We start from the raw sequence: 144,179 nt of genomic DNA, 5'->3' as shown, positions 1-144,179 counted from the left end.
CCACAGTAGGACACTACCTCCTATCCCGTGACTCTCCAGTTTCCTCTGGAGTCTTTCATGAGGTACTTTGTCAAACGCCTTCTGAAAATCCAGATACACAATATCAACCAGCTCCCCTTTATCCACATGTTTGTTCACCCCTTCAAAGAAATGTAATAGATTGGTGAGGCAAGATTTCCCTTCACTAAATCCATGTTGACTTTGTCTCATTAATCCATGCTTTTGAATATGCTCTGTAATTTTGTTCTTAATAATAGTCTCTACCATTTTGCCCGGCACCGACGTCAGACTCACCGGTCTATAATTTCCCGTATCTCCTCTGGAACCTTTTTAAAAAATCGGTGTTGCATTGGCCACCCTCCAATCTTCCGGTACCACGCTCGATTTTAAGGATAAATTACATATTACTAACAATAGCTCATTTTTCAGTTCTATCAGTACTCTGGGATGAATACCATCCGGTCCAGGAGATTTGCTACTCTTCAGTTTGTAGAACTGCCCCATTACATCCTCCAGGTTTACAAAGAATTCATTAAGTTTCTCAGACTCGTCAGCTTCGAATACCATTTCCGGCACCGGTATCCCACCCAAATCTTCCTCAGTGAAGACCGAAGCAAAGAATTCATTTAATCTCTCTGCTACGGCTTTGTGTTTCCTGATCGTCCCTTTTACTCCTTGGTCATCTAGCGGTCCAACCGATTCTTTTGCCGGCTTCCTGCTTTTAATATACCTAAAAAGTTTTTTACTATGTGTTCTTGCCTCCACACAATCTTTTTTTTAAGTCCCTAAGTGTCACAATGGTGACTGTTTCCTTGTCTGTGCTCACCTCGCCCTCTGGTGGCCAGAACCGGGGGCTGCTATGGACTGTCACACGTTCCAGTCTTCAGCACAGTCTGGTCCGGATCTTCCAGGCTTCCAGACTTGCTTTTCTTGTTTGTGCTGAACAGCACCCGTAGCTGCCTTGTGATTCCTGCAGCTGAACTTCAGCTGCTGATGGGCGTTATTAACCACCTGGAAACTTCTGTGTTTGCCTTTGCATCTCCTAAGGTCCATGGTATGTTGGTGTGCTTTGTGCACTTCTGCCTAGTCCTGTTTATAGTCTGAGTTCCTTGTCTGGTTCTAGTTAGTTTGTGTGTAGTTTAGTTCCTAGTCTTGTTTCTAGTCTGTATTCCTTGTCTAGTTCTTGGTTGTCTGTGTTTCTTTCTTAGTGGCTGCTTGGCAGCTTTCAGTCCTGACTCTTTCCTGTCTGTGTTTCTTTCTTAGTGGCTGCTTGGCAGCTTTCAGTCCTTGTTCTTGAGCCTGTCTGCTTTCTACCTAGTGTGGTATTGTTTGTCTGAGAGTCCTAGTCTAATCCTGCCTAGCTTCCCTTGTGTATTCTAGACCCTGTGTGTATCCTGTTGGTATCCAGTCCCTGCCCTGCCCTGTCTTGTAAGTCCTGCCGGCCGCCTGCACCCAGGGGCTCAACTCCTGGGGAACGGCGGGCAAGCGCAGGTGAAGTCTAGCTGTTCCTGCTCTGCCTAATTCAGCTTGTTTGCCTCAGCTGCAACTCCAGTCCGGGGTTCCAGTCCTGTTCTGCCCTTGTCTGTGGTTTGGGGGTGGTTTTGCCAGCCACTGCCGCTCCATGACAGTGGTCCAAGGGCTCACAAACCCAGTGTTTCTGCCTTGAGAACCTAACACTTAAGTTTCTTTTTCACCGTTCTCATTTTATCATAAGTCTCCTTTTTTAAAGTTAAATTCTAACTTATTTGATTTCCTATGTTTACTTCAAAGCTAATATCAAATCCAATCGTATTATGATCACTGTTATCAGGCGGCCCCAGCACCATTACCTCCGCACCAGATCATGCGCTCCACTAAGTACTAGGTCTAGAATTTTTCCTTCTCTCGTCTGCTCCTGTACCAGCTGCTCCATAAAGCTGTCCTTGATTTCATCAAGGAATTTTACCTCCCTAGCGTGCTCTGATGTTACATTTACCCAGTCAATATCGTGGTAATTGAAATCACCCATTATTATTGTGTTGCCCAGTTTGTTCGTGTCCCTAATTTCCTTTAATTTCCCAGTTTGTTTGCATCCCTAATTTTTCATGGTCTGTGTGTTTTTTGACAACTTTGAATAGTTTTGTGTCATCTGCAGATTTAATCACCTCACTTGTTCTGATTTCCAGATCATTTATAAATATGTTAGTACTGGCCCCAGTACAGATCCCTATGGCACTCCATCAGATCATCTCTTTGTGCTCTTGTCGAGATTGAAAAGAGGTGAGGCAGCTTCTAAGGCTTCCATTGCTCGCTGGATTAGGGAAGCCATTGGAGCGGCGTATTTGCTACAAGGGCGGCCCTGAAGGCACATTCTACTCGGGCACAGGCGGCTTCTTGGGTGGAGGCGTTGGCCTTATCTCTGGAAGAGATTTGTTACTTGGGCGTCCCATCATACTTTTGCGAAGCATTACAGGCTAGACGTGTCTGCTCGGGAGGATGCGAGTTTTGGGGCGGGAGTGTTGGCGCAGGGAGCGTCACCTTTCCACCCGACTTAAGGAATGCTTTGGTACATCCCATTAGTTCCTGGATTCATCTGCTGCAAGTGACAAGGAAGGTAAAATTATGTCTTACCTGATAATTTTCTTTCCTTTAATGCAGCAGATGAATCCAGGATCCCTCCCTAGTTCAGCCGACGTTTTTTTCATTTTCCACACAGTGTGGCTATTTTTTCCTTCCGGGTTCTGTTGTGCAGAGTTCAGACAGATATGGGAACATGGAAAGGATTCCGATTTCTGGATCCAGTTGCAGTTATTTTGAACTTCTTATTTGGTTCTGTTTTTTATAGTGAGGATGGTTTCTGATTGTTATTATTTTCATATTTTTGGCCTTGGCAAATGCTTACGAATTACATACTAACTGAGGAAGGAGCTGGCCATCTGGCATCACTGCCTTTAGTTTGTTTATCTCTACCTCCAACTGCTGGTAGGTGGACTTAACCTACTAGTACCATATTTCAGTTATCTATCATTGTTTGCTGATTGCACATTTTTTGTTCATTGTTCCAGTGTGACAATAAACCTGTTCAGTTTGTTGACTCTGCTGTTTGGACTAATAAAGAATCCTGGAAGTTTGTGTGTTGGGTCTGTGAGTGCTTTCCGGGAACTGTGGGACCACCGGCAGTGTGACTCCAGTAACTTAGAAATCACTGGGGATAATAGGAGAGCAGTAGACTCGCTGAGAGGCGGTTGTGACCCAGTTGGTGGGAGGAGGATGCTAGTGTAGAGCACAAGTGGCAGGCATAGGCGGACCTTAGCTGTGCTGGGGATAGACCCTCTAAGTGGCCGCGAGGTAATCCCAGGCGGGTGACTAGGCATTTCTTGACATAAATCTTAGTTGCCAATTTCAGGACCATTTTTCAAGCTTTTCTAGATTTCTCCTCATGCTATCTACACCCTTGGGGGTGTCTACCCTATTACAGAGTTTGGTATCATCCGCAGATACAAATCTTACCAGACAGTCCTTTCACAATATCACTCACAAAGATGTTAAAAAGAGCCGGTCCAGTGAGAGAATCCAAGATGGCCGCTTGAGGGAGGTCACGCAAAAGAGCATCTCTGCACTTCCCTTTCTTTGCTATGGGGATGAAGTGCAAGGGCAAGCCATGAGACTTTCTCTCTGAGTCTCAGCAGACAGCACCATACTGGCAAATTTTCATCGCTGAGATCTTTGCTGTGACTATAAGGCTGGTCTCTTCTGCAGTGCTGTCTGAAGCAACAGCCATGGGAGATGCCGATACCACCTTGAGCCTGAAACAGTGGTAGGCACCTCCCCCCCCCCCCCCCCCCCCCCCCAGTGTTGGAGCACTCGACTGCAGCAGAATTGTTGCGGCAGTTAGTGTCGCAAGACAGTGCTCCCTCCGGAAAGGAGAACCAGCGGTGTGAAACTGCTCCTGGGATGTCTTCACAGGAGGGCATTGATTTGCACCTGCGTGATCAGAGCTCTTTGATTGTAGTACATAAGTGTTGCCATACTGGGACAGACCGAAGATCCATCAAGCCCAGCATCCTGTTTCAACAGTATCCAATCCAGGTTACAAGTACCTGGCAAGATCCCAAAACAGTACAATACATTTTATGTTGCTTGTCCTAGAAATAAACAATGGATTTTCCCCAAGTCCATTTTAATAATGGCTTATGGACCTTTCTTTTAGGAAGTTTGTCTGTTCGGCATCTCCTGTTTGTCCTAATTAGCAGGGACTGTCTCTTCATGTTCAAGTGTACAGCGCTGCGTATGTCTAGTAGCGCTATAGAAATGATAAGTAGTAGTAGTAGTAGTAAGTTATTGAAACCATTGTTAAACCTCACTAAGCTAACAGTTTTTACCACATTCTCTGGCAACGATTTCCAGAGTTTAATTACATGTTGAGTGAAGAAATATTTTCTCCGATTCATTTTAAATGTACTACTTTGTTCTCTAGTCCTAGTATTTTTGGAAAGAGTAAACAAGCGATTCACATCTACCCGTTCCACTTCATTCCAAGCTGAAGAGCCCTAGCCACTATAGCCTTTCCTCACAGGGAACTCATCTCATCCCCTTTATCATTTTTGTCGCCCTTCTCTGTACCTTTTCTAATTCCATTATATCTTTTTTGAGATGTGGTGACCAAAATTGTACATAGTACTCGAGGTGTGCTCGCACCATAGAGCGATACAAAGGCACTACATCCTTATTTTTGTTTTCCATTCCTTTCCTAATAATATCTAACATTTCTATTTGCTTTCTTAGGCGCTACACACACTGAGCAGAGGGTTTCAATGTAACATCAGCAATGACACATAGATCCCTTTCCTAGCCTAATGTGGAACCTTGCATCACGTAGCTATAGTTTGGGTTCCTGTTTCCCACATGCATCACTTTGGACTTGCTTACATTAAACATCATGTGCCACATGGATGCCCAGTTTTCCAGTCTCGCAAGGTCCTCTTGTAATTTTTCACAATCCTCTTGTGATTTAACAACTTTGAATAGCTTTGTGTCGTCAGGAAATGTAATTACCTCGCTAGTTACTCCCATCTCTAGATCATTTTAAATATGTTAAAAAGCAGCGGTCCCAAACCAGACCCCTGTGGAACTCCACTATCTACCCTTCTCCATTAAGAATACTGACTATTTAACCCTACTCTCTGTTTTCTATCTTTTAACCAGTTTTTAATGCACAATAGAACACTACCTCCTATCTCATGACTTTCCAGTTTCCTCTGGAGTCTTTCATGAGGTATTTTGTCAAATGCCTTTTGAAAATCCAGATACACAATATCAACCAGCCCACTTTTATCCATATGTTTGTTCGCCCCTTCAAAGAAATAAAATAGAATAGCGAGGCAAGATTTCCCTTCACTAAATCCATATTGCTGTCTCATTAATCTATTCTTATGTATATGCACTGTAATTTTGTTCTTTATAATAGCCTCTATCATTTTGCCCTGCACTGACGTCGGCTCACCAGTCTATAATTTCCTGGATCACCTCTGGAACCTTTTTTAAAAATCTTCATTACATTGGCCACCCTACAATCTTCCTGTACCATGCTTGATTTTAAAGATAAATTACATATTACTAACAATAGCTCTGCAAGTTCATTTTTCAATTCTATCATTATGGGATAATGTGGGATACAAATGCAATAAATAAATATACCATCTGGTCTAGGCAATTTGCTACTCTTCAATTTGGCCATTACATCTTCCATGTTTACAGAGATTTGATTCATTTTCTCTGACTCATCAGCATTGAATACCATTTCTAGCACTGGTATAAGTACATAAGTATTGCCATACTGGGAAAGACCAAAGGTCTATCGAGCCCAGCATCCTGTTTCCAACAGTGGCCAATCCAGGTCACAAATACCCGGCAAGATCCCAAAAATTTACAAAACATTTTATACTGCTTATCCCAGAATTAGTGGATTTTCCCCAAGTCCATTTAATAACGTTCTATGGACTTTTCCTTTAGGAAGCCGGCCAAACCTTTTTTAAACTCCGCTAAGCTAACCGCCTTTACCACATTCTCTGACAACGAATTCCAGAGTTTAATTACACATTGAGTGAAGAAATATTTTCTCCGATTCGTTTTAAATTTATTACATTGTAGCTTCATTGCATGCCCCCTAGTCCTAGTATTTCTACCCGTTCAACTTCACTCATTATTTTATAGGCCTCTATCATATCTCCCCTCAGCTGCCTTTTCTCCAAGCTGAAGAGCCCTAGCCGCTTTAGCCTTTCATCATAGGGAAGTTGTGCCATCCCCTTTATCATTTTCGTCGCCCTTCTCTGCACCTTTTCTAATTCCACTATATCTTTTTTGAGATGTGGCGACCAGAATTGAACACAATATTCGAGGTGCGGTCGCACAATGGAGCGATACAAAGGCACTATAACATCCTCATTTTTGTTTTCCATTCCTTTCCAAATAATACCTAACATTCTATTTGCTTTGTTAGCCGCCGCAGCACACTGAGCAGAAGGTTTCAGCGTATCATCAACGACGACACCTAGATCCCTTTCTTGGTCCGTGACTCCTAACGTGGAACCTTACATGACGTAGCTATAATTCAGGTTCCTCTTTTCCACATGCATCACTTTGCACTTACTCACATTAAACGTCATCTGCCATTTAGACGCCCAGTCTTGTAGGGTCCTTTTGTAATTTTTCACAATCCTCCCACGATTTAACGACTTTGAATAACTTTGTGTCATCAGCAAATTTAATTACCTCGCTAGTTACTCCCATCTCTAGGTCATTTATAAATATGTTAAAAAGCAGCGGTCCCAGCACAGAGCCCTGGGGAACCTCACTAACTACCCTTCTCCATTGAGAATACTGACCATTTAACCCTACTCTCTGTTTTCTATCTTTTAACCAGTTTTTAATCCACAATTGAACACTACCTCCTATCCCATGACTGGAGTCTTTCATGAGGTACTTTGTTACATAGTAACATAGTAGATGACGGCAGAAAAAGACCTGCACGGTCCATCCAGTCTGCCCAACAAGATAAATTCATATGTGCTACTTTTTATTTGTACCTGTCCTCTTCAGGGCACAGACCATATAAGTCTGGCCAGCACTATCCCCGCCTCCCAACCACCAGCCCCGCCTCCCACCACCAGCTCTGGCACAGACTGTATAAGTCTGCCCAGCACTATCCCCGTCTCCCAACTACCAGTCCCACCTCCCACCACCAGCTCTGGCACAAACCGTATAAGTCTGCCCAGCACTATCCCTGCCTCTCAACCACTAGCCCCGCTTCCCACCACCGGCTCTGCCACCTAAACTCGGCTAAGCTCCCAAGGATACATTCCTTCTGAACAGGATTCCTTTATGTTTATCCCATGCATGTTTGAATTCTGTTACCGTTTTCATCTCCACCACCTCCCGCGGGAGGGCATTCCAAGTATTCACCACTCTCTCCGTGAAAAAGTACTTCCTGACATTTTTCCCGAGTCTGCCCCCCTTCAATCTCATTTCATGTCCTCTCATTCTACCGCCTTCGCATCTCCGGAAAAGATTCGTTTGCGGATTAATACCTTTGAAATATTTGAACATCTGTATCATATCGCCCCTGTTTCTCCTTTCCTCCAGAGTATACATGTTCAGGTCCGCAAGTCTCCCCTCATACATCTTGTAACGCAAATCTCATACCATTCTCGTAGCTTTCCTTTGCACCGCTTCAATTCTTTTTACATCCTTCGCAAGATACGGCTTCCAAAACTGAACACAATACTCCAGGTGGGGCCTCATCAATGACTTGTACAGGGGCATCAACACCTCCTTTCTTCTGCTGGTCACACCTCTCTCTATACAGCCTAGCAACCTTCTCGCTACGGCCACCGCCTTGTCACACTGTTTTGTCGCCTTCAGATCCTCAGATACTATCATCTCAAGATCCCTCTCCCCATCCGTACCTATCAGACTCTCACCGCTTAACACATACGTCTCCAGTGGATTTCTCTTCCCTAAGTGCATCACTTTGCATTTTTTCGCATTGAATTTTAATTGCCAAACCTTAGACCATTCTTCAAGCTTCCGCAGATCCTTTTTCATGTTTTCCACTCCCTCCTGGGTGTCCACTCTATTACAAATCTTAGTATCGTCCGCAAATAGGCAAACTTTACCTTCTAACTCTTCGGCAATGTCACTCACAAATATATTGAACAGAATCGGCCCCAACACCGATCCTTGAGGCACTCCACTACTCACCTTTCCCTCCTCTGAGCGAATTACATTAACCACCACCTTCTGGCATCTGTCCGTCAACCAGTTCCTAATCCAGTTTACCACTTCGGGTCCTATCTTCAGCCCATCCAGTTTATTTAAGAGCCTCCTGTGGGGAACCGTGTCAAAAGCTTTGCTGAAATCTAAATAGATTACGTCTATAGCTCGTCCCTGATTTAATTCTCCTGTCACCCAATCAAAGAATTCAGTGAGATTCGTTTGGCATGATTTCCCTTTGGTAAAACCATGTTGTCTTGGATCTTGCAACTTATTGGCTTCCAGGAAATTCACTATCCTTTCCTTCAGCATCGCTTCCATTACCTTTCCAATAACTGAAGTGAGGCTTACCGGCCTATAGTTTCCAGCTACTTCCCTATCACCACTTTTGTGAAGAGGGACCACATCTGCCGTTCTCCAGTCCCTCGGAACCTCTCCCGTCTGCAAGGATTTATTAAACAAATCTTTAAGAGGACCCGCCTGAACGTCCCTGAGCTCCCTCAATATCCTGGGGTGGATCCCGTCCGGTCCCATGGCTTTGTCCACCTTTAGCTTTTCAAGTTGTTCATACACACTCTCTTCCGTTTACGGTGCTCTTCATTCTCATTTGTACCTTTTCCAGTCCATCACGGTCCTTCTCCAGGATTTTCTTCTGTGAAAACAGAACAAAAGTATCTATTTAGGAAATTTGCTTTTTCTTCATCATTATCTACATAGCGGTTCGCAGTATCTTTCAGTCTCACAATTCCCTTTTTAGTCATTCTCCTTTCACTAATGTACCTGAAGAAATTTTTGTCACCCTTTCTTACATTTCTAGCCATAATATATTGATAAGATTACTAGACAAGTTCAGGATTGGTGGAAACATACTTAACTGGATCAAGGGCTTCCTAACCACAAGAACATATTAAGTAAAATCAAATTCAAACATATCATCACCGTGGAAAGCAGACTGTGGAGCTGCAAGGATCACCGCTATCACCGATCCTATTCAACTTAATGATGACCCCACTTGCCAAGTCCTTGTCCAACCATGGCCTTAACCCTTTCATATACACAGACGATGTCACAATATACATTCTTTACAAAATGAAACTGACAGAAATCACCAACGAAATCAAGCTCGGCCTGAGCATCATGGATTCATGGGCAAATGCATTTCAACTAAAACTCAATAAAGAAAAAACTCATTGTCTCATCCTCTCATCCCAACACAGCGCAGACATCCCCATAAGTATCAACACCCCAGATCACACCCTTCCTATCTCAGACAGCTTGAAAATCCTCGGCGTTACAATGGACCGTTACTTAACACTAGAGAGCCAAGTGGCATCCGCAACAAAGAAAATGTTCCACTCAATGTGGAAACTCAAATGCGTGAAGCAATTCTTCCCGAGGGAAGCATTTCACAACCTGATACAATCAATGGTACTAAGTAACTTTTTTCTGGGTTATTTCCAGCCCTCAAAACACCCCCAGACTAGCTGAAGGTAGCTTGAACACAGGAAATCCTCAAGGTTGCTTTTATTATTATTATTATTATTATTATTATTATTTATTGCATTTGTATCCCACATTTTCCCACCTCTTTGCAGGCTCAATGTGGCTTACAATACATACTGATCAGTGGAAATATTACTATATTCACCTCGTTTATCTGAACTCCTTACTTACCAGAGCTGTGTACTAGCCCTTAAGTAGCCAAGAACACATACTAAATATAATTAAGAGTATAAGAAGGTATCTTTTATTTCTTAAGGATCACGTATAATTACAATTAGCCATTAGTCTGCAGATACAATTTACAGAACACTATTTGTCATGAGAAATACCATTCAATTGGTTATAGGAATATAATACCCCAGCTGCAAACAGGTGCTATCTGGGTCTTAGTTTTGTGTGATATATTTTACCACTCAAAGGTATACATGGGAAAGCAATTGGGTAATTTGCCAATTCCATTGTGCTACATTGGTTTCCCCTGGAGATAGAGAGAGCAGTGGCCGCCCCTCTCTCCCTTGAAGCAGGAAGTACACTAACTTTTATATGCTCATTCAGGATACAGGTAATATGACAGCAGGCACATTTGATTGGATCTATGCTAATGTCATGGTTAACACTGATTGGCTATGCTAATGAATAGCTTCAAATCTTAGCTTTAACCACAAACTTTTGCAAGACCTCTGCACCTGCTCCACTAACCGCAAACATTTCCTATGAAGCCATCTGTGTCCTGTTTTTGAGGTTTTTGCAACCTAGCTCCTCCCTCATTTTGCTGCATGGTTTTTTCCAATAGCTCAGGAGCTTGCTGAAACTTCAGAGTTCAGATAAGGGCTAAAGGCCTGTACTTTTCTTGTCATTTTTAGATCCTGAACCAAAGTCTCAGGCCTGGGCTGCCAAATACTAATATACATAAGCCACTTAGATTACTACACTGGAATTTATGCAGGATGTAAAGAACAAACCTTAAAGAAACTTTAGACCGCTCAAAACATGGCAACTAGGCTTACATTTGGTAAAACGTGATTTGAAAGCGCAAAACCCTCCGCGAAAAACTACACTGGCTCCCAATCAAAGAACGCATCGCCTTCAAAATCTGCACCCTGGTTCACAAAATCATCTACGGAGAAGCCCCGAGCTACATGACAGACTTGATCGACTTACCAATTAGAAATACATCCGAATCAACACGAACTTATCTAAATCTGCACTACCCAAGCTGCAAAGGACTTAAATACAAAACAACTTGTTAAACGCCTTCTGAAAATCCAGTGAAGACCGAAGCAATTTATTTCATCTCTCCGCTACGGCCTTGTCTTCCTTGAGTGCCCCTATTATCCCTCGGTCATCTAGCGGACCATCTGATTGTTTTGCCGGCTTCTTCTAATATATTTAAAAAAGTTGTTATTACATATGTTTGCCTCCAACACAATCTTCTTTTCAAAATCTTTCTTTGCCTTCCTTATCAGCGCTTTGCATTTGACTTGCCATTCCTTATACAGTTTCCTATTATTGTCAGTCGAATCCTTCTTCCATTTTCTGAAGGATTTTCTTTTAGCTCTAATAGCTTCCTTCATCTCACTTTTTAACCTTGCCAGCTGTAGTTTGGCCTTCCTTCTTCCTTTTTTAATATATGGAATATAATTGGCCTGGGCTTCCAGAATGGTATTTTTGAATAGCAGCCATGCCTGATGCAAAATTTTTGACCTTTGCAGCTGTGTTCTGTCCTCCGACAGCCTCGCACTAGTTTATAACGTGATCCTAAAATGTGTGTAATGCCTTTACTGTTATTCTCAGTCCCAAGGACTATCATTGCTGCAGTTTCCCCACTGGAAAAATACATGAGCAATGCACTGTGGGTAATGTAGTTCACAGGCAGTGCAACCACACTTGTTTGGCTGTGTAAGAACTGCTATCACTGGTTGTGAGGCTGCTCAGACCTTCTCTCTCTCTGCCAAGCTTGGCTCTTTTGTCTTCTTGTTCAGTCTTACTATCTGTCCTCAGAGGTCAGCCAGGTATGACCTTTCCCTCCTATCTCTAGGACTACCCCTTGCTATCCGATAGCAGGCTCTGTCCCCATTGGTCTCTATCTGCTCCTCCCTGTGTGAAGCCCCACCACTTCTTTGTCCTTTCAGCCACGTGGGGCTTCTTCCTCCATTATAGCCAGGGACATGGAGCCAACACCATCTCGCTCCAGACAGCTCTGTCCTGCTGAAAATCCCTGTAACGAACCTGGATTTTTTACCCTGTAAATATCTTCTTCCAAATGAGATATCGCACATTGCAGTCACCCAGCTTTGGACTATTTCTACCTGTTCAACTACTTTCCTCTCCCCCTGCAATACAACTACCTCTCTTCAGATCTCCACCTCCCACAGCCTCCAGATTAAGAAGTCTCTGTATCCTGAACATCTATCTGTGAGTAAATTATCTGTGATTTATTCAATAAAAGAGACTTTATAAAATAATAGAGACTTCAGGTGTTTGCTGCGCCAGGGTTATGCTCCATGATATTGGGGCTTCTAATTACCAAGCTCCAAGAGTCATGACAAGCTGCTCTAATTTTTTTTTGACCATTCTGCTTTTTAAACATTAAATTCTATAATGTATTGGATTTCCTGTGTGTATGTAATCCGGAACCAATATCAAATCTGATCATATTATGATCACTGTTATCAAGCGGCCCCAGCATCATTAACTCCTGCACCAGATCATGTGCTCCACTAAAGACTAGGTCTAGAGTTTTTTTCCCCTTTTGTTGGTTCCTGAACCAGCTGCTCCATAAAGCAGTCGATTTCATCAAGGAATATTACCTCCCTAGCACTCAGTGATGGTTACCCTGTCAATATCAGGATAATTGAAATCACCCACTATTATTGTGTTTCCCGGTTTGTTAGCCTGCTTAATTTCTGATAACATTTCTGCATCTTGGCCAGGTGAACGGTAGTACACTAATTTATTTTATTTATTGCATTTGTATCCCACATTTTTCCACCTCTTTGCAGACTCAATGTGGCTTACAGAGTTGTTGTTGTTACATAAAGAAATAGCATAATCGAGAGTTAACAGTGGATATAAGAAAACAGTATTGATCATAGGCACAGGTGCCATAAGGTAGCGTGGTCGAGATTTAAACAAGCAGATAGAAGCAAAAACATTCCTGATGATAGGCAGTCGTTAATAGTGGGGAGGCATGATAATAGGTAATCGTTGCTAATGGGAGATGTCATAGAATATAACATAATCGAAGTTCAGATAAACATACATAGACGAGCATGTTCTTGATAGTAGTGTTATGGCGTATTACATTGGTAGTAACTGATCTTATTGGTATGTCATAGACTCGGACCTTTGGCCAGCGCCCTGAGACAGTACTTTACCTGCTCCATAGGTTAAGCCAGCCTTGGACAGGATGAAAGGCATCTTAGCTGGAAAATTCTAAGGACAAGACTGTACCCAGATTCATCTCCTTGGGAGAAGTTTGCAGCCCTATTCTTCTCCTCTCTGTGTTTGTATTCATTCTGTTTTACATATGAAGCCTTAAAGACACAACTGGCCTTTCGAGCTTCACCTGGTACCAATTACCCATTATATTCACACAGCTGCATTATTTCCTTAGGAGCGGAGGGGGTCGTTGAGTCTGATTTGTTTGTTAGAGCCTTGTAAGCCTGTTTTCTGTAATAAACCTTCTTACTTTACTTTTTTATTTTTTTCACCCTCATGGTTTCCTGCATGAGCACTGCACTGGTTGGCTAACATTAATTTGTCATATGGGAATTGTATTTGCCGTACTTAGGGGCTGAAGGAGCCCCTTCCATAGGGCTTACAGTATATCCATTTTAATAGTAAAGTGATGTGGTAGCTGTGTTCACTTTTAAAGGTCATAACTAAAAATAAAGCATAGAAAAGAAAATAAGATTAATGAACTTAATACATTTTTGATTAGCTTTCAAAGATAAACCTTCATAGTAGATGGCGGCAGAAAAAGACCTGCACGGTCCATCCAGTCTGCCCAACAAGATAACTCATATGTGCTACTTTTTGTGTATACTCTACTTTGATTTGTTCCTGTGCTCACAACCAGTATTGCACATTTACCTTGACTTAAAGTCTTTCCCACAGCTACAATATACTCTGCAAACATCAGTGAACTGGGATTGCAGAAATTTGTTGTTGGGGGATCAAGAGTCTCTTATAGAACAAAAGATTTCAAAAACAAAATGATGGTTTATATAACTGTGCTACTCATTAAAAAGGTGATACTGAAGTACTGGATGGTATAAGGCCAGTCCATATCTTCAAATATGGATGCAGAAAGTGGCTCAGCATGAATCTTATTTTGACTGCCCCTTTCGGTCCGACCGTTCACGTGTCTATTAGATTGTAAGCGCTTTGAGCAGGGACTGTCTCTCTTTGTGAAATTGTACAGCGCTGCGTAACCCTGGTAGCGCTTTAGAAAACTAGCAAAACTAGTCAAAACTAGCAGTAAGCTGAGAAAGCTATATTTACTGTTCTGTATAGCAAAGGTTTTTAGACAGTAAGCAACACATAATTTTATGACTGACATACTCTTGAGGGTGCTGATACTGGGTACCTGGCCTTGCTCTGAACACATTGAGTCTATTCTACTGTGGGAGGGGGTGGGAGAGAGTGAGTAGCATGCAGTGCAGAGTAACACAAATGAATAAGTGGGCTGAACGTGTGAATGCATGGTTATGGGGAAAAACAATGTAAACTGGAACAAGGCTTGAACATATTGATGCAAAATGGTACAAACCTGCTTTTCTTAGTGGAAATTAGGCCTACATAGGCAATGAATTGGGCTTTCTTGAGGCCTCTCTCTCTCTAGGTATCTAAAGCCTTATCTTGGCCCTCATATCTGTTTTTCTTATCTGACATATCCACATTTGCAGAATCCCCCTGCCTCATCCAGAAACCTCCACCTTCCCTTATTAGTCAGTAAATGAAGGAAACATTTTTTTTTCTGTCGATGTGCATGTTACCCTGGCCAGGGTAAGTGACATTATTTTGTTCTTTGCAGTGGCGTACCAAGGGGGTGGGGGTGGTCCGCCCCGAGTGTACGCCGCTGGGGGGGGGGGGGTGCCACGCACCTGTCGGCTCTTCGTTTTCATGCTCCCTTTGCCCTGGAACAGGAAGTAACCTGTTCCAGGGCAGAGGGAGCATGAAAACAAAGAGCCGGCAGGCACGCGGCACCCCCCCCCCCCCCAGCGGCATGCACCCGGAGGGGGGTGTTCTTTCGCCGGGGGATTGCGCTGCATCCGGGGGTTCTTTCTCCGGGGGGGGGGGGTGTCGTGCTGTTCCGGGGGGGGAGGCGCTGCACCCGGGAGGCGGGGCGCATCGGCGATCCGCCCCGGGTGTCAGCCCCCCCAGGAACGCCACTGGTTCTTTGCATGGTAACTTAAAGATTGGGTTTAAAAGAGGAATTGTAGGTTATTGATAAACACAGTTAGAATACTAATAATAGTTTAAAAAAGCAGCAAACTTTATTAACTAGTCTCCATACCCTTTTCCCCATAGTTTTAAAACTCAAATTTTATATTCACCTGATATACCCAGTACCTTAAAAAGTTTTAATTAAAACAACTCTATAATACTAAGATGCAGAAAAGCAGGCCAGCAGCAAGACGGGTGCTATCCAGTCTTTTGCACTGAGTGTCACATGTATGATTATCTCCCAGTTGGTGTGAGAAATGAGCAAACGTTGACAAATATCAGAACATATTTGTGAACATTTGCTTATTTCTGATCTAAAGAAGGGTTACCTTCGAAAGCTAATCAAAAAAGATACCACTTAATACATCTTATTTTCTGTGTTTTGTTTTATTTCTATTTATATCCATTTTAATATAAAGCAGGGCTTTTTTTTGGAGGGGGTACTTGGAGGTACTGAGTACTGCCACCTTTCCCATTGTTTGCAAAAATCGACCCAGGGACCCCAGGTTTTAATGAAACAGCTCAGGCTCTACACACCAATTCAGCCTTGTTATAGATTCTATGACTGGTTGCAGGGGGCCTGGCTATTGTAGGATGGGTCCCTCAGTGGCCCTAGCATTTGAGTACCAGCACCTTTTTTGCTAGAAAAAACGCACTGATATAAAGAGAATATACAGTTCTAATAAGCATGGACATTACCATTTTAAACCTGTCCTTCTCGCTCCCTCTCTTTTAGTTAAGTGTCCTCCTTTATGGGTGTTGGTTGCTCTTGCACTGGCAGTTGGGACTTTGGGGGACATTATAGTCACTGCCTACTTTGGAAAGCACAGTGAGTATCTACTGAATATATGGGTTCCAGCCTTTCACTGCTTGTCTGACTGCTGCCTCTACAGGTCATCCGCAGAATGGTATTAAAACACTAGTAAAAAAAAAAGCCCATTTATGAAAGAAATGAAACGGGCGCTAGCAAGGTTGTCCTCTAATGGCAATTATGTTTTTAAGGGAATTGTTAGGAGAGAGTATGTGTGAGAGAGAGTGTGTGTGAGAGTGAATGAGTATGTGTGAGAGAGTGAGTTTGTGTGAGAGAGAGACAGAATGTGTGTGTCTGTGTGAGTGAGAGAGTGTAGTGTGTGTCTCGTGTGCACCAATTATGCTCTCTTCTCTGCATTCATCCATATGCAGCAAACGTCCTCTGTGCCCTGCCCCCTTCATCCATCCATGTGCAGCATCTCTCCCCTGCCCCCTCCATCCATCATGGTGCATCAATTCTCCTCTGTCCCTTGCCCTCCCTCCCTACATGCGAATCAACTCTGCATTCTCCCCTGGCCTCTCCTCCATCCACCCATATCCAGGGCCCCACTCCCTACCTCTCTCTCTGTGTGCCCTCCGAGTTCCAGGACCCCCTCCCTCCCCTGCCCTTCGAGTTCCATGCCCCCCATTCTCATTTGAGTTCCACACCCCGCGCCTCCCTCCCCTGTCCCCTTCGAGTTCCAGGACAACCCCCCCTGCCCTTCGAGTTCCAGGACGACCCCCCTCCCCTCCCCTTTGACTTGCAGGACGCCCCCTCCCTCCCTCCGAGGACCATGCCCTCCCCTCTCCTCCGACTTCCACGCCCCCGTGCCTCCCTCCCTCTCTCTCTGCCCTCCAAGCACGACCTGTCCTCCGGCAGCCCCTCGCCTTCCTAAGTGCTGGCTGTATTTTAAAAATTCTTACCTTGGGGGTGCGGCGTCCACAGTGAAGATGCTAAAGATGCATTTATTCTCTCTTCATCATTGCTAGTACTGTGTTTGTAGTTTTTGTCTTTTGATGGTATTTGCTTATTGTCATTCGTGATGAATGTTCAGCTGGGTTAAAAAAATTTTTTTTAATTGTTACTTCACCTTGAATCTCGTATGAGAGAGTTGGTGGGTTATAAATACCTTATAACATAGCATAATATTCTCCAGGAGGTTGGAATCTCTGCAGTGGTCCTTGGGTACCAGTATGCAGAGTGCCTCAGGGTTCTCCATTCTCACTGATATTATTTAATTTGATTATGAGTACAGTGAGCTCCATTGACGTACCAGTAGGAGCTTGCCTATTCTCATATGCTGATGACATCTTTATCTGGTTTCCTGTTTTTAAAACTACTGTGTTAACTTACCCAGCGGTCTCATCCTGCATTAATAATCTAAAGTCCTAGGCTACTAGACACATGTTAATGCTTAATGCTGATAAAACTAAGATTGGTTCAGTAATACTATATCTACAGTTCCAGATGAGATGATTTCATTTTCATCTCATCCACTTCCACTGGTGAAGGTATCTAGGTTGTCGGGGGTGTTATCTGACTCGATTCTCTCATTTGAACGTCAAATAATTAATTTGTCAAAAAAGAAATTCTTTAAGACAATTTAGGATTATTTGAGACTTCTTTGATATTAAATATTTTTTCTTAATGTTTCAATCTTATATCTTAGCACAGTTGGATTATTGTAACTCATTATATGTTGGTCTTCCTGATAAACAATTTAACAGATTGCAGCTTTTACAGAATGGAGCCACCAAGATGATTTATTGCTGTAGTAAGTTTGATATAAGCTCTTCTGAGCAGGGACCGTCCTTAATTGTTAATTTGTACAGCGCTGCGTAACCCTAGTAGCGCTCTAGAAATGTTAAGTAGTAGTAGTACCATATTGTTGTTAGATCTACACTGGTTCCCCGTAAAGGCTAGGATTATTTTTAAAGTGTCTTGTCTTGTTTTTAAGTCATTACATAGTATGTCATCTGTCATTTTATGTTTAAACGTTTTTATTGAAGTAAACAAGAAACATCTGAAAAACAGTACAAAAACAGTGTTCTTAAAGTTTAACAATCTTTTCCATATCATCATGCTGATCAATCCATAGACTGGTGGGTTGTGTCCATCTACCAGCAGGTGGAGATAGAGAGCAAACTTTTGCCTCCCTATATGTGGTCATGTGCTGCCGGAAACTCCTCAGTATGTTCTCTATCTCAGCAGGTGGTGGTCACACACAGCAGCAGCTCTGGCTAGGCCTCCAAGCCTAATTTTTAGGTTTTGTTGAGTGCCTGGGGTTGAGGGCTCTTTTGAGCTAGTGCAAACCTGGTGGTGCCAGGTCCCTCCTTTTCTCCCCCCTCCCGCTGGCTCCGTTAAAAAAAAAAAAAAATTTTTTTTGAGCGTCCTTAAAGGCGTTTATTTCGACGTTTATTTAAACGTTCATTGCAGCTACTCACTGGGACACCAGGTCGTTACAGCTCGGAGCGGAAAGCAGGTAATTTTTACCTTTTTATAGCGGGCAGGGGATTCCCCGATTTATCTCCACGTGGCTTATGGCGTCGGAGGGCGAGGGCGTAAAGAGTCGCTCCCCGGATCGCTTGAGCGCTTCTAGAGGGGATGCGGGGGTCTTAAAGCCTGATTCGCCCTTGTTGGGTGACAGTTTCGTGACCGATGAATGTCCCGGTCCTTCCTCCGGCGTGGCGGTTTTTCCCGCCATAAACGCCCATCCCCCGCTCCTCGCCTCCGCCATCTTGGCCGGCCACGCGGCTCGGACGGCTTCTTCTTGGGCCGCCCTTGAGGTTGGAGACATTAATGCCATGAACGCCCTTAATTTGGGCGACGGCACCAAGCGGCTAAAGTTAAGCGCCGCTCTTCCCGCGCGGCTCCTTCGCGGAGTGTCGCGCCGGACGCCATTTTGGATGCGCAGCATGTCTCTCCTCCGCTCTTGCGAGCGCCGGTTGAGGGTGCGTCTAGGGCTGTTGCCCAGGCTGCGGAAGTGCACAGTCTGGGGGGTTTCTCCCCCGAGTTTGTTTTGCTGCTGCATCAGGCCTTCCTTATGCAAAACGCTGCCCCTGCTCCCTCGTCTGGTAAAGAGGTTGAGGTTCCCAGAGGTAAACGCCCTCGGGTTGATTCCCAGGCCTTGGAGGACTTTGTCTCCTCCGATGTAGATGAGGGCAGCGTATCTGAGTTCTCCCAATGGTCCTTTGCGGATTCCTTGGAGGAGACGGATCCCCGCTCGGATGGAGCGGATGACCCCTCTGCAGCGCGGCTCTTTAGCTCAGAGGATTTGCCCAACCTGTTAGTGCAGGCCATGGGCATTTTGAAGATTTCCTCTCCGGAGGACGTCTCTCCCTCAGCCCCTGTTGGCTCTGCCATTATGCTGGGGACGAAACGCCCGCCTAGAACCTTCCACGTGCATGATGCCATGCACACCTTAATTTCGGCTCAATGGGATGTCCCGGAAGCGAGCCTTAAAGTGGCTAGGGCTATGTCCCGCCTCTATCCTTTGCCTGCAAGTGAACGTGAGGCCTTTCTGTGGCCTACCGTGGATTCTTTAATCACTGCGGTGACTAAGAAAACGGCGTTGCCAGTGGAAGGTGGCACGGCCCTAAAGGACGCCCAAGACAGAAGATTGGAGGCGGCCTTAAGGTCGTCCTTTGAGGCGGCTGCTTTAAGTTTGCAGGCCTCAGTTTGCGGCTCCTATGTGGCCAGGGCGTGCCTGACTATGGTGCAGCGGGCTTCCCCCTCGGATCATTCCTTGAGGGCTGATTGGCCGGCCCTGGAATCGGGCTTAGCCTATTTGGCAGACTTGCTGTATGATGTCTTGAGAGCCTCAGCTAAAGGCATGGCTCAGACAATCTCTGCGCGGCGGTGGCTTTGGCTGAAGCATTGGTCTGCTGTCCACGCCTCTAAATCCCGCCTGGCTAGATTGCCTTTTAAAGGCAAGCTGCTCTTTGGGGTCGAGCTGGACAAGATCGTGACCGATCTCGGCACGTCTAAGGGCAAGAAGTTACCAGAGGTCAGGGCTCGGGCTAGTACTCGCCCTGGTACCTCCAGAGGACGGTTTCAGGAAGCCCGTCGGTACCGCCCGGGCAGGTCGGGCTCCTCTGCCCCCTCTTTCTTCAAGAGGAACTTCTCCCCCAAGCAGCATTCCTTTCGCAGAGACCGCCGTCCCGGAGGTGCTCCCTCCGGTCCTCCCCCAGGGTCTCGTACCCAATGACGGGGCCTTGGTCCACGCCCCAGTGCAGATTGGAGGACGGCTGTCCTCGTTTATGGGAGAGTGGACCACAATAACTTCAGACACTTCGGTGCTGGAAGTCATCAGAGACGGCTACAAGCTAGAGTTCTGCCGACCCTTAAAAGACGGGTTTGTACTCTCTCCCTGAAAGTCTCCGGTCAAAGCTGTGGCAGTGCAGCAGACCTTGGACAATCTGATCTGCCTGGGGGCGGTCGTTCCGGTGCCAGAAAATCAGCTTGGCAAGGGACGTTACTCCATTTTCTTTGTGATTCCAAAGAAAGGAGGTTCTGTACGGCCTATCCTCGACCTCAAGGGGTCCATTGGGCCTTGAAAGTTCGGCACTTTCGCATGGAGACCCTCCGCTCTGTTATAGCGGCAATGAAGGCAGGAGAGTTCCTGGCATCCTTGGACATCAAGGAAGCGTACTTGCATATTCCCATCTGGCCTCCTCATCAACGCTTTCTGCGTTTTGCAGTACTGGGCCGACACCTCCAGTTCAGAGCCCTCCCGTTCGGGTTGGCTACTGCTCCGCGGACCTTCTCCAAAGTAATGGTGGTCATCGCGGCCTTCCTGAGGAAGGAAGGAGTTCAAGTCCATCCTTATCTGGACGACTGGTTGATCCAAGCCCCCTCTTATGCAGAGTGCGGCAAAGCTGTGAACCGGGTGGTTGCTCTTTTGAGCTCCCTGAGGTGGATCATCAACTGGGAGAAAAGCCAGCTGCGCCCGACTCAGTCCCTGGAGTATCTGGGAGTTCGATTCGACACCCAAGTGGGCAGAGTGTTCCTGCCAGACAATCGGATTGTCAAGCTTCAGGCTCAGGTGGACTAGTTCCTAGTAGCCTCTCCTATTCGGGCTTGGGACTATGTGCAGCTGTTGGGCTCTATGACGGCCATGATGGATGTAGTGCCCTGGGCCAGGGCTCATATGAGACCACTACAACAATCTCTGCTGCTGCGCTGGACTCCGATGTCGGAGGATTATGCTGTGCGCCTTCCCTTGGACCCAGCAGTGCGCAAGGCGCTGAGCTGGTGGACGCAGACAGACAAGTTGTCTGCGGGAATGCCTCTGGTGACCCCGGAGTGGATTGTCGTCACGACAGACGCCTCTTTGATGGGCTGGGGAGCCCACTGCTTGGGAAGGACAGCGCAGGGGCTCTGGTCTCCTGCAGAGGCAAAGTGGTCTATCAACCTCCTGGAACTCAGAGCCATTCGGTTGGTGCTGTTGGAGTTCATCCCGGTACTGGCGTTGAAGCCAGTACGGGTCCTGTCGGACAATGCCACGGCTGTGGCCTATGTCAACCGCCAGGGAGGTACCAAGAGCGCCCCTCTAGCCAAGGAGGCCATGAATCTATGCCAGTGGGCGGAAGTGAACCTGGCACAGCTGTCAGCGGCTCTCTTTGCCGGAGTCATGAATGTCAAGGCGGACTTTCTCAGTCGCCATACCTCGGAGCCCGGAGAGTGGCAGCTATTTGCTCAGGCGTTCTTGGGCATCACGAAGCGCTGGGGCCAGCCGAGCCTAGACCTGATGGCGTCATCGGCCAATTGCCAAGTGCCGCGCTTTTTCAGCAGAGGACGGGACCCTCGCTCCCTGGGAGTAGATGCTCTTCTCCAACAGTGGACGGCACAGGAGCTTCTCTATGTGTTCCCGCCCTGGCCCATGTTGGGCAGGGTGCTAGACCAGGTGGCAAAGCATCCAGGCCGGATAATCCTGGTGGGTCCAGACTGGCCCAGACGTCCCTGGTATGCGGTCTTGATCAGGCTCCCAGTGGACCATCCTCTGCGGCTGCCAGTGGAGCAGGGCCTGTTGCATAAGGGTCCCGTGGTGATGGAGGATCCCTCCCCCTTTGGTCTTACGGCCTGGCTATTGAGCGGCAGCGTCTGAGGAAGAAGGGCTTCTCAGACAAGGTCATCGCCACTATGCTGAGAGCGAGGAAGCGCTCTACTTCTACTGCTTACGCCAGGGTTTGGCGTATCTTTGCAGCATGGTGTGAAGCAGGCTCACTTTCTCCCTTCACTGCTCCAATTTCTTCAGTGTTGGCGTTCCTGCAAGAAGGTCTGGAGAAAGGCCTGTCGCTCAGTTCCCTTAAAGTCCAGGTAGCGGCTCTGGCTTGCTTCAGGGACCGCCTGAAGGGTGCTTCCCTGGCTTCGCAGCCAGATGGAGTGCGCTTTCTCAAGGGAGTTAATCACCTGCGCCCTCCTCTGCACTCAGTGGTGCCTGCGTGGAATCTCAACCTGGTGCTAAGAGCATTGCAGAAGCCGCCTTTTGAACCCTTGTCGAGGGCATCTCTGAAAGACCTGACATTGAAAGCAGTCTTTTTGGTGGCTATCACTTCAGCCAGAAGAGTTTCCGAGCTCCAGGCGCTCTCATGTCGAGAGCCTTTTCTGCAGTTCACTGAGGCAGGAGTGACTATTCGCACAGTGCCTTCCTTCCTGCCCAAGATTGTTTCTCGCTTCCATGTGAATCAGCAGCTCTGTCTCCCTTCCTTTCGTAGGGAGGACTACCCAGAGGAGTACTCCGCTCTTGAATATCTGGATGTGAGATGAGTCATCATCAGATACTTGGAAGTGACCAATGATTTCCGGAAATCGGATCATCTGTTTGTCCTGTTTGCAGGTCCTCGTAAGGGTCTGCAGGCTGCTAAGCCTACAGTGGCAAGATGGGTCAAGGAAGCCATTGCAGCGGCTTATGTGGCCGCGGGGAAGGTGCCGCCTATCCAGCTGAAGGCTCACTCCACGAGAGCTCAGGCGGCCTCGTTGGCAGAGGCCGGATCCGTCTCCTTGGAAGAGATATGCAAGGCGGCAACGGGGGCTTCGGCTCATACATTCTCCAAGCATTACCGTTTGACTGTGGCTGCACGGGCGGAGGCCCGGTTTGGAGCTTCAGTGTTGAGTTCAGGGATTTCAATGTCCCGCCCTGGGTGAGTACTGCTTCGGTACATCCCACCAGTCTATGGATTGATCAGCATGATGATATGGAAGGTAAAATTATGTATCATACCTGATAATTTTCTTTCCATTAATCATAGCTGATCAATCCATAGCCCCTCCCAGATATCTGTACTGTTTTTATTCTGGTTGCATTTCAGATTCAAGTTTAGTCTTCAGTTACTTCAGAAAGACTTCGTGTTCAAGTTTTTTCACTTGGATTCTTCAAGAGTTGAGACGAGTTTGTGTTACAGTGAGCTGCTACATTCCTCTCCCCTCCGTTTTACGGGGCTGGATTGAGACTTAAAATTCTGCCGGCACTCCCTCCCGCTTCGTGCGGTTGTAGGGCAGCTTTGTACCCCTCCCGCTTCGGCGGTGTTAGGGTCAGTCAGCTCCTCCCGCGGTTGCGGTTGCAGGATAAGCCAGATCCCCCCGCATCGGCGGGTGTGGTGTCCCTCCCCCGCTCCGCGGGGATGAGCTGGACGGATTCCCCTCCCCCACTTGTGTGGGGATGAGCTGGGTTAATTCCCCTCCCCCGTTTCGGCGGTGGTGAGCTGGGCAGAGTGTCCCTTCGTGGGTGTAATTCTCTAAGTGCTGAGTCCTGCGGATGGAGCTTTGATATCGACATACTGAGGAGTTTCCGGCAGCACATGACCACATATAGGGAGGCAAAAGTTTGCTCTCTATCTCCACCTGCTGGTAGATGGACACAACCCACCAGTCTATGGATTGATCAGCTATGATTAATGGAAAGAAAATTATCAGGTATGATACATAATTTTACCATAGTTATCCTAGCCCACCCAATCTCTAATAACCCACCTACCCTTCCTCCACTGCATCTCTCTCCCCCCATCTATGCCCCAGGAGACCTGGACTCTTATTACCCCCCCCCCCCCCCCAAAAAATAATGGACGGAGAGGCAACATAAAGCAGCCTTTTACCACAATCCAGAATCCCCCACTCACCCCCTTTCGGTCAAGCTGACAACACATCACAGCACATTCAAAATAAGACTCCTACCTCATGAAGACAGAGAGGCAAGGTAAGGATTCCAAATGTTCAAAAACCGGGATTTACGTTTGAAAGATCCCCGCGCCTCTCAAGATAATGATAGGTGCACCAGATTGCTCCAGTGCCAAAATTCAGGCGGGTACTCTGAGGTCCAGTACTTCAAAATGCATTTTCTCAACAACAAGCACAGCTTATGGAACAACAATTTACTCTCTGCAGCACCTCCAACATTCTAATGAAGCCGGAAGCCAGAAGCCGGAAGTAGTGTGTAGTTGTGTTTGCCCATGAGTGTCTGCCCAGCCCTCGCATCACAACGTGCTGATGTTGAGGGCGGAGCAATGACACTCATCGAATCGCATCGCTCACCCTACGCATGTCACACGCAACAGCTGACCAACCACAGGTGGGAGGGCGGGTGCACAGCAGCGAATCGATGGGACAGGGGAGACAGGAGATTCGCCGGGTGCCTGGAAAGGGGGGCATGGCCCAGGGAGAGAAGAGCATCGGTGGGGGCAAGGGAAAACGGAGAATCGCTGGATGTCTGAAGGGGGGCCACAGGAAAAACTAGAATCACTAGGTGTCTGGGGGGGGGGGCAGGGGAGAGAGGACAATCGGTGGTTGGCTGCAGGGTTGGCAGGGGACAGAGCAGACACACTCGCATTCACTCTCTCACACACAGTCACTCTCACACACACTCTCAAACATACACACTCCGACAAAAACCTTGCTAGCGCCCGTTACATTTGTGTCAGAAACGGGCCTCATTTACGAGTATATGCATAAACTGTACAAGCCAGAAACCGGCCAATAAAGGACCAATATACTCTCCCAGGGCACCATGGCATCAATCAAAATCATAACACTAATAATAGTAACACTCGCAATCAGCGCCCAGTCACTCTCAAATGGAGACAAGAAGACAATCCCTATAATCATACACACCAGACAGAGACCGATAAAAAAAAATACTGAAGACGAGACAAGACACCCTAAACACAGCCCTCAACGAGTGTCTGTTATGAAGGAAGCAGGAGGTCCCATAACACAAAGATCACAACCAAAGACAACTGACTAAGATAACATTTGAACCCCTACGAGAGGAAAGATACCTACCCATCCTCATAGGATACATCAATGCACAAATGGCACTAAACAAGGTAGAAATCATTAAAGACTGGATTGTAGATGAAAAACTAGGACTAATCTTTATTTTGGAAACGTGGCTACGCTCCAAAGAAGACCCAATCCTAAACGAATTATGTTCCCCAGGTTACAAAATAATACATCATACCAGAGATAAGAAAATGGTTGGAGGAATAGCAGTAATATACAAATCCTTTTTCAAAACAGAAACAGTCTCAAAACTGTTTCTAGGTGTGGAGCTATAAAAACTTATAGCTCCACACCTAGAAATAACCACGCTGAAAATAACAGATTATTTGGTGCATTTGTATCCCACATTTTCCCACCAATTTGCAGGCTCAATGTGGCTTACATTATGCCGTAATGGCGATCGCCATTTCTGGATAGAGAATTACAAGTTGTATTGCATTGAGGCGCATAAATGGTAAAGTAGTGTACAAAGTGGTATTGCATTGAAGTTCCTGAATAATAGAGTGAATTATAAAATAAATTAGATAATCAACTATGGAAAATTCATTTCCAGCATGAGAAATAACGTGGTAGTGCATATTGCGTAACTTTCAGTAGTAACAACGAAGGTTATCAGTCTAGTGTAAAGAGTTCGGTTTTGTCTAGTTCATGCAAGTCTGGTTGTCTAGTGTTTAGGATGAATCACTAACGGACGATCTATGCATCATGTTATTCTACAGACCACCACACAACTGGCAGGAGTCCCAACAGGACTTCATGGACTTTATCTCAAACACATGCCTGACTTGTTCCAATACAATACTCATAGGGGACATCAACCTACTCTTGGACGATAGGGAAAATGAAAACACCAAAGAATGCAAAGAAATACTGAAACTATGGAATTTCACTATTCCTACAGTAACCAAAACTCATAAGAAAGGACATGCACTTGACTTATTAGCTTATAGATTTAATGCAAATCAAACCTTAAAAATGGAAGACCTCAGCTGGGAAGAAATACCATGGTCCGATCATCACAGATTGCACCTAATAATAAACTGGAAAGAAACCTCATCACAACCCGAGAAAACAACAACCCAATACGATAGGGAAAATGAAAACACCAAAGAATGCAAAGAAATACTGAAACTATGGAATTTCACTATTCCTACAGTAACCAAAACTCATAAGAAAGGACATGCACTTGACTTGTTAGCTTATAGATTTAATGCAAATCAAACCTTAAAAATGGAAGACCTCAGCTGGGAAGAAATACCATGGTCCGATCATCACAGATTGCACCTAATAATAAACTGGAAAGAAACCTCATCACAACCCGAGAAAACAACAACCCAATACGAAACCAGAGGCAAGAACAATGGTGTAGAGTTCTGGAACAAAATCCTATTCAACACTAAAAACCTATCAACAGAAACCACAGACTTCATCACAACCTGGGAGGAACAATGCAAAATCGTATTAGACGAAATTGCCTCATTAAGAAACAAAAAGAAATGCAGAACAAAATCATCTCCATGGTTCAATGAGGATTTAAAAAAATGGAAAGTCATTACAGAAAACTAGAATGAAGATGGCTCAAACACAAAATTGAAAAAACAAAACTGGAATGGAAAAATAGCAATAAGAACCAATAAAGCAAACAAGGCATGCCAAGTGGAAATAATATACAGAACAATGAGGTACAAACTACAGAAACACAAAAAAAACTTCTACAAAATAGTACATAACCTTTTTGTGGTTAAGTGACATTATTTTATTCTGTGCTTGGTAACTTAAAGATTGGGTTTAAAAGAGGAATTGTAGGATATTGATAAACACAGAATTAAAAAAAAAGCAGACTTTATTAGCTAGTCTCCATACCCTTTTCCCCATAGTTTTAAATCTTGAATTTTCTGCCATAGCATTAACAGATATTCTTTAGAGAGCACTGTAGGGCCTAGTTAAGTCTTAGAAAAAGAAAATAGAGAGAAGCAAGCATTATTAAATAGTTTCCGTAGTGTACAACCCTTTTCCCTATAGTTTTAAACTGACACTTTCTCTAGAGGTAGAAACTTAACAGCCAAGAGTATAAAAAGGATAATATTAAGGCTTAAACTGTCCTAAAAGAAAGTTATTTTCTGCTGGAGAGGTAGCACTGCTACTGACCTGAATTAGGTGTTAATTAAGGTGTGAGGAAGTTGAATATTTGCAAAGATTACTAAGGGCAATCTGATTATTGAGCTAGCTTTAAAGGGTTTGTTTGAAACAGTCTCCTTAGAATCCAAACTATACAGGGAGGAAAGGTCCCACTTAGCTTTCTTTCTGAGAGTTCGGAGAGAAATTGGAATTGGAAGTTCTGAGAGAAAAGAGGAATTGTAGGATATTGATAAATATAGAATAAAAAAAAAGATGCAAAGTTTATTAGCTAGTCTCCATACCCTTTCCACCACAGTTTTAAATCTGAATTTGGTCCTCATTCCTACCCACTCCTAGCTCAACTATTCATTTATAGTCAATTATTCTAATTAGGAAAATAAGAGGGGTGTTTTCATTAGAGTCTTAATTACATTTTACTAGTTTATGAGAAGCAAACACTAAAATTACAAATTACCAGTCTTAAGACTCTTTATATTCATCTGATCCCTAGTACCTTAAGAAGTTTTAATTAAACAATTCTATAATACTAAGATGCAGACAGTAGTCCAGCAGCGAAAGGGGTGCTATCCAGTTTTTTGCATTGAGTGTCGCACGTATGATTATCTCTCAGTTGGTGAGAGGTCATATGTGTGTGCTCGATGAAAAGAGCTCCTAGCTCTCAGAGAACGAGTCCATTCTTTCAAGGCTAGAGTGGCAGACTTGGTGGAGCTGAGTGAGACAGAGAAGTGCATGGAGGGAGCCTGCAGGGACATTGTAGAGAGGTCCCACCTCAATTCTGGCAGCCCCTGTGCAGCCTTGGAGGAGGGAGGTCTTCTAAAAGGAGAGCATCACCCTGGTGCAGCTGGAAGTGATCCTGTAGATGGGACCAGCACACTAGGGGATGCAATATCCTCTCGCACTGAGGATGTGTCTCCAGGAGCAATTGCCCAGGAGGGAAGGGTTATCACGGTTGTTGTAGTTGGTGATTCGATTGTTAGGCATGTAGATAATTGGGTGGCTGGTGGACATGAGGATCGCCTGGTGATTTGCCTGCCTGGTGCGAAGGTGGCGAAATTCATACATCACCTAGATAGGATCTTAGATAGTGCTGGGGAGGAACCAGCTGTCTTGGTACATGTGGGTACCAATGACATAGGAAAATGTGGAAGAGAGGTTCTGGAAGCCAAATTTAGGCTTTTAGGTAGAAAGCTCAAATCCATAACCTCTAGGGTAGCATTTTCCAAAGTGCTACCCATTCCTTCGCAGGGCCCAAGAGACAGGCAGCGCTCTGGAGTCTGAATGCATGGATGAGGCGATGGTACAGGGAGGAGGATTTTAGATTTGTAAGGAACTGGGCAACATTCTGGGGGAGGGGGAACCTATTCTGGAAGGATGGGCTCCACCTTAACCAGGGTGCCCCCAGGCTGGTGGCACTGGCATTTAAAAAGGAGATAGAGCAGCTTTTAAACTAGAACCTGGGGGAAGGCCGATAGTTGTTTAAAAAAGCATGCCTCGGAACAAGGTATCTTTCAAAGATATCACCAAAACAGGGAAGATTACTACTACTACTATTTAGCATTTCTATAGCGCTACAAGGCATACGCAGCGCTGGAAGATAGGGTATCTCAATAGCGAGGTTGCAGTAGAGACCATAGTAGATCATCCTGCTTATAGTCGAAAGAGAAAAACGCCTATATTGCGACCCAAATCGGGAGATAGACGTTTATCTCCCAAAAACGAATAAATCGGTATAAGCGAAAGCCGATTTTGGACGTTTTCAACTGCACTCCGTCGCGGATGCGGACAAAGTTGATGGGGGCGTGTCAGAGGTGTGGCGAAGGTGGAACTGGGGCGTGGTTATCGGCTGAACAGAGATGGGCGCATTTCACTGATAATGAAACAAAAGTATGCGTTTGTAGCTAGAATTTAGGGCACTTTTCCTGGACCCTGTTTTTTCACGAATAAGGCCCCAAAAAGTGCTCTAAATGACCAGATGACCACCGGAAGGAATCGGGGATGACCTCCCCTGACTCCCCCAGTGGTCACTAACCCCCTCCCACCACAAAAAAATGATATTTCACAACTTTTTATTTTCACCCTCAAATGTCATACCCACCTCCCTGGCAGCAGTATGCAGGTCCCTGGAGCAGTTGTTAGGGGGTGCAGTGGACTTCAGGCAGGTGGACCCAGGCCCATCCCCCCCTACCTGTTACAATTGTGCTGCTTAATGCTTAGTCGTCCAAGCCCCCCAAACCCACTGTACCCACATGTAGGTGCCCCCCTTCACCCCTTATGGCTATAGTAATGGTGTAGACTTGTGGGCAGTGGGTTTTGAGGGGGATTTGGGGGGCTCAACACACAAGGGAAGGGTGCTATGCACCTGGGAGCTCTTTTACCTTTTTTTTGTGTTTTTGTAAAAGTGCCCCCTAGGGTGCCCGGTTGGTGTCCTGGCATGTGAGGAGGACCAGTGCACTACGAATCCTGGCCCCTCCCACGAACAAATGCCTTGGATTTATTCGTTTTTGAGCTGGGCGCTTTCATTTTCCATTATCGCTGAAAAACAAAAACGCCCAGCTCACACATTGTCGAATAAAACATGGACGTCTATTTTTTTTGCGAAAATACGGTTCGGTCCGCCCCTTCACGGACCCGTTCTCGGAGATAAACGCCCATGGAGATAGACGTTTTCGTTCGATTATGCCCCTCTATGTGTCCTTAAATAAAAAGCAGACAAAAGATTGCAAATTAACACTGTCAACTACTGAGCAAGATGTAAATAGGAACAACAAACATAGTTTGAAATGTCTATATGCGAATGCCAGAAGCCTAAGAAAGATAAGAGAGTTAGAATATATTGCACTAAATGAAAAATTAGATATATAGGCATCTCTGAGACCTGGTGTAAGGAGGATAACCAGTGGAACACTGTCACACCAGGGTACAAATTATATCGTAGTGATAGGGTGGATCGAATTGGTGGAGGGGTAGCATTGTATGTTAAAGAGGGCCTTGAATCAAATAGATTGAAAATTCTGCAGGAAAGAAGACACATCTTGGAATCCCTATGGATTGAAATTCCATTTGTAAAGGGGAAAAGGATAGTGATAGGAGTGTATTATCGCCCACCTGGCCAGGATGAATAGACAGTTGTAGAAATGCTGTCAGAAATTAGGGAGGCTAAGAAACTGGGCAACGCAATAATAGGTGATTTCAATTAGCCCGATATTGACTGGGTAAATGTAGTATCAGGGCATAATAGGGAGGTAAAATTTCTTAACGAAATCAAGGACTGCTTTAAGGAGCAGCTGGTACAGGAGCCAAAAGAGAAGGATTAGCAGGTAAAGTTTGCCTTTTTATGGACAATACTAAGATTTGTGACAGAGTGGACACCCGGGAGGGAGTGGAAAACATGAAAAAGGATCTGCGGAAGCTAGAAGAATGGTCTAAGGTTTGGCAATTAAAATTCAATGCGAGGAAATGCAAAATGATGCACTTACGGAGTAGAAATCCACAGGAGACGTATGTGTTAGGCGGTGAGAGTCTGATATGTACAGACGGGGAGAGGGATCTTGGGGTGATAGTATCTGAGGATCTGAAGGCGACGAAACAGTGTGACAAGGCGGTGGCCGTAGCTAGAAGTTTGCTAGGCTGTATAGAGAGAGGTGTGACCAGCAGAAGAAAGGAACTGTTGATGCCCCAGTATAAGTTGTTGGTGAGGCCCCACCTGGAGTTTTGTGTTCAGTTTTGGAGGCCGTATCTTGCTAAGGATGTAAAAAAAATTGAAGCGGTGCAAAGAAAAGCAATGAGAATTGTGTGGGATTTGCTTTACAAGACGTATGGGGAGAGACTTGCTGACCTGAACATGTATACCCTGGAGGAAAGGAGAAACAGGGGTGATAGGATACAGACGTTCAAATATTTGAAAGGTATTAATCCGCAAACAAACCTTTTCCGGAGATGGGAAGGCGGTAGAACTAGAGGACATGAAATGAGATTGAAGGGGGGCAGACTCAAGAAAAATGTCAGGAAGTACTTTTTCACAGAGAGAGTGGTGGATGCTTGGAATGCCCTCTCGCGGGAGGTGGTGGAGATGAAAATGGTAACTGAATTCAAAAATGCGTGGGATATCATAAAGGAATCCTGTTCAGAAGGAATGGATCCTCAGAAGCTTAGCGGAGATTGGGTGGCAGAGCCGGTGGGGGGGCGGGGCTGGTGGTTGGGAGGCGGGGCTAGTGCTGGGCAGACTTCTACGGTCTGTGCTGTGAAAATGGCAGAAACTAATCAAGTTCAGGTATACACAAAAAGTAGCATATATGAGTTATCTTGTTGGGCAGACTGGATGGACCGTGCAGGTCTTTCTCTGCCGTCATCTATTATGTTACTACGTTACTATGTAGTCCTTAGTGCAGCGCATGATCAAGTGCTGGAGGTAACGGTGCTGGGGCCGCTTGATAAGAGTGATAATAATATGATCAGATTTGATATCGGCTTTGGAGTACGTACACATAGGAAATCCAATACGTTAGCATTTAACTTTCAAAAAGGAGACTATGATAAAATGGGAAGAATGGTGAAAAACAAACTTAGAGGAGTAGCTGTGAAGGTCAAAAATTTACATGGGGCATGGATGCTTTTCAAAAAATACCATTCTGAAAGCCCAGGCGAAATATTCTTTGTATTAAAAAAAGGAGAAAGGAAGACCAAAGGACAGCTGACATGGTTAAAAAGTGAGGTGAAAGAAGCTATTAGAGCTAAAAGAAAATTCTTCAGAAAATGGAACAAGGAACCGAATGAAAATAATAAGAAACAGCATAAGAAATGTCAAGTCAAATGCAAAGCACTGATAAGGAAGGCAAATAGGGACTTTGAAAAGAAGATTGCATTGGAGGAAAAACACATAGGTATATTAAAAGCAAGAAGCTGGCAAAAGAATTGGTTGGACCGCTAGATGACTGAGGGGTAAAAGGGGCAATCAGGGAAGACAATGACATAATGGAGAGATTAAATGAATTCTTTGCTTCACTTAACTCTGGAGCAGCAAACGAACTCTACCATCAGGCAAATGTTCTTCTCTCTTTGGAAGCTAAAACACATAAAGCCATATTTCCCTAGGGAAGTATTTCGAAGTTTAATTCAGTCTTTCGGCCTTAGCCGCCTTGATTACTGTAATGGGATATATGCAGGGTGCAAACATGCTTCTGAAAAAATTACAAACTGCCCAGAACACAGCTGCTAGGCTTATTTATCGTAAATCGAGGTTTGAAAGCTCAAGACCGCTGCGTAAGAAACTGCATTGGCTCCCTGTCAAGGACCACTGGTGCATAAAATTCTCTATGGTGAGGCCCCAGCGTATATGGACACCCTTGTCAGCTTACCACCTCGTAACTCTCACAGATCAGCTCGCTTATACCTAAATCTGCATTACCCAATCTACAGAGGCCTCAAGTATAAAACCACCTAAGCTTCCACCTTTCCCTACATTAGCGCACAATTGTGGAATGGTCTACCTAAATTTGTGAAAATCACCCCTGATCATCCGACCTTTAAAAAATACCTTAAGACCTTCTTATTCGGGAAAGCTTACACTCCTGACTCGCCCTGCACCGCTGTTTATTGAATTCCATTTCTCTTTCCACATTTCCCCACCTCTGCTATTACTTACTAGCCTCTTTCACTACAATGCCATTGACTGTTTGTTGTAGACTTGATGTATGCTTTCTGTAAATTCCTGTAAGTCACATTGGGCCTGCCCTTGAGTGGAAATATGTGGAATATAAACGCTATAAAATAAATAAATAAATACCAGTGCCAGAAATGGTATTCAAAGCTGTCAAGTTGGAGAATTGAAAAATGAACTTGCAGAACTATTGTTAGTAATATGTAATTTATCATTAAAATCAAGCATGGTACCAGAAGATTGGAGGGTGGCCAATGTAATGCTGATTTTTTAAAAAAGATTCCAGAGGAGATCCGGGAAATTATAGCCTGGTGAGCCTGACGTTGGTAGAGACTATTATAAAGAACAAAATTACAGAGCATATTCAAAAGCATGGATTAATGGGATAAAGCCAACATGGATTTAGTGAAGGGAAATCTTGCCTCACAAATCCATTACATTTCTTTGAAGGGGTGAACAAATGTGGATAAATGTGAGCCAGTCAATATTTTGTATCTGGATTTTCAAAAGGTGTTTGACAAAGTACCTCATGAAAGACTCCAGAGGAAACTGGAGAGTCAGGGGAATACCTCCTAGCTTAGTGTGGTTTAAAAAAGGTTTGGTTGACTTCCTAAAGGAAAAGTTCATAGACCATTATTAAAATGGACTTGGGGAAAATCCACTGCTTATTTCTAGGATAAGCAGCATAAAATGTATTGTACTTTTTTGGGATCTTGCCAGGTACTTGTGACCTGGATTGGCCACTGTTGGAAACAGGATGCTGGGCTTGATGGACCTTTAGTCTCTCTCAGTACGGCAATACTTATGTATACTTACGTAGAGAGTGGTGGATACTTGGAATGCCCTCCTGCGGGAGGTGGTGGAGATCAAAACGGTAACGGAATTCAAACATGTGTGGGATAAACATAAAGGAATCCTGTTCAGAAGGAATGGATCCTCAGAAGCTTAGCCGAGATTGGGTGGCAGAGCCAGTGGTGGGAGGCGGGGCTGGTGGTTGGGAGGTGGGGCTAGTGCTGGGCAGACTTCTACGGTCTGTGCCCTGAAAATGGCAGATACAAATCAAGGTAATTTATACACAAAAAATAGCACATATGAGTTTATCTTGTTGGGCAGACTGGATGGACCGTGCAGGTCTTTTTCTGCCGTCATCTACTATGTTACTATGTAGACACAACTCCCATAAAATCAAAGATTGAAACAATCTTATCTGTGCAAGACCAAGAATAAGATCGCAGACCTAAGGAAGGGGCTGACACGAAACAGCAGAAACCCAGACATATACATAGAGGAAATGGGAGCACAACATGAAGGTATAGAATCTGGACATCACTCACTCTTCCCACATTCGACACAATCAAACCATAAAAAAATTCTCAGTGGCCTGTATACTAGACAACTGCCCTTACTACCTGATGAAAGAATCCCTTGAATATTTCATAGACCAAATCCGGTCTTACACATTATACATGTTTTCCAATGGATTATTCCCTACAAAAAAGAGCAGGATAGTCCTAACTCTGATCCCAAAGAACAAGCAAAAAAGCAAAACCAAAATATTGAACTACAGACCAGTTGATTCCATCCACACCCCTGATGACTGAGATCATGGAAGGCCTAGTATCCAAACAGCTCATGGAATACCTATACCATTTCTCCATACTCCACAAATCTCAATCTGGTTTCCGACCAAACCACAGCACTAAAACAACACTAATAACACCACTAGCTAGCTTTAAAAGAGAGATCAGCACAGGCAGCGTACTGCTACAAGTCGACCTGTCCAGTGCTTTTGACATGGTTGATAACGAAATCCTGGTAGACTTATGGACAAAATCGGTATTGTAGGAGAAGTACTAAAATGGTTCAACGGATTCTTGACTTCCAGATCCTACCAAGTAAAGATGGGCACCACATTATACCTGCTGCAGAATGCAGAGTCCCACAAGGATCACCGATATCCCTTATACTCTTCAACATGATAATGACCCCACTAGCCAGCACACTAGCAAAAAAAGGCTTCAATCCATTCATCTACGACTACTACCACTAATTAACATTTCTAGAGCGCTACTAGGGTTACGCAGTGCTGTACAATTTAAGAAAGAAGGACGGTCCCTGCTCAGGTGAGCTTACAATCTAAAGGACAAAATGTCAAGTTGGTGTAGTCTAGATTTCTGAGTATAGGTGTGGTGGTTAGGTGCCAAAGGCGACATTGAAGAGGTGGGCTTTGAGCAGTGATTTGAAGATGGGCAGGGAGGGGGCTTGGCATATGTGCTCAGGGAGTTTGTTCCACGCTTGAGGTGAGGCGAGGCAGAAAGGGCGGAGCCTGGAGTTGGCGGTGGTGGAGAAGGGTACTGAAAGGAGGGATTTGTCTAGAGAGCGGAGGTAACGGGTAGGAACGTAAGGGGAGATGAGGGTAGAGAGGTAAGGAGGGGCTGCGGATCGAGTGCATTTGTAGGTTAGTAGGAGAAGCTTGAACTGTATGCGGTACTGATCGGAAGCCAGTGAAGTGACTTGAGGAGAGGGGTGATATGAGTATATCGGTCCAGGCGGACGATGTGTTGATCTACTTCCCTTTTGACAATATCACGAAAGAAACTGAAACCAAAATAAACCAAGGAGTAAACATTCTAGAATCCTGGGAATCTGCATTCAAATTAAAATTAAAGAAAAAAAATTGCAATTCCTAATCCTCACAATCCACCTACTGCAAGGACACCTTCTCCAGCATCACCCGATATCTGAGAGTATGAAAGTCCTAGGGATTACTCTTAATAGCAAATAACGAATGTGGTCAATGTTCTGAACAATGTGGAAACTCGGACGCATTAGAGGATATTTCCCAAGAAACACTTTCAGAATGCTAGTGCAAACACTAACCTTAGCACACCTAGACTACTGCAACGGAATCTGTGATGGATGCAAAGAAAAGACCCTGAAAAAAAACACCACTTCTCGGCTGATTTACGACAAATACCGCTTCGACAGAGCCACCATTGGCTCCCAGTAAAAGCACGAATAACATTCAAGCTACGCACACTAGCATACAGAATTTTTTTTGGCCTAGCCCTCTGTTACATGACAGACCTACTAACTCTACCAACACGCAACATCAGCAAGGAATCAAGGAACTACCTAACACTTCACTTCCCCAACTGCAAGGGTCTATGCTACCTATCATTTCACAAGTTGAGCTTCACTTAATGTATGCACACAGAGCTGGAACTTAGTGCCAAAGATCCTAAGAAACAGCTACGTGATGTTCCATAAACAGACCAGATTCAGGGGATCACCAAAATAGACATATCAATCTGAAAATGTACCTTGTTAACTTGGTTTCTCGCCACTAATTATAACTCTATATTCTCCTCTAATTATTTCCCCCCTAACTATCATCCCTGCTAATCATCTTCCCCTCCAACTATTGATCTCACAAATAATCAGTTTGCATCCCTACCTCCTCAACAAACAACTTCATCACATGTAACATTTTACTCTGTAAGACACATTGAAACAATGCAAATTGAAAAATGTGGGATATAAATGTATTATATAATTAAAAATAAATAAAATGAACAGGAGAGTAATGGGCCCCATTGAATTACAATCAACGGGGATCTGCTTAGCTGCGATGTTTAAATGTTTTTAAATACTAATCTCTCTTCAGAGATTTTTATTTTCAAGCAGTTGTTTTTAGTTCCAATATTTTTATTGTGTTTTATAAATGATAACAAATGGCTAAAATAAAGCAATTAGCCAGCTTAACAAGTTAACAGTAACAAGCATCAGCATACATGTTCAAGTTAGGACAAGTCCGGGATTATTTCGATAACAGATCATAATCATAAGTCACAGGAGTAATACATAATTTCAATTCTGACAAAGGTTATTACGTAGTGAGTTTAGTAAAGGAGACCATATTTTGTTGTACTTAACAAGTGAGTTATTTTTTTCATCCGCAGCATATTCATATTTAGCTAAAATACATACAGAATTCCACCATGATAAATAAGTTACTTTGTCAAGATCTTTCCAACAAAAGAAAAGTGTTCTAAGGGCTTGATGTAACATTAAAGCAGTTGTTTTTAAAATAAACTTGCTGGTTCTGATGCCCTAGGACTGGATTCCTGCAGCGGCTCCTCTGAACTTCGTTCGCAAGGATAGGACGGGGACAGGTGAGGGGGACCTGGATTAGGGTTAATGTCTCCCGCGGATAGCAGGAGGAGGAGCAAGAGAGTGCGGTGGAGGGTGGGGGAGGTCGGGCGACGAAGACGGGGTGTACTTAGGAAGAATGGGGATGGGTTAATGGCAGGAAGGAAGTGCTGAAGGTTGAGAGCCAGGAAGGAGGAGGGGGACAAGAGGGATGGTGAGGTGAGGGATGGAGGTGAATAGGGTATTGCGATGGCGGGCAGGGTGGGAGGTCAGCGGGTTCTAATGGTAGACAGTGGGAGTGGGGGAGAAAGAAGATTAGGAAGGGACAGGGCAAGGAAGAGAACATGGACAGGGTCCATAGGTAGTGACTGAGGTGTAACAGGTGACTATGTAGTAGAGAGTTGCACGGGGACAAAAATCTTACCCATCCCCGCCCGTCCCTGCTGGAATCTTACCCGTCCCCACCCATCCCCACTGGAATCTTACCCATCCCCACCCATCCCCGCAAAAATGTAAATCATCCCAACCCGTCCCCACCCGTCCCCGCAAGAATTTAACCCATCCCCACCCATCCCCGTAAGAATTTAACCCATCCCCACCCATCCCGGTAAGAATTTAATAGTACATAAAAGAAAGTTCCAGTCAGCTCCCTCAGTCTCTTTCTGGATTTGAGCCACAGCACTGTAGGCAAGGAAGGAACGGAAGTTTGAACTTGGAACTCTGGTGCGCACATGTAAGATTTGTCTCTGATTCACTGGCAGTGAGTGCTGAGAGGCCGCCACATGCACGCGCCAGTAGGTCAGGTGACATCTGATTCTCGTGCCTGTGTCAGAGCTGAAGTCTGTGCACCAGCCTGGGAGCAAAGAGGATTAATAGTAACATAGTAAGTGACAGCAAATAGACCTGAACGGTCCATCCACTCTGCCCAATAGTCACACTCATGATCAATTCATCATTAAATCAACGAGTGTGATATTATATACTTGATTATGGTCTTTCTTTCGTGTTTCTGGAACAAAGACCACAGAAGTCTATCTGGCCCCATCCTTATGTTCCAACTGCTGGAGTTGCCATCGAAGCCCACTCCAGCCTATTCATGTTCTCATTTGTGGGACACAGACCGTAAAAGTCTGTCCAGCACTGTCCTCATGTTCCAGCCACTGAAGTTGCTGTCTAAGCCCTTTCCAGCCCATCCTACACCAGATTGCCATGTATGAGACACAGACCATACAAGTCTGCCAGGTATCAGCTCTAGTTCATCACAGCCAGAATTGCCATCTAAGTGTCACTTGACATAGCCACACACATGCAGCCATTTAAGGTTAGCTTTTATATAACTTCCATTTTCTAATTAGAGATCCTCTGTGTTCATCCCACGCCTTTTTGAATTCCGTCATCATTTGTGACTCTACCACCTCCTTAATGGAAGACTTTCCACATTTATGCTGTTAAAGCAAGGAAGAAGAGGAGGAGGAGGAGGAGGAGACAGCACTCAAATAAATTGGTATTTGGTAGATGAGAGGCTGGTGCAGGTGCAGCTTACACTTCCACGGGAAGCCCACAGAACTGGTTCCATCCCCGCGGGAACCCCGCAGGAACTGCCTCCGTCCCCGCGGGAACCCCACAGAACTGGTTCCATCCCCGCGGGAACCCCACAGGAACTGCCTCCGTCCCCGCGGGAATCCTGCGGGTTCCGCGGGATTCCCGAGGGGACGGAAGCCGTGCAGCTCTCTACTATGTAGTGACTGAGGTGTTAAGCAGTTAACAGGTGTTAATAGGTGACTATGTAATGACTGAGGTGTTAAGCAGATAGATAGGGCTTGAAGCTAGGTTTTGGGTTGGCGATTAGGTAAGTCAGTGGCTGATAAGCTAGCAGGCAGGTAAGTAAGACAATGGCTGAGAGGGTCGCAAGCAGGCAGGCAGGTTACTCGATGTGTTAACAGGCAGATGGATTGGAGCAAGCCGGAACAAGCTGAAACAAGCTGGAACAAGCAGGAACAGATGGACAGGCTGGTACAAGCAGGAACAGATGAACTGTGTTGGGATGAGCAGACGGACAAGCTGGGATCAGGAAGACTGGAACGAGCTGGAACACGCTGGAGCAGATGAACTGGAGTAAGCAAGGAGAGGCTGGATCAGGTAGGCTGGAACAGACTGGAGCCGATGGACAGCAGGGGGAAAGTTGGATTGGCAGACTGGAACTAGTTGGACATGCTGGATCCGGTGGACTGGGGCAAGCAGGAAGAAGCTGAATCAGGTGGACTGGAACACACTGGAGCCGATAGACTGGAATAGGATCAGGTGGACTGGAACAAGCTGGGCTCAGGAGAACTGGGACGAGCTGGAACACGCTGGCTGGATCAGGCAGGCTGGAACACGCTGGAGCCGATGGACTGGAACAAGCGGGGGAAGCTGGGTCGGCCTGTTTATCCGACATTACGGCATGGATGTCCAACCGCCACCTGAAGCTGAACATGTCCAAGACCGAGCTCCTCGTCTTTCCTCCTAAACCCACTTCTCCTCTTCCTCCACTCTCTATCTCAGTTGATAACACCCTCATCCTCCCCATCCCATCTGCCCGCAACCTCGGAGTCATCTTCGACTCCTCCCTCTCCTTCTCTGCGCATATCCAACAGACTGCCAAGACCTGTCGCTTCTTCCTCTTCAACATCAGCAAAATTCGCCCTTTCCTCTCTGAGCACACCACCAGAACTCTCGTCCACGCTCTCATTACCTCTCGCCTTGATTACTGCAACTTACTCCTCACCGGCCTCCCACTCAGCCATATATCCCCCCTTCAATCCATTCAGAACGCTGCCGCACGTCTTATATTCCGCCAGAACCGATATACTCATATCACCCCTCTCCTCAAATCACTTCATTGGCTTCCGATCAGATATCGCATTCAATTCAAGCTCCTCCTCCTTACCTACAAATGTACTCAGTCTGCGGCTCCTCACTACCTCTCCACCCTCATCTCCCCCTATGTTCCCGCCCGTAACCTCCGCTCACAGGACAAAGCCCTTCTCTCAGTACCCTTCTCCACCACTGCCAACTCCAGGCTCCGCTCATTCTGCCTTGCCTCACCCTATGCCTGGAACAATCTTCCTTTACCCATACGCCATGCCCCCTCCCTACCCATCTTCAAATCTCTGCTTAAAACTCACCTCTTCAATGCTGCCTTTGGCGCCTAACCGCTTGAGAAATATAGAATGCCCCAATCTATCCACCCTATCAGATTAACTGTTCACTCGTCCTCTAGATTGTACACGTGTCTTTAGATTGTTCTCTTGTCTTTTAGATTGTAAGCTCTTTGAGCAGGGACTGTCTTTCTATGTTTAAATTGTACAGCGCTGCGTAACCCTAGTAGCGCTTTAGAAATGTCAGTTAGTAGTAGTAGTAGTAGTCTTTATTGTTTTCCTCTTGGACCAGAGCAGTAGAGAATCTTTTTGCTTGAGAGGACCAAACAAACCAACTCTGTCCCTGTCCCAGTATCACCCTGGCTGCTGAGTGGGGGAAAAAGGTTGGTTACCCTGTAGGCATCCCATTCCTCTGCCTATGTCTTGGACATCCTATATGCAAGTTTTCTGCATGGGGATTTTATTCTGGAGGTGATGGATAATATAACATAGTAACATAGTAGGTGGTGGCAGCTAAAGACCTGTATGGTCCATCCAGTCTGCCCAACAATATAAACTCATTACATATGGTATGAAGCATTACAGCATATGTATACCTGTTCTTGATTTATCCTTGCCATTTTTAGGGCATAGACTGTAGAAGTCTGCCCAGCGTTGGCCTTGTTCTAAAATTTCTGAAGTTATTGTCATTTCATCCGAAAAGCTCCACTTCAGCCCATCCAAATCTTCTCATCCTCCATCAGGGCAAAAACCATAGAAGTCAGCCCAGCACCAGTTTTCCTACCTAATTTCCCCTAAGCTTCTTTGGATCCAATCCTTCTAGTGTATTTTCCATAATGCTGTATTTTTAAATTTATATTCTGCCTTATTTTCGAAAGAGAAAGACGCCTATTTTGACCCAAATCGGGAGATGGGTGTCTTTCTCCCGTGGGCGCCCAAATCGATATAATCGAAAGCCGATTTTGGGCATCTTCAACTGCAATCTGTCGCGGAAATGGCCAAAGTTGACGGGGGCGTGTTGTAGACGTGGTGAAGGTGGAACTGGGGCGTGTTTATCGGCCGAGGAGAGATGGGCGTCCTCGGCCGATAATCGAAAAAAGAAAGGTGTTTTTAGCGTGAATTAGGGTCACTATTTTTGGACCCTTTTTTTTCACGAACAAGTCCCCAAAAAGTGCCCTAAATGACCAGATGACCACCGGAGGGAATCGGAGATGACCACCCCTGACTCCCCCAGTGGTCACTAACCCCCTCCCACCAAAAAAAAAAGAACTTTAAAACTTTTTTTGCCAGCCTGTATGCCAGCCTCAAATGTCATACCCAGCTCCATCAAAGCAGTATGCAGGTCTCTGGAGCAGTTGTTAGTGGGTACAGTAGACATCAGCCAGGTGGACCCAGGCCCATCCCCCCCTACCTGTTACACTTGTGGTGGTAAATGGGAGCCCTCCAAACCGCCCCCAAAACCCATTGTACCCACATTTAGGTGCCCAGCTTCAGCCATAAGTGCTATGGTAATGGTGTAGAGTTGTGGGGAGTGGGTTTTGGGCGGGATTTGGGGGGCTCAGCACCCAAGGGAAGGGAGCTATGGACTTCAGAGGTAGTTAACTTTTTTTAAATTGTTACAAGTGCCCCCTAGGGTGCCCGGTTGGTGTCCTGGCATGTGAGGGGGACCAGTGCACTACGAATCCTGGCCCCTCCCACGACCCAATGCCTTGGATTTGTTCGTTTTTGAGCTGGGCTCCTTCAGTTTCCATTATCGCTGAAAAACGATACCGCCCAGCTCAAATCCGCACAAATCCGATGCATTTGGCTGGCACAAACTGTATTATCGGAAAAAAAATGGACGCCCGTTTTTTTGAAAATACGGTTTGTCCCGCCCCTTCACGTACTCGTTCTCGGAGATGGGCGTTCGCGTTCGATTATGCCATTCCATGTAACCCACATTGAGCATAGGTGTAATTAAATGTATAAACTATATCTTCTTCTGTATTTCCTCATGTGATGATCTGCATGCATTTCAGTAGATAGCGTCATGTTTGCTTGTGTGATAACTTTCATTGCGTTCAGTAAATCCTGTCTCCTGCTGCCTTTCCTATATGATGATCTTCACAGGGAGGGTAGTTCAAAAGGAGTGCCTTTTTTTTAGGTGCCAAGAACATGCCTGTTTGGAACCTATTCTCTGAAAAAACAAAAAGTAGACACCTACTTTCCATTATAGAATACTAGTGTAACAGATCAAATACATGCCCATATTTTAGATGCAACCACTTACAATAGTGTTGTGTTTAGAGCAATGAGGAGCCTACATAGATGATGATATTTTATAATCTTTACATGTAATCATACATAGTAACATAGTAGATGACGGCAGAAAAAGACCTGCACGGTCCATCCAGTCTGCCCAACAAGATAACTCATATTTGCTGCTTTTTGTGTATACCTTGATTTGTACCTGTCCTTTTCAGGGCACAGACCGTATAAGTCTGCCCAGCACTATCCCCGCCTCCCAACCACCGGCTCTGGCACAGACCGTATGCCCAGCACTATCCTCACCTCCCAACCACCAGCCCTGCCTCCCAACCACAGGCTCTGGCACAGACCGTACAAGTCTGTCCAGCACTATCCCCGCCTCCCAACCACCAGTCCCGCTTCCTACCACCGGCTCTGGCACAGACCGTATGAGTCTGCCCAGCACTATCCCCGCCTCCCAACCACCAGCCCCGCCTCCCGATCTTGACTAAGCTCCTGAGGATCCATTCCTTCGGCACAGGATTCCTTTATGCTTATCCCACGCATGTTTGAATTCCGTTACTGTTTTCATTTCCATCACCTCCCGCGGGAGGGCATTCCAAGCATCCACTACTCTCTCCGTGAAAAAATACTTCCTGACATTTTTCTTGAGTCTGCCCCCTTTAATCTCATTTCATGTCCTCTCGTTCTACCATCTTCCCATCTCCGGAAAAGGTTCGTTTGCGGATTAATACCTTTCAATACTAACATATATTACAAGACAGAAATAAATTCCGCCATGCTGTGCTCAAACTGTGCCCCTGTTAATACCCTCCCATGAAGTACGTGCCATCACATTGAAGTATTATTTTACAGAATAGCACTTAGCTGGAAACTATTCACTTATACACGTGTATTCACATACTTGCAGAAGGTGAAGGTATTAGGAATTTGTTTTTGAGCGCATGATGGTAGAAGAATTTATTTCTGTCTTGTAATATATGTTAGTATTGTTTTTAATTATAATGTATGTATATTGTACACCACGTTGAAATGTGGAAAGTGCAGGTTAGAAATATATTTAATAAATGTGTAAACACATTCTTGCTGCTTGAAACTAGGCTGCTCCTTATAGAATTCCTCCATCATGTCTGCAAATAGCGGCTTCATCCTTTTTCCCTTTGTTTGATAACCTCTAAGGAGAGTCTCAAATATGGGCTTCCCTGTGAAATAATTTCCAGTTTGTGTATGAGAACTGGTATTAAGACTGGAGTTTCTTTTTTCCTCCTACTTTAGTACTCCTTAACCTGGAACAGTTCGGCACAAAGGCAAAGGTCCAGAATCTCAGCGATGAACTGCAGAAAACTAACAGCTTCATACAAGAATGGAAGACCGTACTCTCAGGTGAGGGAGCATAGGCGCCCCGTATAAGAGGCTTGGGGAGGCTAAGCCTCCCCAGCCCAATTGTGGCCTTCCCCTGGCTGCTGCTGCCCTCACAAACGCAGCCAGGCAGCTCTCCCTCCTTCCTTCCCACTCTTGGCTCCCCGACTGGCAGCTCCCCCCCCCCCCAAGCGCGTGACATGCGTTTTAACCTTTTACTTTCCATGGTAGCGACGTCAGTGATGAAGAAAGCACTGCGGGCTCCCCTCCGGCTCCAGCTTCTCCCTTCCCTCTTCACACAGTGTCCCACCTTCTTTGATGATGCATTTCCTGTTTCCGCGAGGGCGGGACACTGTGAGAAGAGAGAAGGGAGAAGCTGGAGGCGAGCCTGCAGTGCCTTTTTCCTTCACTGACGTCGCTGCCACGAAGAGTAAAAGGGTTAAACGTGTGGGGTGGGGGAAGAAAGAAACGGAGAGGAGGGCTGTCGGGGAGCTGAGGGAGGGCAGGGAGAATCGCTGGACATGGATGGGAGGGGAGAGAACAGATCACTGGACATGGAGAGAAGGGTAGAGAACAGATCGCTGGACAGGGAGAGAAGAGATCACTGGAGGGGAGGGCAGGGGGAGAGAACAGATCGCTGGAGAGGAGGGCAGGGGAGAGGAGAATTGCTGGCCATGGATGGATGGAGAAGAGGGCAGGGGAGAATGGAGAGTTGTTGGACATGGATGGATGGATGGATGGAGAGAAGTCAGGAAGGAGATGAACATGGATGGAGGGGAGGGAAGAGAGGAGAAATGCTGGACATGGATGAAGTGGAGGGCAGGGAAGAGAGGAGAAATGTTGGACAAGGATGGAGGGAAGGAAAGGCAAAGGAAGGAGATGCACATGGACGGAGTGGAAGGGAGAGAGGAGAAATCCTGGACATGGATGGAGGGGAGGGAAGACAGAGGAAGTAGATGCACATGGAGGGGAGGGGAGTGTGGAGAAATGCTGGATATGGATGGAGGGAAAATTGCTGAATTTAAGGGCTGGATTGGAACACTTTGAGGGCAGATGTTGAAACCGGAGAAAGGATAGGGACAGGGCTACAGATGGTAGACAGGGCGCATAAGGACAAAGAAGTATGGTGGACATGGTGAGAGAAAAAATATCAAATGGAAAGAAGATACTGCATAAAACAGAAGACACTGGGACCAAAGCTAATAGAAAAACTAAATGCTCAGACAGGAAAGGTAGAAAACATTTTTTTATTCAGAATTTATTAATTGGAATATGTCAGCTTTTGGAAATGTGCATCTGTGATATTTTGCATGTATGTTTCAAATTTTCTAGTATTGCTGCATGCTGGGTCTGACTTCTTGAGGTAACTTTCCAGTTCAGTATTTTGCCTTCATATCTGTTGTGTCATGTGTTTTTCATGTGTGATCAAGGTGCAGTATTCTGCTAGTGTGTAGTATTTGCAGCCCTTTTTGTTTTGTTTTGTTTTTTGTTTCACTAGGTTGTGTACTGGTGTTTTAGGGCCCTATAATTACTAGTGTAATTATAGTGCTGCCTTTCCACGCATAAGGTTGTAGCTCGTCCTGTCCTTGGAATTAGTGCTGTTATGGTTTGGTAAGGTTATGAGTGTGTTTTTGCACAGTGTTTTGTAGTGGAGAGATTGTGTGTTGGCTTTATTGAGGTGGCACCAAAACATCAGAAAGGGTGTAGAGCCTAAATCATGACACACTACTTCTTGAAGATGACACACTACCTCTTGAAGGATCTACATATGGTCGTTAATAAAAGGAGCTCATTGTGAACACTATCCACCCTAAAAGGGTGTTTTGTGGCTCTACATGAGAATTATGATATTACTAGTAAAAAAGGCCCGTTTCTGACACAAATGAAACAGGTGCTAGCAAGGTTTTCCTCGGAGTGTGTATGTTTGAGAGAGAGTGTGTGTGAGAGATGGAGTGTGTGTGTCAGAGAGAGAATGAGAGAGAGACAGAGTGTGTGTGAGACTGTGTGTGTGTGACAGAGAGATAGAGTGTGTTAGAGAGTGTATGTGAGAGACAGTGAGTAGGTGAGTGTGTGCCCCCTCCTCATCCCCACCTCCCTCTCCCCTGCCCCCTCCAGCCATCCATGTCCAGCGACCCTCCTCTCCCTCTGCCTCCCCTGCAGCCACCCATGTCCAGCGACCCGCCCCTCCTCTTGCCCCCCCTCCATCCACCCATGTTTAGCAACCCTCCCCTCCCCCCCTATGTGCATCAAACCCCCTCGCCACCCACAGCTGCCACTGGTAATGCTGTCCAGCCACTGCTGCTTCTCCTGTTGAGCAGGAGCGGCCGCAACAAAAAGAAAAAAAGCAATAAATGTTTTTAAACCTGAAACGTGGCACCGTAGACAGCCATCAGGCATTGGCTGTCGGCTCTGCAGCCGCTCCTCCTCTCACCTCTCATGTCGCTGTGCTCCTCCGGGGTCTTACTCCAGGGGCAGTGATGTGGAGGCAGATGAAGCCATTACGTATGGGTTGTGTCCATCAACCAGCAGGGAGAGATAGAGAGCACTCAACTTTTCACAGTGCCTCATGGCCAGCTAGCTCCACTGCCTCTTCAGTATTCTCTATCTCCCCAAGCAGGGTGGCTGCAGCTTCTTCGAGCTCCATCAAAAATCTGCCTGGGGGTGGCTCCTGGCTTGCCAGTTGTTAGCCGGGGTGTTAGAGGCTTTAGCAGCTTCACTTTGAAGGCACATAGGTCAGCCCTTTCCCTGCCTTACCCATGCCCCCGTGGATGTGGACATATTAGCTTGCTTTTCCCTGTCCTTTCCCACTCAGTGGATGCAGGCACATTGGTTCGCCTTTCCCTGCCTTTCCCACTTATCTGAGCCTCCGGAGTGTTTTTATTAACTCTTTTGCCTCTACTTTCCTCACAGAGTTAAAAGAAAAAAAAAGGAAAGAGGTTTTTTTTTCTTGATATTCTTCTGGAGGACCAGAGCTGTGATACTCGGTCTAGTGAGGTAAGAGTGTTTTCTGACTCCTCCGGGGTGGGCCCGCGATTGGGCCGTTTTTGGCGCAAACCGCCATTTTTTAATTTTACTGCCGTTTTCGGCGATGGCTGCGGAGACTGTAAAGTGCTGTTCTAAATGTGGCAAGCGCAAATCAGCAGCAGGGCTCTGTAATTCGTGCTGTACAGACGGTAGAGCCAGCTCGAGCATGGCGAGCGGTGATCTGTTGCGCTCTGAGCTGGCAGCAGACGCCATTTTGGATTTTCCACATGGCACGGCCTCCGTTGCGACGGAGAGCCCTGAATCCGGGGGGGGGGGGGGGGGGGTCCTCTGAGTGAGGCTAATAATAGAGCTGATAGCCCTGGGCAGGATCCGGCCGGTCAGGGAGCGGTTTTCTCCCCTGATTTTGTTTTAATGTTGCACAGGGCGTATATGCTTAAAAGAGCTCTTCCACAGGGATCTTCGGACCCTCTGCCTGCCCCCCCGGTAGATCTCTTTGCATCTCGAGCCAACCACAAAGTCCCTCAGTTCTGTTCCAGGCTTCAGGCCCACGGCAGACTGGCATCGGATGCCTTCCTCCTGGACTGGGGGGAGGGTCTGCTGTATGCTTATCCTCCCATACCTCTGGTGGGGAAGACTTTGTTGAAACTCAAGCAAGACCGAGGCACCATGATCCTGATTGCTCCTTTTTGGCCGCGTCAGATCTGGTTCCCTCTTCTTCTGGAGTTGTCCTCCGAAGAACCGTGGAGATTGGAGTGTTTTCCGACCCTCATCACACAGGACGAAGGGGCGCTTCTGCATCCCAACCTCCGGTCCCTGGCTCTCACGGCCTGGATGTTGAGAGCGTAGACTTTGCCTCTTTGGGTCTGTCAGAGGGTGTCTCCCGCATCTTGCTTGCTTCCAGGAAAGATTCCACTAAGAGGAGTTACTTCTTTCTGTGGAGGAGGTTTGCCGTCTGGTGTGACAGCAAGGCCCTAGATCCTCGCTCTTGTCCTACACAGACCCTGCTTGAATACCTTCTGCACTTGTCTGAGTCTGGTCTCAAGACCAACTCTGTAAGGGTCCACCTTAGTGCAATCAGTGCATACCATTACCGTGTGGAAGGTAAGCCGATCTCAGGACAGCCTTTAGTTGTTCGCTTCATGAGAGGTTTGCTTTTGTCAAAGCCCCCTGTCAAGCCTCCTACAGTGTCATGGGATCTCAATGTCGTTCTCACCCAGCTGATGAAACCTCCTTTTGAGCCACTGAACTCCTGCCATCTGAAGTACTTGACCTGGAAGGTCATTTTCTTGGTGGCAGTTACTTCAGCTCGTAGAGTCAGTGAGCTTCAGGCCCTGATAGCCCAGGCCCCTTACACCAAATTTCATCATAACAGAGTAGTCCTCCGCACTCACCCTAAGTTTCTGCCGAAGGTTGTGTCGGAGTTCCATCTGAACCAGTCAATTGTCTTGCCAACATTCTTTCCCCGTCCTCATTCCTGCCCTGCTGAACGTCAGCTGCACACATTGGACTGCAAGAGAGCATTGGCCTTCTATCTGGAGCGGACACAGCCCAACAGACAGTCCGCCCAATTGTTTGTTTCTTTTGATCCCAATAGGAGGGGAGTGGCTGTGGGGAAACGCACCATATCCAATTGGCTAGCAGATTGCATTTCCTTCACTTACGCCCAGGGTGGGCTGGCTCTTGAGGGTCATGTCACGGCTCATAATGTTAGAGCCATGGCTGCGTCGGTAGCCCACTTGAAGTCAGCCACCATTGAAGAGATTTGCAAAGCTGCGACATGGTCATCTGTCCACACATTCACATCTCATTACTGCCTGCAGCAGGATACCCGACGCGACAGTCGGTTCGGGCAGTCAGTTCTTCAGAACCTGTTTGGGCTTTAGGATCCAACTCCACCCCCCGAGGGCCCTGTTTGTTCTGTTCCAGGCTGCACTCTCAGTTAGTTGGTAAATTTTTTTAGGTCAATCTCAGTTATGTCCTCGCCGTTGCGAGGCCCAATTGACCATGGTTGTTGTTTTGAGTGAGCCTGGGGGCTAGGGATACCCCATCAGTGAGAACAAGCAGCCTACTTGTCCTCGGAGAAAGCGAATGCTACATACCTGTAGAAGGTATTCTCCGAGGACAGCAGGCTGATTGTTCTCACAAACCCGCCCGCCTCCCCTTTGGAGTTGTGTCTTCCCTTGTATTGTCTTGCTACATACTGGACTGGCCGGCTCGAGCCGGTTTCGGGCGGGAAGACGGCCGCGCATGCGCGGTGCGCGCGGGCGCGCGAGGGCTAGCAAAGGACTTTGCTAGTGAAGATTTCCGATTGGAGGGGCTGCCGTGGACGTCACCCATCAGTGAGAACAATCAGCCTGCTGTCCTCGGAGAATACCTTCTACAGGTATGTAGCATTCGCTTTACTTGCACATACCAATTTGGCCCCCGCACCAGAAGTTTCTGCGGTTTGCGGTGTTGGGAAAACATTTCCAGTTTCGGGCCTTGCCTTTTGGCCTCGCCACAGCTCCCCGAACCTTCTCCAAGGTAATGGTGGTAGTAGCTGCCTTTCTCAGGCGAGAGGTATCCGGGTTCACCCATACCTAGACGACTGGCTCATCAGAGCAGACTCAGAAAAAGAGAGTCATCTAGCTACAGCCAGAGTGGTTTCAGTCCTTCAATCTGTGGGCTGGGTCGTCAATATGGCCAAAAGTTACCTGACCCCCTCGCAATCTCTAGAATATTTGGGGGCCAGGTTCGATACAGCCTCGGGCTATGTGTTTCTTCCCGAGCAAAGGCGGTGCAAGCTTCAGAATCAGGTCTGTCTGCTCTTGAGGATGCCCCGCCCACGAGCTTGGGACATTGTCCAGCTGTTGGGATCGATGACGGCCACCTTGGAAGTGGTGCCATGGGTGAGAGCGCACCTGAGACCTCTACAGTATTCTCTACTTCAACGATGGTCTCCAGTATCTCAGGATTATCAGTGCAGACTTTCTTGGCTCCCTGTGGCCCGCCTCAGTATGGAGTGGTGGCTCCCCCATTGGTGCCTAGTGGTGACAGATGCCAGCCTGAAGGGCTGGGGCGCACATTGCCAGTGGAAGCATGCCCAGGGTCTGTGGACGCCCGACGAGTCGGAGTGGTCTATCAACCGCCTGGAGTTGAAAGCGGTGTTTCTGGCTTTTCTGGCCTTTCAAGTGACCCTGGAAGGATTGGCTGTCCGGGTGATGTCAGACAACACAACAGCAGTGGCCTACATAAATCAAGACGATGTATTCCTGCAGATATGTGCCAAATGGGGCAAGCCAGTGATGGATCTTATGGCGACCAGTTCCAATGCCAAAGTCCTGTGCTTCTTCAGCAGACGGAGGGATCCTCGCTCTGCCGGTTTGGATGCCTTGGCCCAGGAGGCCTTGGTATGCGGACCTCCGACAGATGCTGTTGGAAGCTCCCTTTCCGTTACCTCTGGTTCCGCACCTGTTGTCACAGGGTCTGGTGGCCATGGAGGACGCCTGCCGCTTTGGTCTTATGGCATGGCGATTGAGAGGGCGCAATTGAGAGATAAAGGCTACTCAAATAAGGTAATTGCCACTCTCCTGCAGGCCCGTAAGCGCTCCACTTCCGTGGCTTATGCCAGGATTTGGCGCCAGTTTGAAGTCTGGTGTGTTTCAAGAGCGTTTTCTCCATTGCGAGCTCCTGTCTCGCCGATTCTGGACTTTTTGCAGGATGGTGTACGCAAAGGCTTAGCCTATAATTCCCTGCGGGTGCAAGTGGCAGCATTGACCTCCCTGCGTGGCAAGGTTGAAGGCGTGTCCTTAGCTGCTCGTCCAGATGTGGCATGGTTTCTTAGAGGGGTGCTTCGGCTCCGTCCTCCCATGCGGGCACCTTGTCCAGCTTGGAACCTGGGGTTAGTATTGAAGGCCCTTCAGGGGGCTCCCTTTGAACCACTTCGGCGTGCTTCAGAGAAAGATTTGACACTGAAGGCCATCTTTTTAGTGGTCATTACCTCGGCGAGACGGGTGTCAGAGCTCCAGGTGCTGTCCTGTAGACACCCTTTTCTGCAATTCTCAGAGTCAGGGGTCACGGTTCGGACCGTGCCTTCCTTCATGCCTAAGGTGGTTTCAGCGTTTCACCTAAACCAGCCTGTTTTTCTTCCCTCCTTTGTTGAGGAGGAGTTTCCAGATTCATTTGGGCAGTTGCACCTTTTGGATGTGCGCAGGACTCTGTTGCAGTATCTGCGAATTACAAATTCTTTCAGGACCCAGGGCCATGCCTAGGGTGTCCGGCGCCCCCCTGCAGTTGGCCCTGCCCCCCGAAAACGATCGCTACACTATCCGCCCTCTTCTCCCCAGATCCTTTTCCTTTTTTTTTTTAAATTTACCTCTGTCCGGCGGCAGCGTAGCGTTAGTGAGAAGGAGGCGGCGCTCCCCCGCCCCGTCAGTCTTCCCTTCGCTCAGTGTCCCGCCTTCTTCTGACGTCATTTCTGATATCAGAAGAAGGCGGAACTGAGCGAAGGGAAGACTGACGGGGTGGGGGAGCGCCACCTCCTTCTCACTAACGCTACGCTGCCGCCGGACAGAGGTAAATTTAAACAAAAAAGTAAAAGGATCTGGGGAGAAGAGAGCGAGGTAAGCATGGAGCGGCGGGGCGCCCCCCAGAGGATGGCGCCCTCCTGCCATGCTTACCTTGCTTACCGTGTTGGCACGGCCCTGTCAGGACCTCTGATCATCTTTTTGTGCTGTTTGCAGGTCCTCGCATAGGGTCTTCAGCGTCTAAAGCCACTATTGCCCGTTGGCTCAAGGATGCTATCTTTTCAGCATATCTGCTGTCTGGCCGGGCTCCGCCTGAAGCCTTTAAGGCACATTCCACAAGAGCGATTTCCTCTTCCTGGGCAGAAACTGGAGCACTATCTCTTCATGATATTTGCAGTGCTGCAACATGGGCTTCTAAGCTCTCTTTCGCCCGACATTACAGGCTGGATGTGGCTGCCAGGAGGGATGCGCGTTTTGGAGCACAGGTGCTAGCGCGTGGTGTGGCTTGTTCCCACCCTATTTAGGGATTGCTTTGTTACATCCCATACGTAATGGCTTCATCTGCTTGATGACAAGGAAGGGAAAATTAGGTTCTTACCATGATAATTTTCTTTCCTTTAGTCTTAGCAGATGAAGCCATGAGCCCTCCCTGTATGATTGTCTGTATTGCAATGATTCTGATTTTAGGTGCTGTTCTTGTTTCCTGAAGTTATATTCCTTCCTTGGGGAGTCTGAAAACAGTCTTCAGGATTCTTGTTACAGTGATAGGAGGATGAGTTCATTCCCTCCAGTTCATGTTTTGGGAGGATGAGTTTATTCCCTCCAGGAGGATGCAAGTATTCCCTCCGTTTATACAAAGTGGAGGACAAGTTTATTCCCTCCAGGAGGATGAGTTCATTCCCTCCTTTTGTTGAGTTTATGGCCTTGTTAAGGGGCCATCGTTCGCTGTGAGGAAAGTTCATGTTATTCCCATTGTGGTTTGCCATACTGCTTTGGAAGCTTCAAATACTGAAGAGGCAGTGGAGCTAGCTGGCCATGAGGCACTGTGAAAAATTGAGTGCTCTCTATCTCCCCCTGCTGGTTGATAGACACAACCCATACGTAATGGCTTCATCTGCTATGACTAAAGGAAAGAAAATTATCATGGTAAGAACCTAATTTTCCCATTCCCCTCTTGCCGGGCCCCTAAGGGGAGGGGGGGCGGCACATGTGACTTCTAGTAGGTGACCATCCATTCCAGAGGACTCCTAGAATTCTAGAGCCCGATGTGGGGATATGTATACCAGGTAACATGGGTGGCAAGACGCTCACGCTAGTGATCCGGCTATCTTTTTAGAACAAAGGTCTTTTTCAAGACCTCTGCAAAACAGATTTCAACTTCCAATATTGCCTGAATCAGGATCATTGTGATCAGTTTCCATTCCTGCATCTAGACTCCTGATGTAGGCCTTTTGGCCAAAACACAACATTGTGTCGAGTCGATATATTGATTAATAAAATTTGGTTCATCTTCACTCTGGGACTCCTGGTTTTTTACCCACTGCCCTGTATTATTGAGATTATCCGTGGGACTTCGCTGAGTTCTCCACGTTTGTGGATTCTCTACTATAACAGAATTAGAAAAGGTACACAGAAGGGAGACAAAAATGATAAAGGGGATGGGACGATTTCCCTATGAGGAAAGGCTAAAGCAGCTAGGGTCTTCAGCTTGGAGAAGAGATGGCTGAGGGGAGATATAATAGATGTATAAAATACTGAGTGGAGTGGAACAGGTAGATGTGAATTGTGATTCTTATTGACAATAGTTATATTCTGACCATGTTCCCCATTATCCTTTTTGCTACCCCATATCCATTCCTTTCCATCTTCTACGCCTACCTCCCAACGCTCATTACCTTCTGAACCTAATTCCTTCTATGTTTAACTTACTTTCCGTTATCCCCATTAGTTTTGCGTTTACCACAAACTGTATATTCTTCTTACGACTTTGTAATTATTTATATTGTTGCTATGTAAGCCACATTGAGCCTGCCATGTGTGGGAAAGCACGGGGTACAAATGTAATAAATAAATTGCTTATTTATTCTTTCCAAAAATACTAGGACTAGGGGGTACGCAATGAAGCTACTAAGTGATAAATTTAAAATGAATCGGAGAAAATATGTCTTCACTCAACAAGTAATTAAACTCTGGAATTCGTTGCCAGAGAGTGTGGTAAAAGCAGTTAACTTAGCAGGGTTTAAAAAATGGATAATGTCTTAAAAGTTCATAAGCCATTATTAAGATGAACTTGGGAAAATCCACTGCATATTCTAGGATAAGCAGCATAAAATCTGTTTTACTATTCTGGGATCTTTGCAGGTACTTGTGACCTGGATTGGCCACTGTTGGAAATAGGATACTGAGCTTAATGGACCTTTGGTCTGTCCCAATGTGGCAGTGCTTATGTTCTTATGATTTTGCCAAGGTCTGCAGGAATTCTCCTGCCAACTTGACTGATGCAGTAGCTTAGCAGCTGTTACAACATCTGTGTATTGTTTACTGAAACAATGATTTCTTGCTCAAGGTGACCCTCTAGAATGATGTAAATGGGACAATGTTGTGACTCCTCAAATCATCACTTGTTATTCAAGATGGCCACCATACAGGAGCTCCTGTAGTGTGCTCCTGGGTGACTGCAACGATTTGAGCTTGAATTTGGGGTAGGGATTGTGGCCGTGACCACATCCTTGCAAGGTGGTAGGAGGTGGCACAGGAAGGGCCCGCAGATGCGATCACTACCGAAGCCGCATACTTCCCAGTGTCTTTTGTGCTAGAACGAAAAGGAGCGCCAGGGTAGCATGGCGACTGAAGCACACTGCAACTGAATGGCGCTCGAGCCTCAGGGAGTTGGGGAGAGACCCCACAAAATAGCCCACACCACTGTGGGAGGAGAGTTTGGCGGCAACAGCGGGAGATATTGTGGACAACCCCCAACCAAGGGTCATGACCTGTACCAGAACCGCACCTTTCCCGGACCTTGGGCTGAACCGAAAAGGAGCACCGGGGTAGTATGGCGCCTGGAATACACTTCTACTGAACGTTGCTCGAGCCTCTGGCAGTTGAGAGGCAACCCTGCAAGACAACTCATCCGCAGCAGGAAGAGAGACCTATGGCAACATCAAGAGACATCACAGGTGCCCTGCAGCCCAGGGATGGAGCCACCACTGAGGCATCTCGGCCAAAAGCCTACTCAGACCGAACTTGCTGCAGCAGATTGACACGGACAAGAGTGGAGTGTTTGCTCATACTGCAGCAAAGCTGAGCAACTGCTGAGCCCAGTTCAGACATCCTTGCACACCTCCACACCCAGCAAGCACCCGACATGCTATGACCCCGTCCGCTACGAACCATGCATCTGCGCCATCTCCCATCCATAACTCTGTACGGCGGTAGAACTGCCCAGTCGCACAGGGTAAGACTTCCATAGCCGGGAGCATAGCCTCTTAGAAATTGGCGGCAGGAAGAACACCAATGCCGCGAGTAAGTTCTGAGGCGGGAAGGCCTGGAGAGGTGAACGATCCTATGGGAGGGATATCACCGCTGGGGAGTGGAGAGACGGGCGATTCAACACTGGACAAGTCTCTACACCTACCAAATCCTAGACCCTAGGAGGATTTGCTGGTGCATACCAGTCTGCAAACACTTCTATCCCTTGTGCCCTGGCATTGCCGCGTCAAAGGCATGTTGGATAGGATTGGAATGCATGTCAATTTCATATAATTGATTTTCTGGCTCTGGCCAATTTAGAATTGTATTTCTACTAGTCGTGAAATACCTGTATATTATCTGCATTATTTTTTGGAAAGCATAGAATTTATATACCTTGTTGCAAATTTCAGTCTTGTTCAATAGCTCAGGGCAAATTGTTTGCTTCAGTTTCTATATCATGTATTGCCCGTTAGTTTAAATGCAGCTAGCTATCTGCTGCATTATCCAATTTGCACTTCATGTGAGTCTTAATGTACTCTCTATTGTCCTATAGCCCACACATTTGCAAGAGTATTGTTCCATATAACAGAACTGCATAATTCACTTTTAAGGCTGACAGTTTTTTCTTATTATTTTTGATATATTTTATATCTATCTTGTATCTCATACAATTCTCAGGAAAATAAGATCTATTTACAATATCTCCTAGTGCAGAAAGTATCCCAATAAATAAATATGTATTGTTGATCCTAGGGGCATTATAAAGCATAGCTGACACCAAAGCTATATATTCTTGAGATAGTCTACAGACTTCGCTAAATTGAGAGAACTTTCTCTTATAGGTCTGTCAAGTCCATATTTGGAATCCTAACAGTTGTGATAGACTCCTATTTAATCTGAGATACTTGAGAAAGGGGTAAGTTTTGTATGTACTGTACTGAATACAGACTGACTTTGTACTTTTAAGAATTACAATCATGCGGTGGCCTTTAATGATCTGTTTGGCCCTCTTGGGCATCATGATGGTCAACTTGCCTGAAGGCGTCAGCTTTAGTCAAATTCTCATTGTATGGCTAGGGTTCGTAAACAGCCAATTTTCACTAGCAGATATCTGATAAACTGTACCAACACCAGCTCGCAGAGTGCCACTATTGCTTCAGGCCACGGGCGACTTACCAAGCTCAACTCTCAGCAAGACACACTGAATCCCCCTCAGCAGCCTAAAACTTGCACTTTTTTGAACCTGACCAAACAATCCTCTTGCTTAGAATACATTATTCACTTAACTCCCATACCAGTAATTTATGTCAACGCAAGATCCATGGGGAACAAGGCCTTGTTAATAAGGGATCTTCTATAATATTCAGATCTCGGTTTTCTGTTTATCTCTGAGACATGGCTTACAGAAGTCATTAGTCCAATAATATCCCAGTTATACCCTCCTGGTTATGACTTCATTCTCCAAGTCAAGGGAAAAAAGGAGGTGGACTTTCTCTCTCATACATAAGAGCTTGCTTCATGTATCTCTGGTCAGTTCAGGTGTGTTCCCAGAACTGGAATATTTGTTGTGTAAATTCTGTGATGACTCCAAAGGTGCAAGTCTTGCTCTACTCCTCATATACTGTCTGCCAGGAGCCTGGACCAAGGCCAAACCTATCATATTGGAGGTCATTTTGTCTACCCTGTCCCAATTTTCTAGAGTAGTTATCTTGGGAGATTTAAACTTGCATTTAGAGAACGAAGCTGATACCAATGTTCATAACTTTAATCGTTCTTGAAGATGAATGAACTCGCCATGTTTGCGGAGGGTGCAACTCATGAACAAGGCCACACTTTGGACTTCCTTACTTCCTTTCCCACTAACTTGATTGACTCATTTGAGTGGAAGCCTATACCTTGGTCTGGTCACTTCCAACTAGACTTTACTATTGATATCCATCTGTCAAGCCTGTCCAATCATCACCTTCTAAGCTGATGTCCTCTAGAGGGAAAATCAATGAATCCAGCTTCTGGACCAAGCCAAAAGACTTCCTAACTCCTGGAATCCCTACGCAAGAATCGGTAAAATCTGTCTGGGACAATAAAGAGAAATCAGTGTTGGATAAAATTGCTCCAGTTACTACCGAAAAGGTCAAGGCAGTTCGAAAATCTCCTTGGTGCTATGAAGAGCTATTTCAGTTGAAACTGAACTGTCGATGCCTTTAAAAGCAATGGAGAAAAAGCAAAGCTACTGCTGATAAATCCAGGTGGAAATTCACTTTTCGTTACTATAAACTGAAGGTAGCTGATTCCAAACAAAAATACTACAGCTTCTTAGTGAGCCAGGATATCCTCGACAATAATTAAAAAAAAAAAAAAAGAAAAAATCTCATAACTATTCACCCTAGTTAGAAGTCTAACCTCCACCAACACTGTCGATAGTATGCATCAAGCATGTTCCTCCACTCAAGAACTAGCTGACTATTTTGCGAACAAGATCAGTCCAGCAGAGGAAAATGGAAAAGTCTCTGATGGGAGCAGGCTCTGGCTTATGCCCAATTCAGGGAATTAAAGCAGATCAGCTATGGGATGTTTTTCAACCTCTATCAATTGAAGACGTAAAATCATTGTTACTGAAATGCTCATGCTCACGTTGCTTCCTTGATCATTGCCCAGAATTCTTGTTCCAAGCCATTCCAACTGAAGTAGTTCAATGGCTAACAGATTACCTTAATGAGCTAGTAGAATCATTCTCACACCCCGATTGAAGGGCTCAGGGTTAGATATAACCTCAACAGCAAACTATTGCCCAGTGGCTAGTATACCCCTCTTTACGAAAATGCTGGAATCCTATGTTAGCAAACAATTTTCCAAATATCTGGACAAATTTTCTACTTTACACCGGTCCCAATTCGAATTCAGAACTGTACACAGTACCGAAACCCTGCTCCTAGTTCTGACAACATATGTCAAACAATATCTATGTAAGGGGAATCAGGTTCTATTATTTCAGTTCAACATATCAACAGTGTTTGATGCAGTGGATCACGTAATCCTATTTGAATGACTGAATCAGATAGGAATAACAGGATCTGTCTTTAAGTGGTTTAACAAATTCCTTTCAAACCGAAGCTACTCTGTAAAACAAAACAAACACCTTTCCAACTATTGGTTCCCGAAATGTGGTGTCCCTCAAGGATCCCTGCTTTTTCCTATTTTGTTTAACTTCTTTATATCTTCCCTCAGCTCAATACACCTGGGATTAGGTGAGCTACTGTTATCCTATGCTGACGACATCATGCTCCTTCTACTGCTGACATCTTCACATCAAGATCTAATCCAAACTGTAACAACTGGGATGAATGCTATTCAGACCTGGGCTTTGGCAAATAAACTAAAACTGAATGCGCACAAGAATGAAAATCCTATGGTTCTGGAATCAAAGAGTTAAGGTCCCCAACTTCAATAACACTATCCAATGACAGAACCTTTACAGTTGAATCAGAAGCTAGAGTGCTTGGGGTCTTTCTCGACTCCTCCATAAAGTTTTCCTCTCATATTAACCAATTATGGAAAAAAACACTGTTTAAAATGAGACAACTACATATAGTCAGATCATTCTGACGTTAGGAGTTACGGACCAAGAAAGGGATCTGGGTGTCGTCGTCGATAACACACTGAAACCTTCTGCTCAGTGTGCTGCTGCGGCTAAGAAAGCGAATAGAATGTTGGGTATTATTAGGAAAGGTATGGAAAACAGGTGTGAGGATGTTATAATGCCGTTGTATCGCTCCATGGTGCGAGCGCACCTTGAGTATTGTGTTCAATTCTGGTCGCCGCATCTCAAGAAAGATATAGTAGAATTGGAAAAGGTGCAGCGAAGGGCGACTAAAATGATAGCGGGGATGGGACGACTTCCCTATGAAGAAAGACTAAGGAGGCTAGGGCTATACAGCTTGGAGAAGAGACGGCTGAGGGGAGACATGATAGAGGTATATAAAATAATGAGTGGAGTGGAACAGGTGGATGTGAAGCGTCTGTTCACGCTTTCCAAAAATACTAGGACTAGGGGGCATGCGATGAAACTACAGTATAGTAAATTTAAAACAAATCGGAGAAAATTTTTCTTCACCCAACGTGTAATTAAACTCTGGAATTCGTTGCCGGAGAAAGTGGTGAAGGCGGTTAGCTTAGCAGAGTTTAAAAAGGGGTTGGACGGATTCCTAAAGGACAAGTCCATAAACCGCTACTAAACGGACTTGGAAAAATCCAAAATTCCAGGAATAACATGTATAGAATGTTTGTACGTTTGGGAAGCTTGCCAGGTGCCCTTGGCCTGGATTGGCCGCTGTCGTGGACAGGATGCTGGGCTCGATGGACCCTTGGTCTTTTCCCAGTATGGCATTACTTATGTACTTATGTACTTATGTACTTATATTCTTTGATCAAAAAGCTTTTGCGCTACTGGTCCAAATGCTGATCCTACCACATCTGGACTACTATAATGTCTTGTTTTTTGGTATTAAGACCCAATATCAGAAAAAAAAACTGCAGATCATATAGAACACAGCTGTAAGACTAATTTTCAAACTGAAGAGATATACTAGTGTCTTGTCATATCTTGTTAAACTACGTTGACTACCCATAGCTGAAAGAATTTTTTTTTTTTTTTTGTTACATTTGTACCCTGCACTTTCCCACTCATGGCAGGCTCTATGCGGTGGGCAATGGAGGGTTAAGTGACTTGCCCAGAGTCACAAGGAGCTGTCTGTGCTGGGAATTGAACTCAGTTTCTCAGTTCCCCAGGACCAAAGTCCACCACCCTAACCACTAGGCCACTCCTCCACTCCGCTTTAGGTTTAAAGCCGCCTGTCTAGTTTTTCAAATTCTACAAGATGTCACATCTGAATTGTTGATTAATATTTCATCTGTTTGTATAGTTCATTCCAGTAGACTGAAAGAATAATTGATTCCATATCATCAAGCTGATCAAAATCCATAGACTGGTGGGTTGTGTCCATCTACCAGCAGGTGGAGATAGAGAGCAAACTTTTGCCTCCCTATATGTGGTCATGTGCTGCCGGAAACTCCTCAGTATGTTCTCTATCTCAGCAGGTGGTGGTCACACACAGCAGCAGCTCTGGCTAGGCCTCCAAGCCTAATTTTTAGGTTTTGTTGAGTGCCTGGGGTTGAGGGCTCTTTTGAGCAAGTGCAAACCTGGTGGTGCCAGGTCCCTCCTTTTCTCCCCCCTCCCGCTGGCTCCGTTTAAAAAAAAAAAAAAAAAATTTTTAAACGTCTTTAAAGGCGTTTAATTCGACGTTTCTTTAAACGTTCATTGCAGCTACTCACTGGGACACCAGTTCGTTACAGCTCGGAGCGGCAAGCAGGTAATTTTACCTTTTTATAGCGGGCAGGGGGTTCCCCGATTCTTCTCCTCGTGGCAATGGCGTCGGAGGGCGAGGGCGCAAAGGGTCGCTCCCCGGATCGCTGGAGCGCTTCTAGAGGGGATGCGGGGGTTTTACAACCTGATTCGCCCTTGATGGGTGATAGTTTAGTGACCGATGAATGTCCCGGTCGTTCCTCCGGCGTGGCGGTTTTTTTCCCGCCATAAACGCCCATCCCCCGCTCCTCGCCTCCGCCATCTTGGCCGGCCACGCGGCTCGGACGGCTTCTTCGGGGCCGCCCTTGAGGTTGGAGATATTAATGCCATGAACGCCCTTAATTTGGGCGACGGCACAAAAGCGGCTAAAGTTAAGCGCCGTTCTTCCCGCGCGGCTCCTTCACGGAGTTTCGCGCCGGACGCCATTTTGGATGCGCAGCATGTCTCTCCCCCGCTATTGCGAGCGCCGGTTGAGAGTGCGTCTAGGGCTGTTGCCCAGGCTGCGGAAGTGCACAGTCTGGGGGGTTTCTCCCCCGAGTTTGTTTTGCTGCTGCATCAGGCTTTCCTCATGCAAACGCTGCCCCTGCTCCCTCTTCTGATAAAGAGGTTGAGGTTCCCAGAGGTAAACGCCCTCGGGTTGATTTCCAGGCCTTGGAGGACTTTTGTCTCCTCCGATGTAGATGAGGGCAGCGTGTCTGAGGTCTCCCAACGATCCTTTGCGGATTCCTTGGAGGAGATAGATCCCCGCTCGGATGGAGCGGATGACCCCTCTGCAGCGCGGCTTTTTAGCCCAGAGGATTTGCCCAACCTGTTGTTACAGGCCATGGACACTTTGAAGATTTCCTCTCCGGAGGACGTCTCTCCCTCAGCCCCTGTTGGCTCTGCCATTATGCTGGGGACGAAGCGCCCGCCTAGAACCTTCCACGTGCATGATGCCATGCACACCTTAATTGCGGCTCAATGGGATGTCCCGGAAACGAGCCTTAAAGTGGCTAGGGCTATGTCCCGCCTCTATCCTTTGGCTGTGAGTGAACGTGAGGCCTATCTGTGGCCTACCGTGGATTCTTTAATCACTGCGGTGACTAAGAAAACGGCGTTGCCGGTGGAAGGTGGCACGGCCCTAAAGGACGCCCAAGACAGAAGATTGGAGGCGGCCTTAAGGTCGTCCTTTGAGGCAGCTGCTTTAAGTTTGCAGGCCTCAGTTTGCGGCTCCTATGTGGCCAGGGCGTGCCGGACTATGGTGCAGCGGGCTTCCCCCTCGGATCATTCCTTGAGGGCTGATTGGCCGGCCCTGGAATCGGGCTTAGCCTATTTGGCAGACTTGCTGTATGATGTCTGGAGAGCCTCAGCTAAAGGCATGGCTCAGACAGTCTCTGCGCGGCGGTGGCTTTGGCTGAAACATTGGTCTGCTGACCACGCCTCTAAATCCCGCCTGGCTAGATTGCCTTTTAAAGGCAAGCTGCTCTTTGGGGTCGAGCTGGACAAAATCGTGACCGATCTCGGCACGTCTAAGGGCAAGAAATTACCAGAGGTCAGGGCTCGGGTTAGTACTCGTCCCGATACCTCCAGAGGACGATTGCAGGAAGCCCATCGGTACCGCCCGGGCAAGTCGGGTTCCTCTGCCCCCTCTTCCTTCAAGAGGAATTTCTCCCCCAAGCAGCATTCCTTTCGCAGAGACCACCGTCCCGGAGGTGCTCCCTCCGGTCCTCCCCCAGGGTCTCGTACCCAATGACGGGGCCTTGGTCCACGCCCCAGTGCAGATTGGAGGACGGCTGTCCTCGTTTCTGGGCGAGTGGACCACTATAACTTCAGACGCGTGGGTGCTGGAAGTCATCAGAGGCGGCTACAAGCTAGAGTTCTGCCAACCCTTAAGAGACGGGTTTGTACTCTCTCCCTGCAAGTCTCCGGTCAAGCTGTGGTAGTGCAGCAGACCTTGGACAACCTGATACGCCTGGGTGCGGTCGTTCCGGTGCCAAAAAATCAGATTGGCAAGGGACGTTACTCCATTTACTTTGTGGTTCCAAAGAAAGGAGGTTCTGTCCGGCCTATCCTCGACCTCAAAGGGGTCAATCGGGCCTTGAAAGTGAGGCACTTTCGCATGGAGACTCTCCGCTCTGTTATAGCGGCAGTGAAGGCAGGAGAGTTCTTGGCTTCCTTGGACATCAAGGAAGCGTACCTGCATATTCCCATCTGGCCTCCTCTCCAACGCTTTCTGCGTTTTACAGTCCTGAGACGACACTTCCAGTTCAGAGCCCTCCCTTTCGGGTTGGCTACTGCTCCGCGGACCTTTTCCAAAGTAATGGGGGTCCTGCTAAAGGTCCTGCTAAAGGAAGGAGTACAAGTCCATCCTTATCTGGACGACTGGTTGATCCGAGCCCCCTCTTATGCAGAGTGCGGCAAAGCTATGGACCGGGTAGTTGCTCTTTTGAGCTCCCTGGGATGGATCATCAACTGGAAGAAGAGCCAGCTGCGCCCGACTCAGTCCCTGGTGTATCTGGGAGTTCGATTCGACACCCAAGTGGGCAGAGTGTTCCTGCCAGACAATCAGATTGTCAAGCTTCAGGCTCAGGTGGACTAGTTCCTAGTAGCCTCTCCTATTCGGGCTTGGGACTACGTGCAGCTGTTTGGCTCTATGACGGCCACGATGGAAGTAGTGCCCTGGGCCAGGGCTCATATGAGACCACTACAGCTATCTCTGCTGCTGCGCTGGACTCCGATGTCGGAGGATTATGCTGTGCGCCTTCCCGTGGACCCAGCAGTGCGCAAGGCGCTGAGCTGGTGGACGCAGACAGACAAGTTGTCTGCAGGATTGTCTCTGGTGACCCCGGAGTGGATTGTCGTCACGACAGACGCCTCTTTGATGGGCTGGGGAGCCCACTGCTTGGGAAGGACAGCGCAGGGGCTCTAGTCTCCTGCAGAGGCAAGTGGTCTATCAACCTCCTGGAACTCAGAGCCATTCGGTTGGTGTTATTGGAGTTCATCCCGGTACTGGTGTTGAAGCCTGTACGGGTCCTGTCGGACAATGCCACGGCTGTGGCCTATATCAACCGCCAGGGAGGTACCAAGAGCGCCCCTCTAGCCAGGAGGCTATGAGTCTTTGCCAGTGGGCGGAAGCGAACCTGGAGCAGCTTTCAGCGGCCCACATTGCCGGAGTCATGAATGTCAAGGCGGACTTTCTCAGTCGCCATACCTTGGAGCCCGGAGAGTGGCAACTATCTGCTCAGGCGTTCTTGGACATCACGAAGCGCTGGGGCCAGCCGAGCCTAGATCTGATGGCGTCATCGGCCAATGGCCAAGTGCCGCGCTTTTTCAGCAGAGGACGGGACCCTCGATCCCTGGGAGTAGATGCTCTTCTCCAACAGTGGCCGACACAAGAGCTCCTCTATGTGTTCCCGCCCTGGCCCATGTTGGGCAGGGTGCTAGACCGGGTGGCAAAGCATCCCGGCAGGGTAATCCTGGTGGGTCCGGATTGGCCCAGACGTCCCTGGTATGCGGACTTGTTCAGGCTCTCAGTCGACGATCCTCTGCGGCTGTCAGTGGAGCAGGGCCTGTTACATCAGGGTCCCGTGGTGATGGAGGATCCCTCTCCCTTTGGTCTTACGGCCTGGCTATTGAGCGGCAGCGTCTGAGGAAGAAGGGCTTCTCAGACAAGGTCATCGCCACTATGCTGAGAGCGAGGAAGCGCTCTACTTCTACTGCTTACGCCAGGGTCTGGCGTATCTTTGCAGCATGGTGTGAAGCAGGCTCACTTTCTCCATTCACTGCTCCAATTTCTTCAGTGTTGGTGTTCCTGCAAGAAGGTCTGGAGAAAGGCCTGTCGCTCAGTTCCCTTAAAGTCCAGGTAGCGGCTCTGGCTTGCTTCAGGGGCCGCCTGAAGGGTGCTTCCCTGGCTTCGCAGCCAGATGTGGTGCGCTTTCTCAAGGGAGTTAATCACCTGCGCCCTCCTCTGCACTCAGTGGTGCCTGCGTGGAATCTCAACCTGGTGCTAAGAGCATTGCAGAAGCCGCCTTTGGAACCCTTGTCGAGGGCATCTCTGAAAGACCTGACGTTGAAAGCAGTCTTTTTGGTGGCTATCACTTCAGCCAGAAGAGTTTCCGAGCTCCAGGCGCTCTCATGTCGAGAGCCTTTTCTGCAGTTCACTGAGGCAGGAGTGACTATGCGCACAGTGCCTGCCTTCCTGCCCAAGATTGGTTCTCGCTTCCATGTGAATCAGCAGCTCTGTCTCCCTTCCTTTCGTAGGGAGGACTAATCAGAGGAGTACTCCGCTCTTGAATATCTGGATGTGAGATGAGTCATCATCAGATACTTGGAAGTGACCAATGATTTCCGGAAATCGGATCATCTGTTTGTCCTGTTTGCAGGTCCTCGTAAGGGTCTGCAGGCTGCTAAGCCTACAGTGGCAAGATGGGTCAAGGAAGCCATTGCAGCGGCTTATGTGGCCGCGGGGAAGGTGCCGCCTATCCAGCTGAAGGCTCACTCCACGAGAGCTCAGGCGGCCTCGATGGCAGAGGCCGGATCCGTCTCCCTGGAAGAGATATGCAAGGCGGCAACGTGGGCTTCGGCTCATACATTCTCCAAGCATTACCGTTTGACTGTGGCTGCACGGGCGGAGGCCCGGTTTGGAGCTTCAGTGTTGAGGTCAGGGATTTCTATGTCCCGCCCTGGGTGAGTACTGCTTCGGTACATCCCACCAGTCTATGGATTGATCAGCTTGATGATATGGAAGGTAAAATTATGTATAATCATACCTGATAATTTTCTTTCCATTAATCATAGCTGATCAATCCATAGCCCCTCCCAGATATCTGTACTGTTTATATTCTGGTTGAATTTTAGGTTCAAGTTTAGCCTTCAGTTACTTCAGGAGGACTTCGTGTTCAAGTTCTTCTTTCACTTGGATTCTTCAAGAGTTGAGACGAGTTTGTGTTACAGTGAGCTGCTGCATTCCTCTCCCCTCCGTTTTACGGGGCTGGATTGAGACATAAATTCTGCCGGCACTCCCTCCCGCTTCGTGCGGCTGTAGGGCAGCTTTGTACCCCTCCCGCTTCGGCGGTGTTAGGGTCAGTCAGCTCCTCCCGCGGTTGCGGTTGCAGGATAAGCCAGATCCCCCCCGCATCGGCGGGTGTGGTGTCCCTCCCCCGCTCCGCGGGGATGAGCTGGACGGATTCCCCTCCCCCACTTGTGTGGGGATGAGCTGGGTTAATTCCCCTCCCCCGTTTCGGCGGTGGTGAGCTGGGCAGAGTGTCCCTTCGTGGGTGTAATTCTCTAAATGCTGAGTCCTGCGGATGGAGCTTTGATATCGACATACTGAGGAGTTTCCGGCAGCACATGACCACATATAGGGAGGCAAAAGTTTGCTCTCTATCTCCACCTGCTGGTAGATGGACACAACCCACCAGTCTATGGATTGATCAGCTATGATTAATGGAAAGAAAATTATCAGGTATGATTATACATAATTTTACCTTTTATCACCACTGTTCTATAAGGAATCCGATTTCAGAAGATTTTTAGCTCACTCTTCCTTGTAATAGTTCCCGTCTCATTATGGAATTCGCTCCCTCTTGCCATTAGATCAGAGATTAATTATCTCAGCTACCGGAAGAAGTTAAAAGCTTTTCTCTTTCCAAAGACTGCTACATAACAACCACTACTTCTTTTTGTCCCTTAACTGTCTACAGGACTATCATATCCAGTGGTATGCTGGAGCAGGCTCTCACAGGCTCGCAAGAGCCGGTTGTTAATTTTTTGAGAATTTTGGGAGCTGGTTGTTAAAGTAGGGCCCTCCATGACTACTTTAACAACTGGCTCCCAAAATGTGGGCTTGGGCCCCCTGTTGAATTCTCTTTTACTTTGCTGGTGGGGATGCTGAGTCCTGCCAGCCAAGTAAATAGACTGCTGCTGCTCCCCGCTCCTTGTTTCCAGCTCTGAGCAGCAGGCTGGGACTTCTCGAGCATGTGAGAGAAGTTCCAGCATGCTGCTCAGAGCAAGACGTTGGGAGTGGTGGCAGTCCATTTATTGGCTGCCAGCAAAGGTATGCCTAGGGTGCCTGCACGAAGGGAGGGAGGAGAGAGAGGCAAGTGTTGCTCCCCCCCTCCCCCGGCCACCCCTGGCCCTTCCAACTGCAGAGCTGGTTACGTCCGGAGAAAGAGCCTGTTGTTAAAAATTTACCAGCACACCCCTGTTCATATCAAACACCTTTACTATGCTCACACTCTCTAGTGTTATGTAATATTGTATCCAACCTATATCTCACTTATCTTGTAAACCGCACTGAACCCTGAACAGGGGATATTAGCGGTATATAAGATCTGAATTTTGAATTGAATTAATATATGAAAGAAACAGGACTTCTGTGATAAACATTTGAGGTCACATTCACCCAGGAACTGACATAACCTCTTACTTTCCAAGAGGCTTCTTATCTGCTACTGCTTCTACTACTACTTATCATTCTATAGCGCTACTAGATGTACACAGTGTGGTACACTGTACATGTAAGAGACAGTCCCTGCTCAACAGAGCTTACAATCTAATCAAAACAACCAAACAGGGCAAATAAGGGACAAGGGAATTACTTAAGGTGGGAATGATAAAACAGACATGGGTAATGCCAGTGACCAGAAGACAACTGGACTCCGAGGTCCAAGCTGCCGTAGCTACAGAGACTGATATAGCTCGTAAACCACGGAACTGCTCTGTAGCTCCTCTGGGATGGACATATTAATTCATAGTGTGCTAGCCAGCCTGCTTCTGCTTATCCAGGTTGTATCAATTAGTAATTTTTTGTGCTGGGGAATATAGTGGCCAGATAACAATTGTGCGTTCCCTTCAAGCTATCTGATAGGTAGTTTTATTCTTTAGGAAATGTAGGCTATGTGCCACTGTTCTTGCATTTTTATTACTGCTGCTATGTAAATAAATAAGCTATTTTCATCTTTGGGCCCTGTGTCAGTTTTTGTTAGCATATAATTGAGGTGTGGGTTTAGATTCATAGATAAAGGAACGTCTCATATATTTCTAAATACCAGAGTGCTACTTTATAATTACTTATCCTAAGAGTTTACAATCCCAAATTGCCTGTCCTCTGACTGGGGGTGAGGTAATCTGTGTTGCCCCTACAATCCAGATACTGACCAGCACTGAGTATTTGGGAATCGGCATGACCAATGGCGCTGTCTGGTTAGTGATGATATTCAGGATGCAACTATTTATTTTATTTATTTATTTTTATTTTTCCTTATTTATTTCCCGCTTTAACCTACTAGATAGCTAACCATTTTAGCAATCTAAATATTACCACTAACCAGATAACCAACCTCTAGCTCCACCCAAGCTCTGCTTATGGACCTTATTGGCACTGTGCCAATGTGGTCAAAGAGAATATTCAGTGGCACTATCCGACTAGTGCCTCTGAGTATCCTGCTGACTGACACTTACCCAGATAAATGTTCTGAAGTATCATCCGGTTAAAATCTAGATCTGACCTCAGATTGCTCTGGTCATGGGCTGAGCAGTAAATAAGAAGGAGGAGACAGCATCTCCTGGAGCCACAGTTCTGTGCTCTTGACATTATAGATAATATCTGCTAGGGCTACTTGGTAAATTTATTTACACCAAACAGAGCTAAATTTGAAGACATGCATATCTGACTGGGGTCTGCACACTGAGCCTGGTGGGCACATCTGTTTCCTCCTCTCTGTATGTGCTTCTCTAATCCATATAACAGGATTACAGTCCAGATTTTTCAGGCAATATAAACTGTGTATTTGCATGTGTGCATGCACGCCAATGTGCCGAAGCAGTCACAGGGCTGTGGCAGGTAGAGGTTTTCTGGGCCAGTGAAAAGGGGTCACACGTTTGTGAGTGAATGTGCTGCAGGATGCTCTTCCTCCCTCATGTGCATTCTGTTCCTGTACTCAGGGCAGCATCATTTCTGTATGGCTGGATGGCTGCAGAACGATGGAAATTGTTATTATTTCTCTAAGAGAAGAAAGACATGGGAAGAGAGTAGGAAATTCTGCGAAATACAGGATGCCGAGCTGCTGGTGATAAAAGATAACAGGACACTGGTAAGTATTGTTTGTCTTTTCATCAACATAGCACACTCTCTGTAACATGGAATGGTAACACAGAAAGTCAGTGACAGATCTAATAAATTGTTTGAGGGCCACATACAGGGTCAGCAGTGGAGCCAAGATTACAAGTCATGCAGAGGGTCAGTTGGGAGAACTGGGATTAGAACTGAAACTCAAGGAGGTAAAGAACAGTGAGAATGATTCCTCTGAGGTCAGACAATGCTGGGATTAGACTTGAAACACAGGGAGGTAAAGGAATATTTCCAAGGTCTTACAGGAAGTCAGTGGCAGAGATGGGGTAAATGGACTTTCCTACTTCATAAAGAGATTTCAGCAGGATTTATATTACATTACATTGAGATCTTATAGCCCACTACAAGTTCAGAGCAGATAACGATCGAAAGAAGGAGCATTCTTAAAAGAAGGAGCATTCTCCAGACAATTGTACAATAGATAATCATAATTTCAGAAAAATAAATATAAAATCTATGAATTAAGAAAGATATTTCCAAAAGAGAAAAGTCTTTATGTTTCAATATTTTTATTGATGACGTGTCACAAAAAAAAACAGTAAATGGAAACCATTCCAAAAGCACACAACATTATAAACAGTATAAGTTTCTCCATTCCATGCGAGCAGTCATCAAATACAAAAGTTTTAAGTATACCCTACCACAACCCCCCCTCCCCCCTCCAGTCAACCCTATCTCTGCACCTGAAACCCCAAACTAAATACCCCTCCCACACTTATACATTACTTCATCCAGGGCTTTGACTCTGATAACACCTGGACCTAACGAAACACTTTAACTCCCCCCTCTCCCCGTAAGCAGTTCAATACCAGCAACCGAACAACAACACTGGTTTCTGGAAGTTTCCTAGAGCCGAGAGCACTACCCCAATCTTACAGTTTATTGACAAAAAGGCTGCGGCCTCGAGACCTCAAATATTGCAAATATGGATTCCAGACCTGCAAGAAGGATTTTCTGCGCTTAGAGGACTCCCTAGCTTCCCTCGCCTCCCAACTTACCAAAAGATGCACCTGATTCCTCCAGTGCCAAAACTCCAGAGGTTCCGGTGACGTCCAATACTGCAAAATGACCATCTTAGCCACTAGACACAACTTGTGGCTTAAAATAGTAGCAGCTCTGGACAGGGGGAAAAAAGCTCCAGGTACATCTAACAAAAATTGTTTCACTGATCCACTGAGTTCGTGATCTAACAAGCGGGTTAAAAACCCTCTCACCCTCGCCCAAAACTCCTGCACCTTAGGGCACGTCCAGAAAGCATGGGCGAGAGTATGACGCAGGTGATTACACTTAAGACAGCTTGCATCTCCGAGTCCCCCCACATGAGCTATTTGCGCTTTTGTCACGTATGCCCTAAGCACCACCCTGTACCCACATTCTCTAAGTCTTGCGTCTGTAGTTATCAAGGGTACACTCCGAAGTGTGGCAGTGACATTCCAGTTCCCCAAAGGCACCCCCGAGTCACCTGCCCATTTATCCCTTATTGAGGAAAAGTCCTTGCCAGGATCCCCCTCCACAAGTGCTCTATGGAGCTGGGACACAGACAAGCCTCTATCTGCCACATCCTGAAAGAAAACCCTAATCCTGGCCCCCAACTGCGTCCCTAGAGATGACCCATTCAGAGTAGATACATAGTGTTTGACCTGCTCATAAGCAAAACGATTACTCCAAGAAGGTTCCAGCTGCTGTTGTATATTCTCAAAGGCATGCAACTCTCCCACTGTATTCAACAAATGTTCCAACCGCGTTGTGCCCTTCTGCTCCCAATGTCGAAATGTAGGGTTGTCGAGACCCGGACCAAAGTCCTCATTACCCCTGATGGGAATTAAGTCCAATACTCTCGGCTCCCCCCCCCCCTCAGCACCCTCCACCCATCATGCAGTGACCCCAGCAACACACTCTCTTTTAGGTGTACGGGCAGCCTCGAATAAGGCTAATGTAATAGGGAATAAAGGTTATATGGAGCATAAAACGACTTCTCCAGCTCCATGGGTGTAAACAATTGCTTCCGCCCAAACCAGTCCCCCAGATGCCGTAGTAAACACGCCTGATTATATTTTTTGAAATTCGGGAGCCCCATGCCTCCCTGTTTCCAGTTTCCTAACATTAAAGCCAAATTAATTTTCGGTTTCTTATTAGCTCAACAGCCTGAACAGAGCAATTACATCTTTCTGCAAAAGCCTCAAAGACAACATTTGCAGCATGTATAGCCACCGAGGAAATTGGATCATTGGTATCAAACTCACTCTACCCATTAACGAAAGTGGTAAGTCTTTCCAATATTCCAACTTGTTGCCTTGTGGCTTCCATAAGGCCCGATATATTAAGACGGTAGAGATCCCTAACATCCATTCCCAAGCGTACCCCCAGATACCAGAACGTACTGGATGCCAAACGTAAGGGGAACTCCACTCCCCATGATCTTTGTGTAGAGGATGGCAATGCCTCTGATTTCTCTAAGTTAAGATGCAAACCTGCATAGTCTCCGTTCTCCCTAAATGTATCCAATAACGCTTCAAGGGAACTCCTGGGTGCGCCCAGGTGTACTAACAGATCGTCAGCAAACGCCGCTATCTTAAAACAACAAGATCCAATCAGGATACCCTGAATTTCCAGGTTCGCCACAACATCACATAGCAAAGGATCTAGTGTCAATACGAATAAAAGGGGCGAGAGAGGACAACCCTGCCTGTTCCCACGAAGCACTGGAAAGGACTGGGACTCTCTTCCATTAACAAATACCAATGCTCTGGGTGTTGGATATAACGCCTTGATAACTGAAACAAAACACCCTGAAAATCCATAAGCTTTCAACGAAGCAAAACGAAAGTCCCAGCACACCCGGTCAAAGGCCTTCTCGGCGTCAAAACTTATAAGCACAGACTCAAGCTCCCTTCGCCGCCTATATTCCAGTGAGGACAAAATTTTCTTTAAATTCTTAGCCACCATTCTCCCCTTCACAAAGCCCACCTGCGATTCATGAAGTAGATCAGGCAAGACCCTAGCCAGACGCTTAGCCATTATTTTTGCAAATAATTTAACTTCAAAATTCAAAAGTGAAATGGGATGATAAGACTTTGGCTTTGTAGGGTCTCTCTCTGGCTTGGGTAGTACAATAATCTGTGCTGTCTCCCAAGATGGTGGTAATGATTCCTCCTCCACAATCCTATTAAAGAGATTCGTTGTTGGGGGTACTATGGCTTCTTCCAACATTTTATAAAATTCTGCTCTAAAGCCATCTACTTCAGGAAACTTAAGTAAAGAGCTATCCTCAATAGCTAAAACTACCTCTTCTGATGTTATCGGTGCATTAAGCATTGCCCCATCCCGTGGGCCTATTGACGACAAAGTAATTGAATCCAAGTATAACTCTCCAGGCAAGCCCTCGTCTGGGGGCGCTACATAAAGATTACTAAGATACTTTTGAAAGATTTCACATATAGCCTCATCTGTATGAGCAGTTTGCCCCGCCTCATCCCACAGTGTGAGTGCTTTCTGTTGACTCCCCTTTGGCCTAATCAGCCGTGCCAGCAGCCTACCCGCCTTATTACCATGCTTATATAACTGGTATCAATAGTACATCTGTGATTTAAGGGCCCTCTGATGAAGAAGAGTATTCAATGCCGCCTGGAGGTCTAACAATTGTTGCCGATGTATACCTGTGCGTGAAGCGCCATATCGTTGCCGAGTTCTATGAAGAAGTGCGCCCAGTCTCAGAATTTCCCCATCCCTCACTTTTTTAACAAAGTGGGAGTAACATAATTTCCCCTCGGAGCACCGCTTTTGCTGTTTCCCAGTACAGCGCCCGGTTTGACATGTGTTCTGCGTTAAATCGCTTGAAGTCTTCCCAACAGCCCAAAATACGCTCCTGGAAGGTAGGATCTTTATATAGGTCCAGTGGGAACCGTCAGCGCTGCCACTTCAATTCTATGGGTCCAGGGGCCCACTCCATCCATACCCATACATGATCTGATATGACGTATGGCCCAATTTCAGACTTCCTCACTTGTCCAAACTCTCTCTGAGACACCATCAAATAATCTATTCGCGCTTGAGTACCATGCGCCCTCGAAAGATGAGTTTAGTCCCTATCAGATGAATGCAGCATATCCACCAGATCTAGTAGATGTCCCATCCAGAGTAGTCCTCTATTAACATGATAGGAGGTAGGGGGATCTGGCAAGGACTAGTCTACCTCCGGATCCCATACAGCATTAAAATCCCCCCCCCCCCCCCCAACTACCATTGAGGAAGAGTCCAAAGAGACCAGACGCCAAATCACCGCCTGGTAGAACTTTATATCATACTGATTTGGGGTGTATACATTGCAAATATGCACCATACGATGATTAATCATTACTTTGGCCAAAATGTGTCTTCCCCCTGGATCTATTGTTATAATTTGCACGCTCTCCACAACTCCTTTCCGAAACAATATTGCCACTCCCCCCTTTTTCCCCTGAGCTGCCGCTGCCACACATTCTCCCACCCACCATGTCTTGAGCTTTGCGTGTTCCAAAGCGTTAAGGTGTGTCTCCTGCAACAGGGCAATGTCTATTTTATGTCTCTGCAAGTGCTGTAAAATATTTGACCTCTTTACCGGTCAGTTAATCCCTCCCACTTTCCACATTACTAATTTCACCATGGTAACAACAAATCTGAAGCTTCCAAAATAATGAGTCTCAAAACGTTATATGGGCAGGGACGTCCCAGCCATCGCCCCCACCACCCACCCAAATCTCCAAAATGTTCCACACATCCATATTTCCTAATCCACCTCTCAGCTCCCAGCAACCTCCGCCACTTTAACTTTGTGTAGCAACTCCCAACCTGCTTCCAGAGCCCTTGACCACCCTTCCTCCCTTCCCCCACCCCTCCTACCATCCCCCGTCCCCAATATATCTTTCTTTCCATAGGAAACAGCCACGCAATAACACCTCCCAGCCTCCCCCCTGAACAGATTATCAAACAATTATGTCGCCACCAGACCCCATTAGCTAATTCCAAACCCTCCCAATTATATATAACCTTTATCAAAGACATCATTGCTTTTACTCCAAAATTACCCCCACAACAACAGAATCCCCACCCCTAACTTCAGACTTCAGCTTATAAGTCTCATTTGGGTTGCACTGTATGACTTCCATGTCAATTTAAGTCCCACTTACAGTGATGTTCCCCCTTCACAACACCACAAGCACCCAAAAAAAACCTCTTCATATTTCAAACATTACCAGTCACTTTACAGTTCCTGTGCTCCCGGTTTCCTTGCCTTCCAGTCGATTGAGAAAAGCCCGTGCTTCCTCCACTGTAGTATATGATTTTCTTGCACCGTCGTGTGTTACCCTTAAGATGGCAGGATAAATCAATGCAAACTTGACTTTGCTGGCAAACAACTTGGAACAGATAGGGGCAAAGGCTCTCCGCTGCACCGCCACTCCAGCAGAGTAGTCCTGAAAGCATAACACTTTTTGGTTCTCATACTGAAGAGATTTTCCTATGCGAATAGCTTGCATAATTGCTTGCTTGTGAACAAAGTTTAAAACCCAGAGAATAACCACTCTGGGTTTCTGAGACAAGGAGTGTCATGAACCCATTCTGTGAGCCCGTTCGATTCTCAATGGCCCATTAATATCAGGCAGTTGAAGCTCTCTCGTGATCCACTGTTCCAGGAAACCACTCAGACTTTTATCCGGAATGGCCTCAGGGAGTCCCATCAACCGCAGGTTGTTTCTTCTGGACCTGTTTTCCAGGTCCTCCATCTATGCTTCCAGCATTGAGATTTTTTTGTGCATGGCCTCCTGCGCTTCTTCCACCACAGTAACTCGATTCTCTACTGCGCTCATTCTCGCTTGAAATGCCATGCATTCCTTGGACAAATCTTCCAATTGCTCTTGCAACCGTTCCAACTTCGAATCTATTGGTGATAATCGCTGCTCCAACATCTATTCGAGCACCATTGTCATTTCTGCTGTAATCTCTGTGACCCACGCCGACGAGATTGTTGGGCCAGTTGGACTCGCGGGCGCTGCCATTTTATCTTCGCCCACTCTGTGCCTCGACTTCTCTTTGTGCGCTGCTCTTGCTGCCATGGATCTCGCGCTGCACCCAATTAAGCCAAGAGTTTAATCCTCTCACTCTCTGCTGCTTCTGTTTTGTTTTTCTGGGGTCCGGTGATCCCACAAACTCGGGGGATTTTGCTGAGGCGCCGGAGGAGCACCAACTAACGTCCTTCAGCCATGCTGTCATGTGGTCTCCTCAAGAGAAAAGTCTTTATATTTCAACGGTTTTTATTGATGATGTACCACGTCAAACAAAACCAATAAAGTTAAACATTTTGTAAACATTCAGTCATGTCATAATTGTACATGTGCATCTAAAGAGAAAAGTCTTTAATAACTTCTTAAACTGAGAATAATGCCCTATTTGCCTGAGAGAAGAAGGAAGAGAATTCCAGAAAGAGGCTGCTTGGTATGTTAAAGAAGATTGTAGGAGTCATAATGCTTTTACTTCACGAACAGTAGGAAAGCCTAACATATAGAGATTTCTAGTAGATCTCTTGTGATTTATGTTTAAAAAACAACCCCCAAAATATTAAATTAAATAACCCGGAGAATCTCCATGAAAGGCTTTGAAAGTCAAGATTTTAAACTGCAGTCTGGCCTCTGTTGGCAACCAGTGCAACTGTAGCATAAGAGGAGAAATAGACTCATATTAATTTGCTGCATATATTGCTCTATCTGCAGCATTTTGCACTCTGTGCAGCTTTGTTTTTAAAGATTTTGAACAACCTATATAAATAGAATGTCAGTAGTCCAGTAATGAAAGAATTAAAGATTGAACCACTAAATGAAAAATTGCTGACTCAAAGTACTTACAAATAGCCTGCAGTTTAAGCAAGAAAAAAAGATTAACCAACCACTTTCTTAACCTGAATGTAAAGAGAAATAGGTGTCTTTGTGTTTTTATAAAATAGCCTCAAAATAGGAACCGGTATTTCAAATAGCAAAATGTTTGCTAGAGCCTTCTGAGCGCGCCGCGCGTCCGAATATGCATGCACTGAGTGTTTTCCCACCCACCGTGCGGCTGCATTCCTCAGTTACCTTTTTTCCATTTGAGGAGCGGTTGCTGTCTTCTGGCTTTACTTCTTTCCCTGGGAGAGCCTTCAGTGTTTTTTTTTTGTGGCGTTTCGCCAGTATTTTCTTTATTTCTTTTTTGTTGTGTTTTAGTTTAAAAAAAAAAACGGCCGGGTTACATAAGTACATAAGTATTGCCATACTGGGAAGGACCAAAGGTCCATCAAGCCCAGCATCCTGTTTCCAACAGTGGCCAATCCAGGTCACAAATACCTGGCAAGATCCCAAAAAAGTACAAAACATTTTATACTGCTTATCCCAGAAATAGTGGATTTTCCCCAAGTCCGTTTAATAACAGTCTATGGACTTTTCCTTTAGGAAGCTGTCCAAACCTTTTTTTAAACTCCGCTAAGCTAACTGCCTTTACCACATTCTCTGGCAACGAATTCCAGAATTTAATTACACGTTGAGTGAAGAAAAAGTTTCTCTGATTTGTTTTAAATTTACTACATTGTAGCTTCATCGCATGCCCCCTAGTCCTAGTATTTTTGGAAAGGGTAAACAGATGCTTCACATCTACCCGTTCAACTCCAGTCATTATTTTATAGACCTCTGTCATATCTCCCCTCAGCCGCCTTTTCTCCAAGCTGAATAGCCCTAGCCACTTTAGCCTTTCCTCATAGGAAGTTGTCCCATCCCCTTTATCATTTTTGTTGCCCTTCTCTGCACCTTTTCTAATTGCACTATATCTTTTTTGAGATGCGGCGATCAGAATTGAACACAGTATTTGAGGTGCGTTCGCATCATGAAGCGATACAAAGGCATTATAACATCCTCATTTTTGTTTTCCATTCCTTTCCTAATAATACCTAACATTCTATTTGCTTTCTTAGCCGCAGCAGCAAACTGAGCAGAAGGTTTCAACGTATGATCAACGACGACACCTAGATCCCTTTCTTGGTCTGTGACTCCTAACGTGGAACCTTGCATGACGTAGCTGTAATTCAGGTTCCTCTTTCCCACATACATCACTTTGCACTTGCTCACATTAAACGTCATATGCCATTTAGACGCCCAGTCTCCCAGTCCCGTAAGTTCCTCTTGTAATTTTTCACAATCCTCCCGCGATTTAATGACTTTGAATAACTTTGTGTCATCAGCAAATTTAAGTACCTCACTAGTTACTCCCATCTCTAGGCCATTTATAAATATGTTAAAAAGTGACGGTCCCAGCACGAACCCCTGGGGAACTTCTCATTTTTCCCCCTAAATCCACCTCCCCCCCCATTCTCTATCTCTGTTAATGGCTCTCACATCCTCCCTGTCTCCTCGGCTCGTAACCTTGGAGTCATCTTTGATTCCTCTCTCTTCTTCTCTGTGCATATTCAACAAATTGCCAAATTCTGTCGTTTCTTTATCTACAACATTAGCAAAATTCGCCCTTTCCTTTCTGAATACGCTACCAGAACCCTTATCCAAACCCTTGTCACCTCTCGCTTGGATTATTGCAATTTGCTTCTCACTGGTCTTCCACTCAGCCATCTCTCTCCTCTCCAGTCAGTCCAAAATTCTGCAGCATGACTTATTTTCCGCCAAAATTGTTATACCCACACTAGCCCACTCCTCAAGTCACTTCACTGGCTCACTGTCCGCTTCTGCATTCAGTTTAAACTTCTCGTACTGTCCTTTAAATGCATCCACTCTGCAGCCCCCCATTACCTCTCCACTCTCATCTCTCCCTACATTCCTCCCTGTAAACTCCACTCACTGGACAAATCTCTCTTGTCGTCCCCCTTCTCCTCCACTGCTAACTCCAGACTTCGTTCCTTTTCCCTTGCGGCACCTTATGCCTGGAATAGACTTCCTGAGCCTGTACGTCTAGCTCCATCTCTACCTGTTTTCAAATCTATGCTGAAAGCCCACCTTTTCACCACTGCTTTTGGCTCCTAGCCACTACTCAATTGCCCTCCCCTTGTTCCTTCTCACCCAGTACTTCCCTCACCCTTAATTGTCTTGTCTGTCTGTATTTTTAGATTGTAAGCTCTATTGAGCATGGACTGTCTCTCTGTGTCAGGTGTTCAGCGCTGCGTGCGTCTGGTAGCGCTATACAAATGCTAATAATAATAGTAACCCCACTAACTACCCTTCTCCATCGAGAATACTGACCATTTACAGTAGCCCTACTCTCTGTTTTCTAGCTTTTAACCAGTTTTTAATCCACAATAGAACACTACCTCCTATCCCATGACTCTCCAATTTCCTCTGGAGTCTTTCATGAGGTGCTTTGTCAGACGCCTTCTGGAAATCCAGATACACAATATCAACCGGCTCACCTTTATCCACATGTTTGTTCACCCCTTCAAAGAAATGTAGTAGATTGGTGAGGCAAGATTTCCCTTCACTGAATCCATGTTGAATTTGTCTCATTAATCCATGCTTTTGAGTATGCTCTGTAATTTTGTTCGTAATAATAGTCTCTACCATTTTGCCTGGCACTAACGTTAGACTCACCGGTCTATAATTACCTGGATCTCCTCTGGAACCTTTTCTAAAAATCGGCGTTACATTGGCCACCCTCCAATCTTCTGGTACCACGCTCAATTTTAAGGATAAATTACATATTACTAACAATAGCTCCGCAAGCTCATTTTTCAGTTCTATCAGTACTCTGGGATGAATACCATCCGGTCCAGGAGATTTGCTACTCTTCAGTTTGTAGAACTGCCCCACTACATCCTCCAGGTTTACAGAGAATTCATTACGTTTCTCCGACTCGTCAGCTTCAAATAGCATTTCCGGCACCGGTGTCCCACTCAAATCTTCCTCGGTGAAGGCTGAAGCAAAGAATTCATTTAATCTCTCCGCTACGGCTTTGTCTTCCCTGATCGCCCCTTTTACTCCTTGGTCATCTAGAGGTCCAATCGATTCTTTTGCCGGCTTCCTGCTTTCAATATACAAAAAAAAATTTTTTACTATGTGTGTTTGCCTCCAACGCAATCTTTTTTTCGAAGTCCCTCTTAGCCTTCCTTATCAGCGCTTTGCATTTGACTTGACATCCCTTATGCTGTTTCTTATTATTTTCAGTTGGTTCCTTCTTCCATTTTCTGAAGGATTTTCTTTTAGCTCTAATAGCTTCCTTCACCTCACTTTTTAACCACGCCGGCTGTCGTTTGGTCTTCCGTCCTCCTTTTTTAATATGCGAAATATATTTGGCCTGGGCTTCCAGGATGGTGTTTTTGAACAGCATCCACGCCTGATGTAAGGGTTATTTCCCTTTTTGTGCTCTTTTTCAGCACAATCGCATTTTTTGATTTGGCTAGGGCAGTCTTCTCTTCCATGTCTTCGAAGACTCCCAGTGGCTTCCAAATGCTGTTCTCGGTGCAGCCGGACCATCTCAGGTACTGATACCCATTCGTGGTGTAATCAGTGCCTTGGGCCTGACCATAGTCCAGCTCGTTGTGCTCTTTTTGTCTTCATATGAAGAAAAGGACTCAACTGGCTTGAGAAGCCCAGAGAGAAGACCTTTTGGGGGCTTGGTTCGGTCCTTCGATGTCGGTATCAACATCAGTACCGAGGTGAGCATCATCAATGTCGGGAGTGGAGGTAGGCATGGCTACTGAGAGGCCACGACACACTGGGAGTAATGAGGCATTGAGTGGGTCTCCACCTGCCTCGAGGCCTCCTGCTATGCAGGCCCCCGGGACCGTCCATCATCGGACCTGACCCCGAGGCGATGTGAGGATTTGACGTTTTCATGTCGGCACTGAGGAGCCTCGGTGAGGTGCATCAAGCAAAGGCTAAGAAGAGAAGCACCGACACCCTCCGAGGAGCTCTGAGGCGCCGAGGGAATCGGCACCTGAGAAGCATCGATGCTGGGAGGACCGCTCCCCCTCCATACAAGAGGTGCTGATGTGTCGGTCTCTCAGCAGCTTGGTTCCTGCTCCAGAGCACCAGGCGACTCTGTCGCCAACTGATCCACCGGCCTTGCAGCCTTTTCCGATGGTGGCTCTCTGCGAGCGTATTTGGGCCTTGCTTCCAGAGCTTCTGGAAGGACTGCTGCATCAATCTGCATTGGCGTCGGGAGTGCTTGCTCCTGCCTTGCCGTCTGCTGTAGTGGTGTCTGGCCCTCCACCTGTAGTGAGGTTCCTGAGCTCGGTGCCGCTTGCGGCTCCGGTATCGGCTGCCACCCAGGTCGACTCCCCCTCGATGTCGCACCGAGTTCCGCAAGTGGATGCTCGTGTAGAGCTGGTATGACTGAATACGGGCAGTGAGCATTGCGACCTGATACATTTTTCTCCCAAAAGAATCCAAGGTCCTAGTTTCTCTGCCTAGGAGCGCTGAAGCATAGTCACTAGAACTCTTAGCTCTCTTGAGAGCGGAGTCCATCACTATGGAGTTGTGGGGTAACTGAGACTCATCAACCCAGGCTCCCCATGGATCCAATACTGGGAATCTGTCTTCTTCGGGACAATGGAGAGGACACCTAGTTTCGCTTAAGGACTTCCCTGAGTACCTTATGCAAAGGAGCTGTCACTACCTCTCTAGGTGGAGAGGTGTAGTCCAGGACCTTGAGCATCTCAGCCCTGGGCTCATCCTCCACGTCTATGAGGAATGGAATGGCATGAGCTATTTCCCACACAAAAGATGAAAAGGAGAAGCTGTCAAGAGGAGACAGTCTACTTTGGTCAATGCCCTCCCTCCAAAGCAGGCTGAACACTTTTGTCAGCTGGTCAAGCAACAGAAGGTGTGTCATAAATTCTTGGCCAGGGGCGCTTACAACACTAGGATCTCTGCTCAAGGTATAGCAATGCACAGACTCTCATGGCTGCTTGTTTCTGACCTGGACCATTCAGTCCAGCAGAGGATCACAGATGTTCCTTGCTGGGGGGATAATCTTTTTGGAAAGAAAGTGGAAGATCTGGTTGATCAGATCAAGAAGCATACGGATGCTATGGCTTCTCTCTCCCACCGGGCACCTTCTGCTTCCACCTCCTCAACTAGGAGGTATTTTGGTGGGTCACGGAGTTCTCCCTATTCCCATTCTAGGCGTAGGTACACTCCAGCGTCTCGCCAGCCTGCTCAGCCCCAGCTCGCTCGTTCTTGTCAACAGCATACGCCCAAGGCCCCTGCTGCTCCCCAGCAAAAGCCAGGGACGGGCTTTTGACTGACTCCAGAAGAGCATAGCTGCCATAAAAGTGTCTGTGCCGGACAACTTGCTGGTTGGGTGGAGGTTAATGTTTTTTCACTAAAGGTGGCCTCTTATAACCTCCGACCGGTGGGTTCTTCAGATAGTCTGGTTAGGATACACCCTCAATCTGTATTCCAAACCTCCAAATTGTCCTCAGAGCTCGTTCATTCAGCTCTCCTCACAAGCAGGTACTTGCAGAGGAACTCTCCGCCCTTCTAAAGGCCCAAGCGGTCAAACCCATTCCACCAAGGGAAGAAGGGCTGGAATTCTAATCCAGGTACTTCCTTGTGCGGAAGAAAACGGGGGATACGTCCCATCCTAGACCTAAGGGCCCTGAACAAATTCCTGGTCCGAGAAAAGTTCAGGATGGTTTCCCTAGGCGCCCTTCTTCCCATGATTCAGGAAAACGATTGGCTATGCTCTCTGGACTTGAAGGATGCTTATACTTATATCCCGATACTGCCAGCTCACAGGAAGTATCTTTGATTTTGGCTGGGAATGCAGCACTTCCAGTACTGCGTGCTGCCCTTTGGCCTAGCATCAGCTCCCAGAGTGTTCACAAAATGCCGAGCAGTAGTTGCAGCGTTGCTATGCAGGCTGGAAGTGCATGTGTTCCCTTTTCTCGCCGACTGGCTGGTGAAGAGTACCTCGGAGGACAGTGCTCGGGAGTCCATTCAGATGACTATTCAGGTGCTGTAACTACTAGGGTTCGTAATAAATTACCCCAAGTCCCATCTAACTACGGTCCAGAAATTGGAGTTCATTGGAGCATTGCTCGACATGAGAATGGTTCGAGCCTACCTTCCGGAGACGCAGGCAGACAACCTTCTGTCCCTAGTGTCCAAGGTTAAAACATCTCACAAGTCACAGCTCGGTAGATGTTGAGACTCTTGGGGCACATGGCTTCCACAGTTCATGTTACACCCATCTTTTTGTTTCTTTTGATCCCAACAGGGCACTCAGGGAAGACAAAGCCATAGAAGAGAGATTAAATTAAATCTTTGCTTTGGTCTTCATAGAGGAAGATTTGGGAGAGATACCGGTGCCAGAAATGGTATTCAAAGCTGACGAGTCAGAGAAACTGAATGAAATCTCTATAAACCTGGAGGATGTAATGGCGCAATTTGACAAATTGAAGAATAGCAAATCTCCTGGACTGGATGGTATTCATCCAAGAGTACTGACAGACTTGAAAAATGAACTTGCAGAACTATTGTTAGTAATATGTAATTAATCTTTAAAATCAAGCACGCGGTACCGGACGATTGGAGAGTGACCAATATAACACCGATTTTTAAAAAGGGCTCCAGAGGCGATCTGGAAAATTATAGACCTGTGAGCCTGACGTCGGTGCTGGACAAAATGGTAGAGACTATTATAAAAAACAAAATTACAGAGCATATTGAAAAGCATGGATTAATGAGACAAAGCCAACATGGATTTAGTGAAGGGAAATCTTGCCTCACCAATCTATTACATTTCTTTGAAGGGGTGAACAAGCATGTGGATAAAGGTGAGCCAGTCGATATTGTGTATCTGCATTTTCAAAATGCATTTGACAAAGTACCTCATGAAAGACTCCAGAGGAAATTGCAGAGTCATGTGATAGGAGGCAGTGTTCTACTGTGGATTAAAAACTGGTTAAATGATAGAAAACAGAAAGTAGGGTTAAATGGTCAGTATTCTCAATAGAGAAAGGTAGATAGCGGTGTCCCCAATGGGTTTTGTGCTGAGACCATTGCTTTTTAACATATTTATAAATGATCTAGAGATGGGAGTAACTAGTGAGGTAAATAAATTTGCCAATGAGACAAAGAGGGGCATAATCAAATGGGGCGCCCAAGATTTCCTGAGGGCATCCCCGCAGGACGGCCTTGTGAAGGGGCGGGGAAACCACTATTATTGAAACAAGATGGGCGTCCATCTTTTGTTTCGATAATACAGTCGGGGACGCCCAAATCTCAACATTTAGGTTGACCTTAGAGATGGTCGACCTAAATGTTGAGATAGTCGACCTTAGAGATAGTCGTCCCCAGTTTTCGGCAATAATGGAAACCGAGGACGCCCATCTCAAAAACGACCAAATCCAAGGCATTTGACCGTGGGAGGAGCCAGCATTCGTAGTACACTGGTCCCCCTCACAACCGGGCACCCTAGGGGGCACTGCAGTGGACTTCACAAATTGCTCCCAGGTGCATAGCTCCCTTACCTTCAGTGCTGAGCCCCCCAACCCCCCCCCAAAACCCACTCCCCACAACTGTACACCACTACCACAGCCCTTAGGGGTGAAGGGGGGCACTTAGATGTGGGTACAGTGGGTTTCGGGTGGGTTTTGAAGGGCTCACATTTACCATCACAAGTGTAACAGGTAGGGGGGGATGGGCCTGGGTCCACCTGCCTGAAGTGCACTGCACCCACTAAAACTGCTCCAGGGACCTGCATACTGCTGTGATGGAGCTGGGTATGACATTTGAGGAAAGACTAAAGCGGCTAGGGCTCTTCAGCTTGGAGAAGAGTTGGCTGAGGGGAGATATGATAGAGGTAATGGCGCTTTTGGGTAGTGAGTTAGAAAAAGTTAGCTTTAATCCTCACATATATGTGAATGATGTCATGATCTACATTCCCTTCATAGGGAACATCACTAATATACAAAAAAGGTTCAACAAGGTCTGGACACTATGGACACTTTGGCCTCCACATTCCAACTAAAACTAAACAAAGAGAAGACTAAACAATTTGCGTTAAACAATGTTCACCATCCAATTACAGAAAAGTCCATTATGTTAGGGAACTCCAGCTCCTCTTTTGAAAACAGCCTAAAGGTCCTAGGGGTAATCATAGATCAATACCTAACATTTGACACACAGATATCAGCAGTCACCACAAAGGAATTTAGGACTCTTTGCAAATTGAAAATTAGAAGCTTCTTCTCCACAAACACATTCGGAATCCTAGTTCAATCACTCCTCTTATCACAGACTGTGGTCCAAGCTGAAAGAAGTAATAAACAGGGCCACAGACCTTTATGTAAGGAGGGTAAATAAAAGCAAGAGAAAAAGGAAACCGATATGGTTTTCAAAGCAAGTGGCTGAGAAAATAAAGGCTAAAGAGTTAGCGTTCCAGAAATACAAAAAATCTCAAGTAGAGGAACACAGGGAGGAATACCGGATGAAACTGAAAGAAGCCAAGAGAGAGGTACGTCTGGCGAAGGCGCAAGCGGAAGAACAAATGGCTAGAAATGTACGGAGGGGAGACAAAAACTTCTTCAGGTATATTAGTGAAAGGAGAAAGACTAAAAAGGGGATTGTGAGACTAAAAGATACAGCAAAACGCTATGTAGAAAATGATGAAGAAAAAGCCAATTTGCTAAATAGATACTTTTGTTCTGTTTTTACTGAAGAAAATCCTGGGGAAGGACCAAGAGGGACTGGCAAAAGTACACCTGAAAACGAAGTGGATAGAGCGCCGTTCACGGAAGAGAGTGTGTATGAACAACTTGGAAAGCTAAAGGTGGACAAAGCCATGGGGCCGGACGGGATCCACCCCAGAATACTGAGGGAACTCAGAGAGGTTCTGGCGGGTCCTCTTAAAGATTTGTTTAATAATCCTTGGAGACGGGAGAGGTTCCGAGGGATTGGAGAATGGCGGAGGTGGTCCCTCTTCACAAAAGTGGTGATAGGGAAGAAGCTGGAAACTACAGGCCGGTAAGCCTCACTTCGGTTATTGGAAAAGTAATGGAAGCCATGCTGAAGGAAAGGATAGTGAATTTCCTGGAAGCCAATAAGTTGCAAGATCCGAGACAACATGGTTTCACCAAAGGGAAGTCGTGCCAAACGAATCTCATTGAATTCTTTGACTGGGTGACGGGAGAATTAAATCAAGGACATGCTATGGACGTCATCTACTTAGATTTCAGCAAGGCTTTTGACACGGTTCCCCACAGGAGGCTCTTGAATAAACTAGAATGGCTGAAGATAGGACCCGAAGTGGTGAACTGGATTAGGAACTGGTTAACGGGCAGACGCCAGAGGGTGGTAGTGAATGGAGTTCGCTCGGAGGAGGGAAAGGTGAGTAGTGGAGTGCCTCAGGGATCGGTGCTGGGGCCGATTCTGTTCAATATATTTGTGAGTGACATTGCCGAAGGGTTACAAGGTAAAGTTTGCCTTTTTGCGGATGACACCAAGATTTGCAACAGAGTGGACACCCCGGAGGGAGTGGAAAACATGAAAAAGATCTGAAGAAGCTGGAAAAATGGTCTAACGTTTGGCAATTAAAATTCAATGCGAAGAAATGCAAAGTGATGCACTTAGGGAGTAGAAATCCAAGGGAGGCGTATGTGTTAGGTGGGGAGAGCCTGATAGACACGGACGGGGAGAGGGATCTTGGGGTGATAGTATCTGAGGACCTGAAGGCGATGAAACAGTGCGACAAGGCGGTGGCCGTAGCGAGAAGGTTGCTAGGCTGTATAGAGAGAGGTGTGACCAGCAGAAAAAAGGAGGTTTTAATGCCCTGTATAAGACGTTGGTGAGGCCCCACCTGGAGTATTGTGTTCAGTTTTGGAGGCCGTACCTTGCGAAGGATGTTAAAAAAATGGAAGCGGTGCAAAGAAAAGCTACGAGGATGGTATGGGAGTTGCGTTCCAAGACGTATGAAGAGAGACTTGCTGACCTGAACATGTATACTCTGGAGGAAAGGAGGAACAGGGGTGATATGATACAGACGTTCAAATATTTGAAAGGTATTAATCCGCAAACGAATCTTTTCCGGAGATGGGAAGGCGGTAGAACGAGAGGTCATGAAATGAGATTGAAGGGGGGCAGACTCAGGAAAGATGTCAGGAAGTATTTCTTCACGGAGAGGGTGGTGAACGCTTGGAATGCCCTCCCGCGGGAGGTGGTGGAGATGAAAACGGTAACGGAATTCAAACATGCGTGGGACAGGCATAAAGGAATCCTGTGCAGAAGGAATGGATCCACAGAAGCTTAGCTGAAATTGGGTGGCGGAGGGAAGAGGGGTTGGTGGTTGAGAGGCTAGGATGGGGGAGGGCAGACTTATACGGGGTCTGTGCCGGAGCCGGTGATGGGAGGCGGGACTGGTGGTTGGGAGGCGGGAAATACTGCTGGACAGACTTATACGGTCTGTGCCCTGAAAAAGACAGGTACAAATCAAGGTAAGGTATACACATATGAGTTTATCGTGGGCAGACTAGATGGACCGTGCAGGTCTTTTTTTGCCGTCATCTACTATGTTACTATGATTACTGCAACGGGATCTATGCCAGGTGCAAGGAATCAAGCATAGAAAAACTATAGACTGCCCAAAACACTACTGCACGTCTGATTTTAAGATGTCCTGATATCAAAGAGCCAACCCTTTATTACTAGCTGTACATTGGCTCCCCGTGAAAATAAAATTTCTGTAACAATTTTTCAAATGCTGTATGAAACAACCCCAGACAACTTGAGTTCCCTTGTAATTCTTCCAAAGAAGAATGCTCTGCAAGACACTAGACAATTCCTACTACTACACCTCCCCAGCTACAAGGGTGTCTGTTACAAATCCATCCACTCAACAGGTTTTTCCTACCTGGCCACAAGAATATGGAACTAATTACCAAGAGACATAAGGCAAATAGCCGAATACTTAAGATTCCGCAAAATACTTAAAGTTCACTTTATAAAGATCTTCTTACTAGATGTAGGATAACTATTATCTAAATGTGTCACTAAATAATAATCAGAAGTGTAATTCTAATACCTATTACTTCTAATACCTATCCCTTCTCAAGAGTACTACATTTTTGTTAAAATGATTGATTTTGTTATTTTTTTCACTGTAAGCCACATAGAACTGAACCTTGTTTGGATAATGTGGGATATAAGTATTAATTTAAAAAAATGAAATTGTCACTGTCCTATTTTGACTCTGGGATCCAGCGCTGCATGCCCTGCGGACATCAGAGGAAGTTGTTGTTCCAACCCAGGGAGCACTGCGAGGCTGCCTTGTCCAACCGCAGCATGCCCCATGGTGACATCAGATTCCAGTTGAGAGCAGGTCCTGTCTTACTGGGACCAAGACTCTCTCACATCGTAGCCGCTCTGTCTGCTTCCTGGCGCTTGTGGGTCCTGAGGCGCTGTTTCTTCTGCTCGCCTGACTACTTTCTGTATCCTACGTGAGCAGGTTCCTGCTGCCTTTACTTCTTGTGTGCGTGGGTTCCAATGACCTTGTTCTTCCTGAGTCTGTGAGTTCCAGCAGCATCTTTCTGCTTGTGTGCGAGGGTTCCAGTATGCAGTCTCGCTATTGTGTGTGTGTGTGAATGGGTTCCAGTCAAGACTTGTATGAACGGGTTCCAGCTCAGCTTTGCTTCCCGAGTGACTGGGCCTCTTAGAGCCTTCCGTGCTTTTTGCCCTGCTGTCTGCAGTCGTTTCCTGCCCTGCCTGTGGAGATTCAGTCTCTTGTAGCCCCGCCCTAAGAAGCAAGAGCTCACTACCCAATATAACAGAAATGAATAATTGGTAGCATCACTTTGTAAAAGGAGCCCTTTGGGTCTTTATAAAATAGCCTCACCAGGCACCTACTTGGCCTCTCAACTTGTTATAAAATTGCTCTCTCCGGTTTTTGTAAATTTGTTTTATTGATATTTTATGGATGTTTTCATTCTAATACTTCAGAAATGGTGACTTTATTTTAAAAAATTGTTTCAATTTTCTTAATTTTAGAAACTACTGCTAAAAGTGCTACCAAATATTTTTTTTTGTAAAATGAGAGCTCAAATGTTCACCAAGACCTTCAGTGAGTTGTCTTTCATTATCACTTTCCAGATGTGAATATACTTCACATTCATCCCCCCTCCCGTTAAAAATTAAACTCAAAATAGCTTATCTCAATATCAGTATCAATTTATTGTTTGTATACTGCTGTTTCCCCAAAAGGGTTCACCACGATTTACAACAAATAAAATACAAATTCAACAAATAACATCAATGTCAAATAAAAATTCAAATTCAATAAGGCAATAAACCACGAATAACATCAATCATCAAATAAAAAGGTTTGTTTACTGAAAACAATATAAGATGATTCCAAATGCACTATAGAAGGTAAAGAATTCCATACGAAAGAAAATAAAGAATGAACGTAAAAAAAAAACACCCTTAACACTTGGGGAACAGAGTACCAAAGATTGTTGTAATCGTACCTAATAGCCAAATAGAAAATCTTTAAAAATATTAACCAACAGCTTCGAAGTAAGCCCATATAGCACTTGAACTAGCAAACAGGCAGCCTTAAATAACACCTGTTTGCATATAGGAAGCCAATGTAATCATTGCAAACAAGGAGTAACCCTGTCAAATTTCTTTAACCTAAAGATCAGGTGAGCAGCAATGTTTTCAAGCTGAAGCTTAGTCATTAACTTAGCTGATAGTCCCAAATACAGGAACCAAAAGGTAACTGAACAAAGAAAACCCAAGGGGTAAACAGAGTAAACCAAAAAGCGGGAGAAGGAAGCAGGCTGAACAGACAATGGGATGAACACACTAGTTTATTGTAATACGTGAGACTGGACATAGCACTGTGTTTCGGCATGGATGTGCCTGCCTCAGGAGTCTACAATAAAAATGATAAGAAATAATAACAATAAATAACACACCTACATAAAAACCTATCTCAGCCAGTATGGCGCAATCAGGATCATGGTGTCGTGGTCTTGCTTGAGTTTCAGCAAAGTCTTCCCCACCAGAGGTATGGGAGGATAAGCATACAGGAGGCCTGTTCCCCAATGTAGGAGAAAGACATCTGATGCTAGTCTGTCATGGGCCTGAAGTCTGAAATAGAACTGAGGGACTTTGTGGTTTAGTTGAGTGGCAAAGAAATCCACTGAGGGATCCGCTCGGAAGATCTTGCGGGCTACGCCCACATTCAGTGATGTTCAGAAGGTTGCATTACCCTGCTCAGTCTGTCGGCCAGGCTGCTGTTTATGCCTGCCAGATAAGTGGCTTGGAGAGACATGCCGTGACGGCACGCCCAAAGCCACATCTGGACGGCTTCCTGACACAGAGGGCGAGATCCGGTGCCCCCCTGCTTGTTGGTGTAGTATATTGCAACCTGATTGGCTGTTTGAATCAAGATAATTTGGTTGGATAGCTGATCTCTGAAAGCCTTTAGAGCGTTCCAGATCACTCGGAGCTCCAGGAGGTTGATCTGAAACTCTGTCTTCTGGGGGGCCAGGCTCCCTGAGTGTGAATCCCATCTACATGAGCCCCCACCCCAGGAGAGATGCATCCGTTGTCAGCACTTTCTGCGGCAGAGGAATTTGGAATCGGTGTTCCATGGTCAAACTGGATCGAATCTTCCACTACTGAAGACAATGTGCAAAGTTGGTGGACACATGGATGACATCTTCTAGGCTCCCTGTGGCTTGATGCCACTGAGAAGCTAGGGTCTATTGAGCAGATCTCATGTGCAGACATGCCATGTCAAATTGCGCCATTACATCCTCCAGGTTTATAGAGATTTCATTCAGTTTCTCTGACTCGTCAGCTTTGAATACCATTTCTGGCACCGGTATCTCTCCCAAATCTTCCTCTTTGAAGACCAAAGCAAAGATTTAATTTAATCTCTCTTCTATGGCTTTGTCTTCCCTGAGTGCCCTACTGTCTGTAGGGCCTAATCCACTCCAAGTAAAAGTCCAATGCTTGCTTGCAGTCCAAGGTGTGCAGTGCGCTCTTGTCAGGATGGGCATGAGGTCAGGGAAAGAATGTTGACAAGACAATCGACTGGTTCAGATGGAACTCCGACACAACCTTAGGCAGGAACTTAGGGTTCATGTGTCGGACTACTCTTTTGTGATGAAATTTGGTATAAGGTGCATCCGCTACTAGAGCCTGAAGCTTACTCACTCTGTGAGCTGAAGTAACAGCTACCAAAAATATGATCTTCCAGGTCCAGTACTTCAAATGACAGGAATCTAGTGGCTCAAAAGGAGCTTTCATTAGCTGGGTGAGAACAACATTGAAGTCTCATGACACAGGCGTAGATTTGACAGGGGGCTTTGTCAACTACAAACCTTTCATGAAACAAACATTTAGAGACTGTCCAAAGATGGGCTTACCCTCTACGTGATGATGATAAGCACTAATTGCACTAAGGTGAACCCTTACAGAACTGGTCTTGAGGCCAGACTCGGAAACGTGTAGAAGTTTTTCATGCAGGGTCTGTGATAATATTTCCTCTAAACATAAAACTTTGGAAGGGGACTTGGCTAAAATACGGGAGCAACAATCTCAGATGGCAGGAGATCGATTGATATAGGATAATTGAAAACTTGGAAAACTCTGTGAGGAATTTAAATCTTCGTATATTAAATTTTCCTCAGACAAAATATATTTCCGCTAGAGAGATGTTTAATAAATTCCTGAAAGAGATATTTAAATATCCAGAACAATCTCTTCCTCCGTTGCAAAAAATATATTATCTTGGAGATAAAAAGAAGTTATAACCAGCTTCATCACAAGGAGTTTCAGATCAACAAGAGGTTTCTTCAGACACATTGGATCTATCAGGATTTTTAGAACAATCCAGAGAAGAAGTTAAAACTCGAGCAACTGTAATTATTACATTTGTGTTTTTGCAGGATAAAGAATAATTGCTCCGTTTATACTTTAAAAATATTCAACCCGAGTTTTTGGGAAGTAAAGTTTTAATCTTTCCAGATATCTCCCGTTGGACACAACAAAGGAGGAAGAAACTCTAGTGATTAAAGCTTCCTTTCAGCTGAGATTCCCCTGTAAATGTTTGGTTTTCTTTAAAGATAATAGATATATATTCTATGAGCCAGAACAGTTGTGTGCTTTTCTGGATATGCAGGACACCAAGAAGGACTGACCGATAGAATTTGCAGGATAGCATTAGACATAGGATAACCACCTACTCATATTTCTTTACTTACGTTATTGTGTTAAGCTTCAACTTCCTTTGATGAAACATTGGATCTCTCCCTATTGTGGACTGTTGTATTCCAATATTTTTCTATATATAAATATGATACCTTTTGTGTTTCTATAATGTTGTAGAATTATCTAATATTGGAATATCTGTCAAAGATGTATATCTTTGTATATAATGAAAATTTAATAATGAAATTTAACAATAAAAGTGGTGGTTGTTTCTGAGGGCTCTTTTTCAAACAATCAGCTTGATTAAAAAAAAAACAATAACATTGAAGAGAGTGTTCACTGGTATGATGCTATTAGTCCGCATAATCAGTATTAGATCTTGGTTTTGTAGTTTAGGTAGGGGTCCTTGACGGGGATAAAACTATACTGTGACAAAAATCAGACACCAGTTAATTACTCATGCTCTGTAGTCTTTTTAAGAGAAGTTTTTAAGGGAGAAAAAGAGAACTCAGAGATCCTTGGGGAAACCCCTCGAATACACCAGCTTGATTTTTTGAGTCTAAAAAACGCTCCAAAAATACAGCATTTAGCTTATGTTATTTTCAGATTAATGTTTTGAAACAAGATTAAATGAACAAGTTGATGCACATTTAGATATTGCACACATTTAATAAAAGGGAGTTTTTTGAGACCAATGAAAGAAACTGCACACTAGAAGAAAATCAAGCTGGTGCATCCGAGGGGTTTCCCCAAGGATCTCTGAGGCCTCGTTTTCTCCCTAAGAAACTTCTCTTAAAAAAATAAATTAGAACTCCATGATTTTTGTCATAGTATAGTTTTACGAAGATGAACACCATTTGTTACTGCAATTTCATTGAGTGTCATTGACAGGGGTCTGCATGTGTGGGGGGTGGAGGGTCTGGGGGTGTACTGCACCCCTAGGACTGACAGTGACAGCCTAGGCGGAGAACTGCATCCTGCCACCCAGCTGCTGTCTTTCTGTTTCCCCTCCTGCCCTAACGCCAGCTCCAAACTGGAGTAGGGTTGAAGCAGTAGAGCACCATTGTTCAGCACGCTGTTTCTTTGATAGTGGGGCGCAGGAACAGAAGAGTGCACCAGCATACATTATCATGTATGAGTGTTCTACTTGCGTTGATCTGCTGAGCACTCTTCTGGTGCTCTGGGCGGCTGAATATGAAATGCAGGTTAATGCGGGTGCTAGTCCAGCGCTAATGACCTCTAGCGCCCGCATTTACCTCTGATCATCGGGGCCTGAGTTTGGACAACCCTGTTACAGACCACTGTCATATCTCCCCTCAGCCATATCTTCTCCAAGTTGAACAGACTCTATTAGCATTTTCCTCATAAGGAAGTCATTCCATCTCGTTTATCATTTTGGTTGCCCTTCTCTGTACCTTTTCCAATTTCGCTATATCTTCATGGGGGTCTTCTTTTTTTTAATCAATAATCTTATTTTTCTCCACCTTATTTGTTCTAGAGTTTTATCCGTGAGAATTCCAATGGAGCTGGGTACTTTATTGGTCTGAAAAAAGAGCAGTCAGTCTGGAAGTGGATAGATGGTACAATCTTGGACAAGTAAGGACCAAACCTTTGTTAATCAAAAGTTGTGTTGTGGTATTCTGTCTTTTTTCTCTAACTCTCTGCACTCAGCTTTCTTTTTTTCTTTGTCAAAGACCCTTCAGCTTTTCTTTCACATTCCCCCTATACTATCCAACATTTAAATCTTAACGAGAGGAACCTTATGGAGCAAGTTCACTCAGAAGGAGGGGCAGGCCATAAATTTTCACTAAAGTGCATTAATCTGAATGCATAAGTCAAAAATAACCTTTTTGAACCAAAATGACTTCCTCACTACTTCTACCTGTATTTTATTCGTCATGTTGTACACGTTTATGTTTAGAGATGTTAATCGTTGCGAATTCAGCTTTATCAGCTCTCTGGTGTAGGACTGCCTGAATCAGTGGTATTAAAAAGGATTCTCCCCGACTTCCGGTGGGGGTATGGAGCAGTGAAGACGCAGGAAAGAACTGCTCCGGGCGCCCCAGCTAATCTGCGTTTGAATAACCCCGTTTCCCGCCAAGCAAAGAAAGCAGCTTGTACGAGGGTTTCCAGTGAAGGCTCAGGAAGTCAACGGAACTAGAGACAATATAGATGGCATCCAAAACGGTCCGAAAAGAAACAAAAGACAAAACCCGCGCCACTGAGAACAAAATGGCGGACAGGGCCTCACCGCCGTCGCCCAGCTCTCTGTGGGCGGCGGAGATCACAGAAGAGGTAAAGGCGGCGGCCGAGCAGGTGGTGAGTGTCAAACTGCAACTTATATTGGACAAATTGGAAGGACTAGATGAGAGGCATACGAGGAAAATCACAGAGTTGCAAGCAGTGCAGCAAAGAGTGGGGCAGGCGGAGGAAGATATTCTTAAAGTGTCGGAAGAGCAGCCTCGGTTACAGGCGTGCCTTGTGGAGGTGGAGGCGAAGCTAGAAGATCTCGAGAATTGCTCCCGGAGGAATAACCTCCGCCTCGTGGGACTACCAGAGTCCCTATCCGAGCGGAACTTGTGCTCCTTAGAAAAATGGCTGCCTAAAGCACTTGAAAGCACAGAGATAGCAGAATCCCTGCGGGTGGAAAGAGCCCACAGACTGGGACAGCGACAAGAAGGATCAGGCAGACTTACAGTGATCATCTTCCGGATCTTAAATTATGTGCACAAGGTACTAATTTTGCAAGCACTAAGAGCAGGACAGAAACTGGATTACCAGGGCAAGCGAATACTCTGCTTCCAAGACTACTCCACTAAAGTGTCTGTGGCGTGAAAGAACTTTGCCCCTTTGTGCACCAAACTATTTGGGCTGAAATACAAATTCAGCCTGCTTTATCCAGCCAAACTTAAGTTGATTGACAATGGTCAAGCTGTATTTTTTGAGCGAGTGGAGGAGGCGAACTTATATGTGGATAAGATGCTGACACAAGGACAGGATGGCTGAAGCCCGGTTGGCTAATAGATAAAGGCGACATTGACTATTTAGTAATTGACAGATGTTGTTGACTGTTTAATGCATATTTGCAGTTGCAAGATGCGAATTGTTGGAGCATATAAAGATCAGTAAGGTGAGAGGAAAACCTGGACAATACAAAACAGGGGATATGAAAGAAATATGGAAGATGCGGACATGTACTGTACTCTTGTATGGGACTGAATCACCAAGCCGTGGGGACAGTGAGCTAAATAAATAAATAGAAGGGGGAAGGCGGATGAGATAATCACTTGTTAGAGGGGTGCACTCCCCGGTTAAGAGGCAAAAGATATTGAAAGCCCTGAATGATAGGAAGGCTTCAATCGCGTTTTTGCAGGAGATGCACCTCACAAGGGAAGAGCATGCCAAATTGAAGAGATGGTGGGTAGGAGACTGGATCGATGCCCCAGCAGTAGGGAAGAAGGGAGGAGTAGTGACATTAATCAGGAAGGGGCTTAATGTGGAGATAAAGAGAGTATTGACCGACCCAGGAGGGCGGTATGTTCTGGTTTCAGTAGTGATAGAGCGACAATCCTTACTATTATGCAATTTATACGCGCCAAATAAATATGACAAACAGTTCTTTACCCAAATTATAAGGAAAATTCAGACACTGGGGGGGGACATGCCAATCTTGGTGAGAGGAGATATGAATGAAGTACTGGACCCCGTATTAGATAGGTCTAAACCGACGGGAAGGGAATTGGCCAGACTAGAGAGGGGTATGGTTAGACTGTGTACCGCTTTAGAATTGGTAGCACCTGTTTGAGCAGCAATAGGGGGTTCCAAGATGGCCGCTTGCAGTTAACACTGAGGGAACCCCTCGTCCGCGTTCTATAATTGTGCCTAAACGAAGGGGGAAATCGACGGCCTGAACTTCCCCGCGAACCCCCTCCTTACCTTCAGGTCCTATTGACTGCTATCTGAGGACCCAAGGAGCTGAACAGACGGTTGAGCGAAGGACCGTAGGGGAAGCGGCGATGATGGAAGGAAGCGCTTCCCCCAGGCTTGAAACAGCTCTAAGTCCCAACCAAAGACCTCCGCAACCGCTGTGGTCAAGCTCCCCCCTCGCGGGCGTCTCTGAGCAGGTCCCAGGTGGTGTGCTATCAGCGGCTAGCGAAGTTGTTCAACAACAGCGAAACACGAGGTAGGAGGAGGGGTCGTCAGACTCCTCAGGAAGGAGAGCCACAGGAGTTGGTAATGAGGTTGTGGAACAGCAAGATGCAAGCCTTGCAGAAGCTCTGGAGCAGATTTTGGAGGTCCCCCAGGAATTATTAGCAAAACCACGAGAGGTAACCCTTGATTCATTGTGGGACTTGGTTTCACAACTGGGGAAAACTTATTTGCAGCAATCTAAAGATACTAATATTAAAGTTGAAAAGCTTGAAGTGAGAATGGTAAAATGTGAATCAGAAATTAAAACTTTGGTCAATAAGCAGGAAGTTTTTGAAAAAACGTTGGGGAATTCTCAGTCTGTTCAGGCAATGATTATAAAAGATATATCAAATCTGAGAAACAAAACTGAAATCTATGATAACTATATGAAAAGGTATAACCTCAGATTTGTGAATTTCCCCCAAATTCCTATGATAAAACCTATTGACATGTTAAAAAGATACTTAAAAGAAATACTGGAGATTTCAGATGAACATATGCCTCCATTCACACAAGTCTACTATATTCCAATGAAAGAGAAAAAATCAAATCAGCAACTACAATCAAACAAGTTGGACCTTTCAGCTTTTTTGGAGACTTCGGAGTCTGAACAAGCCACGGCAGCTACTTTGTTAGCCTCCTTGGCGTTGCTTCCTGATAAGCAATGGCTCTTTCGGCTGTTCTTTCAGAAAAAAGAAAAACCCTTTCTAGGGTTTAAAATTTCCTTATACTGGGATGTTTCCAAAGAAACTCAATGGAAAAGACAGCAATTTCTTATAATGAGACCACAGGTTTTGCAACTTGGGGGAACCTTTTTTCTTCGTTTCCCTTGCAAATGCAAAGTGAAATATAATTCAGTTAACTATGTGTTTATGGAGCCAGCACATTTAACAACCTTTGTATCTTCAAAAAGAGCTGTGGAGTAATATATAATATCAGCTCCTAGTTAACTGCAAATTCTTGTTTATATAATTTTTTCCTTTTTGTCTTCCATCTATTGTTAATCTTGGAATCCGTCAATGAGGACTTGAGTGTATTTGAGTATGAGGGTTAGAATGTTTTCAACCTGTTTTGTTTAATTTTCCTTAATTTACACTATTTGAACAAGAATGATTTCTTGGATTTGTGAATGGTAAACTATAAATAAAAAAAAAATAGAATTGGTAGATGTATGAAGAACACTGCATCCAACAGAGAAAGATTTCACACATCTATCTAGGGCTCATTCGACAATGTCTCGAATAGATTATATATTTTCTTCCCCTGAATTACTGACTAAGGTGGAGGAGGCTCAGATAGGGCCAATAATGACCTCCGATCACGCATTGGTGAGAGTGCAACTGAGATAAGGGGAGGGAGTGCCTGTGTTTGGGTCCTGGCGTTTCCCAGCTTTTCTATACCAGGATAGTCAATTTTTGCCTTTTCTTGTAGAGAAATGGCATGAATTCAAAGACAATAATGAACAACAAAGAGAAGATCCCACTCTCTTCTGGGAGTCGCCAAAGGCGGTCCTCAGGGGAGAAATCATATCTTATGTAGCATTCAAGAGAAAGGTCAGAGATGGGGAGGTGTTACGCCTAGAGAAACAAGTGACATTGCTTAGAAAGCAATATGGACGAGGGCATTCGTTGAATATCAGGGCACAGTTATTAGAAGCACAACAGGCCCTAAATGAATTGTTACAGGAGAAAATACAGAAATCAGATACGTATGATAGATACCAACTATATAGATTCCCGAATAAAAGCGGAAGGTTACTGGCTAGATTAGCCAACCAGAAAATTGGAGCCAAAAGAATATTAACAATGATAGATGAGAGAGGTGTGCAGACGCATACTGACACTGGGATCAATGCAATACTGGTGACTTTTTAAAAGAAACTATATACGAAACAGGAGGAACTGGTGACACCTAGTGCAGCGTATTTAGCTAGTGTTGACTTACCGCAGGTGTCAGAGGGAGAGCTAGAAGTATTGAATGCACCAGTGGCGATAGAGGAAGTAGAATGGGTGATTACTACTACTACTACTACTACTACTATTTAGCATTTCTATAGCGCTACAAAGCGTACGCAGAGCTGCACAAATATAGAAGAAAGACAGTCCCTGCTCAAAGAGCTTACAATCTAGTAGACAAAAAATAAAGCAAACAACTCAATTAATGTGTAGAGGAAAGAGGAGAAGAGGGTAGGTGGAGGCGAGTGGATACAAGTGGTTACGAGTCAAAAGCAATGTTAAAGAGGTGGGCTTTCAATCTAGATTTAAAGATGGTCAAGGATGGGGCAAGACGTAGGGGCTCAGGAAGTCTATTCCAGGCATAGGGCGCAGCAAGACAGAAGGAGCGAAGTCTGGAGTTGGCAGTAGCGGAGAAGGGAACAGATAAGAAGGATTTATCCAGGGAACGGAGTGCACGGGAAGGGGTGTAGGGAAGGACGAGTGTGGAGAGATACTGGGGAGCAGCAGAGTGAGTACATTTATAGGTTAGTAGAAGAAGTTTGAACAGGATGCGAAACGGATAGGGAGCCAGTGAAGCGACTTGAGGAGAGGGGTAGTATGAGTAAAGTGATTAAGCAAAGTAAGTTAAATAAGGCACTGGAGCCAGATGGAATGAGATCTGAATTTTATAAGTTACTAGGCGCAGAAATTAGTCAGGTACTTACAATGGTATTTAATGCTTCCTTGCAACGAGTCCAGTTGCCTGCACATTTGAATAGGGCCCAAATTAGTGTATTGCAAAAACCGGGTAAACCGGGGGATCGCCCTGACTCATATAGACCAATATCGCTTTTAAATGTGGAGACTAAACTGTTGGCTAAAATATTAGCAAACAGGCTGTCGCGATTTCTCCCTACCCTGGTAATGGAACCACAGGTGGGATTCACCTGTGGTAGAGTATATGGGTTGCACTGGAAAGGGTAAAGATGGAGCAGACCCCAGCTTTGTTAATAAGCTTTGATGCTGAAAAGGCTCCATTGCCCAGAGTCACAAGGAGCTGCGAGGGGGTGGGGGAAGGGGTAAAAAAACATACCTTTAATCATGACATGATTACAAATTTTAATCAAAATGCAGCCCTAAAAAATTAAAGAATAAAAAGTATTGAAAAGATGATAAATATATAAAATAAAAATTGAGAAATTACAAATGAAGGGGTCCTTTTAGCAGCAGTAAAAAGGGCCCCGTGCTAGCAGTGGAGGCCGTTTTTGCCATACGATGCGGCCCTTTGTACCGCAGCGGGTAAAAATGTCTGAAAATAGCAATGGCAATGCGGTAAGATTGCTCTTACCACGTGGCCATGTAAAGGGAGAGAACTTATCACCACCAATTGAGGTGTCAGTAAGAGCACATGTGCTAACCCGGCAATAACCAGGTAGCATGCGGTGCTGCCCAATTATCGCTGGGTTAGCGTTACAGTAGAAAATAGCCAGCTATTTTTCCTAGCGCGGCATATGGTGCATGCTGGGGCTGGAACTACCGCCGGTGGCCACGTTACCGCCACTTTGAAAAAGGGCCCCTACAAAAATCTAAAACAGCATGCAGAATAGCTGCAAAAAGCCTTACAGTTTTCACAGTCTACTTCAAAAAAGCAAGGCTAATTCAGAACGGTTTAACTGGACAGAAGAGTCTCCTTTCTGGTTGGTTAAATTGCACTGGCTGGCTCCCCCACTGATATTCAGTGGCACTTAGCTGGACACTGCTGCTGAATGTCAACGTAAACTGCTCCAGCACTATTCAGTTGGTGCCAGGATGATCTGGGGTGGGGGTGGGGTGGTTAGGTGCAGTGGTGTAGCTACAGGTGGGCTGGGTGGGCTGTGGCCCACCCAATTTGGACTCAGGCCCACCCAAAATTGTGGCAGTCTTGCAGTGGAAATCCCCAAACCCCACCAGCTAAAGGTTTTCTCCTCCTCTGGCAGCAATGCTCTTCCAAATGGCAGCTGCCACCGCACACCGGCCCCTCTCCACATTTCACCTGTGTGGAAGCACTGAGCATATACAGACTCCTGGCAGCGGTGTCAGCTCAAGTCAAGTGCCTGCCAGCTGCTGTTTGGAAAAGCTTTGGCTGCCCGAGGAGGAGGAAATCTTCAGCTGTGCAGTTTGGGGATCCCCACCAGCTAAGGTATTTAATATTTTGTGTTTGAAGATAGGGGGAGAAAAAAATGCAGAGAACAGAGCGGAAGGGGATCAGGAGGGGCTGAATTATGTGCCCATCCATTTTGGGCTCAGGCTACGCCCCTGGTTAGGTGACAAGTTATCTGGGCACCAGCAGTATTCAGTGCCAGTAACCAGATAACTAGTTGGGCAAGTAGGACTGCATATATGGCAGTTCTAACTTACTACTACTACTACTATTTATCATTTCTATAGCGCTACAAGGCATACGTAGCGCTGTACACCATACACAAACAGACAGTCCCTGCTCAAAGAGCTTACAATCTAGATAAGTCTGGCAAACAGACAGAACAATTAAGGGTAAGGGAATAAATAGGTGAGGATAAAGGACAGGGCAAGTGAGTAGTGGTTATGAGTCAAAAGCATTGGTAAAGAGGTGGGTAAGTTTGGACTTGAAAACGGCCAAAGACGGGGCTAGACGCACAGGCTCGGAAAGTCTATTCCAGGCGTGAGGTGCAGCAAGACAAAAGGAACAGAGTCTAGAATTAGCAGTAGAGGAGACGGATAAGAGAGATTTATCTACAGAACGGAGTGTCAGGATTCCTGGAAGTCAAAATTATTGCTGAACATACTTATATTAATATTAAACCAGCTTCTGACCTCTGAGAACTCTCCCCCTCCCTCAGGAATCATTGGGGATGAAATGGACCAAATAGCCTAAATAGCCCTGGGTTTAATTGCGCTTGATCAGCATAGGGTTACCATACGTCCGGATTTCCCCGGACATGTCCTCTTTTTGAGGGCATGTCCGGGGCGTCCGGCGGATTTTGCCCGCACCCACGTTTGTCCGGATTTCTGGACAAACGTGGGCGCAGGTGCGGGCAGGCGCGTGCGTGCGGTGGGCGCGCGATCGGCGCCGTGGGTCGTGACCTGGTCTCCCATCCCCTCCCCTTCCTTACCATGTTCCCTGGTGGTCTAGTGACGTCTTCGGGGCAGGAAAGAGCCCCCTCTTTCCTGCCCGGAGCGCTGCCTCCCCTGTCTATCATCCTTCTCGGTCTGGCTGGGGATTCAAAATGGCCGCCGAGATTTGAACTCTCGCGAGGCCGCTTCAACTCTCGGTGGCCATTTTGAATCCCCAGCCATACCGAGGAGGATGCAGCAGGCAAGGGCAGGCAGCGCTCCGGGCAGGAAAGAGGGGGCTCTTTCCTGCCCCGAAGAGAAGACGCTACTAGACCACCAGGGCTAGATAGTAAGTGAGGGGGGGAGGGGACTATGTGACGGGGGGGGGCGTGGCGGAACCCGACCTGAAGGGGGCGTGGCATGAGGCGTGGCGGGGTAGGGGGCGTGACATGAGTCCTCTTTTTCAGAGGACACAAAATGGTAACCCTAGATCAGCAGAGCTCTCTTTGAGAGCAAAGGAGGCCAGACATAGAGGCGCCCATAGCTTGTAATTTCAAAAAGGACAACCGGTGAAATTGCTCATCTCTCCTGACTTCAAAGAAAGCAAACGGAGTTTGGGCTAGGAAGAAGATAAGTTTTATGATCCCTTTGTTCTGGAGGTATAAAAACAGAGCACATGGTGCTAAGGGGCAGCTCCCCCCCTTTCTTTGTCCAGGGCACTGCTCTCTGTCAGGGGGCATCTCTGCCCTCTCTCCCTGCAAGCAGAGCACACCGGGCTCTGCATGCACTACTTCTCTCTCTCTCTCTGTCTTTCCCCCTGCACACATATATACCTCTTGCAGCACAACCCAAGGCTTCTCTCCTCCTCTGAACCAACACCTTATCCTTTCTTTCTCTTACTCCAAACACACACCCAGAGACAGCCTTGTACCCTTTTACCTGTACCAAGCGCTGTAAGCCTATATATATCTGCAAAAATATAATATACTTTATATATATCCAAACCCGTGTGGACTGTATTCTGTGAGAACCCACTGCCTCTGCGAACTGGACCTGGGACCAACCCTAGACAATGATTGCTGACACGGAGTACCGGGGGGGGGGGAGGGGACGTAGGGCGTATTGCGGAGCGGCAGAGTGAATACACTTCTCCGAGGACAAGCAGGCTGCTTGTTCTCACTGATGGGTGACGTCCTCGTCGGAATCTTCCTAGCAAAGTCCTTTGCTAGCTCTCGCGCGCCCGCGCGCACCGCGCATGCGCGGCCGTCTTCCCGCCCGAAACCGGCTCGAGCCGGCCAGTCTTCTTTCGTCCGCACTCGGTACGGCTGTGTTTTGGTCGTGTCGAGCCCCGGAGAGTCGACCTCGCGCGTCCGTGTTTTTTTACGTGTTTTTTCTTCGGAAAAGTTTGTATTATCTGTCGGGAAGTGCTCCGAAACCCCCTTGGGGTTCTTTTTCCCCTTCCCGTATTTCCAGTTTTGCCCCGGTAAGTTTTCTTTCGTCGTCGGGGTAGGCCTCTTTAGGCCTCGGTCGAGATTTTTTCTCCCTTAAAGTTTTTGGTGCTCCGAATTCGTCATTTCGGATTTTGACTTCGCCGGCGTGATTTTTCCGCCCATGACATCGAAGCCTTCCAGCGGCTTCAAGAAGTGCACCCAGTGCGCCCGGGTAATCTCGCTCACTGATAGGCACTCTTCGTGTCTTCAGTGTCTGGGGGCCGAGCACCGTCCCCAGAACTGTAGTCTGTGTTCCCTGTTACAAAGGCGGACTCAAGTAGCGAGATTGGCCCAGTGGAACGTTTTGTTCTCGGGCTCTTCGTCGGCATCGGCACCGGAGGCATCGAGTGCATCGATGTCGTCAGCGTCCGGACCATCTTCCTTGGCTGCCGCTACATCGACTGCATCGAGGCATCGGACCTCTGCATCGGAGCCGAGGCATCGGACTGCATCGACGTTGGTGGTACCGAGACTTCGTCTGCTGATGTCGTCGGACGGAGGTGCATCGTCAGGAGTGCAGGTGAGGGCTGTCCATTCCCCTGCTGGTGGCGGTGAGCCTTCGGGTGGGTCTCCTCCTACCCTGAGGGCTCCCGCGGTACAGCCCCCCCGGGATCGACCCTCTTCGGTCTCGGCCCCGAGGAAGCGACGGATGGATTCTACGTCCTCCTCGTCGGTGCCGGGGAGCTCCGGTGACATGCTTCGGAAGAAATCGAAGAAGCATCGACACCGGTCTCCTCCCCATGTCGGCACCGAGAGCTCTGGGTCGCCGAGGGATTCGGCACCCAGTAGGCATCGGCACCGAGAGGACCGCTCACCCTCTGTTCAGGAGGTGTCAATGCGCTCCACTCTGGACAGCCCGGAACAGCCTCCTCGCCCGGAACAGGTTCTGACGTCGACGCCTGCATCGACCTCTCAGCCTTTCTGTGCAGCCGCTCTGAACGAGAGCCTCCGGGCCGTTCTCCCAGAGATTCTGGGAGAGCTGTTGCGCCCTACCCCTCCGGTACCGGCGGTGCTTGCGCCTTCGGTACCGTCGAGCATGGCGCCGGCTGGCCCATCGCCCGGGGTGAGGTCCCCGACGTCGGTACCGCGTGCGGTGCCGGCTGCGGCCACCTCCCAGGAGGGCTCCCCGACTACGTCGGCGGAGGGAGCTTCGCCGATGCGGGCGAGGGAGTCTACCTCTCGACGCCCCCATCGTGGACGTGGTTCCACTGAGTCGAGCCGGGCGAGGTTGCAGACACAGGTTCGTGAGCTTGTGTCTGACACCGAGGGTGAGGCCTCGTGGGAGGAAGAAGAAGACCCCAGATATTTCTCTGACGAGGAGTCTGAGGGTCTCCCTTCTGATCCCACTCCCTCTCCTGAAAGACAGCTTTCTCCTCCCGAGAGTCTGTCTTTTGCTTCCTTTGTCCGGGAGATGTCTACGGCCATCCCCTTCCTGGTGGTTGTGGAGGACGAGCCCAGGGCTGAAATGTTTGAGCTCCTGGACTATCCTTCTCCACCTAAGGAAGCGTCCACTGTTCCCTTGCACCATGTCCTAAAGAAGACATTGCTTGCGAACTGGACAAAACCTCTAACTAATCCCCACATCCCCAAGAAGATCGAGTCCCAGTACCGGATCCATGGGGACCCAGAGCTGATGCGCACCCAGTTGCCTCACGACTCTGGAGTTGTGGATCTGGCCCTAAAGAAGGCTAAGAGTTCTAGGGAGCATGCTTCGGCGCCCCCGGGCAAAGACTCTAGAACCTTAGACTCCTTTGGGAGGAAGGCCTACCATTCCTCTATGCTCGTGGCCAAGATCCAGTCTTACCAGCTCTACACGAGCATACACATGCGGAATAATGTGCGGCAGTTGGCGGGCTTGGTTGATGCTCTTCCCCCTGAGCAAGCCAAGCCTTTTCAGGAGGTGGTCAGGCAGCTGAAGGCGTGCAGAAAATTCCTGGCCAGAGGAGTTTACGACACTTTTGATGTTGCGTCCAGGGCCGCTGCTCAAGGTGTGGTGATGCGCAGGCTCTCATGGCTGCGTGCCGCCGACCTGGAGAATAGACTCCAGCAGCGGATTGCGGACTCGCCTTGCCGTGCGGACAATATTTTTGGAGAGAAAGTCGAACAGGTGGTAGAGTCTCTCCACCAGCGGGATACCGCATTCGACAAGTTCTCCCGCCGGCAGCCTTCAGCTTCTACCTCTACAGGTAGACGATTTTTCGGGGGAAGGAAGACTGGTCCCTATACTTCTGGTAAGCGTAGGTACAATCCTCCTTCCCGACAGCCTGCGGCCCAGGCTAAGCCCCAGCGCGCTCGCTCTCGTCAGCAGCGTGCGCCTCAGCAAGCCCCCGCGGCTCCCCAGCAAAAGCAAGGGGCGAGCTTTTGACTGGCTCCAGCAGAGCATAGCCGCAGTACAAGTATCAGTGCCGGGCGACCTACCGGTCGGGGGGAGGTTGAAAGCTTTTCACCAAAGGTGGCCTCTCATAACCTCCGACCAGTGGGTTCTGCAAATAGTCCGGCAAGGATACACCCTCAATTTGGCCTCAAAACCTCCAAATTGTCCACCGGGAGCTCAGTCTTACAGCTTCCAGCACAAGCAGGTACTTGCAGAGGAACTCTCCGCCCTTCTCAGCGCCAATGCGGTCGAGCCCGTGCCATCCGGGCAAGAAAGGCTGGGATTCTATTCCAGGTACTTCCTTGTGGAAAAGAAAACAGGGGGGATGCGTCCCATCTAAGGGCCCTGAACAAATATCTCGTAAAAGAAAAGTTCAGGATGCTTTCCCTGGGCACCCTTCTCCCCATGATTCAGCAAAACGATTGGCTATGCTCTCTGGACTTGAAGGATGCCTACACTCACATCCCGATACTGCCAACTCACAGACAGTATCTGCGATTTCAGTTGGGCACACGCCACTTCCAGTACTGTGTGCTACCCTTTGGGCTCGCCTCCGCGCCCAGGGTGTTCACAAAGTGCCTGGCTGTGGTAGCAGCGGCACTTCGCAGGCTGGGGGTGCATGTGTTCCCATATCTCGACGATTGGCTGGTGAAGAACACATCCGAGGCAGGAGCCCTGCAGTCCATGCAGATGACTATTCGCCTCCTGGAGCTACTGGGGTTTGTGATAAATTACCCAAAGTCCCATCTTCTACCAGTGCAGAAACTCGAATTCATAGGAGCTCTGCTGGATTCTCGGACGGCTCGCGCCTACCTCCCAGAGGCGAGAGCCAACAACTTGTTGTCCCTCGTCTCGCGGGTGCGAGCGTCCCAGCAGATCACAGCTCGGCAGATGTTGAGATTGCTGGGCCACATGGCTTCCACAGTTCATGTGACTCCCATGGCCCGCCTTTACATGAGGTCTGCTCAATGGACCCTAGCCTCCCAGTGGTATCAGGCCGCTGGAGGTCTAGAGGACGTGATCCACCTGTCCACGAGTTTTCTCGAATCCCTGTATTGGTGGACAATCTGGTCCAATTTGACTCTGGGACGTCCTTTCCAAATTCCTCAGCCACAAAAAGTGCTGACAACGGATGCGTCTCTCCTGGGATGTCGGAAAGTCTATTCCAGGCGTGAGGTGCAGCAAGACAAAAGGAACAGAGTCTAGAATTAGCAGTAGAGGAGAAGGGGACGGATAAGAGAGATTTATCTACAGAACGGAGTGTCAGGATTCCTGGAAGTCAAAATTATTGCTGAACATACTTATATTAATATTAAACCAGCTTCTGACCTCTGAGAACTCTCCCCCTCCCTCAGGAATCATTGGGGATGAAATGGACCAAATAGCCTAAATAGCCCTGGGTTTAATTGCTCTTGATCAGCAGAGCTCTCTTTGAGAGCAAAGGAGGCCAGACATAGAGGCGCCCATAGCTTGTAATTTCAAAAAGGACAACCGGTGAAATTGCTCATCTCTCCTGACTTCAAAGAAAGCAAACGGAGTTTGGGCTAGGAAGAAGATAAGTTTTATGATCCCTTTGTTCTGGAGGTATAAAAACAGAGCACATGGTGCTAAGGGGCAGCTCCCCCCCTTTCTTTGTCCAGGGCACTGCTCTCTGTCAGGGCCGGGGCATCTCTGCCCTCTCTCCCTGCAAGCAGAGCACACCGGGCTCTGCATGCACTACTTCTCTCTCTCTCTCTGTCTTTCCCCCTGCACACATATATACCTCTTGCAGCACAACCCAAGGCTTCTCTCCTCCTCTGAACCAACACCTTATCCTTTCTTTCTCTTACTCCAAACACACACCCAGAGACAGCCTTGTACCCTTTTACCTGTACCAAGCGCTGTAAGCCTATATATATCTGCAAAAATATAATATACTTTATATATATCCAAACCCGTGTGGACTGTATTCTGTGAGAACCCACTGCCTCTGCGAACTGGACCTGGGACCAACCCTAGACAATGATTGCTGACACGGAGTACCGGGGGGGGGAGGGGACGTAGGGCGTATTGCGGAGCGGCAGAGTGAATACACTTATAGGTCAATAAGAGAAGCTTGAACTGAATACGGAAACGGATAGGGAGCCAGTGAAGTGACTTAAGGAGGGGGTTAATGTGAGCATAGCGACTTTGGTGGAAAATGAGTCGCGCAGCAGAGTTTTGGACTGATTGAAGAGGAGAGAGATGGCTAAGAGGGAGGCCAGTGAGAAGCAGGTTATAATAATCAAGACGAGAGGTGATAAGAGTGTGGATAAGGGTTCTGGTAGAGTGCCTGGATAATGTCTGAATACTGGAGCTGAATATTGCTGATCCCCCGATTAACTCCCAGGAGCTATGAAGTACCTGAATATTCGATGCCAGTGCTCAGATTAAACCCAGGATTGAATATCCAGGTGAAATTTAGCATACAACAGTTGGCACCTTTAAAATTGTACACCACTGCCTTCTGAATATTGGCGGAGGGGGGATTTTTCATCTCCTTATGTTCTGGATTTTCATTTGCTAAGGGGAAAGTGCTATTTTGTGGGACTCTGTTTCCAGCACACATTTATGCCTGTGTGTGTCTGCTTTCCCTGGAGTAATTATTAAAGGTACAGTACACAGGCAATATCTTGTCTTTATAAAATATGCATAGCTGCTGGACACCTAAATGCCTTGATAGCCTAGCTGCCCTATTATAAAATGACCTTCCACAAGTATATATTTGAAATTTGTAAATAAATCAAAGTTACTCACCTGTATCAGCTGTTCTCTGAGGACAGCAGGATGTATATCCACACTGATGGGTTATGTCACGTGAAGTGGAGATACTCCCCTGCGTTCCTTTCCAGAAGAGTTTGGAAGTGCTTCATTGTGCATGCACACGTCATCACGTGGGACCCAGCTAGACTTACACTAAAGCTGATAGATTTCTACTCCAAGGAGAGGTGTGTGGGGCAATGTGGATATTCATCCTGCTGTTCTCCAAGAATATCTGCTATATGTGAGTAATCACTTTTCTGAGGAAAAGCGGAATGCTGTATCCACACTGATGGGGGATCCCTAGCTACCAGGCTGCCTGAAAGGAAAAAAAAAAGGGATATAAACTGAAGGTCTGTGAGGCATAATAAATAACTTTTGTGTGGTGGTGGTGGTGTGTGTGTGTGGGGGGGGGGGGGGGGGGGTGTTCTTGACAGCCTGGAACAGAAATATAAGGACCTAGGAAGGTGGAGTTGGATTCTAGACCCCAAATAAATTGTGAAGGACTGTCTGACTAAGCCAGCTGTTGGCGGGAGACCTGTTCTATGTAATAGTGAGATATGAATGTGTGGACTGATGGCCATGTCACAGCTCTGCAAATCTCCTCTATAGAGGCTGATCTTAGGGGAGCTACATGGCTCTCTAACATGAACTATGACATGACCCTTCAGAGTTAGCCCAGGATGAGTGAAATAAAAGAAATGCAGTCTGCTAGCCAAATGGATAGTGTGCATTTACTGATGGCAGCTCCCATTGTATTGGGGTGATGAGAAACAACAAGCTGAGTGGACTGTCTATGGGTTTTAGTCCTTTCTAGATAGAAGGCCTAGGATCTCTTGTAGCTGAAAGTGTGTGGTGCACTTTCACCTTGATGGGCATGTGTTTTGGGGGAAAATGTTGACAGAACAATTGATTAAGGTGGAACTCCAAAACTACCTTAGGAAGGAATTTTGGATGCAATATCCAATTCCACAAAGTAACATTGCTTCCTATTCCATAACTTTTTAATTTTCTCAGGAGTCTCTAATGAGAAACTTTGTCAAAAGCTTTCTGAAAATCTAGATACACTACCGCAACCTGTTCACCTTTATTAACATGTTTATTCATGCCTTCAAAGAAATGAAGCAAATTGGTGAGGCAAGACTTATCTTGGCTGAATCCATGGTGTCGAAGAGGTCTACCAAAGGGGTGCCCCACTCTTTGAAGATCTTGTTGGCTATGCCATGTTTAGCGACTACTCGTGTGGTTGCATGATCCAACTCTGCCTGTCTGGCAGGGAAGAACAATTGTCTGACAGATAGTGGCTCTGAGAACCATCCCATGGGAGGTAGTCTATTGCCACATTCTGACAGCTTCATGACACAAGAGGTACAAACTTGTGCCTCACAGCTTGTTGAGATAATACATTGCAACCTGATTCTTCTCCATCAAACTGTCCTCATCCAAACAGTCTCTGAAAGCCTTTAGAGCATTCCATATGGCTCTTAACTCCAGGAGGTTCAAGTTCAATTTATTTGATATAATGCCTATATAGCCACAGTAGTCTAAGCAGTTTACAAAAAATAGTAAAATAAAGGGGTGGGTGTGCATACACTAATTTAAAACGTGAAAAGCCAGAACTAATACAACACAGACATGCAAAAGGGAAAGAGGGCCGGTTATTTTATTTTATTTGTTGCATTTGTATCCCACATTTTCCTACCTATTTGCAGGCTCAATATGGCTTACATAGTACCGGAGAGGCGTTCGCAGGCTCCGGTGAGCACAAATACAAAATGATATTGTGGTGGGCTAGGTTCTCGTGGAACAGTCTTATTTCAATAAAGAAAGGTAATGAAAGTACGAGAGCGAGGATCAAACAGCTCTCAATACTGCAGTGAAGCAGCCAGATGGAACCCTTGCATCTCAAGGTCATTCAATAATTGATTGCAGAAAGGGCATATAAAAATAAAATGCCTTCAATAAAGCCTTAAATTTGTTTTCAGAACATTCAAGCCTAAGGTAAAGAGGGAGATTATTCCAGAATGTTGGCGCAACCATTCCAAAACAAGAAGTCTTGATAGTATCTTAAATGAACCTCATGAAAAGTGGAAATAATCAAAAGATGCTGTGAAATTAATTTAGTGTTGTCTCTCGTGAGCAGACCACTGACCTAGGGCATGAAGCCCATCTATGTGAACCCCCTAGCCTAGGTTAAATGCATCTGTCTTCAGTGTCATGTGGGGAAGAGGAATGTGGAATTGTAGTCTCTTGGTACTAAGAAAGACATTTTGAGAGAAGGAGTGAAAATGATGCTATCAGCTAGATTCTCCACTCGGCCGCCCTCAAACTGAGGCATGCCATGGGCATAACAGACTGTTGAGGCCATGTGGGCTAGTTATCTCAACATTACCTGCTGGCTGTGCCAAACCTTTAGCCCCACAGAAATCGGTTTCTATGCACTATACTGGCAAAAAAAGCTCTGGTCTGAGTAGTGTCTGGCAGGGCTCTGATGAACTCCAAATTTTGAACAGGATTTAGATGGGACTTCGGGTAGTTGATAATGAACCCTAGCCGTTCCAGCAGCCAAACAGCTCTGTAGATGGATTCTTGTGCTCCTTCCTCTTTGCCAGCCAATTGTTTAGGTAGGAAAACACATGTACTTCCGAGTCTTCTTAGCAATGCTGCAACTACAGCTATACATTTTGTGAAGACCCTGGGAGCTGACATGAGGGCAAATGCAGGACGAGGTACTGGTAGTGGTGTTTCCCTACTCACAATTTCAGAATTTCCTGTGGCTGGGCTGTATCTGTATGTGTGTATAGGTACATAAGTAATGCCACACTGGCAAAAGACCAAGGGTCCATCGAGCCCAGCATCCTGTCCACGACAGCGGCCAATCCAGGCCAAGGGCACCTGGCAAGCGTCCCAAACGTACAAACATTCTATACATGTTATTCCTGGAATTGTGGATTTTTCCCAAGTCCATTTAGTAGCGGTTTATGGACTTGTCCTTTAGGAAACCATCTAACCCCTTTTTAAACTCTGCCAAGCTAACCGCCTTCACCACGTTCTCCAGCAACGAATTCCAGAATTTAATTACGCGTTGGGTGAAGAAAATTTTTCTCCGATTTGTTTTAAATTTACTTCACTGTAGTTTCATCGCATGCCCCCTAGTCCTAGTATTTTTGGAAAGCGTGAACAGATGCTTCACATCCACCTGTTCCACTCCACTCATTATTTTATATACCTCTATCATGTCTCCCCTCAGCCGTCTCTTCTCCAAGCTGAAAAACCCTAGCCTCCTTAGTCTTTCTTCATAAGGAAGTCGTCCCATCCCCGCTATCATTTTAGTCGCCCTTCGCTGCACCTGTCTTAAGTCTAGAGAGCATAACCAATCGTTTTCCTTAACCATGAGAAGTTGGGTGCCTAGGGAAACCATTCTGGACTTTTGTTTTGCCAGATGTTTATCCAGGGCCCTTAGGTCTAAGATGGGACATAATCCCCCTGTTTTCTTTGTAATCAAGAAATACTTGAAATCAAATCCCCTCCTTTTTTCCCCTGGTGAAATGGGTTTGACCTCTCTAGCCTGCAGAAGGGTGGAGAGTCTTTGAAAGTTGAGCAGCTCTCACAGTGTGAGCACTTCTTGGGTATCGAGGATATTGATGCCCCAGTGCTGTTGAAGCCAATCTCTGCAGGGGATTGGTGCCGATACTTCTTGGCCTCCGCCCAGTGCATGGCATCAGTGTACCTCAGCATTGATGAGGACAAAGTTGATTCTTTTCTTGTTCTTAGGATGGGATCAGACACTCAATCCAGGTGGCTGCTACCAATGCTTGATGTCGAGGCAGCAAGAGACCTCTTAGATGTTGATGGATCCCCAGTGTCCAGTTCAGCACCAGATCTCATAGGGATCGATGCCAGTCTATGGACCAGACTTGTCAGCACCAAACATAAGTTTGTGCTGCTTCTTATGACCTCCAATACATAGTAACATAGTAGATGACGGCAGAAAAAGACCTGCATGGTCCATCCAGTCTGCCCAACAAGATAAACTCATATGTGCTACTTTTTGTGTATACCTTACCTTGATTTGTACCTGTCCTTTTCAGGGCACAGACCGTGTAAGTCTGCCCAGCACTATCCCCGCCTCCCAACCACCAGCCCCACCTCCCACCACCGGTTCTGGCACAGACCATATAAGTCTGCCCAGCACTATCCCCGCCTCCCAACCACCAGCCCCTCCTCCCACCACCGGCTCTGGCACAGACCGTATAAGTCTGCCCAGCACTATCCCCGCCTCCCAACCACCAGCCCCTCCTCCCACCACCGGCTCTGGCACAGACCATATAAGTCTGCCCAGCACTATCCCTGCCTCCCAACCACCAGCCCCTCCTCCCACCACCGGCTCTGGCACAGACCGTATAAGTCTGCCCAGCACTATCCCCGCCTCCCAACCACCAGCCCCTCCTCCCACCACCGGCTCTGGCACAGACCGTATAAGTCTGCCCAGCACTATCCCTGCCTCCCGCCACCGGCTCTGCCACCCAATCTCGGCTAAGCTCCTTATGATCCATTCCTTCTGAACAGGATTCCTTTATGTTTGTCCCACGCGTGTTTGAATTCCTTTACCGTTTTCATTTCCACCACCTCCCGCGGGAGGGCATTCCAAGCATCCACTACCTGACAGCTGCAAAAAGAGTTTACAAGATGAAGGGTTATTGTTGGGCCCCAGACATTGCAGGCTTAGTTATGGATGTCGATGAGGGACATGGTCCTGGAGCACTGAGAGCATTTGATGCACACTGAGGGAAAATATTAAGGATGCAACCTCCCTGCTCTATAGAAAAGAGAAGACTAGCTTGGTCCCACAGGCCAACGATGATGGACAGGAAGATGCACAGATACGCCATGAGGCATTTCCAAAAGCTTCTGGCAGGGAACGCTGGGAAGCATCTCTGCACTGGGGCTCTGTTGATGAAGTTGCCCATCAGTGTGGATATAGTTGGAGGAGTAGCCTAGTGGTTAGTGCAGCGGACTCTGCGCCAGGGGAGCTGGGTTCAATTCCCACTGCAGCTCCTTGTGACTCTGGGCAAGTCACTTATCCCTCCATTGCCCCTGGTACAAAATAAGTACCTGAATGTATGTAAACTGTTTTGAATGTAGTTGGAAGAACCACAGAAAGGTGGTATATAAGTCCCACTCCCCTCCCTGCTTGTTCTCAGAGAAAAAATATACATCCACAAAGCCTAGCAAAAGTTTCTGAATGCTTACTGTGAAGGCAGTGTGTGAGTCTTGCTTTTGCTTCATATTGATAACTGCATTTATCAGTGATACCGGCAGAAAAGCAGGCTTATTTTCACAAAATAGAAGCAGCTCACAGCCTTTTTGCTAATGATCTTTGAACTACTTGATTGAGTCACTGTCCAGGCAAGAAACGTGTTTAATCCCTGGTCCACAGTATAGGTCAGGCAAAAGTGACCTGCTTTAGAATAAGAGACCAGCAGTTCTTTCTCACCATGCTGTCCCTGCCACAGTGAGAATTTTCTTGTCCTTTGGAGATTAGTTAACTACAAGTTTGTTATTGACTGTACTCCATTGTTGCTTCATTCTTTTCTGATTTTTGTTTACAGATCTTTTAATGTACAAGTATCAGGAGATGCTTCAAACTGTGTACGTGTGTCTTCTGGGGGGCTTTGGAACGAGGACTGCACAAACCAAATACAGTGGATCTGTGAAAAGAACGCATTCAAGTTCAAGCAATTTTGGTCTAGCCTTTTGCCACCATCTTTCTTTGAACATGAAAACCCAACCAGCAGAAGCACAGATTAAGAGGCCTTCACCGGAGAGCGTCAGAAAAGCCAGCAGTAGGGAGCTCTACAAGAGATGCAAGATTTTCCTAAATCCATAATATCTAAGCAGGGTTGGAATATTTGGTGTAATTAAGATGGCAAACTAATCTGGAAATACTGGTTAATGGGTTTCTTAAAGAAAAATATTTCTCTCATTTACTTGTACAAATCATACAATTTTGTACAGTTTCCAAGGGCCACAGGTGTAATGGAATACAGTTAGGTCTTTTCTCTCCCCTACAAGTTCATGTTCCCTTCCTAGTTCTGTGCTTTCTCTTCTGTGGCTCTCACTCTTGTTCCTTAAATCTCCCTTTCTATATCTTTAGTATCGCCCATTCTTGTATCCATCCCATCATCCCTTCTGTTCCTTTTGTGATTGCTTTTTGTCAGGTCTTTCAGTCATATCCACAAAAAAAAACAGTCTTGAAAGCATAACCCATACAATTCAAATGAAAATATATTATCAGGCTTATTTTTGAAAGAGAAGGGCGCCCATCTTTTGACACAAATCGGGAGATGGGCGTCCTTCTCTCAGGGTCACTCAAATCGGCATAATCGAAAGCCGATTTTGGGCACCCGCAACTGCTTCCCGTCACAAGGACAATGAAAGTTCCCAGGGGCGTGTCGGAGACAGCGAAGTTGGGACTGGGGCGTGCCTAACAGATGGGCGTCCTTGAGTGATAATGGAAAAAAGAAGGGCGTCCCTGATGAGCACTTGGCCAACTTTATTTGGTCCATTTTTTCTTACGAACAAGCCTCAAAAAGGTGCCCGAACTGACCAGATGACCACCAGAAGGCATCGGGGATGACCTCCCCTGACTCCCCCAGTGGTGACTAACCCCCTCCCACCCTGAAAAAAACAAGTTTAAAAATTTTTTTTGCTAGCCTGAAATGTCATACTCCGGTCCATCGCAGCAGTATACTGGTCCCTGGGAGGGGAGGTATGTGTGTGTCAGCAGAGGCAAAGCGAAGGCGCCCCCCACCACACACACACACACACACTAGATAGCTTCTTTAAAAGAATCCCTAATCAAGGGACCTCAATCCACCTTTTCCAACCCCCCACCCCTACACACACACACACCGCACCTTGGTTACAATTCTAATAGGTAACAGAGCATTAATCCCTAGGCATGATATACCCCCCTCTACCACCAAGTTATAAAATTACATTATGTCAATTTAATGATTTTATTTATTTTCTTTTAACAGGACCTCCATCCACTTTTTCCAGCCCCCCTCCCTACACTCACACCACAGCCCCCCACCCACGTCTCATCCATCATTTTTCACAGGCCCCAGGCCTCCCTATAATGTTTCAGCTTCCCTCCCTGCACCCACTCCATCCAACATTTTTACAGCTTCCCCCTGCACATATACCACAGCCCCACCCCATGCATCATCCTTCATTTTAAACAGGCCCCAGGCCTCCTCAAAATGTTTTAGCCCCCCTCCTGCTCCCATACTCCATCTACCTTATTTACAGCCCCCTCACTACACAGACACCACAGCCCCCCCATACCTTATCCATTGTTTTTTTTAACATGCCCTGGGCCTCCCTATATTTCAGCCCCCTCCCTGCATCCATACTCCATCCACCTTCTTTACAGCCCCCTTCCCTCCATTCCTCATCCATCATTTTTTACAGGCTCTGGGCCTCCCCTTTTTTACATAGCCCCCCCTACTCACTGGCTGGCTGGCTGATCTCTTCAGGGCAGGAAAGAACCCCAGTCTTTGCTGCCCGCTACCACTGCTCTCCTTGATACCGCCACTTTTTCAATATGGCTGCCGAGACTTCAAGTGGCGGCCTCACGAGACTGCCACTTGAACTCTTGGTAGCCATATTGGAAAAATGGCGGTATCAAGGACAGCAGCAGGCAGGAAAGAGTGGGGCTCTATCCTGCCCCGAAGAGGCCACTAGACCACCAGGGCCCATTAAGATGGGCAAGGCAGTTCATTCTATGGTATCCAATCAGCTGCAAGCAGAGGCGGGGAAATAAAAAAATCCATTCTTGAATTGTACTTCGTTACAAAGTACAAAAGTACTGCTTTACTTGTAATGACTTACAAGTAATAAGTATTGCAAAAAAAATGTAACTCATTACAAGTAAAAGTACTGACAATTGTACTTAAGTACCCATCTCTGCGTGTTGAGACCCTTCCATGTGGACTTTATTCTGATGAACATTGCCCAACCTGAGGATACTCTTTGAAGATAAGTGCATTTTTGTATGTCTTTATATAAAACATTTTTCTTCACAATTTTGGTTACTTCACGATTGAGTAGTGTGCCATAATTAAACATAGTAAACATAGTAGATGACGGCAGAAAAAGACCTGCACGGTCCATCCAGTCTGCCCAAGAAGATAAATTCATATGTGCTACTTTTTTTATTTGTACTGTCCTCTTCAGTGCAGAGACCGTATAAGTCTGACCAGCCCTATCCCCACCTCCCAATCACCAACCCCGCCTCCCACCACCAGCTCTGGCACAGACTGTATAAGTCTGCCCAGCACTAGTCCCGCCTGCCAACCACCAGCCCCAGCACAGACCGTATATGTCTGCCCAGCACTAGCCCCGCTTCCCAACCACCAACCCCGCCTCCCACCACCAGCTCTGGCACAGACTGTATAAGTCTGCCCAGCACTAGTCCCGCCTGCCAACCACCAGCCCCAGCACAGACCGTATATGTCTGCCCAGCACTAGCCCCGCCTCCCAACCACCAGCTCTGCCACCCATTAGACTTATGAGATCTTGTGATTTATAGCAGTCTCTCAACTAATATGAGCATGCATTATAATATTTTGATGATTTGTATTGTATAGGTTATGCTTTCAAGACTGGGGGATTTCTGTGGATTTGATTTTGCACTTTCAGTTTTTCTTTGAAGTTTTCTCTTTGTTTTTTTAGGTTTAGACCTTTTAGTCATGGCTTCATCCCTATAATAGCCTCTAACTAAAGCCACCGCTGCTTCTCTATAGCTCCAAATATTTACCAATGCATATGTCTCCTTGTTATAGCCACATCCCAGCCCATTCTTCTTTGTAAATATTCCCTTGAATAGCATTTATTTTTCAGTTTCAGATCCCTGAATGGAGCTTTTTCAAGTAGTGTTGCTACATTATGGAATTTTTCAAGTTATCATCTTGAGGATAACTATCAACTTCTAGAAAGTTTAGTGATGTTGCAGCAGTGTTGACATGGTCTGATTTTGATCTCTTAACAGATATGATTTTGTAACATTATGGTAACTGGATTATTTTGGTCCTGCCCTGTAGAATCAGTTGCCGGAAGATATGAGGCACATTGAAAATTATCTGCAGTTTCACAAAGCTTTGAAAAACGTGCTTTATATGTCTACTTTCTGTTAACCGTCATGATATAAGAAGATACATTTTGTATCGGTAATCTGTAATCAGTCAGGTTTATTTTTAAATTTTATATTAATTTGTAATTAGGTATGTTTCTTGTCTAATTTTGTGAAATGTATTGTAAAACTGCTTTATGGTGCCTTATGGTGTAATGTAATATATGAAATAATTAAATCAAATCAATTATCTTTTATTTGATATCTTAAATATAATGTCCTTGTGCCCAGTCACCCTGCTGGGACATTCCTGGGTCTTAAACTGACCTGACCTGAGTCCCCCTTAGGCAGGCTCCATCAGTACTTGAATATTTAGTGCGTGGTTGTAAGATTCCCCTCTCTTGCCTTCTGGAAAAACAAAAAAAAAACCTCATGTAACTTTCAGCAAGCCTGCCTGACATATTTACAAGTTTTATTATGTTGAACAACTATAGGTTCATAGAAAGTACCAAAAGTGCATGTAAATAGTTAAGTATTAATCAGTGCATTTTTTCTAGCAAAAAAGGTGCCGGTACTCAAATGCTAGGCCACCCTTCAAGGGTGGGGTGATCACTGAGGGACCCACCCCACAATAGCCAGGCCCCCTGCAACCAGTCACAGAATCTATGACAAGGCAGAATTGGTGTGTAGAGCCTGAGCTCTTTCATTAAAACTTGGGGACCATGGGTCAATTTGAGCAGACAATGGAAAAGGTGCTGGTACTCAGTACCCCCAAATACCCCCACAAAAAAAGCCCTGGTGTTAATCCCCCTGAAGCATGACTATATAACTATCCACTGAACCAAAAAAAAAATCTCCAATACATTTCTACAGGATATCAGATAGTCATTTAGATAATTTAGGGCACTAATCCTCATCCAATATTATCAGTTAAGAGTGGAAAATGCCCATGTTTTCCCCATGTTCCATAATAATTATCCTCTCCCTTTTTTCCCCACTATGCCCTGGGTCTCACCCATGTGCAGGAGGGCTACTGGAGCAGTGGATGCCGTGAGTCTAGGGTTACCATATGGCTCCAGAAAAAGGAGGACGGATTGAGCCAGCCGGGTTTTACTTCCATTGCTTTCAATGGAAGTAATTGAGCCAGCCGGGTTTTACTTCCATTGCTTTCAATGGAAAGCAATGGAAGTAAAACCCGTCTGGGTCAATCCGCCCTCCTTTTTCTGGAGCCATATGGTAACCCTACGTGAGTCATTGATGGGAGGGGTAGAAATTTGCCATCCCTGGCCTGTCTGTTGCTCTGCTGAAGCTCAAAGCTTTACATGTGCTCCTACGTTTACCACTCTCGGGAGCTGGTGCTCCGCTGCCTCTCAGCTTTTGGACCATTCTCCATTTTGTGCTGCTACTCCACTGCTCACTGGACCATGCTCCTCCTGGGGCTATTTATTGTCGCTCAGCCTCTGGACCCATTCAGGGTCCTAAGTTCTACTGCCACACTGAAAGCCCCAGTGCATCTTCCTTGTTGGGAGGGGTTTCTACCACCAGGGGCTGCAGATCTGTTGGATCCTTGGCTTGCCTGTTTGCTTTGTGATGCTAGCTCTCCATAATTTCAGCACATGAAGGGCAATTCTACAAACTTTCATTCTAATATTCTTCCACTTACTTACCTAACTGACAGAATACTGTAAGTTACATGTGTCCCTGCCACATTTAAGCAGTCCCAGTTACATCAGCTCTCTGGCTGGCATAAGTGCAGGCACCTAAATGCTAGGCTCGTCAATACTGCATTATTCTAGTCTATATGGAACCCAAATTGAAGCAATCTTTGTGGAGGAATGACTGGGAATTGTGCCTGCCTCGGGTAGCTAATACTCTACCAAAGTGGTCAGGTAAGCGCGGAGTGTGGGGGAAGGCCTATGGGTGGGTCTGGGAAGGTGGCTCTTCTGTTTTTGGGGGGAGGGGAGGAGGAAGTGAGGGGTTTGGGGGAGGAGGAGGCAAGCCATGAGGCCTAGCGCAAAAAGTTTTGGTTTAAGCCACACACTAGCCAAATGCGGGTTTCAGTGCCAAAGCAAAATTTTGGTTGGCCTTGAAGCTATTTTATATTTTTTTTATTATATTGTATGTACTTTAATTTTATATGTTCTCTACTCTGAGCAATAGCTGTTGGAATTGTGGAATCTAAAAGCAACTTAAATAAATAAATGTAGTGGAATACAACATTCAGTACATGTACAATATTCTCCCTCTCTTTCACCAATGAATTCCAAACAGAAGTTTATCTTAGGGCAACTCCAAAGGCTGTACAGATAACTTCTAATTTCCTTTGCGCTTTCACCAACATTTGTTTGGTTCTCTACCTTGTTGATTTTTTTTTTTTTTGTTAGCTCATGAATTTTCAGTAGTAGATCAAGGTGAGTTACGTGGAGGAGCATTTTCAAAAGGGATGTCCACGTTTCAATTTGGACGTCCTTGCAAAACATCCCAATCCAGGGGCAGGGAAACCCATATTTTCGAAACAAGATGGACGTCCATCTTTCGTTTCGATAATATGGTCAGAGACATCCAAATCCTGAAATTTGGTCGTCCTTACAGATGGTCGTCCCTAGACATGGACGTTTCTGATTTTCAGTGATTTTCAAAACCAAGGACATCCATCTCAGAAACGACCAAATGCAAGTCATTTGGTCGTGGGAGGAGCCAGCATTTCTAGTGCACTGGTCCCCCTCACATGCCAAAAAAAACAACTGGGCACCCTAGGGGGAACTGCAGTGGACTTCATAAATTGCTCCCAAGTACATAGCTCCCTTACCTTGTGTGCTGAGCCCCCCATCCCCCCCCAAAACCCACTACCCACAACTGTACACCACTACCATAGCCCTTATGGGTGAAGGGGGGCACATAGATGTGGGTACAGTGGGTTTCTGGTGGGTTTTGGAGGGCTCGCTGTTTCCTTCACAAACGTAACAGGTAGGGGGGTATGGACCTGGGTCCGTCTGCCTGAAGTGCACTGCACCCACTAAAACTGCTCCTGGGACCTGCATACTGCTGTCATGGAGCTGAGTATGACATCTGAGGCTGGCAATCAATATTTTGAAAGATATTTTTTGAGGGTAGGAGGGGGTTAGTGACCACTGGGGGAGTAAGGGGAGGTCATCCCCGATTCCTTCCGGTGGTCATTTTGGGCACCTTTTTGTGCCTTGGTCATAAGAAAAACACGACCAGGTAAAGTCATCCAAGTGTTCGTCAGGGACATCCTTGTTTCTTTCGATTATGGGTCAAGGACGTCCATGTGTTAGGCACACCCAGGTCCCACCTTCGCTATGCCTCCTACATGCCCCCTTGAACTTTGGCCGTCCCTGCAACGGAAAGCAGTTGGGGACGTCCAAAATCGGCTTTCGATTATACCGATTTAGACGACCCTGGGAGAAGGATGTCCATCTTCCGATTTATGTTGAAAGATAGGCGTACTTCTCTTTCGAAAATGAGCCCAATCGAAGTACAGTATATATTTCTCTGTCCCTCCAAGGGTTTACAATCAAGACCTGATATTCAAAGGGTTTAAAATCCTCATATTGAAGTTATGCTCCTAAATTAGCCTTTTTGAAAATTTACTAGAGCCAAATACATAAAAAGGAAGTGGCAACAGCAGATTTTGGGCAGAGAAAAAAAATGTTATCACTGACTTTCAGCACTGGGCTTGTAAATTAGGCCTACATTTAGGAGCATAACTTTTAGGCTCCTCTGACCAAAAGTAGTGGACAAATTTAGGCACCTAATTTAGATGCTTACCTTTTTTTTTTTTTTTTTAAATATCAGTGTCTAAGTTTATACCTGAGGCAATGCCCAGGATCAGCTCTTCCTTTTCCACATAAGGGGCATTGGCTCTTCAAACTCATTCCCCATACCCTTGTTCTGTTCCTCAGGTATGGCCAGTATGTAACTCTCCCTCTTGGGCTCCCAGGTATATGTTATTTGCTCCTGGAAAATTCAATGACCAAACCCTCCTCGCCCTGCTACTACCAAACTGCTGAGTCATTACCTTTTCCTGACTGGGCAACAGATGCCCTGATTCCAGTGTCTTCTTACCAACCTGTGGCTCCTGTTGATTCCTAATTGAAGAGATCCACTCTAAATCCTACCCAGGAAAGGTATAATGAGAGCAAACTAGTGGAATTCTTCCTCAGATTTTATTTACACACTATTTCTCATCTCAAGTACACTTATCAAAACCTCCACAACCTCTACTGGAAGGCAATTCTATGCACTCTTTCTCGTTTCTGTGAAGAGAGATTTCATGAAGGCACTCATGAATCTGCCTCTTTAAAGCTTGATATTCTGACTTCTTGTTGTAGAATTCCTCCCCCTCCCTCTCCCAAACCTGGAATATTAGAATGGGTTCTGAAAAATCTAATTCCATTACGTCCCAAGGAACAATCCAGACAAATGGGTTGTGACCAAGATCTGCAATCAGGTAGAGGTAGAGAACTCTAATGAGTTGTGCCTCATAAGGTCCTGTGCAAAGCAACCAAGCCAGTATTCTCTATCTCCAGCAGGGGCGTAGCCACGGGTGGGCCTGGGTGGGCCTAGGCCCACTCAGTTTGGGTTCAGGCCCACCCAGCAGAGCACCTTCGTTTGAACGGCAGCAGAGGGAGTAGGCTGAGCTCCCCCGATCCTGCATCTGCCTCCCTCTGTCCCACTGCAGCGCTTCCCAGATGCTACCTACCTACCGCCGCCACGATCCTCCCGTTTCAGTAGCAGCGCGGACCAGCGGTAGCAATTCATGCTACTGCTGCTTCGTTCTAACCCAGAAGCGTCTCCTCTGCAGCGTCCCGCCCCCATTATTACAACTTCCTGTTTCTGCTGGGGCAGGATGCGGGCGCTCGGCAGAGGAGACGCTTCCGGGTTAGAATGAAGCAGCAGCAGCATGAATCGCTACCGCTGCTGCTGAAACGGGAGGTACATGCTGGATCGTGGTGGTGGTAGGTAGGCAGCGTCTGGGAAGCGCTGCAGTGGGACAGAGGGAGGGAGATGCAGGATCGGAGATCAGCCTTTTAAGGGTGGTGCCCCATTGAAGAGAGGGAGAGTTGGGGGGAGGTCTCCATAAGATAGATGCTGCATGGGGGGGGGGGCATGAGGTGGAGAGGGGCAAGAGAGGGAGAATTGTGGGACATAGGGTAGAGAGGGGTAAGAAAGTTAAAAATCTTGCATGGGGAGGGGAGAGGGACAAGAGAGGGAGAAATGTTGGACATAGGGGGTAGTGGGGAGGGAGAGATGGTAAATGTTGGACAGGAGGTGGTGAGGAGGAGAAGATAGGTGGTGAAAAATTGGACATGATGATGGAGGGCAGGAAGAGATATTGTAGGGGGAAGCGAGAGATGTTGGATGGGGCACAAGGGAGGGGGAGAGGCAGAAATGTTGGACATGGCACGGCAGTGGAAGGGAGGAAGAAAGAAAATGCTGCATGGGGGGAGGGGGGAAGAGAAGTGTTGGACCCTTGGCACAAGAGAGGGAGAAATGGTAGAACATGGAAGAGAGGGAGATATATTGGACCTGGGGATGAATGAGAGGGAGAGAAAAACACAGGAGGTGGAGAGGGAAGAAAGGAGGAGATGTTGGATTCAGGAGCAGAAGGGTGATGGAGAGATGCCGGACAGTGGGACTGAGGGAAGAGAGAGGGACAAATGTTGGAACATGGGGGAGAGGGCAGGAGGGAAGAGAGATGTAAGGCTACAAGAGTGGGGTGGGGAGAAAGAGGGAGCAGATGCTGGGCTAGAAGGGTGAAGGGAAGGAAGATGGTGGAACCATGTGGGAGAGGCCAGGAGGGAGAGGAAGAGGGTGGCAAGGAAATAAATAAATAAAAAGATAGTGATTACAGAGGATAGAAATATGGTAATGAAAGGGAATGGAGGGCTGAGGAAGGAGTGAGATGGGGAAATGGAAAAGCTAGTAGGTGAGAGAAAAAGATGAAAATCTGATAGGTAGCTGTAAACTAAAAAGGAGGAGAACAGTGAGAGGGTGAAATTTGAGTTGACAGCAAGGCAGAAAGAAGAAAAAAGAGAGGAAAGAGCTAAAAATAAGAACAGTCTATGTCAGAAGCATGTGTAGTGAAGGTAAAAGAAGACAAATGGACAGCAGCCGCTTGAAAGAGAATTAGAAGACGACAGACATGGAAGCAGAAAAGAAGCTGCAACCAACATGATGGAAAAATACAATGTCCAGACCACAAAGGTAGAAAACAATGTATTTGAATGTTTTAAATGGAATATGTTGGCTTTGGGAAATCTACATAGCAAATGTGTTTGTATCGTGTTCAGGAGAAAGGAAATGCATTTCTGTTTTTATTTCTCCAGTGTTGAAGTACATGCTAAGTTTAACTTTTTTGGGGTTCCGAGTTCAATTTTTGTCTAAATATTTTTATTTCTGATACGCGATCCCATGTTCTGTATTTGGTGAGGGTCTGTTGGTGTGACAGTAATGGCAGGTTGGGAAATTGGAGGGAAGGCAGGGAGGAGAGGGGATCAGGGAGGGGGCCCTAGCATGTCTAACACCAGTTCTGACCCTTGCTGTATAGCTGGTAAGGATCCCAAGCTTCCCCAGCTAAGGACTTCCTCCAAAGACGGCCATAACTTCCTTCTACCAAGCTCTGCAGTCAGTGTCAGCATGCTTGAGTCACTGACAGCTAAGCACGCATAGGGTGCTGGCATCAGTGGCTTACAGATGTTGCTACTGCCTGTCAGCTGACAGAGTTTGAGGATCCTTATTAGCTAATGTATTTATATTTTGCGGTAGGGCAGGGCAGAGAAAATATTATGCCCACCCACTTTGGGCTCAGGCCCATCCAAAATTGGCTGTCTGGCTACGCCACTGATCTCCAGCAGGCAGGATTGCAGTTCCTGTACAGTGTGGTGACTTCTGTGTGGCCTCTTGTCCTGCTTGCAGGTTCAGTAGAGTTTGGGATTGAGAATATCCTGTGCCTCAGATGTAAACCTAGTGGTCTAGGTCCCTCCATACTCCTCTGTTGCCACTTTCTACCTCTTTCTCAGTCGTCCCTACTCTTTTTCTCCTGCTGCTATCTAAAAAAAATAAAAAAAGTCAACCACTGCGGTTCTCTTTCGGAGTTCATCTGTTGTGGGAAGATAAGTACATAAGTATTGCCATACTGGGACAGACCAAGGTCCATCAAACCCAGCATCCTGTTTCCAACAGTGGCCAATCCAGGTCACAAATACCTGGCAAGATCACAAAAAAAGTACAAAACATTTTATACTGCTTATCCCAGAAATAGTGGATTTTCCCCAAGTGCAATTTAATAATGGTAATGGACTTTTCCATTAGGAAGCTGTCCAAACCTTTTTTAAACTCCGCTAACTGCCTTTACTTACATAGCTATAGTTCGGGTTCCTCTTTCCCACATACATCACTTTGCACGTGCTCACATTAAACGTCATCTGCCATTTAGACGCCCACTCTCCCAGTCTCGTAAGGTCCTCTTGTAATTTTTTACAATCCTCTCGTGATTTAACAACTTTAAATAACTGTATCATCAGCAAATGTAATTACCTCACTTGTTACTCCCATCTCTAGATCATTTATAAATATTTAAAAAAGCAGTAGTCCCAGCACAGACCTCTGGGGAACCCCACTATCTACCCTTCTCCACTGAGAATACTGACCATTTAACCCGACTCTCTGTTTTCTATCCTTTAACCAGTTTTTAATCCACAATAGGACACTACTTCCTATCCCGTGTCTCTCCAATTTCTTCCGGAGTCTTTCATGAGGTACTTTGTCAAACGCCTTTTGAAAATCCAGATACACAATTCAACCGGCTTGCCTTTATCCACGTTTGTTCACCCTTTCAAAGAAATGTAATAGATTGGTAAGGCAAGATTTCCCTTCACTAAATCCATGTTGGCTTTGTCTCATTAATCCATGCTTTTGAATATGCTCCGTAATTTTGTTCTTTATAATAGTCTCTACCATTTTGCCCTGCACCAACGTCAGGCTCACCGGTCTAATTTCCCGGATTCCCTCTGGAACCTTTTAAAAATATCTGCATTACATTGGCCACCCTCCAATCTTCCGGTAACATGCTTGATTTTAAAGATAAATTAAAATAAGATGATACCTTTTTTATTGGACTAATTTAATACATTTTTTGATTAGTTTTCGAAGGTGGCCCTTCTTCGTCATTTATTCTGTTTCTATTGAGTACCTTTAAAAGTGGACTAACACGGCTACCACATCTCTCTACTCAAAGATAAAATACATATTACTAGCAATAGTTCCGTCAGTTCATTTTTTCAATTCTATCAGTACTCTGGAATGAATATCATCCGGTCCAGGAGATTTGCTATTCTTCAGTTTGTCAAATTGCGCCATTACATCTTTCAGGTTTACAGAGATTTGATTCAGTTTCTCTGACTCATCAGCATTGAATACCATTTCTGGTACTGGTATGTCGCCCACATCTTCCTCATTGAAGACCGAAATGGCTTTGTCTTCCCTGAGTACCCCTTTTATCCCTTGGTCATCTAGCGGTCCAATAATGCAGGGAGAAAACAGTCTGGAGCCACCAATGACCACTGGAAGGCAAGGTGAGTCTGGATGCAGGGGGCATGGCCACAGCTGTCACGATTGTGATCGTGACCCCTCTCAGACTCACCTTATTTCTGGCAGTCAGCTTCTGAGCTGGCTTCTGTCTGTTCTTCTTGAGTTAGCTCTGTCTCTGTGTGCTGGCAGCTTCCAGAATGGCTCTAATTACTCCACTATACTGCACTTGTGTGTGTTAAGCCTCTCTGTGCTTCAGTATGCTTTCTGCCTGTGTCCTGGAGTTGTGACATCATCAGTCAGGGCCTTGATAAGGAACTGGTGTTCTTCTATTCAGGGTCTTTGCATCGCCAAAGGTCCAGGTTAGTGTTTGTGCTGTTAGGAGCACTTCTGCCTTGCTTTGTTTGAACTTCCCTGCTTTTCCCGTGTGGTGCTGATAAAAGCATGTCTGTCTTGCTTTACTTGAGCTTCAGCCATTGTTCTGTTCTTTCTCTGTGTTTGTCAGTTACTTGAACTTCAGCCATTGCTCTGGTCTCTGTCTGTATTTGTCAGCTACTAGAGTTTCAGCCATTGCTCTGTCCCTTGTCTGTGTTTGTCAGCTACTTGCACTTCAGCCTTGTCTGCGTGCCTGTGGGCTTCTCTGCTTTGAGTCTAACCCTGTCTGCTTTTGGCTTCCGTTCCCTCCTGTCTGAGAGCTCTCAGAGTCCTAACCCTCTTTCAGTCAAGCTTGTTTTCTGTACCTTGTATCCTGGGTGTGAATCCTGAAGTCCAGAACCCCGTTTTAGTCAAGCTTGTTTAGATTCCTGTGTCCAGTGTGAGAATCCTGTTGGTCCAGTCTGTCTGCAGGCTCAGTCTAGGAAGTCCTGTTGGCTGCCTGCACCTGGGGGCTCAACCCCTGGGGAACGGTGGTCAAGCACAGGTGAACACCAGCTTCTCTGTCCTTATTCCCTGCTTGCCTACTGCTGTAGTTCCAGTCCTGTGGTTCCAGTTCGGTTGTTCCAGCTTTGCCAGTCTACAGTTTATCCTGCCTTGCTTGTTACCCAGTCCTGGTTGGGGTCTTGCCTACTGCTGCCGCTTGTCGGCAGTGGTCCAAGGGCTCACGTTGCTCCAGTGTCCGAGAGCCTAAGACCGTGACAACAGCCGTGACAAGTTCCAAAGGCGAGCTGCCTAATAAGGGTAGGATTGCTCATGATTACATTTAGATGTTACATATTGAATAGCTGGATACGTGAGGTTATTATCCTTAATTATAAATGTCAAAGTAGAAGCAGAACAACATAATAAATTATACAAATGACCATATAAAAAACCAGGCGGTGCTATTGCCACTGTGTTTTTCTCAGTTCATAATATTCTTTTCACATGTCCTTGTAATGCTTTTTCACTATGTAAATAGTTATGATCATCGCAGTTTATAATACTCTTCCTACATTTTCTTGTTTTGCTTTATTTTCTATCATGTAAGATGCTTTCTTGCTTTCTTTTACAATGTAAGCCGCACTGAACCTGCTGTATGTGGGAAAGCACGGGGTACAAATGTAATAAATAAATAAATAATCCTAGCTTTAACTTGCAGCCAATGTAATTAATTCAGTAAGGGCGTAACTCTATGATATCTATGATACCAAAAATCATCTTAGCAGCAGTATTTTGCATTAATTGCAGTCTATCTAATTGTTTCTTAGGAAGCCCAACATAGACCGAATTACAATAATCCAACTGCAACAATACAAACGATTGTACCAAAGAGTGAAATGTTTCTTATACTTTTGCAATAATGCCAGTGTTAATGTATGCTTGAATTAGTATATAAGTACATAAGTAATGCCCAGCATCCTGTCCACGACAGCGGCCAATCCAGGCCAAGGGCACCTGGCAAGCTTCCCAAACGTACAAATACTCTATACATGTTATTCCCGGAATTGTGGATTTTTCCCAAGTCCATTTAGTAGCGGTTTATGGACTTGTCCTTTAGGAAACCGTCTAACCCCCTTTTAAACTCTGCCAAGCTAACCGCCTTCACCACGTTCTCCGGCAACGAATTCCAGAGTTTAATTACGCTTTGGGTGAAGAAAATTTTTCTCCCAATTGTTTTAAATTTACTACACTGTAGTTTCATCGCATGCCCCCTAGTCCCAGTATTTTTGGAAAGCGTGAACAGACGCTTCACATCCACCTGTTCCACTCCACTCAGTATTTTATATACCTCTATCATGTCTCCCCTCAGCCGTCTCTTCTCCAAGCTGAAAAGCCCTTAGTCTTTCTTCATAGGGAAGTCGTCCCATCCCCGCTATCATTTTAGTCGCCCTTCGCTGCACCTTTTCCAATTCCACTATATCCTTCTTGTGATGCGGCGACCAGAATTGAACACAATACTCAAGGTGCGGTCGCACCATGGAGTGATATAACGGCATTATAACATCCTCACACCTGTTTTCCATACCTTTCCTAATAATACCCAACATTCTATTCGCTTTCTGAGCCGCAGCAGCATATGCCAACCCAATCTGCATATCACTACTTTATGAAAAGTTAAAGTGTCTAGGGCTCTTCAGCTTGGAGAAGAGACAGCTGAGGGGAGACATGATAGAGAGGTCTATAAAATACTGACTGGAGTGGAACAGGTAGACATGAATCATTTGTTTACTCTTTCTAAAAATACTAGGACTACAAAGTACAGAGCTGCCAAGTTACCCGTTCCAGGATGGAGACTTTTTGACCGGTCCTGGTTTTAAACTTACATCCCAAAGCAGTGTAGTATTTGTAGTCCATGATTCTACCCATTGACATCAGTGCTACAGGTCTCATAATGCACCAGGACGAGGTTGGCAGAAATGCAGTTACCCATCCTGGAATGGGTAACTTGCCAGCTCTGTAAGTAGTAAGTTTAAAACAAAGAAGGGAAAATGTTTCTTCATTCAATTAAACTCTGGAATTTGTTGTCAGAGAGTGTGGTAAAAGCGATTAGCTTGCAGGGTTTGAATAATTTCCTAAAAGAAGATTTAAACAGAAAAATTAAGTTTTGGATGTACGCTGTAGAAGTTGCTGCTGACTTTGGCAATGTGTGCACGGGATAAAGTTTTAACAACTGTCTATCATTTTTGAACATGCGGCATCATTAAACGACAGACTTTTACATACCCACTTGGGTGGATAGTGTTCACAATGAGCTCCTTTTATTATTGACTATTTTATTTATTATTATTTTATTATTGACTATCAATTGAATGCTTTGATGTCCCCATGCATACTTCCCACCCACCCTGTTAGACTGTCAATGAAATGCTTGGATGTTTCAATTATAAATATATACTGTCATCTACCACATTTGCTTATTTGCGATCTGACGAAGAAGGGCAACCTTGGAAAGCTAATCAAGAAATGTATTAAGTTATGTCCAATAAAAAAGGTATCATCTTATTTTCTTTTCCATGTTTTATTTTATTTGGTTTCAATTGATATTATTGACAAGAAAGAAGAGGTAAGAGTTTTCAGTTTTGGCACAGTACAAGTCAGTACACGAACAACACAGAAAACCAATGCACTGCATTAAGGGCTTATAGCCCATTTAGTTAAGTTTGCATGAAACCACATATCTCTGCACCAATAACAGGGGTAGGTGGCCCTGTGACCAGCCCCTCCAAATGACAGACTGATTACGATTTATAACAAATTACTCCTGTACCAAAAGAAAGTTATTCCGTTCTTATACTTCCTCTGTGTACATCCGTACGATGCACAAGCCGGCATCTTTGAAGATATAAGTGTGAGATTAAATCAAAATGCTACCAACAGTAAAGATGCAGCAGCAGCTAGGTTTCTTTGCTTTGAGTGTAGTGAGAGGACGGCCGGGAAACTGAGTCTAACCCAGGTGGCTTCAACTTGTTGACGTCGCGCCGCCTCCTGTTCTGAAACCTCCTTGGTTACGAGTTGGGTTCTGTGTGAGCAGCGGCTGCCGCTCCGACCTCTCTGGCCATGGGCGGTCTTCTGAGCCAACGTGACGACGCTGAGTCTCCTGGTTCCAGGCCGCTCTTCTCTCCTCCGCCCCTTCGGGACCTGGCCTTGACCCAAGTCCGTATCCTCACAAACCCCCGACTTGGCAGACTCGGCACCGCCCCTGAAGTGCTCCGCCCACCCGCCCTAACACCATCCTCCACGTCGCGAGGCCGCCGCCTATTCCAGGGTCAGCAACGGATTTTCACAGTTACCTTGGTTACAGTCCATTCACCCCCCCCCTCTCCCCCCTATGGTCTAGATGCTGGACAGGGAGGAGGGAGGAGCCAGTGGAGGATTGGGAAAGACTGAGGAGAAGAATGCAAACAGAGAAAGAAAATGGCAGATACACTTGAAAGGAAAAGAAGGCAGGGATCAAGGCTACATATTGGGGGGTGGGGATAGAGGAGGAGATGCTCAACATGATAACATAAGCGTTGCCGTACTATGATAGACCAAAGGTCCATCAAGCCCAGCATCCTCTTTCCAACAGAGGCCAAACTACAAGAGAACGTGGTGAAGGCGGCGGTTAGCTTGGCAGAGTTTAAAAAGTGGTTAGACAGTTTCCTAAAGGACGAGTCCATAAACCGCTACTAAATGGACTTCGGGAAAATCCACAATTCCGGGAATAACGTGTATAGAATGTTTGTACGTTTGGGAAGCTTGCCAGGTGCCCTTGGCCTGGATTGGCCGCTGTCGTGGACAGGATGCTGGGCTCGATGGACCCTTGGTCTTTTCCCAGTGTGGCATTACTTATGTACTTATGCTTCTTACCCTAGAAATAAGCAACGGATTTTCCCATCACCATTTTAATAATGGTGTATTGATTTTCTTTTAGGAAAATTAGCCAAACCTTTTTTAAACCCCCGCAAAACTAACTGCTTTTACCACATTCTCTGGCAACGAATTCCACAGTTGAATTACTTGTTGAGTGAAGAAATATTTTCTCCAATTCATTTTAAATTTACCACTTAGTAGCTTCTTTGTGTGCCCCCAGTCCTAGTATTTTTGGAAAGAGTAGACAAGCGATTCACGTCTACCCGTTCCACTCCACTCAGTATTTTATAGATCTCTATCATATCTCCCCTCAATCATCTCTTCTCCAAGCTCAAGAGCCCTAGCTGCTTTAACCTTTCCTCATAAAGAAGCCGTACCATCCCCTATATTATTTTTGTTGCTCTTCTCTGTACCTTTTCTAATTCTACTATACCTTTTTTTGCGATGCGGTGACACAATGGCACACAGTAGTCAAAGAGCAGTTGCACCATACAGCGATACAAAGGCATTATAACGTCCTCATTTTTGTTTTCCATTCCTTTCCAAATACTTAACATTCTATTTGCTTTTTTAGCCCCCACCACACACTGAGCAGAAGGTTTCAACGTAATCATCAACAATGACACCTATATCCCTTTCCTGGTCAGTGACTCCTAATGTGGAACCTTGAATCACTTAGCTACTGTTCGAGTTTCTCTTTCCCACATGCATCACTTTGCACTTGCTCATATTTTATTTTATTTGTAGCATTCGTATCCCACATTTTCCCACCTATTTGCAGGCTCAATGTGGCTTACATTTGCCGAAGTAACATAGTAACATAGTAAATGACGGCAGAAAAAGACCTGCATGGTCCATCCAGTCTGCCCAACAAGACAAACTCATATGTGCTACTTTTTGTGTATACCCTACTTTGATTTGTGCCTGTCCTCTTCAGGGCACAGACCGTATAAGTCTGCCCAGCACTATCCCCGCCTCCCGCCACCGGCTCTGCCACCCAGTCTCGGCTAAGCTCCTTAGGATCCATTCCTTCTGAACAGGATTCCTTTATGTTTATCCCACGCGTATTTGAATTCTGTTACCGTTTTCATTTCCACCACCTCCCGCGGGAGGGCATTCCAAGCATCCACTACTCTCTCTGTGAAAAAATACTTCCTGACATTTTTCTTGCAACTCTGTAGACCATTTCTGGTCTACAGAGTTGCACATGGTTTTACATTCAAGTGCGTACATACATGATAGAAGAATAGATTGTGATCTTGCGTAGGTGTCAACCTTATGTTGTTGCTCAGGTATCGACATTAGGGTAAAAATGATAGTGTTTGGCAGTGAGGTTAGTCAGCATTGTGTGGTTGCATAGGAATCGATATTAGATTAGAAGTGGAGGAGTGGCCTAGTGTTTAGGGTGGTGGACTTTGGTTCAATTCCCACTTCAGGCACAGGCAGCTCCTTGTGACTCTGGGCAAGTCACTTAACCCTCCATTGCCCCAGGTACAAATAAGTACCTGTATACAATATGTAAGCCGCATTGAGCCTGCCATGAGTGGGAAAGCGCGGGGTACAAATGTAACAAAAAAAAAATGTTTGTTCATTAAAAGTAGTGGGGTAGCTCAGTCGTGTGATTAAGGTCGGTACAGTCTTTTTCTTCAGTCTTATTGTTTTAGTAATTAGGATGGTTGTTTGTGGTATGCCTTCTTGAATAAGTCAGTTTTAGTAGTCTTCGGAAGATAGTTAAATCTTGCGTTGTTTTTATGGTCTTTGGAAGTGCGTTCCATAGTTGCATGCAGATGTAGGAGAAACTGGTTGTGTATGTGGACTTGTATTTTAATCCTTTGCAGTTGGGGTAATAGAGGTTGAGGAATGTGCGTGCTGATCTTTTTGCGTTCCTAGCAGGTAGGTTTATAAGGTCTGTCATGTAGGCCGGGGCTTCCACTTGTATAATTTTGTGGACCAGGGTGCAGACTTTGAACGCAATTCGTTCTTTTAATGGAGGCCAGTGTAGTTTTTCTCTTAAGGGTTTGGCGCTTTCATATTTTGCTTTCCCAAATATGAGTCTGGCTGCTGTGTTTTGGGCTGTTTGAAGCTTCTTAATGACTTGTTCTTTGCAACCTGCATAAATTGCATTACAGTAGTCTAGGTAACTTAGCACCATTGCTTGTACTAGGCTGTGGAATGTTTCCCTTGGGAAGTAAGGTTTGATCCTTTTAAGTTTCCACATTGCGTAGAACATTTTCTTTGTTGTATTTTTCGCATGGTCTTCTAGTGTGAGATTTCGGTCAATTGTAACTCCCAAAATTTTCAAGCTATCAGACACCGGGAGAGTGTAGGCTGGAGTGTTTATAGTGTTGTTTTTTATTTGAGTTGTATTGTGAAGATAAGATGAGACATTGTGTCTTTTCTGCGTTTAGTTTCAATTGGAATGCATCCGCCCATGAATTCATTATTTGGAGGCTATGTTGAATTTCTTTTGTAATTTCGGTTAGGTCATGCTTGAACGGGATGTATATCATGACATCATCTGCATAAATGTACGGGTTGAGACCTTGGTTGGATAACGATTTAGCTAGAGGTGTCATCATTAAGTTGAATAAGATTGGTGACAACGGTGATCCTTGTGGTACTCCACATTCTGGTGTCCATGGTGTTGACGTTTTTGATTTTGCGATCACTTGATAAGTTCTTGCTTCTAGGAAACCTTGAAACCATTTTAGTACGTTTCCTCCAATCCCGAAGTAGTCGAGGATGTTCGAGAGTATTTGGTGGCTGACCATGTCGAACGCGCTGGACATGTCGCATTGAAGGAGCAGCACATTGTATCCGGTTGCTATTAGCTGTTTGAATTTGGTTATTAGAGTGGTTATCACTGTTTCAGTACTATGGTTGGATCTAAATCCTGACTGGGATTCGTGTAGTATTGTGAATTTGTTTAGGTAGGTGGTGAGTTGTTGTGTTACCATACTTTCCATTATTTTGACAATCGGGGATGGATGCTACTGGTCGATAATTGGCCGTCTCGTTTAATTTTGTATTTAAGTCTTTGGGTATCGGTGTGAGTAGTATGTTTCCTTTGTCTTTGGGGAAGAGTCCATGTTGTAGCATGTAATTCAGGTGTGACGTGATTTCTGTTATAAAGCGTTTGGGGGCATACCTTATTAGATATTAAATGTCATCTGCCATTTAGATGCCCAGTCTCATAATTTTTCACAATCCTCTTGCAATTTAACAACTTTGAATATCTTTGTGTTGTCAGCAAATTTAATTACCTCACTAGTTTTTCCCATTTCTAGATCATTTATAAATATGTTAAAAAGCAGCAGTCCTAGGGAACCCCACTATCTACCCTTCTCCATTGAGAATACTGATCATTTAACCCTACTGTCTTTTTTTCTATCTTTTAACCATGGAACCATGTAGGAGAGGTTATGGGGGGTTATCAAGGACACAAGTGAGAGAAAGATGGTGAGTACAGAAAGCAAAAATGTGTTAATGGGGAGTGGATGATATAAGGGAATAGAAGACATCCATTGAAAAGGCATGAGCAGAAGTCGCTGGACCGGATGGCATACACCTTAGGGTACTGAAAGAACTCAAACATGAAATTGCTGATGTTTTGCTAGTTATCTATAACTTGCCATTAAAATCATCAGGATCAAGGCTGGAGTGGGGTTTTGACATCAACTCTAGTAGTTAGGAATTAGGGCTAGTACTGTGCAGACCTCTACAGTCTGTGCCCCAAATTTGGCAGAGGGAGAGAGAGAGATTTAGTATGCCAGTGTTTAATCACGAAGAAGTGGAACCTACTCTGAGTACCAGATAATAACTCTGACCACCTTATTGGGCAGACTGGATGGACTCCACAGATCTTTAACTGCTGACATTTGTTGTGGGTATATGTTCCTACTTTCTTTCTCCGCTCTGTAAATGACTTTAGATAAATTATTAACATGATTATTAACTAATTATTTTAATACTACCTGGCCCCTCCCAAGCTTCCTGAGAGCTGACTAGGCACAGTACGTTCTTTCTTTTAGCATTACCATTATGGAATGCCCTACCAATACAGTCCAGGTCCTCCTAAATACGATTTAGATCAACTTTAAAACCTCACTTTTTAAGAAGCATTTCCTAATTAATTTAGAAGAATGGTTGAAGTGGTTAGTTGTGCTGTTGACTAGTTGAGTCCTGGATCTTTGTCCCAGATCATAAATGAATAGTTCTCAAACACAGGATCAGCGGGCTTATATTTTGCGCAGAGCAGAGAGGTTGGATTTCTAATCTCTCCTTAGTGTATTAAACTTCTCTATTTTGGTGTCTTCCCTTTTTTGGGACGTTTTTTGTCAAATTTTAATTTTTCTCGGTATTAAATTTACATTGAACTAATTTTTTCTAATTTTTTGATTTTTGACCTTTGGGCCCTCTGAGGCCTTTTTCTGGCCAGGGAGCATCGACGCTTTTCAGTCACGAATAGTCAACCTCACCAGGCCATTGAGCCTTTTGTCCTTGCAATGGGCATTTTCCCCACTATGTCAAAGAGGGTGCTGAGTGGCTTTAAGATGTGTACTTGCTGCAATAGGACTATCTCAGGCACTGACCCCCATAACTGGTGTGTTCAGTGCTTGGGTCCAGAACACTGGGACATACAGAAGTGCATAATCGAAAGGGGCGCCCAAGATTTCCTGCGAGGACGTCCCGGCGAAGGGGCGGAGAAACCCATATTATCGAAACAAGATGGGCATCCATCTTTTGATAATAGGGTCGGGTACGCCCAAATTGCGAAATTTAGGTCGACCTTAGAGATGGTCATCCCTGATTTTCAGCGATAATGGAAACCAAGGATGCCCATCTCAGAAATGGCCAACCAAGTCTTTGGTCGTGGGAGGAGCCAGCTTTTCTAGTACACTGGTCCCCCTGACATGCCGGGGCACTGCAGTGGACTTCAGAAATTGCTCCCAGGTACATAGTTCCCTTACCTTGTGTGCTGAGCCCCCCAACCCCCTCCCCAAAACCCACTCCCCACAACTGTACACCACTACCATAGCCCCGTGAAGGGGGCACCTAGATGTGGGTACAGTGGGTTTCGGCTGGGTTTTGAAGGGCTCACATTTAGCACCACACGTGTAACAGGTGGGGGGAGGGGATGGGCCTGGGTCCGCCTGCCTGAAGTGCACTGCAATACCCACTAAAACTGCTCCAGGGACCTGCATACTGCTGTCAGGGAGCTGGGTATGACATTTGAGGCTGGCATAGAGGCTGGCAAAAAATATTTTAAAGTTTTTTTTTTTTTTTTAGGGTTGGAGGGGTTTAGTGACCACTGGGGGAGTAAGGGGAGGTCATCCCTAATTCCCTCCGATGGTCATCTGGTCAGTTCGGGCACCTTTTTGAGGCTTGGTCGCAAGAAAAAATGGACCAAGTAAAGTCGGCCAAGTGCTCGTCAGGGACACCCTTCTTTTTTCCATTATCGGCTGAGGACGCCCATGTGATAAGCATGCCCCAGTCCCGCCTTCGCTAGGCTTCCGACACGCCCCTGTGAACTTTGGTCATCCCCGCGACGGGAAGCAGTTGAGGACACCCAAATTTGGCTTTTGATTATGCCGATTTGGACGACCCTGGGAGAAGGATGCCCATCTCCCGATTTGTGTCGAAAGATGGGCTCCCTTCTCTTTTGAAAATAAGCCTGATAGTCTTTTTTTTTAAAGTTAAATTCTAACGTATTTGATTTCCTATGTATACTTACTTAAAAGCTAATATCAAATCCAATTATATTATGATCACTGTTATCAAGCAGCCCCAGCACCATTACCTCCTGCACCAGATCATATGCTCCACCAAGGACTAGGTCTAGAATTTTTCCTTCTCTCATCGGCTTCTGTACCAGCTGCTCCATAATGCAGTCCTTGATTTTATCAAGGAATTTTACCTCCCTAGCAAGCTGTCATGGTCGTGCCCATGTTTCAGGCTTTCAGTCATCTCGCCCCCTGGTGGCCAGACCTGGTGGCTGCATTGGATTGTCTGTGTGCTGTTTCCCGTTCCATACTTCAGCCCAGTCCAGTCTGGATCTTCCGGCCTGCCAGACTTGCTTGTCTTGTTTGAGCCTGCACAGCACCCGTAGCTGCCTTGTGATTGCTGCAGCTGAATCTCAGCTGCTGCGGGGCTTATTAGCCATTTGGAAACTCTCTGCTTTGCCTTTGCATCGCCTAAGGCCCTGGTATGTTGGGGTGCTGGTGCACTTCTGCCTAGTCCAGTTTATAGTCTGTAATCCTTGCCTGATTCTAGTTTTGTCTTTGTGTAGCTTCTTGTTCTGTATTGCTTGTTGCCCAGTCTTGTTTCTTGCTTGTATGTCTTTGTCTAGTTCTTGGTTGCCAGTGTTTCTTGTTCAGTGGCTGCCTGGCAGCTTTCAGTTCTGTCTTTTGTCTATCAGTGTTTGCTCCATATTTCAGTGGCTGCTTGCAGCTTTCAGTTCTGTCCCTTGCCTGTCTGAGAGTCCTAGTCTAGTATTCTGCCTAGCCGCCCTGTGTGCATCCTGCTGGTATCCAGTTCCTGCCCTGTCTGGTAAGTCCTGCCGGCCACCTGCACCCAGGGGCTCAACTCCTGAGGAACGGTGGTCAAGTGCAGGTGAAGTCTAGTTGTCCCTGTCAGAGTTCTGTCTTATCAGTGGCGTACCAAGGGGGGTGGGGGCGGTCCGTCCCGGGTGCATGCCGCTGGGGGGGTGCCGCGCGCCTGTCGACTCTTCGTTTTCATGCTCCCTTTGCCCCGGAACAGGTTACTTCCTGTTCCGGGGCAGAGGGAGCATGAAAACGAAGAGCCGGCAGGCGCGCGGCAACCCCCCAGCGGCGTGCACCCGGGGGGGGGGGGTTCTTTCGCCGGGGGATCGGGGGGGGCGTTCGCCGGTGGGGGGGCGTCGTGCTGTTCCAGGGGGGCACTGCACCCGGGGGGCAAGGCTAATCGGCGATCCGCCCAGGGTGTCAGCCCCCCTAGGAACGCCACTGTGTCTTATCCCTGTGAGGGGTGGTTTTGCCTGCCGCTGCCGCTCCTCGTCAGTGGCCCAAGGGCTCACGATCCTAGTTCCTGCTTTTGGAAACGTGACAGAATGCAAAGGCCATGAGCTCGGCACAATCACCCTACCTGTTGGGTTTCCGGCCTATGACTTTTTCCTTTGTTGGCATTCCGGAGTTCTGGCCAAGGGCAGCTCCTAGTTCCAGTTCGGATTCCGGTCTTGCCTCAGTTTCTGACCTTTATTGTGGGATAACACTCCAGGATTACTGTGATAGACTTTGTTCTGACCTGGCCTTGAAAAATACTCCTGAAGCTGCTGCTGAGAGGGAACGCCTCGGGGGGCTTGGTTTCTGGATAAACCCAGTTTCCGCCATTGATCCTAAGACCTCGCTCTTCAAGTACCGCAACCTACTTATCTCCAATCCAGGCTTGCGAGATACTCCGGAAGCTACCGTTGAAAGAAGACGTCTGAGAAGTCCCGAGTTTTTGGCTCGCCTGCCGCCTTTTTGGAGGCCCAGTTTAGCTTCTGTTCTGAGTCTCGGCCGAGATGCTGAGTCCCAGCCAAGCTCCAGCTCCAGCCAAGTTGCTGAGTCCAAGCCGAGTTCCAGCTCCGGCCAAGATGCTGAGTCCACTCCGAGTTTGATTTCCAGCCAAGATGATGCTGAGTCCACTCCGAGTTTGAGTTCCAGCCAAGATGATGCTGAGTCCACTTCGAGTTTGAGTTCCAGCCGAGATGATGCTGAGTCCACTCCGAGTTTGAAGTCCAGCCAAGATGATGCTGAGTCCACTCTGAGTTCAAGTTCCAGCCAAGATGATGCTGAGTCCACTCCCGCCCATGTCCCGCCTTCGCTTCGCTGCTAACACGCCCCTTTGAACTTTCGCCAGCGAGGCGACGGGAAAGCGGCGATGCTGTCAAAGCAACTTTCGATTATACCGATTTCGCATGGCCGGCGATCACTTTCGATTATGAGCTGGATTGTGTATCTGGATTTTCAAAAGGCGTTTGACAAGGTACCTCATGAAAGGCTACAGAGGAAATTGGAGGGTCATGGGATAGGAAGAAATGTCCTATTGTGGATTAAAAACTGGTTGAAGGATAGGAAACAGAGAGTGGGGTTAAATGGGCAGTATTCACAATGGAGAAGGGTAGTTAGTGGGATTCCTCAGGGGTCTGTGGTAGGACCGCTGCTTTTTAACATATTTATAAATGATTTAGAGATGGGAGTAACTAGCGAGGTAATTAAATTTGCTGATGACACAAAGTTATTCAAAGTCGTTAACTTGTGACAGGATTGTGAAAAATTACAGAAGGACCTTACGAGACTGGGAGACTGGGCAGCTAAATGGCAGATGACGTTTAATGTGAGCAAGTGCAAGATGATGCATGTGGGAAAAAAGAACCCGAATTATAGCTACGTCATGCAAGGTTCCACGTTAGGAGTTATGGACCAAGAAAGGGATCTGGCTGTTGTCGTCAATAATACACTGAAGCCTTCTGCTCAGTGTGCTGCTGCGGCTAGGAAAGCGAATAGAATGTTGGGTATTATTAGGAAAGGTATGGAAAACAGGTGTGAGGATGTTATAATGCCATTATATCGCTCCATGGTGCAACCGCACCTTGAGTACTGTGTTCAATTCTGGTCACCGCATCTCAAGAAAGATATAGTGGAATTGGAAAAGGTGCAGCGAAGGGTAACTAAAATGATAGCGGGGATGGGACGACTTCCCTATGAAGAAAGACTAAGGAGGCTAGGGCTTTTCAGCTTGGAGAAGAGACGGCTGAGGGGAGACATGATAGAGGTATATAAAATACTGAGTGGAGTGGAACAGGTGGATGTGAAGCGTCTGTTCACGCTTTCCAAAAATACTAGGACTAGGGGGCATGCGATGAAACTACAGTGTAGTAAATTTAAAACAAATGGGAGAAAAATTTTCTTCACCCAAAGCGTAATTAAACTTTGGAATTTGTTGCCGGAGAACGTGGTGAAGGCGGTTAGCTTGGCAGAGTTTAAAAGGGGGTTAGACGGTTTTCTAAAGAACAAGTCCATAAACCACTACTAAATGGACTTGGGAAAAATCCACAATTCCAGGAATAACATGTATAGAATGTTTGTAAGTTAGGGAAGCTTGCCAGGTGCCCTTGGCCTGGATTGGCCGCTGTCGTGGACAGGATGCTGGGCTCGATGGACCTTTGGTCTTTTCCCAGTTTGGCATTACTTATGTACTTATGTAAAATGGTTCTTGCTGCATTTTGTATTCACTGTAATTTAATCTTCAGTGACTATAAGGGGCATTTTCGATATGACGTCTAAGTCTGTCTTTGGATGTTTTCCACAAAATGTCCAAAATCTGAAGAGGAAAGGAGACCATTTTCGAAAAAGAAAAACATCTTTTTTTTTTAAATACTGTTTTGAACAAGGTTTTGTGGTTTATACTTTATGTTTTTTGGTCCATTTTCAAAAAAAATAAAAAAACCCAGAATAAGTGCAAAACGTATAGATTCATGCCATAGGGATGAACCCCCTTACTTCTCAGTGGTCATTGACCCCCCTCCCACCCCCAGTTTGATATTAGCTTTGAAGTAAGTATACATAGGAAATTAAATACGTTAGCATTTAACTTTAAAAAAGGAGACTATGATAAAATGAGAAGAACGGTGAAAAAAAAAGAGGAGCAGCTGCGATGGTCAAAAATTTTCATCAGGCATGGATGCTGTTCAAAAACACCATCCTAGAAGCCCAGGCCAAATATATTCCGCGTATTAAAAAAGGAGTACGGAAGATCAAACGACAGTCGGCATGGTTAAAAAGTGAGGTGAAGGAAGCTATTACAGTTAAAAGAAAATCCTTCAGAAAATGGAAGAAGGAACCGACTGAAAGTAATTAGAAAGAGCATATGGAATGTCAAGTCAAATGCAAAGCGCTGATAAGGAAGGCTAAGAGGGACTTCGAAAAAAAGATTGAGTTGGAGGCAAAATCACATGGAGGGGCATAATCGAACACGAATGCCCATCTCCATGGGCGTCTATCTCCGTGGGCGCCCATCTCCGTAGGCGGGACAAACCGTATTTTCGAAAAAAGATGGGCGCCTGTCTTTTTTTCGATAATACGGGTTGTGCGGGGCAAATGCCTAGGATTTGGGCGTTTTTGAGCTGGGCGCTATCGTTTTTTAGCAAATGGAAACCGAAGGCGCCTATCTCAAAAACAAATAAATCCAAGGCATTGGGTCGTGGGAGGGGCCAGGATTCGTAGTTCACTGGCCCCCCTCACATGCCAGGACACCAACTGGGCACCCTAGGGGGCACTTTTACAAATTAAAAAAAAACCTTAAAAGAGCTCCCAGGTGCATAGCACCCTTCCCTTGTGTGCTGAGCCCCCCAAATCCCACCCAAAACCCACTGCCCACAAGTCTACACCATTACCATATAGCCCTAACGGGTGAAGGGGGGTACCTACATGTGGGTACAGTGGGTTTTGGGGTTTTTTGGAGGGCTCAGCATTAAGCATCACAAGTGTAACAGGTAGGGGGGGATGGGCCTGGGTCCACCTGCCTGAAGTCCACTGCACCCACTAACAACTGCTCCATGGACCTGCATACTGCTGTCAGGGAGCTGGGTATGACATTTCAGGCTGGCATACAGGCTGGGAAAAAAATGTTTTTCAACATCTTTTTTTTTTTTTGGTGGGAGGGGGTTTGTGACCACTGGGGGAGTCAGGGGACGTCACCCCCAATTCCCTCCGGTGGTCATCTGGTCATTTAGGGCACTTTTTTGGGACTTGTTCGTGAAAAAAAGGGTCCAAAAAAAGTGACCTAAATTCACGCTAAAAACGCCCATTTTTTTTTTATTATCGGCCGAAGGCGCCTATCTCTCCTCAGCCAATAAACACGCCCCAGTCCCGCCTTCACCACGCCTCCGACACGCCCCCATCAACTTTGGCCGTTTCTGCGACGGATTGCAGTTGAAGGCGCCCAAAATTGGCTTTCGATTATACCGATTTGGGCGCCTTTGCGAGATGGGCGTCCATCTCTCGATTTAGGTCGAAATATGGGCGCCCATCACTTTCGATTATAAGGCGGTAGGTATTTCCGGATCCCCAGGGGAATTAGAAACTAAATTTGTCTGTTTTTCCCCCCCAATAAGTTTTATTGAGATACCATCGGGAACAATGAACACCATAACTAACGAAATGTACAAACGGTCTAATACATAAATGAGGAGAAAACGGCATTGCCAACTCAGGCAGACTCTTCATTGCACAACAGGGCAGAGAGAGAGAATAAACAGGCAATGCAAAACAAGGTGTACTCTGCACCTGAGGTACATTTCTATAGAACCCCTCCCCCCATCCACTCCCCAGGAGAACACCATCACATCTCCGATCCCTTAAGATGGAAAAGAAAACTTGTGCACAAGAAGAGGCTAGCCCAATCGCAATCTCCCTGCCAATGTGCAGGAACAAGCTGGTATACAGCCTGGATGTAGATGATGGTAATAGATGGATGCAGAAGATCCCTGGCAGGTCCCAGCAGTGCTGATGGCTGGTAGGAACCTGAATGATGGTAATTCAGGCTGATTGGAAAAAAAACAGCTTTTTACCTATGCTTAGTTTCCTTCTTTAACCCTTTAGGGATCCATTGTGCTTTTACTTCTTCATTTTTTTCCCTCCATCACCCCTTTTGGGAGGGCATTCCAGGCATCCACCACCCTTTCCGTGATGTAGGTTTCAAGTTTACCTCCCTGCAGCTTCATTTCATGCCCTCTAGTTTTGCAGCTTCCTTTCCTTGGGAAAAGATTAATTTAATCACTAATGATTTGGTGCAAGAGATGTTTTATTTCTGTATAGACATTTATTACCCACCAATCCAAGAGAAATTACTCTGTTGGTGAGTTACAAATAATACAGGGGTCCTTATAGAAAGGCACGCACTAAACGCTAGAGACACCCACAGAAATATACGGACATCTCTAATGTTTAACACATGCTTATTTTTAGCGTGCCTGCTAAAAACGCTAGTGTGCCTTTGTAAAGAGTGTATACTGGTACAGTCATATTCTGAGGCAGAGGCTGTTTGAAAAACTGATCCCACCGGACTCATAAGTGACATGCAAAAGATGTTTCTACTCGCTTGAGTTTGCTTAGATTGGGTAAAAGGCATCATAGCTGGAAAATTGAGGACAAGACTGTGCCCAGATTCATCTCCTTGAGTGAAGGCTGAAGACCTATTCTTCTCCTCTCTGTGTTTGTATTCACTCTGTTTCATAAGAGGCCTGAAAGACACAACTAACATTTCGAGCTCCACTTAGTACCCCATTTATTCACACAGCTGCATTTATTTCCCTGGGAACAGAGGGGGTTGTTCAGTGTGATTTTTCTACTATTAGTGCCTTGTAAGTTTGTTTTTTTTTGCATGAGTGTTGCACCTTTCAGCTTACATTAATTTGTCCCATGCAGATATCGGTGCACATGGACCCGCTGGGTGTAGGCATCTATGATATAATCTTTTCTATACTGAAGAACTTCCTCAGTAAGAGGTCTCTATTTATTGCCCCGTTTAGCTCCCTGGCTGTGGTGTCATCTACAGCCAGGGGGCAGCAGAGGCATAGCTGACTGGCTACTGCCTCGAAAATCATGTGAGAACTGTATTTACCTAATCTGGGGCCGGAGCAGCACCTTCCATAGTGCCTACAATGTAACCATTTGTCATATAGATACAGTGTACATTTCTGATAAACATGGACTTTTCCATTTTAAACCTGCCCCCCCCCCCCTCTCTCTTTAGGTATAAAGAAGTGGCCTCCGTTATGGAAGTTGGTTGCTGTGGCACTGGGAGCTGGGATTCTACTCAACGTTATAATCAGTGCCAGCCTAGGAAGTCACAGTGAGTATTTCCTGAGCGTATGGGGCCCAGCCTTTCACTGCTTGTCTGACTGCTTCCTTTACAAGTTATCCACAGGATGGTACTAAAATATTCTGCAGCTGTAGTCAGTAGTGCACTATACATTGAGGGAAATGCTTGTTGGTTTCCAGTTTAGAGATCAGCAGAAGTCTCTGGATCACTAATGTTGCCTATTCTGTTCCAGCCTATGCTAACCCCACTTCACACTGGCATGCCTCTGAGAGTTGGAAGGGACAATCATGACCTTTATTTAGTAAAACCCAACACAGCACCATGTTTCGGTGAACTGTCTGCCTCAGGAGTCTATAATAAATAATACAAAACATGTAAATAAAAGGTTACACACATACAAATAAAATATTGTATGTTTATGTACATACATATAGATAAAATGAAATAACCAGGATACATGTATAAAAATGAAATATTCATTTTTCAGTTGTGACATTTATATATACAGTGCAATCCGCTTAAGTGCAAGGGTCTGGGACCAAAGAAATACATGCAGTTAACCGGAGCGTGCACTTAACCGTTGTGACCCAAAGTAGCAATATGCTGCACCACCGTGTTATCCCTTCCTACAATGTCAAACGGAGAGATACTCTCACAAAACAACTGCATTGTACAAAGGGATAACACGGTGGTGCAGCATATTGCTTCCAGCCCACAGCCGCACATTTTTCTGCTACACTTCGTGACCCCTGTCGCAGGCGCTGTGCGTGGAAACACAGTCCGTGTCGGGTCCATTCTAGGATTGTTTCATCTATACATTTGATTAAAATTCGTATCCCCTTTTTTGAAGGCTCCTGGTACTTTTTTGTTTTGCTGTTCGGACTTTTTGTTTGTACCTTGCTCCCTCTCTTTGCTATACATCATCACTGTGTGCAGCACAATTATCACAAAGCAACAAAATCTGACGCTTTTGTGCCCGCATTCTAGTGTCTAACTTATTTAGCTACTGCTTCCAAATTTCACCAGTCATCCATGAATTTGCATTAGCCTCGTATGACACAGGAAGTCGCTTAACATTCTTGAAGCAACGGGGCTGTTTGCTCTTTTCAATGACGAGGGGTTCCAACTTCTCACTCCCATCCATATTGTAGCAAAGGAGGATCGTCAGTCGGTCCTTCAACGTTTTACTTCCTGTAGTTTCGGCTTGTTTGAATGCAAGTGTTCCATCAGGAATCACTCGCCAGTAGAGACCGTTTTCGTCAGCATTGAAAATGTCACAAGGTGCAAACTTGTTCAAGAACTGAAACAACCCAATTTTCAGCACCAAAGTCATTAGCGTCTTGTTTTTTACCATGCTGTTTCTTGAATTTTATGTTGTTCCTCTCCTTCCATCTTTCCAACCATCCAACAGTGGCGTTGAATTCAGTTAGTCCAAGACTTTCAGCTAGCTGATTAGCTTTCTCCATAAGCAGTGGACCACTGAGAGGAAACTGTCTGCTCCTGACATGAGAAAATCACCGAAGAAGAGCATCTTCTACATCCTCAGCTTTTCCCGCCCGTTTACATTTCCGGTGTGGATTTGTATTGTTTTGCCAGTCTTCCTGAAGCTGGTCTTTCTGCTTCAAGGTACGTGAAATTTGACTGGGATTGACACCATATTCTTTAGCAATAGATGCTTGACTTTATTTGTTTTCTAATTTTTTAAGAACTTCTGTTCGTTCAGCCAGTGTTAAAGTGTTACAGTTGCGCGACGACGACGACAGCTCCAGTGTACACTCTAACAACATTCTTTCGCTTCTTCTGCCTGTGGCAGTTAACCAACGAGATTTCAAATTTACCGCCCCTTTATCATGCGCCAATCGGCTTCCATTGTCTGTGTGTGTGCTTATGCGGAGTCTTTCCTGCAGAAGAGCAGTCTTAAACCATGCATATAAGCGAATCTTGCACTTATCAGTGGTGCGCTAAACCGAAGTTTGTCCCCATAGAAATTGATGGTGCCAAAAACGGGACCGAAGGACAGCATGCAGTTAAACAGAGCATGCACTTATCTGACGTGCACTTAAATGGAGTGCACTGTACTCGTATGTGTGCTGTGGATTGAGAGATTATGCTCATGCATGTGTAAGAGGAACAAACATATCTTGACAACAGTAATATCGAATTAAAAATAATCATGACTATTAAAGAAAGAGGGGAAAAATGTTTAGTTTTAGATAGCTTGTATTCACCCAATCAACAGTTAAGAAGAAGCAGTGAGATATCTTACCATCTCCGATGGTAAGATATCTGCATAAATGAACACATGGTAACCTGCCATCTCTAATTCCCTTCCTAAAGAAGATAATAATACTTTAAATAGTACAGGTGATAGAGGCGACCTTTGTGGTACCCTTGATGGTAGAGACCATCTCTCTGAGAGGTCTCCCTGCATTTAACCCTGTAAGATCTGCTTAAGAGGAACCACCTAAACCTGTTTAGCAGTTTCCCG

At 46.0% G+C, this 144,179-nt stretch overlaps 1 protein-coding gene across 1 annotated transcript; it reads left to right on the top strand.

Moving 5' to 3' along the window:
* Window positions 1–34,923: 34,923 nt before the first annotated feature.
* LOC115461777 (asialoglycoprotein receptor 2-like) lies at window positions 34,924–112,482 on the top strand. Its single transcript, XM_030191822.1, has 5 exons — window positions 34,924–34,960; window positions 43,880–43,987; window positions 68,207–68,355; window positions 92,049–92,146; window positions 112,002–112,482. Exons 1-5 carry the CDS (start codon window positions 34,924–34,926, stop codon window positions 112,198–112,200), a joined length of 591 nt encoding a protein of 196 aa, XP_030047682.1. The 3' UTR covers window positions 112,201–112,482.
* The last annotated feature ends 31,697 nt before the right edge of the window (window positions 112,483–144,179 follow it).

The sequence above is a fragment of the Microcaecilia unicolor genome, chromosome 2 (genome assembly GCF_901765095.1).
Source record: "Microcaecilia unicolor chromosome 2, aMicUni1.1, whole genome shotgun sequence".
Lineage (NCBI taxonomy): Eukaryota > Metazoa > Chordata > Amphibia > Gymnophiona > Siphonopidae > Microcaecilia > Microcaecilia unicolor.
Note: the sequence above shows the minus strand (reverse complement) of the source record. Positions and strands in the feature narration are given on the sequence as shown.

What these genes read in the sequence shown, in the direction of transcription:
- LOC115461777 (XM_030191822.1), top strand. Translation starts at nt 34,924, where the DNA reads ATGGTTCAACGGATTCTTGACTTCCAGATCCTACCAA. An exon ending in TGACTTCCAGATCCTACCAA is followed by an intron (nt 34,961 to 43,879) that starts GTAAAGATGGGC and finishes CTCCTACTTTAG; the next exon opens with TACTCCTTAACCTGGAACAG. An exon ending in ATGGAAGACCGTACTCTCAG is followed by an intron (nt 43,988 to 68,206) that starts GTGAGGGAGCAT and finishes TCCTGTACTCAG; the next exon opens with GGCAGCATCATTTCTGTATG.